General features: G+C 37.3%; 1 protein-coding gene across 8 annotated transcripts; it reads left to right on the forward strand.

Moving 5' to 3' along the window:
• Window positions 1-34,740: 34,740 nt before the first annotated feature.
• On the forward strand, window positions 34,741-117,357 carry epha7 (eph receptor A7). Of its 8 annotated transcripts, none has more exons than XM_059512892.1 (17): window positions 34,741-34,919; window positions 36,308-36,372; window positions 37,681-38,350; window positions 53,378-53,533; window positions 62,227-62,562; window positions 96,925-97,049; window positions 100,517-100,703; window positions 102,203-102,347; window positions 103,147-103,202; window positions 107,160-107,285; window positions 107,754-107,939; window positions 109,559-109,620; window positions 109,803-110,012; window positions 110,232-110,381; window positions 113,065-113,258; window positions 113,922-114,077; window positions 114,347-117,357. In XM_059512892.1, the coding sequence occupies exons 1-17, from the start codon at window positions 34,826-34,828 to the stop codon at window positions 114,459-114,461; spliced, it is 3,033 nt and encodes a 1,010-aa protein (XP_059368875.1). In that variant the 5' UTR covers window positions 34,741-34,825; the 3' UTR covers window positions 114,462-117,357. The 8 variants fall into 8 exon arrangements, 7 of the variants coding, with proteins under 7 accessions (XP_059368875.1, XP_059368877.1, XP_059368878.1 ...); XM_059512894.1 differs by having other exon boundaries at window positions 107,172-107,285; XM_059512895.1 differs by having other exon boundaries at window positions 102,203-102,311.
• The last annotated feature ends 26,822 nt before the right edge of the window (window positions 117,358-144,179 follow it).

Raw genomic sequence — 144,179 nt, forward strand, 5'->3', positions numbered from 1 at the left:
CATACTGCAGCTATAACAACAGCATGGCTTCGTCGTAGAAGAGTCCGGGTGCTAACCTGGCCTGCCTGCAGTCCAGATCTTTCACCTATAGAGAACATTTGGCGCATCATTAAACGAAAAATACGTCAAAGACGACCACGAACTCTTCAGCAGCTGGAAATCTATATAAGGCAAGAATGAGACCAAATTCCAACAGCAAAACTCCAGCAACTCATAGCCTCAATGCCCAGACGTCTTCAAACTGTTTTGAAAATAAAAGGAGATGCTACACCATGGTAAACATGCTATTTTGAGACCTGTAGCAGAAATCAAAATTGAAATGAGCTCATTTTGTGCATAAAATTGTAAACTTTCTCAGTTTAAACATTTGCTATGTTATCTATGTTCTATTGTGAATAAAATATTGGCTCATGTGATTTGAAAGTCTTTTAGTTTTCATTTTATTAAAATTTAAAAAACGTCCCAACTTTTCCGGAATTCGGGTTGTAAGTACACACACAAGCATGTGCATATTTAAGAAAATTATATTTAAATAAATTTATAATTTTTTATTTATATAAAATTATATACTTTTTAAATATATATGTGTACTTATACATACTTCATAAATGTACATTTATGCACATATATAAATCAATCACTTAAATGATTTTGTTAATTGTTTCAGTGTTTGCAATATTACAATGTTTTTTGTAATACATTTAAAAATATAACACTATATATATATATATATATATATATATATATATGTATACACTGTAGAATATATTATAATATTTTTGTCAGCGGGTCTGTTAATATTTTAAAAGCTACGACTGAAGTTATATCCACCATCTGTAAATGAAGTAAATGGACCGTTGTGACTCTCCAAACATAACATACTCACCACATTAATCACAACACACTAACAAGACAAGCAAAGATATCCTGTGCGATTGCGATTGTGCATGTTATATGCATGCGTGTCCCTGCAGATTTGAACTCTCCGCCACAACAGATTTTATCTATGACATTTGACAAGGTAAAGGACACCCGAGATTAGTCTCTGGAGACCACGGGCATGAGTACCTGACAGAAAATACCATGCACATCTCATTTCTTAGCGGGTCATCGGCCTACCCCGTCGACGAGCCCAAGAACTCAAAACGACTGGAGATGCCACTCTCATGCCAAAAAAACGGTTTGTGTTTTGCTCTGTCACAACATGTCTGTAACTTCCATTGTTGCAGATTGAAGAAACAGCGGGAATGACAGGAAAGAACTCGGCGGGGCTTCTTCAAACTTACTGCAGCATACGGAAAATTTTGTGGATTGCCATTGATCGCTAAAACGTTGTACCTTAGAAATAACTTGGAGAACATTTCCAGGAAGGCGTCCTCGTGAGCGAATCAATCTCGCTCACACCGTGAGCCAACCTGGAGCAGTCAGCTTCAATTTCATTCACAATGCTTACCCGCCAACCTAGCGCTGTGTTCCCTACACTGATAATTGAGGAACTTGTGTAAATTGCAAACAAAATTATATTTGCCCTTTTTCGTCTTTCCATCAAGAGCCAACATAATAGCCTTATCTGAAGATTTCTTATATAGTAATTCAAAGGCTTCTTTTTCTCCTTTCATAGTCACTAATTAATTCCAGAAACTGGTGGTCATTTTTTAAATGAGACCGTTTTTATGAGAACACTGAGATTGACAGTTCTGACACTGTTATTCTGTGTGGACAACAAAAGCAAAAAATGAGATTCCAGCTCATCTTTAGTTTGTTGAGCTGACAATGTGCAGTGGGAACAATTGTTGAAAAGATGTGAAAGGGGTTTGGTGTGTGTGTGTGTGTGTGAGAGACAATGGTGTTGTGGTGCGCCCCAGGGCCTGGCTAACTGCAACAGGGGAAGTAGTGAAATTACTGCACGGGAGATCAACAGTATCTGGTGTGAAACATAAACGTGTCTTCCAGGCTTAACTGAGATTTTCATGTTTCCTGTGGCTTGGGCGAGTAACAGAAACACATCACATACCTTCTCCCCTTCAGCTATTCTCAATCAAGAGTAAAGGTACTCGTAAAAACTGAGGAAACTGCCTCTGCTCTGGGGAGAATGTAACACAGTTGGTACAACATTCAGCAGAATGGCAGAAAATGGAAAAGACTTTTAACATCTGTTATCCAGCTACTCCGGGGCGAATTCTCTAAATAGTTGTGTCACTTTGTGTATGGTATTTTGCCACAAAAAACCCAACAAAAAACAAAAAGAAATAGAAAGAAAATTATCATAACCCATAAACACCCACAATCCAGTTTTACCAGATGCTAAATGCACAGAGTTACAATACGTAGGCTATTATATAAAGTAAGTCTTTATCAGTCTTTACAGTAAAAACTAATAAGTTGTTGATTCAATACTTTTAAGTCTAAAAATATATATGTATATATATATATATATATATATATATATATATATTTATTTATTTATTTATTTATTTATCTATATACATAATGTACAGTATTCATATAAATTTTAAGATTTGCTAAATATTACATTTAGTAAATGTTAATGTTAATAAAAATGAGTTTTTAATTAAAGGGATATTTCACCCAAAAATACAAATTCTGTCATCTGTCATCTCACTCTTGCGTCATTTAAAAAAAAAACTATTTGCTCCCACTTTATATTAGGTGACCTTAACTTCTATGTTCTTGTTTAAATTAATAATTTGATTTAGTGCACTTATTGTGTACATACATGTTTTTGCAATGTACTTGTATTTTTAAAGATACCGGCATGTAATTACATCTGTAATTAATTTCTGTAATTGCATGTATAATTACACCATAGCCTTAAATCTACCCATACCACCAAAACCGTTCCTAACCTTACCCTTATCCCATCTCAATAGCAGCAAAAGTGTTTTGAATGTGAACAATAAGTACACGGTATTTATTTTTTTTGATGTAAGTATATAGCAGTTAAGGCCACTTAACTACTGAAGTGGGACCATGTTTTTTTTTTTTTTTTTTTCTCATTGGTCACTAAAATGGTTAGGTTAACTACTTGGTGAGTAAATTATGACTTTTATTTTTGGATGAATTATGCCTTTAGTATAGTTAGGATAAGGCATGTGCAAATGCAATTAAAAATCCAATGTTAATTGATACAGATAAATTAAAAACTCTCTAATATCAGCGGATAACCTATTTGTTTATATAGTGCACCCCTACTGGTTTGCATTAGTTCTTTAGTAAACAGGGGTTTAAAATGACTCAAATTGATGCCACTATCAATGAACTTTTTTTTTTTTTCAGACCATGTGCAAACCTTCCTAACATCTGTTTTTATTTCACAGTGGCCCAGGGGAAGTGTAATATTGGCAGGGCAGGTGAGTAAACATACCAATCTTTCGATGATCAATACAGAATTCCAGTGTTTCTCTCTCTAAGTTGCTCCTATCTCTAACCCTCTTCATATGTTTTCTTTCTTGTCTTTCTTTCTGTGGAGACCTGCTGCAGTATAGTGGCCTTGGGGACTGGATGAGGTGCCAGAGGCTCGTCTCTTCCTGACATCCAGAACAGATGCCTTATACTCACAAACACAAGCGCCAGCCTCAGTCTCCTCAGAAAAACACCCTCACACTCTCTCTCACCTCACCAATGATACTGACACTCCAGGAAGTCCCCTAAAGCCTGTGAATGTGCAGCTGGCACAGCGGGGAGGCCTCATCCCAAAGCTAATCTGGACAGGTGACGTGCAAAACAGCACAGCACCTCTGGACATGTTTCTACTTTATGTTGCTCTTTTCTAAATCCCACACTGAATGGCTCTTCTTTAAGTCTCTTGGCAGATATTCAGGGTCTCTGCACATGGATGTCACTCAAAAATGTAATGGCTCTTTTTTTTCTTGTTCCTTTCCTTCAACTGCAAGTCTGAATTTATGTGGGAAGTACAAAGGCTACTTGAGTATGTTCAAATATGCTAATCATTAAATTGACGAATGTACACAGTAAGAGGACTTTGATGTCTATATTTACAACATGCAATTTCTTTTAAGTTGTTCTTGTCTTTTGTTGTAGTTAACAACTGTTTGACCCTATGTTGTCTTAAAACATCGCTGGGAGTGTTTACACTTGGGGGTTTCACTGCTGGGATACATTTGAGATGTATAGGAGCTCAGGAGATGGTTCAAGGCCAGAGAAATTCAATATTCACTACCATTCAAAAGTTTAATGACTCTAAGATTTGAACAAAATTAAGTCAGCAAGGATTAATTAATTTGATCATAAATGACAGTAAAGACAATTATGTTACAAGAGATTTCTAGTTCAGATCCTGTTTCAAATAATCCTGGAAAAAAGTATGACAGTTTAATAAATAAATGAATAAATAATTTAAAATTAATAAATAAATAAAAATAAAAAATAAGCGATAATCAGTAATGTTTCTTGAGCACGAAATTAGCATATAACAATTTCTGAAGTATGATGTGACACTGAAGACTGGAATAATGACTGCTGAAAATTCAGCTTTGCCAACACAGGAACAAATTACATTTTACAATATATTAAAAAATAAAACAGTAATATTAAACTATAATATTTCATATAACAAACAAAGTTTTTACTGTATTTTTAATCAATGCAGATTTGTTAAAATAAAAAAAATTTAAACTTAAAAAATCTTGCCTAAGATTTCTGACCACATTTCTGACCCCAAAAATACCAAATTAGTTACAGAGATTTTTATTTATTTATTTATTTATTTATTTATTTATTTATTTATTTATTTATTTATTTATTTATTCATTTAGTTATTTATTTAATTTTCATTTATTGGAATCAGCTTATATTAGATGTTTAATTGTGTTCATTTATTTATTTATTATTATTAAGATTACAGTACTATTTTCATCATCTAAAAATATAAACTTAAAAAAATATTAAAAAACACTTTTAAATGCAAATCTGACGATGAATATACATTTTTCATGCTGATCCCTAAATTCACTTGATTTATTTAAAATTACTATTTTTCAGACAAAGTAGAATATTAATATCAGCTGCTTATTATCATGACAAAATAATAATAATAATAACGCTTATTAGCTCATTGGTATCAGACAGACAGACAATATAGTTGCATCACTGGCATCAGAAACAAGATGTAACCCAACCAATTGTAAACTCCTCTGATTGTTCTCTCAGACAAAACCACAACCCACACTGAAGTTCAGGAACTCAAAGACAAAAGGGAAATTGTCAACAGAAAAAACACAACAGCTGTTGCCTTTGGTAAAGCAATCATCAAAGCAATTTTAGCAATTTTTGTCACCTCCTGTTCGTAGCTTTTGAGAGCCACACTTTAGCACAAACATGTCAACGGCCCAAATACTGCTCACCTTATAACTTACACCAGGGATAGGCAACTTCGGTACTGGAGGGCCACTGTCCTGCAGAGTTTAGCTCCAACCCTAAGTAAACACACCTGAACAAGGCAATCTGTGTGTAATGATATCAACCTTCATATTCATCCGGAAGAAGGAGGCGGGAACCGGCGGACAATCAAAAACATTTTAATAACAAAATAAACACAAAAACAGCGCACCAGCCCCTCACGGACGACTGGTGCGCATAAAATAAAAACCAAAACACAACTAAAATCCCAGGCCTGGTCCTCTCTCGTTCCTTCACTGTCGTCGCTCCAGTTTTATATCCTTCCATCTCCTCCATGGGCCTCGAGACCGGTGGGACGAACAGGTGTAGTTCATCTCCAATCACTCCCCCGGCCTCGCTCCCATGTCCCTCGGCCCCGCCCCACTCGTCACATACCCCCATCGCCCCTCGCAGGCCGGGGGGTACTCCCGAGACTGCGCTCTACTCCCCCCCCCCCCCTCCCTCCGGGGGGGCCGCTCCCGGGGACCTGCGGGAACCTGGGGGTAGGACAGGCGAGGCGAGAGAAAAGGAGATGGAAGGAGGAGCGACAGAGACGAGAGAGGGGAGAGAGGAAAAAAAAAAAAAAAATTCCGGTTCCCAGACGCACCGCTGCTCGGCCCTCCACCAGCTGGGTGATCTCCTCCGCGGTGCCTGGCGGTGGCACTGGACGGCCCTCGGCGGACGGCACGACACTCCTCCGCCGCCCGGTGGACGGCGACGGCTCCTCCGGTTTTGGGCAGCCGGCAGGAGTCCCCCGTTCCCTGCTCCTCCCCGTTCCGGCGGAGGCAGCAGGCTCCGGCCACCTGGCGAACGGCGCCGACTCCTCCGCTCCCTCACGGATGGCAGCCGTCTCTCCACATCGTGGGCGGCCGGTAGCGAGCTCGCCCGTCCCCGGCAACTCGCTCCAGTCCACCGCCTCGAGCGTCCATGGCGGCACACTCCTCGCCAGCTCGATGGCACCGCGGATTCACCACAGCGGCGAGGGATCTTCAGCAGCGCGTCCCTCCTTCTCCCGGGCTTCGGCACCACTGTAACGATAAACACCTTCATATTCATCCGGAAGAAGGAGGCGGGAACCGGCGGACAATCAAAAACATTTTAATAACAAAATAAACACAAAACAGCGCACCAGCCCCTCACGGACGACTGGTGCGCATAAAATAAAACCAAAACACAACTAAAAGCCCAGGCCTGGTCCTCTCTCGTCCTTCACTGTCGTCGCTCCAGTTTTATATCCTTCCATCTCCTCCATGGGCCTCGAGACCGGCGGGTCGAACAGGTGTAGCTCATCTCCAATCACTCCACCGGCCTCGCTCCCATGTCCCTCGGCCCCGCCCCACTCGTCACACTGTGTTTTCGGGATTACTAGATAGATTCAGGCAGGTGAGTTTTTATGAGGGCTGAAGCTAAACTCTGCAGGATAGTGGCCCTCCAGGACTGGAGTTGCCTATCCCTGACTTACACTCAAAGTACAAAACTTTGAATTTGTCAGGTTTGGCCAAAGTGCACAAAACCTCCAGAGGCCATAAAACAAGCCACAAGCACATTTAATTAATCTGCCATAAATGTGTTACACGTATCCTCCTTTAAAGCTGGGTTATTATTTAGTATCTAGCGTTATGGTTAAATTAAGAAGAGAAACAGGCGCAGCTTGCCTGCATTTTAATTATCCCCCTCTGCAGGCGAAATAAACCCACTTCTCATCCTCTGCCAAGTGGTCCACCACCTACAGAAAAGCGGCAATGCTTCAGTTCTGGAGAGAGCTGCTCAGCTCAGCTCCAGCTCCCAGAGTGCCACTGCAAATGTGACCTGATGATGGGCGGGATGGAGTCGATGGTCTCTGGTGACAGTCGTGATGTTGTCGGCTAACAAAACACATAATGAAAAACACAGGAGAAGAACTAAAGCAGCCGAATAGTTCAATCTAATCACCTAAATGAGTGTGCAGAGACCTTTTGTGAATGTAATATTAAACATAGCAACAAAACATCATTTCATACAACAACCTGAGATTATTGGGCAACAATTGTGAGTTTAACAGAATAGGAAGACAACAATGGTTGATATCCCATAAAATGGACCGCAACTCAAGTTTCTTACATCTCAAGTAATCTCTCATGTGTCTCCTCTTGAACACAAGCATTGGGGAAGTGACTTTAAAATTGCATCTTGCCAACTACAAGCTACTCGTGTAGTCTGATGTAGTTGAAGTACAGTCAAACTACTATTGTTTTGAAAAAATAGTTAACTACACAAGCTACAAAGAAAAAAATAGCTAAATAAATCAATAACAAAGTTTTTATTTATTCATTCATGTATAATCACTGATTATTCATTTGAATAAACTGGACTGTCTACAGAAGAGAGAGGGGGGACCATTTAGGAGTTGCTAATGAATGATTCGGACTGTTTAGTTCACTAATTAGTTCACTAAAATGAACAAAGCAGACTTTCCATCATTACATGTTATTATACCCTCAACTCAGACATAAAAAATGGCAAAAAAGCATTTGGATGGACTATTGTGACTCATTGAAAAAAGTGCCTGTAACAGAAAAGCTACACTACTTCCAAAACAGATGAACTACTGGTATGCTACTGAAAATGGTAGTTCACAACAAATCTCAAACTTTGCTAATGTTTGTCAAGACATAATTATATGAACTTCTGTATGAAGTACAACATTTTTAATCTTATTATCCTAATGATTTTTAAAAAAAACATCTAAGACACGGCTGATGTTGATAAGTACTACATATCTGTGAAATTTCCAAAGTAACGAAAGCTAAAAAAATATATTTTCCACTAGGATTCTGTCATAATAACCTCCATGGCTACGTACTGTAGAAACATATGCCCCTTTGTACATGCTTTAATAACGAAATGAGAATTCCCTCCCTCTTTTTATATGTCTTCACCTTGTTTAGAGTCTTTTTTTTTTAATAAGTTATCAGTTGTGACCCAGCTGCTTGCTTGAGCACATGAGCTCTTGCACAAACATGTGCCTTGCCATGTAGGAGCTTTTCAAGACAAAAGCAGAGCTAGAGGGAGCAGCAGAGGTCGGACCTGAGAGCTTGTCTTGTTCTCCTTCTGTTTTAAGCTGATTCACAAGCATTCTAATTAGCTTAAAACCTCAGACGTCTCCCGAAACCTTTGAGAACCTGGCAGGCTCCTTAGATTGCCAGCATCTCCTTTCAGACAAAAACGCTCTTGGTTCCGCCTTATTTGATTGAGGAGTAACCCACAAAAGCATGTGCACGAGTGCTAGAGAGTATCTGCCGTCTGCAATCAGGTCGTCAGATGTCATGTCAAGTTTCACGGCAGGTCCAGATGTCTCTCTGCAGCACTTTGAAGAGCACCGTGTGTTGGTGGCGGTTTAATTGATGGCTAAGAGGAGTCACAAAGGGGTGAGAGTCAAAGAGGGTGAAATTTACTATGACTCAGTGCACTGCACACATATTTCCACAGAGCCGACAGTAGCACAGAATGCTTGAATGTGACCTCGAGCATGAAAAATCCAATTCTTGATACTCAATGAATGATATGAATGAAGAACTGTGACCATAGAAGAGCTTTTCACTCACAAGAGTTTATTATCTCATCCAGTCATATCTGCATTGAATTGAATCCTATAGATATCAAACGTTGTGCTGTTGGCGCTTGGTTATTGCACATATAATGGTGCATTTTTATGTGCAACAGACTTCTATGTTCAGCAAAACAGGTCGAATCGCTTCCAGGTCAGGTGCTTTGTTTAATATAGAGTTGTTTTACTCAAGATGGCTTCAAAGGATCTACCAAACATGTGCATTAGCTGTGTCTACTGCATATGCAGATTGATATCTTTTTATTTTTTATGCTTCTCACTAACATTCAGATATTAAAATTGAATAAAACAGACAAAAGACCAAAATTGATCCAACAAGCAGATACGATGAGAACTGTTTTTTTGTTTGTTCATGCAACATTTGGCATAAAGCCTATTGTGGAGTCCAAAAAATAATGCAAGTGTTATCATTAACAGTATTTAGGAAGATTTTTTACTCGCAAATGAACTCGAAAACTAATTATTTTACTCAAAAACCAAATGAACAAGAACAAACAAACATTATTGATTACTTTAAAGTTATTAATAAAATCTCCTTAAAACCAATAGAAATTGCAAATTTACACCTACACCAAATGCAAAACATAGTTCACCCAGGTTTAAGTCCCGGGTTGTGGCATTTTCAATAAATTATGCCAACTTCCTGTTCACTTTCCCTATTGTCCTATTTGAAAAAAAGGTCAAACATGGCAAAAATAAAACCTGACTAAACACCACAACAAAATGTTTATTTTTTTCTTCGAATTGCGGCCTATTGTATGGGTGTGAGTTTTTGACATTAACATAATAAATAAAGAATAAACTGTCCAATTGTAAAAGCATATTTTTCAAACTAGATGGCAGTTTTATTGTAAAACTATTTTACTGTTTACATGGGGAACTGTCAATTCTTTTACTGTCATATCTGTGCACAAAGAGCTAATGTCGCCTACAATACATGCTGATTGTTGTTTCTCAAATACAGTATCAAAAACTGAAATCCAATAGACTGAAAAACACAGACATGCTCATTTTAGAAACTGCAATGTAAAAATGAAACACGAGGAATGTGTGTAAACCAAGAAATATGACTGTAAAAAGGAACTGTAAATGATTGGATGTGGAATTTAGCCTATACATAGTAAACCAGTGTGGTCACCATGTATTAAAATCATGCAGCTTTACATGCAATAATCTGGCATTTGTCTATTTAAAACTTTCTTCTTGTTGCCTGGTAAAACTGGTATTTACAGAACAGTTGCTTTCTATTTTTTTTCCTCTTCTACAGTTAGATCTACCTGCTTCACATTATACAAATGCATTCCTTTTTAACCTTGACTGGGAATACAAAGCTTTCTCATTTTCTCTTTTTCTTTCCACTATCAGCGAGCAAGGCGCTACTTATCATGTAGCAGATAAGATTACACGCAAGAGTCTAAAACATTTACATCTTCAATTCAGATCCCACTAGTAGCAGTGCTTAGAATAATGGTGTGGCTGATTTTTAACTGGTTATTTACTAATTAATCAGCCATCACATTAAAAGAACAAAAAACAAAAAAAGCTGGTTTGACCAACTGGTAACCCCCTTGTAGTCAACTAATAACCAGTTTGGAACCAGCTACCATGCTACTAGCTTAATCTGGATTTTCCAGCAGGTGAGGCCTCATTTATTAATTTACACCCTCTTGTCATTGTTTATACACATATTGTCATGTCGGCTCTATATTCTATCCTCGGCCTGCTCAGCATTTACGCCAATGTTCACTGACAGCATGCCTTTAAATTGCAGCGAGATCCTCCTGCCTCACACGCACCAGCATACGACTATAGAATTCTAAGATGCGCGTCTGAGACAGGAAACAGCACTACGCCATGACAACCACAGGCCCAGCGCTTGACGTGATGTCAGCCACAGTGACAGGCGGGTTTCGAAGCTCTGTGGGATACAGACAGGCCAACCTCAGCCCCTGACAGGATCTGTCTTTAGGGGAAAAGCCGCCTCTGTCCAGACGGTCCGGCAGCCTGACCTCTGTGCCCTTGTGCATGTTGTTTACCTTCAGAAGTTGGCACCCGTACAAACACAGGGCTCTGACTGGTCGGTCAGGGCTAGCGGCTGGAATTGACATGGCAGAAGGGGGTTGGAACACCTCGCTTCAGCCCACAGGTCCCCTTGGGTCTGCCAAAAACTGGAGGAGAGATGTGCAGACCTACTGACCACAGGGTCAGCTCAGAGTCTCTACTGTGCTGCATTTGAGAATAGGAGAAAGTGAGCTGGTGAACGTTTTCAATAATTAGATCCATCACAATAAACAGTGCCTTTGTCTCATCAGCTGAATTTACAATGTCAACCAACTTTACATTTTTTTTTTCTACTGGTATTTGGCACAGATCTGTAAAGAAGCATGTTTCTACATCAGAGTAAAAAAATAAGCAGGTAACTGTTAGATAAAGTAAACAATAAAAAATAAAGCTATGTTATAACAAAGTGTTTCTGAAAAATAGCTATACATACTGTAGTTATACAAATATTCAAGCAAATGTTTTTCTGACCCCTTGAGATAAGATATTTTTGAAGTGGTGCTAAGTAATATATTTTTCACTATGTTTTCTTTTTTTCTCTGTATATACATATTGAGAGTTGCTGAGAGTTATGCTGTGCATGGGTGTCTTTTACAGTCTGAATACATTTGACCTGTCACTGGTGCAGGTTAAAGAGAATGGACACCAATTACACGCAAACCCACGTGGTTTTTCAGGTTTATGATCCATGCTTTAGATTCTCATGGGGAACATTAACACATAAATTATTATGCAAAGTTATTCAATTGATGCATAATTATGCAAAGTCATTTGAAATGACAGCCTAGTCTGTTGCTTCGCGTTCATTGTATTGCAAATGTGGATGGTGATTTTGTTATCTGTCTCTTGCTTAGCAACACCTGTTTAGTGTAATTAAAACAAACTTTGACATGGGAATTTGACTTGGCAATCAAGACAATCTTAAAGTGCACTCAAAACTTGATAATGATAGTGTAATGGCTGCCCAAAGATGAATTTCCAAACATGCATTTTCAAGCCTAGACAAAAGCTCTCAGAGTGAGAGAATGAGTTGTAGAACAATTCACACAGCCTTGCTCTAGTTTAATGATTAAGTCTTTCTTTTACCTGAGGCAGCAAGCTACACAAGCTAAGCTGTCAGACAATGAGTCACTGAGAAATTGTTGGATTATGTTGTTTTTAGCGCAAACCTATCTGGCCTTCTCTGGACATTTTATGAAAAACCAGTGGTATGTTTTACTGGAATCCAATATATTAGTTTGCACGTCAGACACTAGTTACAAACCATGTCTGGATTTTGTCAGTAAAATTATTTCTTAACAGAGGTTTTTATGTCTCCAACAACAAGGATGAGATGAAAATTGTGTATCATATGGAAGCCTATTTCCACCACAGAATAACAAAAAATAAATAAGCTTTTTAAAAAAACTTTTTTCTCACAATTTGTATATATATATTCTGTGACTGAAACAGACTTCTATTGTATCATAAACAACACTATAAAAAAAATAAATAAATTGAAACATATTATTACTGAAAATATCACAGTTCAAAATAACATCATAAGAAATTGACCATGCACTAACAATGTTTTTCGAAGAACATGATATATGATTAAAATAAAAATAATAAAAAAATAAAAAATTAAATACAAATCATAATGGATAATTTTAGGAATTGATCATGTATGCACAGCCATGACAATCACAGGCCAGCTGAAACACTTTATTAACAGGTTAATTCTAATCAAGTTAACTTAAATGTAAATATGAGTTTTCCATAACATAAATCAAAATGGGTTTTCTGTATTCTGGCACAGAAAAAGTTGTTATGGGTTTAAATCAGATTTTTTTCAAACATGACTTAATCTCATACCAGCACATGCCTTTTATTTTTATCAGGCTTCTGTCTTCATTTCTTTTTAAATCCAATGCTTTCTGATAATCTGTTTGTCAGCTTGAACAGAGTGAGAAATATGATCAGGGATTATGTCAGTTCTGTATGAATTCGCTGATTTTGTGCTCGGATAGGGAAATGCTTGAAGTGTCTTTAATAAACCGCAGCACTTAAAAGCTGCTTAAATATGCCATTAAATGTTGTATTCAAAGGCATACAGACATCCAAAAGAAGTGCCTTTTGGCACACAACCCCATGAACTTTCTTGGCTCTCTCATCTACTGCAAGCTGCAAATGTATTCCAAGTGTGAAACCGCATCTTTGAGAGTACATTCAGCGACATCTCTTTATAGCTTTCTGGGGGTGAAGCACAGTAAGCGAGAACAGAAATAAAGAGAAGTTTGATAATCCCACAGGCTAAACGGTAATGTAAGTTAAAGCCGACCTAATAGCTCATACCCAGCTCTCAAAGGGTCAAAGTCAATAACCTATTACATGGATTAAAGGAGACCCTCCCTCTCTTACAGCTCTTCACCAGCCAACAAATAGCTTCTGATTTTTATTCATTGGTTTCTATCACAGGGAGATAGTTGGTAAAGAATGTGTCAGAATCAATCTACGGTCAGATAGAGAGACTCCAACGCATGCCAGTCCCATGCTGTTCACTTTAACACCAAACCCTCTACACACACACAGCGAGACAGACAGAGCGAGAACTGAATGGAAAGAGTGAGAGAATTCAGCTTACTATCTTATGTAACTGAGGACAGACAAACACAGACCAGCGGTGAATCCAATCCCAGAAAGATCAGACAGTTTGTAAAACGTTGATATATATATATATCAATATATACCTATGGAGTGTGATTATCCCATAAATATATATATATATATATATATATATATATATATATATATATATATATGTGTGTGTGTGTGTACATGTTTATGCTACATTGTGGGGACCAGCAAGGATAGTAAAACCTGAAATGTTTGACATTGTAGGGAGCGGCCTGCGGTAAATTATGTTTATCTCAAAGTGTAACAATGCAAACAGGTTTTCTGTAAGAGGTAGGTTTAGGGTTAGGGGATAAAAATATTGTTTTTGGTCAGTATAAAGGAAATAGTCTATGAAAAGCCCCCACAATTCACAGAAACAAATGTGTGTGAAATGTGTGTGTGTGAATTTAGCAGATTCTTCTACTGAATTCATAACATTGCATTCAAGGTACACAAGTTACTGTTTCCCTGGGACTCAAACCCATGGCCTTGGTGTTGCTAGCGCCATGTTTTAATGCATAAATGTTCACATTAAACAAGTTTCATCATTTCTTGTAGGTGGAAGTGTCTGTAAAATATATTTAATACTGTTTATATAAATTCTTTCATCAAATTCTTACTGACCCCAAAGTTTTGAACAGTATCATAAAATAGATCAAATGTACTGTATGACAATATTTTACAGAATGATGATCACACTCAGGTATTCACTGAGAGACAGCTTGTTCCCTGTGAATTACAATAACTGTCATAACACCAGACTTTTCAACAGGATGGAAACCACATTCACATAATGAAACCACAATTTGAATGGAAACAAGACCCCTCAGACCCCTCAGACCCCACCAAGGGGACGATTCTACCTGGAGTGTTCGTTGTGTTTAGTATCATGGAGACATTAATTCATCTGAATTCTCATGAAAGTAGGACAGTAATCCTCAAGATTACACACAGTAATTTTCTACCTGAGTTTAAGCTTCCAGTAATTACAAAAGCCTCTCAGACACAAACACAATATTGGGCTCCTGTAACTGTTTTATTGCACAAACAATATGCTTCATTTGTGCAAACAGTTCATTGTCCACTGGGCATGTAGTGGCCGATAATTGATTCATGTGGGTAAATTTCTTAAATGACTCACTGCTCTTCTGGGAAAGGTGCTACTATGGGCTAATTAAAGGAGGTGATTATTGCATAGCTACAATGGGATAGTCAGGTTGGGAAAAGGTTGCAGCGCATGCAAAGGTTAATGATTATCTTCTCCAACACTATAATGAGATCACTAATCACCTGAGGCAAGGAGAACTTCAATACGCTCACACAACTAATATAAGTTTGCCTGGCTAAATCCAGATATCTTATCAAACAAACAAACCATACACATCTAGCCTGATATAAACATGTTCTTTCTCATTCTAAACTCCAAGTTTAGGTGTGTTTACATTCATGTGGGGATTTCGCTCTGTGAGGGGTATAATGTATCCTGACATCCTGTTTACGACTGCCTGATGCTTTTTTGTGAGATGAGTTAGAGATGAAAGGAGGAAACAGAAAGAAGGAAAGTGTAAGATTCTGCAATGCTCCAAGCAGGAACTTCTCGACAGAGTTGCGTCCACAGGAAAATAAAATACATTGATGCGCTTGAGTGAGAGCCAAGACTTGTGCCTGAAATAACAATCAAGTTTTGCTTACAGCCGTCCGCTTTTCTACCAGCAAACATGCACATTAGGGTCCATATAGAATGAGCAACAGTGGGGCTCAATGTCTTGACATAATCAAAATGGTAAAAAATGGAAAAAGGGAGAGAGCGAAAGAGTTCGAGGGAATGCAAATTTTTGAATTTGGTAATGCTCAGAAATTGATTTCCTTTCATAAAATGTCAGCAAAGAGCAGTCGGATTTGGGCAACCATGAGCGGAACTCGAATATTGGCACACTTTCACAACCACACTCGTATGAGCCAAAGGAAATGACAGGCTTCATTCACCAACATCCCTTATAAATTGACACGACAAATAAGATGGAAAATGAGAATAAAAAATTCAGAGCTCAGAGCATTAGCTGGGGTTTGAGTCGGAGTAAGAGCGCAAGATAGGAACCCTGGGGTTGGGAGATGGATGCAGACCACTGAATGGGAGAATGTACCTTTGCGATTTCTACCTGCTGGGTCAGCTGGCAGGAGGAGCTCTGTTTATGCAGTCTGCTTCCTCGACAGCGACAACCCCACTATAACTAGAGCAGCAGGACTCTCTAAACTACCAACAGATGCACAGATGGAGCATTGTTATGTACAGCGTTGGTGCTGTGTGTGTGGCTACCGGCGCCTACTATATGGCCTAATGGAGCAAGAGAGAGCTGAAAAATGGGATAATGACATAAGAGAGTGCTCGCAATAAGGAACAATGAACATTTAAAACTGAAAATTTTAAAATGCATGCTTTCATGTTACCATTGTTATAAAAGTTTCATCTTAATGACCATAATCATTACTAATGAGCTTACAATCATGTAAAAATGTAGTAAACCATTAAGGAAACATTTATTATTATTAATCTTGAATACTAGAGTGATAATGTTACAAAAGATTCCCATTGTAAATAAATGCTTTTCTTTTGGACTTTCTTTTCTATTCAGCAAAGACACCTGAAAAAAGTCTTCAGCATTTTTGTTTTTTAAATTTATTTCTGGAGCACCAAATCATCCTATTCAAATGATTTCTGAAGGATCTAACACTAGAGTAATGACTGTTGAAAATATTTTAAACACATAAAGTTTGTATTTTTACACACTGTTTCTACGTGTATCTAAAAAAATAAAATAATAGTTTTAAATAGTTTTTTTTTTTGTGATCAACTTTTTTATTTTTAATTCAACAAAACAACATCAATTCAAACAAACAAAACAGGTAAGGGGAAAAATTTGTATTTTAGATACAAATAGAAAACTGTCATTTTAAATTGTAATGACATTTCAATATAGTACTGTATTTGCTGTGTATGTATCTTATATTTACTGCATTTTTTGATCTAATTATTGTAGCATTGGTAATCATTAAATTAAAAATCATATAGTTCATAATAATCATGCTTTTTTTTTGTCACATCAGGCAATTTACAACTTGAACTTGTAATGACTGGGTGAAGGAGTGCTGTGAGAACAATGCTCTCACGAACACAAGATGCTAGACAAGCTAATATATAGGGATGAGTAATGAGTGACAGCTGTTACTGATGACAATTCGCGGAGACGCCCACAAACTAATCAGTGCTGACGCGTAACACACAGACTTCACCCACAAAGTGCAAACCCAGAGATCACGGTTTACCAACCGTGACAGTACCCCCCCCCCGCCCTCTAAGAACGCCTCCTGGAGGTCCCAGAAGGGCCTACCTGCTGATTGTAATCATCAATAAGGGACTGATCCAGTATGTCCCTAGCAGGTACCCAACTCCTCTCCTCCGGACCGTAACCTTCCCAGTCCACCAGGTACTGGAATCATCGTCCCCTCCGTCTCGAGTCCAGAATACGATTAACCGAATAGGCCGGTTCCCCATCTACAAGACGCGGCGGCGGGGGAACCGGGGTAGGCGGATTAATACGTGAATAAAACACGGGTTTAATTTTGGACACATGGAAGGCGGGATGAATCCTCCTGTATGCCGGAGGTAGTTTGAGGCGAACTGTCACCTGAGTAATGATTTTGGTGATAGTAAATGGGCCAATGAATTTTGGAGCTAATTTGTTAGAGACGGAAGGGAGAGGAATATTGTTAGTAGAAAGCCACACTTTTTGACCCACGACATAAATGGGAGGCTTTGACCGGTGGCGATTGGCCTTGGCCTTAGTGCGCTCCCTCACCCGGAGCAGAGTCTCGCGGGGCTCTGGTCCAGGTGCAATGGCACCTCTGGACAAATGCATGAGCGGAGGGGACCGCGACTTCAGATTCCAGACTATGAAAAACCGGTGGCTGGTAACCTAAGCTGCACTGAAACAGAGAGAGGCCCGTGGCTGACACTGGTAACGAATTGTGAGCGTACTCCACCATAGAGAGTTGTTGGCTCCAGGAAGAAGGATTCTTGGAGACTAAACATCGCAACGTCCTCTCTAAATCTTGGTTGGCTCGCTCAAACTGCCCGTTACTCTGGGGATGATAACCCGAAGACAGGCTAACCGACGCTCCTAGCAACTTACAAAATTCTTTCCAAAATTTGGATATAAATTGGGATCCCCTGTCAGACACCACGTCTACCGGGAGGCCATGTTGCCGAAAGACGTGATCCAGGACAGTGACCGCTGTCTCCTTGGCTGTCTGTAGGGGGATGAAGGGGATGAAATGTGCCGCCGAGAACCGGTCCACTACGGTCAAAACGACCGTCATGCCATTAGAGGGCGGGAGGGCGGTAACAAAATCTAGTGTGATATGTGACCAGGGTCTCGAAGGGACAGACAGCGGTTGAAGGAGCCCATCAGGAGGCCGGTTAGATGACTTACCACTGGCGCAAACTGAGCAAGCCAAAGCCAAATCATGGACGTCACGAGCCATAAGTGGCCACTAGAATCGTTAACTAACCCCTTGGTTCAGCTTATCCCTGGATGACAAGCAACGTTAGAGCAGTAACCTCACTGAATGACTTCGGACCGTAACTCCTCCGGCACAAATAAATGATTTGGTGGGCAACCGGGTAGAGGCGTTACCCCTTCTAAGGCTGTCTTGACCCTCCGACTCGACCTCCCATACGAGTGCTGAGACGACTAATTTCTCAGGTAAAATACACTCGGGAGTCACCGGGCGTGCGGAAGGATCAAAAAGACGTGACAAAGAATCGAGTTTGACATTTTTGGAACCCGGGCGGTACGACAGAGTAAAATCAAAACGACCGAAAAAAAGTGCTCTGTTACAAATGTCATAATTGCGTTCAGCAGGAGATAAACGATGTGAGAAAAACGCGCAGGGATGCATCTTATCGTCCGAGGCAGCACGTTGGGAAAGAACTGCTCCTACCCCCACCTCTGATGCGTCAACCTCCACCACGAACTGCTGTGTGGGATCAGGGGCTACAAGGATGGGAGCCGAAATGAAGCGGCTCTTGAGGTTGGAAAATGCAGTCTCGGCTGCACCCCTCCACCTGAACGGAGTACTGGGGGAGGTCAAGGCGGTCAGAGGTGAGACTAGTTGGCTGAAATTATGAATAAAATGTCGATAAAAATTGGCGAACCCCAGAAACCGCTGTAGGGCCTTACGGGAATCTGGAGATGGCCAATCTATCACAGCCTTAACTTTGTCAGGATCCATACGTATTCCCTCGGACGAGACGATATACCCTAGGAAGGGGACAGACTGTGCATGGTATACGCATTTCTCCGCCTTAACAAAAAGCCCATTCTCGAGTAATCTCGAGTAATCAAGTACTCTGCGGGCACATTTGACAACACCATGGTCTCCTTCAGAAAGACAGAAACAGGCACAACAGGACAAGCAGAAACCAGACAAGACTCATGACAACTTTCACTCCACAAAGTGACTGTGTTGGAACCCCAATCCACTCGTGGATTATGTTTGATCAACCAGGGGTGACCTAAAACAATGGGAGCGACAGGGGAGTCCATGAGATAAAAGGATATGGTTTCACTGTGGTTGCCTGAGGTGAGCAGAGCTATGGGTTCAGTGTAGTGAGTAACGTGTGGCAGTTCCTGGCCATTGAGTGCGGTGACATGGATGGGATGAGACACAGGAAGGACAGGAAGGTTCAAGTGGCGTGCAAGGAGAGAGTCAATGAAATTACCTTCAGCCCCAGAGTCCAGAAAGACTTGACAGTCGTGAGTGTGGTTCTCCCACCGCAGTTTTACCGGAAGGAGAGTTGAAGATGTGGTTGAGGATTTCCCGGCGGAGATCCCACCCGATAGTAGCCTCAAACTGCTCCGAGCCACCGCAATACAAGCATAGTCCTTGGGACCTCCGCCGCTCTCTCTCCCTCCGGGAAAGCCGAGCTCTACTCACCTGCATGGGATCGTAATCGTAGACGGGACCGACCATGTTCTCTCGACTCGAGCGGCCCCGTTCCGGAGAGATGTAATGGCGTGATGGACTGGCTTGTTTACCCAGGCGATTAATCCGAGCGTCTACCTGGAGTGCCAGGTCGATGAGACCGTTGAGCATTGGGGGCAGCTCGAGGAGGTAGATCTACTTCTGAACTCGGTCGGCCAGCCCATGCAGGAATCGATCCCACTGCGCCGCCTCGTTCCACTGGCACGCGGCCGCCAGGGTGCGGAACTGGATGGAATAATCCGCCACCGACGATTTCCCTTGTCGGAGGTCCGAAAGCTGGTAAGCGGCCTCCCTGCCGGCTGCGGCTCGATCGAACACTCGTCTCATCTCTTCGGAGAGGGCGTGGAACGAGGTGCAACACGGATGTCGATTCTCCCACACCGCCGTCCCCCATAATGCGGCCCTGCCAGAGAGTAGGGTAAGAGCAAACGCAACCTTGGACTCTTCCGTCGCAAAGATGCGGGGCTGCAATGCAAAATGCATGGAACATTTGTTAAGGAAAGTCTATATAGGGATGAGTAATGAGTGACAGCTGTTGCTGATGACAATTAGCGGAGACGCCCACAAACTAATCAGTGCTGACGCGTAACACACAGACTTCACCCACAAAGTGCAAAACCCTGAGATCACGGTTTACAACTGTGACAGAACTAGTCTTGCCATGTCATAAAATGTTTACTATGTGATATTTCATAAAATTTTGGAAATTTCATTGACCTTTACATATATTCATTAGGCTCTGCATGATTTCCTGTATCATGCTTTTATTTACAATATCCCATCATGGAAGAGGTGATCATGTCATTGATCCATATTCTCTCCTTTTTTTTTTAACTGAGCTGAAACTTACCAAGATTTTCTGGATTAATTACCTGCTAAATGCATTCTGTCCTTCCTTTTTAAAACCTTATCAGCTTCTGCACCATTCACAACCTAACAAACAGTGGCTACTTTCCAACAGGAGACAGTTTCTGCCAAGCCTGAATTATCATATTTGCCAGAAGCGCTGCATATTATTTACTGTTTTCATTTGTTATGCTAAAGCCATGTTCTTCAGAGTTTCCAGGGCAAGAAACTAATGGAGCGTTAATAGGTTGGCTAAGAATGAGCAGAGCAGAACGTATAAATTGATAAATCTGTGAAGTTTCTCATATCTGTTGGATTGTTGAAACCTTGCCTCCAGCGGTCTGTAATAAAGACACAAGGGAGTGTGATTATAAATGAGTCTCTTCCTGACTGTTATATGCCATCACATTTATGTATACAGATATAGATAGCTGTTTAGTAGTCAGTATGCTTTTTTTTTTCTTGTGGCAGAGAAACCAAGTAAGTCATAATAATGTGTTGAACACCTTTTGTAGGTCTGGAGTTAAGGGCATAACTTTGTTTATAATAATAATTAACATTTTATTCTAATGTTACAGGCCATCCTGTGAAATGCACTTGGTTATGGGTGCATGTCTATGTGTAGCTAATAAAATAAAAATTCAGATTTTACACAGATTTTATTTTATGAGCCTAATTTAAAAACAGACAGCAAATCAATTTTAAATCTAAAAAAATTTTGCTCAGATGGTCAGAGTAAAATGCAATAGCAGAGCATTTTTGAAAAATTGAATCTTAATACCAATCCTACGCCAGTCTGATTTCAAATGTCCTTCACTGATTTGTGGATCAATGTTAGTTCAAAAGCATCTTTTATACTGTTTATGTAGCTTCAAATGCCACAAATTCCTCTCTCTTGCTCTCTCTTCACATAATATATCCAATTGTACTTGCTCAAAGCAGCATATCTGCAGTCTATCAACATCGTCATAAATTCAGTGATCCAGATTCCTGCAATGACAGCAACGGCAATTGTGATGAGTTGCTGTTAAAGGAATAGTTCAACCAAAAATGCTGTCATCATTTACTCACCCTCATGTCATTCTAAACCTGTATGACTTTCTTTGTTCTGCTGAACACACACACACTCAAAAATAAATTTTTAAAAACATTGGGGTCCGAATATTGATTCTGCAGTGACATGAGTGTGAGTAAATGATGATTTTCATGTTTGTGTGAACTGTCCTCTTAAAGAGTGAAGATGATGATCACTGCACTATTTTGAGTGATCAAGCATGTCTGTTTTTAACACATGATCTGTGCTGTCACACAGCTTACAGCTGTTAGTGCAAGTATGTGACTTCAGTGCATCATGGGAAAGAATGATTTGTCCTCTTGAAAGCCTTTGCCTTTTCACAGCACAGGCAGAGTGAAGAGCAAAATGAATGCTGAAAGAGATTGCTATCAGAATCTGAAAGAAAAGAAAAGTTCACAAATCAAAAATCTGAAAGAAACGAGATTGTTTTATGTTTTCTTTTTTTCATTTTGCATGACCGCGCATGGAACCAGACTCATGTGAAACTATGTACACATGAGGAGAGCTCTTAAAGTGCTTGTTTTCATTGCAAAAACAAAGAACCCAAGGATGTACATTAATGTTAGCAAATGGCTGTATGAATATCTAACATTATTTACAAAGACTTTTATTCATAAAATTCTTTATCCATCCTGTAGAAGTGTGACTTTGATTGAGGTCAGATATTCCACTTCATACTATCAAACGAATCATCCGCTTACAGATTCGGCTTTGATAGGATGTTGTTTAGGGCTTTGTTTCTAAAGCATCCAGGGGAGTAAACACTCATCCAAACAAATCTATTTTCATCCATTTTTTCCTCACAGCCATCTAGAGATATATTAACTCAGGGATATATGGTTGGAAAATGAGGCCTAATACCTGTCTCCGCGTGTCAATCAAGTGTCACGATTTGACAGAAAGTACATTATCCTCCTGGCCTCTGAGGCTCGCGATGTCCACGGCTCTTGGATGATGATTCTGGAAGGGGAATGGCTGATGAGCTGTGAAAATGAATTATTAAGTTTTCAGATGCCATATCTGTTATGTCAGGGGAGCTGGATTTCAATTTAATAGCAAAAAAAATAAGGATTTTATACCTATTCAGAGGCAAAGGGGAAACTTTGAGGGCCTTTGTTATACATAGCTGCCGATGTTGAAGAGCTCTCGGAATAAGGAATAATTGCTAATCTTGCCCTCCATGACAACGAGCTCTCCGATTCCTCTGATGCAAAGTTATCCCTGGGAATTTAAAATATTTTTTGGAAGCTTTGTGTCTTCCTGAGTGGCGGTTTCAGATTTCACATGTTAAGTCAGAGATTTTAAGATGTCATGAAGCACAATTGTTTCTTGATTTAATTATCTGATATCATTGTGCAGCCGATGCTTCTTAAATTAAATTCATGTTTCGAAGCAGCTTTGCTACTCGCGGCTCGAACCGAAATCATTTTTCCCATCCCTGTAAATCTCTTCCGTCCTCAAGGTTTGGCAGATTATTACTTTGCGGTGCCTGTCATCACTGACACATTTCTAGAACATTCTCCTTGTCATAAAACACAAATCTACTTTTAGATCAGAATAGCACCTAAGGCTGAGCTTTGAACATTTGTACAATTGGAACGTAATTTCTACCATGTTCTTATGATAATAACATTACAATATGTTCCAGTCCATCACCTGAAGCAGCCTCAGCTATGTAAATAGTCAATGTTTGCCTGCATTGCTGCAAGGGCAAAAATAACATATTAATATTTTAGATGTGCAGCATACTGCACTTACTACATCTTTTATGACTCATCATAACTAACTCTCTTAAGATTAGAAAGAGTTTTAATGATGTGGGGATTAAAACAAGGCTTCAATAATGTTTTTATTTACCAAAAGACTGTATCTTATAATTTAACAACATAAAGTACTGTCTTTTTGAATGAATACATTGTGCAGAGAAACTCAGCAAGAACTAATAATTGCACATGAGTAACAGGCCTGAACACCATTGAATTGTAAAAGTAGCAATGTCCCAAGAACTTAAAAAAAGTCTTGAAATAAAGAAATAATTGTTTCTTGCTGTTTGTCGTGAATGCTGTTTTTTTACCTCAAATTCCGGAATTATAGTTGGCCTTTCCTATTCAAACCTGTGCACAATACCAGCACTTCTGAAATGGAAACAAGTTGTTGTTTGAGTTTCCGTTGTGTTGAACAATTTCTGAGTAGGTTTAGTAAGCACAGACACTTACTGTATGTGGCACAGAGAGGGGTCAACACTGCCTATTTGTACACAGCAGTGTGTTTGGAATAAGCTTGGCAAAATGAGCTGCCAGCTATCTCGGATGTGACTCTGGAGTCTTCCTGTCAGCATCAGTATGTTATGCCCACTGTGATGGAAAGTGGGGTGCAGAGAAGAGCAAACAGTGAAGACAACTTGGAGGTGACAGGAGCAACAAAAACAGGAGAAAGAGTAAAATAGCACTGCATTTGGAAATGAGACAGAAAGTGCAACTGAAAGAGAGGAAGAAGGGGTGAGGGAAGAGAAATGCAAAGGAGAAGGACGAAGCGGAAGAGCATAAATGAAAGAGAGAGAGTATATTCAGCCAGCAGTCAGCGCTTTCACCTCCTCCTTTACCCTACAAAGAATTAACTGAATCAAAAGATGAAACAAGGCAGAGGAACTGGGATGTATGTGCTCCAATCCCCTCAAAGCTTACATAATCCCTCTTTTCTCTCCCTCAAGGAAATTTTACCTATGCTTAAAGTCAAAAGTCCATGTGGACTCCTTAATGATGGAGATGACTTCAAACTTTGCTGAGAGCTGTTGGCATCTCATTATGAGCACTCAATAAGGGCTAAAGCAGTTCTCCTCCCCTCTCCATCGCCTTCCAGCCTTCTCATGTGTTCATTTTTTGATTCAAAAAGACATAAAAATATTCTTTTTTACTGATTACTTTCTAAAGTGCTATGAAAAAAGTTGTAAAGTTTATGACAGTTTCATTCAAATGTTTTCTATGAAAAATTATTAATTAAATAAATAAATAAAGCTCTACACCAAGACGGATTATGGACTGAGCCAATAGGGGCCATCGCCTCGGGGCATATGACTGCTAGGGGCCTCAAGCTTAGATTGGCACAATGTGAAGTAAATGAAGTTGGCACAGTGTGAAATAAACAAAGCAATTCTGAACATTTCATGACAGCTTTGATGTATACTAGTTGTAGTGCTTTGTCATCTCTCTTTCTTCTTTTAAGCCCACAATATGTGAATTTTTACAATGCTTGTGATTGTAGTATATACTGTATATATTGTAACCTCGATGCAACGTGTAATGCTTCATATACATGCAATATTTAATGTGTGTCTGTGTATGCACATACATTATATTTATATAATTTCTTGTTGTCTTGCATTAAGAGGGGCATCAAACCTGAAAGCCTCACAGGACTGTAATCCATCTTTGGCTATACAGCATCACGAAAACTGTAGAAACAACTGTTCCTGTCATCTCCTGGAATTTCTTTTAACGCAGCTAGAAAATTTGGAATTGAAATCAATGAGTGGCAGGTGCCAAGGATCTGTCACTTCAGCATCAAGCCAGCACTCCTTGGATATTTTTGAAATCAATTGGGTATTGGGTTGTTTACTCTTAGGCATATTTTACCATGAATTAACAAATAAATAACAGCAAAAATGAAATGAATAAACAACGAATACAATTTCAGGTGCATAGGTTAATGACTGGATGTGGTATCATCAAATATCAATTTACTTCTCTCAACCTACACTGAATGTTCTGATGAAATTCAAATTCAAATACAGATATACTATATATATTTTTCCAAACAGTTTATTTAATAATGAAGAATAATGAAGTAATCAAGTTGAGGTTGCTGTGGCATGTTTATTAGTGCCTGTCATCCTGTTGCAAAAAATGCTATATCTCATAACACGTCACATATTGACATTTTTATGATTATACGTCACATATAATTGCCATAACTGCCAGTGGAATCCATATAGTGATTGTCAGTTGTCTTTTTCCCTTCCAACTGACCGTTATGACTGTTGGTGCTTCTCAAGGTTTGTATATCATCATGTCTTTATGATTGATCATCACTGCAACACCGCTGTTAAATTCTGTATGAGCTACAATCGCCTATGTACACAAATCTACTCAGCAGCTATCTTAGAAAACCTCCTAGACAACATTTCTTTGTCTCTTATGTATTTGAATGAGGAAAGAGTAAAATCTCCAAATTCTCTCTGTCAGTGTTACAATTAAATAACTTATTTCAAATCAGGAATTATAAAACAACTTGTATCTTAAATTGTGCTTATAGCTCAAATGTGAATATATATATATTCATTTTTCTAACAGATGTATTATTAATAAATTACTATATTTATTGCAAATGCAAAAGTAAATAAACTCACAATTCCTCTATAACCAAAAAAAAAAGAAGTCATTGGCTCGTACCTGTGGGACCTCCATATTGAGCATTATGACTCCCATTAAAATTTCATATGAGTGGAACATTTCCTACTCTTATCGTGTCTCTGTATACAACCAAAGCAATGTGTTGTGTAATGAGCTCGTGAACATAACAACAGTCTTCAAAACCTGGATTGCTGGGAACCAATGTAGTTTGCTTTCATCACCGCAGATGCTTGAGTGCATGTCATTAAAGTGTGTGTGTGTGTGTGTGTGTGTGTGTGTGCGTGTGTGTGTGTTCAATAGCTTTCCCTAAAGTGAGCTCATTTGGGCCTGTGTTTTATGTCATTAGCCTTCAGATTGAACAATAATTGCTGAAGGTTTGTGGATCACTATAGGTTGTGCTTTTGTGAAATTAAAAACCAATATGCTTCATATCTGTGACACGCCTCAAGGAGAGCAAATTTACACCTATATTTCCCTCTCAGCCCGATAACAACAGCTGTTGTTATTGCATGATTTGAAGTTATTATGTTCATACATAATAAATTTAGTTAATAATTGTAGTCATAAATTGAAACAAATTGTGCTGGTTCATAAGTCATAGGGGATATTATATGAATCCTTTAATGTCTTAACATGAAGCATATTTGCAAAAACAAATTAGCATGAATTCCAAGGGAATGATGTCTGGATAACACACGTGTGCAGATGGCAATATAGCGAGGTGATGCAACGTGGTTCGTGGTTCACGGATCAGCAAATTGAGTACCGTCAGCATTTAAGGGCTGCCTGAGGCGGCTGGGGTAACACTGAAATTATACACCTTTCTGCTAGCCATCCTTCACATTCAAACAGGGGCCACCGTCTACTATTTCACACCATGGAAAACCCACACGGGCTGTTTTCTCACTCTTTCTCTCACGGTTGGTTGATTTATAAGAGTTGGCTGAGTAATATTAGACCGTTGCTACATTTGGTTCATGCCTGTCTGCTGTACCTGTTTGTTTGAAAGGCAAGTTAAGATTCATCTTATTTATGGCAGAACAGCTGCACTGTGTTAAAGATCTGAAGAACATCAGTGCAAGACTGAACTGATGCAAATGAACCATTGTGACAACATTTAATTCATGCTAATATAACTTAAACAACAGTTGTGACGAGATATTTGACGCTTAAAAAAAACATAATATATCGTCTTTTTGAAACGCTTGGTCATGGAAGTGGTTTACCATCCTAAGGGAATAATACATAAGAGGTCATTAGTCTGATTCTCACATAAAATGAAGGCTGTTGGCCAGTTTTCTCCATTGTACTGTTAAAATGTCTCAGTAAGTGGATTTACATGCTGTTCTAATTAAGCTAGATATAATTTTTGCATAGTCAAGTTATGGTCTTCATCTGTCTGTCTGAATACACATGACAAAATGGATAATGACATTTTTAAAGGATTAGATATATGTTGAGTGTCTCATCTGACTTTCACAGCATGTGCACAATGCAGAGGCCGATTCGAGCAAAGTTGAGCTACAATCACATTATCTAAGTCTGATAGTTTACTGAGATCAAAAATACTTGTATTTTACCTAAAGTGTGGTGAATAACATATAATTAACCTATTGACATTATATAAAAATAAATTATTTACACATAAACAACTTGTACACATTACAATTCCTTACGAATGCTGAATTGACAGAATTAATTGGTTTTACAATTCTTTTATAATATTTGAAATTATATTTTAAATCGCATTTGTTTAATACAGTTAACTTGTTTACTTAATTTGAAATTGCAACATTTTATTCTGTTCTGTGTGACTTCTACTGCCAACTAGAGATTCAAAGGATTCAAAGGATTACATGTTGTCTTAAAAATGACCATAAAAAACACCAAAATCGCAATGATCATAAATGTAATCAATTTTAATTGTGCACTCTAATTCAAATCTTAAGAATCCATATGATTGCTTTTTGTAAGGAATAGACCCCAATCAACGCCCAATCAGTCAGTCTTTAATCAACAATCTTCATCTCCATTCTCAGTAGCGACTATAATCATCCAATCCCGAACTCAAATTCAGAATTTGTCACGTAAAGAAGCGTTACATGGTTTTACATCAGTGAAATCAAATGCTCCATAGCTATTGCCTGCTTTGTCACCAACTGTGGCACTGCGCTTCTGGTGATGTACTGTATGTGTCAGAATGAGATATTTGCACCTTCATGGAGTGAATCAGGATATGACAGGATGATTCAGGATATTTAACATCTTAAATTCTGCTCTGTACCTCACACAAATATGTTATACCAGTTGCTGTGAATACAACACACATCACTTCGACTACTTTGGTACTACTTTTTGACATTTTAACAGCAAATAAATTTTGGTGATGATTATATTTATATGTCTGTATAATTAATATATTTTTAACAAATTGTAAATTTTTTGTTTCTGTTATATTTTATATATTGTATACTCTCTATATACTGTAGGTGGTTATGGGGGTGGGATAAGGGATCCAAAATATATCTATAAAATGGTCAAATGTAATTATTAAAATATATTTATATTTTAAAAGATTCATACTTTTTAAACTTTTCTAACTGTAAATATGTTATAATATTTAAAGTTTAGATTTTGTCAGCATGCCAATATAGTACATTTTAGTATCTGTTGAAAACAACAAAGGTGTTTTTTTTTTGTTTTTGCAGTAGCTATGTATAAACATTTAAACCAGCTTGGATAGCTTTCTTCACAAAAACCAGACTGGTACAATTTCAGTCAGACTAAAGCATTTTCATGACATTTTAAAGAAGCCAAATTATTGCTTCAGTCTGACTGAAATCGAACTTTTAAAGTGTATGTAAGCATGCCAAGCTACATCAAAGTCTCTTTCAAAGAAAGTCTGTTTATACAGCATCCATATTTGCAATGCCTCTGGGCAGCCAAGACCAACTCCAAGCTGAACTCCGAGACCAACATTCTACTTAAATCAGGAAATACCAAAATTCCAAAAAATGCTTGCCAAACTCACATTTAAGTAACATTAAATGTTGTTTCTTATATACCTTCATAATGCTAATTGAGCAGATTTCAGGTTGGTCCAGCTGATTGTTGCAATGAAGTACAATGACACATTAAATGTAAAAATAAAGTGGTGATTTGCTCTTTCATTCAGAAGACGAGACTTGCACTTTCTCCCATTCAGAAAAATATGAGTGAACCGTCTGGTTAAATATACAGTCTTTTGCTCCATTCTTTCTTTAGCATCAGCACTAGGTGTTACCTTTAAGCTTAAAGGAATTTGTGTAGCTCTACATGGTATGATATATGAGAAAGAGGTCTCATATCTGATCAACTGTAAATCACTCAGCCAATTTTACTTTCCATTCCTCGCTTTCATCACCATCGATCGTGAAGGGAGCAAGACAAGACACATGGGTGGGAGTAAAATCTTTTCATACAGTCTCCTTGATGAAAGTCCAGATTTCTGCTTGCGATTTTGAAAGCCTGAGCACTATTCATCTCCAGATGTGCGTGTCAGGCGCCTCCACACTTGCGTTTCAAGATGTGATTTGTCTGTTTATCCTGGGGCTAAGTGGTAACGTAGCATGCTAAGCTTGTAGAATGACATAAAAGGCCAAAATAGACATCATTAAATGGCCATAACCCTACTTAGTACTACTTGCTGGACTAGCGTAGCAGGCTAGTGTGACTAACTCCATGCAGCCATCTGGATGTCTTCATCTGTCAACTACAAAATCAGTGTACAACTACGCAAGTGTCCCTGTAGTCCATACAGACCAGGAAACTGACACATATGGAAATAGAGATTGCCATGTTGTTAACATGATAATCATGAGAGCAGTGCCTGTGGAATTATATAATTCGGACAGATTTTTCCCCCCTAGTTTTTAATCTTTTCATAAACATGTATTTCATTTCAGGGTAAACTGAACAGCTCCCCATAAAGAGCTTATTTAAAGACACAGTTATACATAGCGCTTATACATGCCTGTGAAGTGAATCCACAGTATCACTGAGGCAGGACGCGAGTCTTAAAAGTCGTCTGGGGAAGCTTCATCTGAAAAATAACTGTATTTAAAGTCAAACAGTGTATAAATGACAGATACACTCCCCATGCTGTAGAAAAACTGCAGATTTCACTGTTTCACACAAATTCTGAGTACAATACAAGCTGTGGTTAAAAGCTTAAGTCAGTTTTGTTTGAATTATAATAATGCTCACATAAGAAACAACATAAGCAGGCTTTGGTTCTTCACTTTAATGAGTGGAGATCAATCAATGCATGGAGTTTATTGCCGCCTCTGGTGACAGACTCACATAGCTCAAGATTCAGGCAGTCCCTCTTCTGTCTCTGATTTGTACTGCATGGCGACTGTTGCTCTGTACATAATTCAATTACAGATAAAAAGAGCTTTGTTTTTCATGTTACTCTGACAATTAGTGGAGTTAAACAGCCTTGCTGTCTAAACTGACAGATCACTGCAACATCCTTTCACCGACACAAATGAGGTGTCATTGTCTTTCTTCTAGACAAACACTGTGGGAGTGACATGCCACAATAGATGCTTGAAATTGATGCACGTTACATTTCATTAATTGTTCTTTTTGAAAAGGGTAGAAGAAGATATGATTAAATTCCTTCAGTTGGCTTTAGCCTGAAAAGTAATAGTTGCCTTTCGAAAATGTGGAGGGTAATCTATAATTGAAACAACTGGTGGGTCATTTGTGGTAATGTGAGTCAAAAAATCTCAGAACTTATCTGGAACTATATATATATATATATATATATATATATATATATATATATATATATATATATATTGTATATATACTGTATATATACTGTATATATGTATATTTTTTTTAAAAATACATTTTCTATTCATCTATTCCTGTGATGGCAAAGCTGAAATTTCCACAGACATCTGATCCTTCAGAAGTCACTCTAATATGCTGATTGGTGCTCAAGTAATTTTTCTTATTATTATTAATGTTGCAAACAGTTTATCTGCTTCTTATTTTTGTGAAAAATGCAAGAAACAGCATATTACAACAGAATTGTAATATACTAACAATAATGTAATATTATTTACTGTCACACTTTATCAATGTAATCTATTAAATGTAAACCTTACAAATTCCTTTATATATGACATCAATTTACACGGTCTGTTAAGAAGCCAAAAAAAGTTTTGCATGTCTTACAACACATAACCAGTACAGGTCTAGATCTGTGATTACACCAGCAGACAAGGTAAGGTGAATGTTAGTCAGCCCGCAACAATCCCTGAGTAATATTAAACACCCTCGATTCTCTCTGGATCTGTTGGGACACTGTATTACTAACCTATAAAAAGGACAAAAAATTTCCCAAGAGTGCTCACCAAGCCCAACCGTCCAGCAAGCTTTCAGTCCCTCTGGATATTAAATCTCTGGGTGGTTTTCCCTTCAAGCCCTCAAAGAATCCAGACAGTGCGGCTGTGCTCCACCCAGCCTGAGAGAAGGGATCAGGCCCACAGCCTGCCGCTCTGAAGGTGTTCCACTCTCATTATAAAAAAGTGGAAAATATATATTATAGTATTTAATACTACTTTAGGCCTGGCCCTCTATTTATTTCAGCTCAGTTGTTCAGCTGCTGCAGATTGACTGAGAAACTATTAAAAAAAAACATGCAGTCCTGAAGGAAAACAACAGAATAGAGCGGCATGTTATTGCCTGCTGATGAAGAGATCTAGTTTAAACTCTTTGTGCTGTGAAAAACGCCGCAAATACATGCCAAAAAGATCAGACATAATAAGAACACCTAGAACAAGTCATGTCCTAGTTTTTCCATGCCTTCTTCGTTGGTTACAAGCACTTTGAGTGTATTGGCAGACATTTATAAATGTGGTCAATTTGCTCGCTTGAAGTGGTATAACTTGAGGGTCGTCATGTTTGCCGCAGTTTTTGGAATAAAACTATTGCTTTTGAGTCCCAAATAAACATTTGTATGACCTCATAGTGGTGCACGACCACCAACTGAACAATGTAGGTAATTTCTAAAATATTGCTTTAGTAGTCTAGTACACTTCACTCAACCTCTGCCATTTCAAATTAATTTTGGTCAAATTAAAATAATTTGAAGGATGGTAATTCTTCTCAGGGAAGACGCACTAAAGACCTACTCAGAATGAAGTATCCTCTAAAATGATTAGCTCTTGCGAGGGCTCAGCTCTATGTGGAGTCAGGTATAACGTCGCTTACGCAAACCGTCATCTCCACATGACTAATCCCAATTCAAACAAAAGAATTCAATTAACTGATGCCATGGCAACATGTAGCTGATGAGGACTCACTATTGCGGCTGCTAAAATCCAATGTGACGAATTTGGATTTGGACTTCTTGAGTTAAACAAAAATGAAGAAAAGTGCAATTAGTTTTTGAACAACCTGGAAAGCCTGGCGCTATTGCTCGAGACTCAGCTGAATGAGAATGTTAATGAACATTTTGTTTATTATAAATATTCAAACATGAATTCATACATGCGTACATGGCTTGGTTTAATCCAGCTCAGACGATGATATTCATAAGAGCAAAACAAACGGTGAATATCTTGTCGTTTTCACACCCATTTGGGTTGATTTGAACTAGTTCAGTAGGCTACTTAAGTATGTCCAGTCAAAATAACATTACTAATTGAAGATGGTTTAATAAGTCAATAATAAGCAACATGGAAATGTGCAACACAGGAGTGTGCATCAAGGGTAAATAGGATTAGAAATCATTTGCATAATAAACAAACCAAACAACAAAAAAATAAATAAGAAAACAGAGGTAAATAAACCTTGAAATGAGTCCATACCTCCATCCATTTGTGATGCACAGAGTTTATTAATCAATATTTGGGGGGCATAATTACAGTTGTTTTACTCATTCTAGGAAATGGAGATTCATAAGTGACCTGTAACAAATGCATTATACGTTCAGGGGTAATGAGGTTCCTTTCATGCTTTCATTTATCAGTGATTTGGCAAGTCATCTGAGCAGCAGGAAATTTACTTTACACTTTTTAATTGTGTTTTGTGTTTATCTCGATTCCTTGGTGCCGCTTAAAACCCCAGCAGCTCAATCTTCACGGTGAACGTTTCCAACGCATATAATGAATAAATGCATCCACACCCATTGCCTAGAATCAGCAGGACACCTTCCTTCATTGAGCGACCTTCTAAAAAACACAGAAGTCAATGATTATCTGTGTTTGTCTGTCTCGATGTCTTTATACCCACACAAAAGACTTCCTGCCCTTCACTGGCCAGTCAACAGGAAATTTACTTTTATTTTCAGAAAACACTGTGTATATAGTTGTCAAAGAAATAACACTTGTAAACAATCCTTGTTGTCCGTCAGTCATAAAAGTCTTGGAATATGAGGCCTGAATGAATAAATAAAGAATAAAGGAATAAATGACTTGATAAAACAAATACTAACTGACATCAATAAATACTAATACTAACTAAATACTGATTAATTGTACTTATTTCTTACTTTCTTTTTTTATTTTCAACTTTACTTTTACTCTTAGATTTATTTATTTTAAATTTCTAGGTTTGGACCTCAGTAATGGAAAACACAGATATAAACAACTAGTCATGAATTGTGCTAAATTTGTAAATGTGTTCATCATTTTAACTTAATGTTTGTCCTTTCTGGAGTACATTTGTACACAAACCCTGGCTTTAACAACTAATTATTTAAAATCCTTAATAGTGAGTTTCTAGAGATACAAGCAAACATAAAAGCAAATAAAATGTTCTCAGGTACACAAACAGCTTACATTTTTATGTGAGATGTGAAGTCTCTGGAAAATTGAAAAAGTAAGAAAGAAAGAAAGAAAGAAAGAAAGAAAGAAAGAAAGAAAGAAAGAAAATTATTTCTGTTTGACAAAAAAAAAATATATTGATGTAACTCAAACGGTGTTGTTAGGTTAGTGACTAAACAAAGTCTCAACATCGCAAGTATGTGTTTTAAAAAGGGCTGCAGACAAGATAGGCACCATGACAAGGTTTGCTTAGGATTTATCTGCTGATGATGCAATGCTCTTCAATGACTTGGGAAAAATATAAACGTTTCCTTGGATGTCGTGACATGCTTGCCTGCCCTACCCAAGGTTCAAGTCTTATCTTGATAGAGTAGGCTTCCGTGCAAGTGGTGTTGCAGGGAAAGGCATCTCACCAGTTCTCAAAATTTTGTTATGATGGGCCTACTCACCGTTTTCACTTTTAGTTTAACCCATAGTGCTTTAAGTATTATCTTCCAGTACAGTATTTCGAGCAAGACATTAGAATACTATGTATTTTCCTTAATATTTAACGATTTTCTATATTTTCCAACAAAGTATTTCATCTTAAAGTTTGCGAATCCACTGTCGGTTTTAGACTAAAATTTAGGATCCGCCTTCGCTTCAAGATGATTCGTCCGCGTTTTCCACCGACAGCCTATCGCGCGCCAAATGTGGGTGTGCTTTCTGTCAGTCAATATGAGTGACACGCCGAACGCTCTAAGCCCCGCCTCTCAGCTGCCGATGCTATTTGAGTGAGAGACGGCTGTTTTATTCACCCAGAGCTGGTTGCCGGAGCGTCGTCAATGGGAAGGGAACGCCGCGTTGGAAAAAAGCGCACACTGTTTATCCAACTTTCAACTGCACCATGGTTTGCACCTCAGTTTCGTGTTTGTGGACTATATTTTGCCTTCATTTATGTTTTTATGTGAACACTGGAATAGCACAGAACACAAGAGAGGGTGAGTGCTAAAGTTTCCTTCATTGCATCCTGACAGCGTGAGCGCGAGAACGAGCAAATCAGTAGTTAAAGCAGATCGACATTCTGACAGACAAACAGACAGCCTTTTTTTTATGATCACATATAAAACAACGATATACGCCAGAACGTGTTTCATATCATGACTATGTATATCACTGACGCACAGACTTTCGCTAATCAGACTCGAAGACGGTTTACAACTGCACATCGCGACTAAACATCACAGACAATAATATCAGTTTTTCCTGATTATCACGTTCTCATTTTATCGGAAAACACTACGCGCTTTCTATTTACTGAAAAGAGACAAGAGCAACACCAAACTTGAAAAAGATCAGCTTGATGTGCCTTTGTTAACCAACCGGGCAGGAGGTATACAGTCAATTCTGCAACTTGACTGCAACATGTATCACGCTTATTATTTAAAAATACTCCTATGATCAGATTCAGATAGTAGTGTAAAGGATTTGTCCATGATATGAACCTCATGCAATAATTAAGCTATAGAAGTGCTTCTGTGTTACCAAGTTGTCGAGTAGCCTACAGATTTAGCATAAAGAGCAGTGTGTGTCTACCATACATGTCTGCACTGCAAATATGTATATCACACATCAACATCGACTATATTAGCAACATAAAGCCTTAGCCACCTTTCTGAAATATGAAATTAAACAATCATTAAATTCTGTATAAATAGATCAAGTTGATCTTATGGCTGTTTGCTGTAGTTCATTTAGAGGTTTACTGATTACTGAACATGTAATCAGTTTTTTTAATTTTTTTAAATTAAGGTTCTGATCTCAGCGAATGCCCCTTTCAGAAAATAGTTTTTTATTTACAATATTTAATATTATTATTTATTTTATTATTAACCAGCTCCCTTTAGTCATATGACCAGACAAAACAAACAAACAGACAGACAGACAGACAGACAGACAAACAAACAAATAACACTTTAAGGAAATGCATTTAAATAGCAAAACAGTGATTAATTTCGCACGCGATGAAGTCGTTCTCAACCTGCACTGCGCGCGCGTATCCGCGCAATATTCTCACGGTTCCAAACGAAGGAACTTGACCGATTTCTCGATCTACACCAAAAGCGAAAGCGTGCCCGTCGGTTTTATTGACTTTTATTGAATGAACAGGTGTCGCACAGGATTCAGAGGTGCGAGGTGCTTATTGTCATAAATCTCCACCGCTGTCTGCTGAAAATGGGTCAAACTCGCGCGCTCTTCCACATTCGGTTTGTATTTGCGCTCGCTCGCGATGTAAAATGCTTCTGGAATATGTGCGAGATGTGTGCCAAACATTAATCACAATTAAAGATGCATTATTGTAAGTGTGCGCTTTATGTGTCGTCGGCAGTGATCCTGCTGGATTCAAAGGCGCAGCAGACAGAGCTGGAATGGATATCGTCTCCTCCAAGCGGGGTAAGCTGGAAACTTAACTTCTACTTTACAGCAAACATTTATGATTTTCACCTCATCTGTAACGCGCTTACTGCTCGTAGTATTTTGAGTGCAACCTAAAATTATGAGGTGGCATAATGTGTTGTTCTTTTTTTTTCAGTGTCTCTACACCACATCACAATGTTTCTAAAACGCTAAACTATGGATAATTTGGTTTTACTTTATGCGAATGTGGTTTTGCTTCTTTTAAAAGTTGTTTGTCGATCCTAAGCTGGTTTTTATAATAGTTTAACGAAGGCGTAAAATGCAGTCTCATTTGTTTTAAAGTCATTCAACTAAGGCTAACAAAGTGATTTCTGCTGAACTCAACATTAACCTGTTACACCTTCCTGATTATAATGTTTTGTTGTTTTTAACAATTAATTAGAATACAAAATCATTCTGAAAAGTCATAACTAAAAAAAAGTAACAGCAGTTAAAAGTTTAGATTGGAGATTATATTGTAAATCGTGTGAGTTAAGCGCATTTAATCTTATTTTACTTTAAAAATGTTTTATCTTTGTAAAAACATATTTGGTTTTATACATTTAACTTGTCAGAATTTCTGTTAGTTCTGCTCACATTTATGAGTTTTAAACTTGCAGTCATTGAGGTCAAAGTATTGTGTGTTTGTATAAATTAAAAACTTTTTTAATGAGTTAAAAGAAATAATAACAGAAACCCAACTAACATTTGTCCAACATAAATGGAATTTAAGCCCATGTAAAAGTTGTTCAAAAGAAGCCCAGACAATTACTTTTGCCGGTTTAACCTAAAGCAGTCGGGTTGAGTCATAAAATAATGGTTTTTACTGAATTAAAAGCAGTTAATTTTGATGTCATCACATATTAGCACACTTTTTTCAGATTAACATTTTTATAATGGAGTTTATAAATGGAAACATTCTGACTGGTAGTGTACATTGTTACTATTGGGCAGGAGGTAATTTTTTTTAACGTGCTTATAAGTGTTTGTATTGATTTACAGATACCAACAATTATCAGAACTGCGCATATAATTGCAGATCGATACAAATAAATATTTTAGGCTAATACGCTCAACAATACAGAGATTTCAAATTCTCAATTTATGTAAAAGATTTTAAAAAATGAAGCACCTGGCTGCAGATGAATTCATGTACTGTAGATCTTCTTATAGCAATGAGTTGTGCATTTGTTCACACAGAGGCCAGTTTTAACATGCTGTTAGATTCTCCCTTGCGGTTAGTTCTCAGCATTTTAGTACAGCACAAGATATAATGATGATTAACTGTGTTTTACTTTTTCTCAGTGGGAAGAAATCAGCGGCTTGGATGAAAACTATACACCCATTCGCACATACCAGGTCTGCCAGGTCATGGAGCCAAATCAGAACAATTGGCTACGGACTAACTGGATTGAAAAGGGCGATGCCCAAAGGATTTTTGTGGAGCTGAAGTTTACCTTGAGGGATTGTAACAGCCTTCCTGGGGTGGTTGGCTCTTGCAAGGAGACGTTCAACTTGTACTACCAGGAAACCGACGTGGAGGTAGGCAGGAATATAAGGGAGAGTCAGTATGTGAAAATTGACACTATAGCCGCGGACGAGAGTTTCACTCAAGGTGACCTGGGGGAAAGAAAAATGAAGCTCAACACGGAAGTGCGTATAATCGGGCCCCTCTCCCGCCGAGGCTTCTACCTGGCCTTTCAGGATGTAGGTGCCTGCATCGCTTTGGTCTCCGTCAAAGTGTATTACAAGAAGTGTTGGTCGATTATTGAGAACCTGGCCACGTTCCCAGATACGGTGACGGGATCAGAGTTCTCGTCGCTGGTGGAAGTGGAGGGCACATGCGTCAGTGACGCTGAGGAGGAGGCTGACAACTCTCCCAAAATGCACTGCAGCGCTGAAGGAGAGTGGCTGGTACCCATTGGGAAATGTATATGCAAAGCTGGATTTCACCAGAAGGGAGATGCGTGTGAACGTGAGTACTTTATTTTCATTTGCACACATCTGTTGGCATGTATTAGAGCGCTGCTGATTAACCTTACACGAGACAGAAGAAAGGACAATGAAGCAATTAATAAGTTATTATTATGGGTAAGACTCGCTTATGTGTCCATTTACCTAGACAGCCTCGTTCCAATTGTTTGACTGAGTGCCCAAGCATTGAATTATCCCAAGGCGAGGTAATTCATCCGAATTACAGCAAAGCAATGCAATAACAAAACAAACCATGCTGAAAAATACAAAGCAGGCGACAAAGAATTAATAAAAGAAAAGCAGTGTAAAAAACATGCTTATTGGGCGGAGATAATAATGATGGATTAAATGTGGGGGCAAAAAATCCTTGGCATGATAATTGGAGGATCCCTGTTAGTCATTTGATTTGTGGATTCTTAATTTATAGCCTTATGCAGGTTGACACTGGAATTAAATGATAACTATAAGTCCAGCTCGCTCTCTTTCTTCTCCTCTCCTATTCTCTTTACATTTGGCGCTGAGCCAAACCAATCACTCAAAAATGACACTGCGTCCAGAGGAGGTTCAGCCCGTCACCCGGTCCCTCTCCGGACCTTTCAAGTGACCCCGACAGAAAGAAAACAAACAATGGAGGCCCAGGTTTTTTTAGAAAGTGTCCGAACCAGAAACGCAATTACAGTCACCTCTGATATACTCTGCAATTATAACTAAAACACTCCCGGTGCCATCGCTGTCACTAATGGTTCTAAGCGTTGTTTTTTTGGTAGTCACATGACACATGATTAGGGAGAGGACCTCTTGGTTTTGTGTGGATGAAGTGGCCGTCCACCCTTTTTTCTCCCAATCTGGGTCACCTCCACATCTATAGATGATCAAGTGTGCAGACCAGTAATGATTTAACAGATATCTCCGGAAGGTTTGGATAGCTTTTATGCGGTGCACATACACGTCTGCATCATTAAGTTATCATGTAAAGGGTGCTTCAGTACACTATTATGTTATCAAAAGCTAAAATGGGCAAGGCTGCTTCACGCTGAGAGGTTGTTCCGAAGCTGAAAGCCATTTCAAAAGGCAGAAAGGGAGCAAAGGAGAAAGTTGATGGTGCTTCTATGTAATATGGGCTATTTGGCACACATTAAGCATAATAAAATTATGCGTTTTATGTCTTTTTTTTTTTTAAATTCCACCCTTTTTTTAACCTTTTAAACATTCAAAAAATTTTACTCACTCAAAAAAAAAAAAGTGAAATTTACATGCAATGCTGAACTCTCAGAAAGTCTTGAATGCTTTTCCTTAGAATTAATCGCTGTTCACAAAGCCATCTTACATTCCTCAAAAACAATGTTGCGTGTTTCTCTCCAAACCGGCAACAAACAAACCCTGTTAGATTCCTGCTCCCTTCCATTGTCACTTTATGAGTTGTGTGTCACTCCTGGAATGAGTGGCTGTGATATTACCGCTGTAGTTAATCTAAATAAAATGAGCATGAGACTGCCGCATCAGCACTTCCTCTTAGCGATCCTCCCGATATTAAATTGCCTGTTCAGAGTTTCCCCCCGAGCACCAACCAGAGTGAAAAATACTGGTGTGTTTTCCCCGTCTGCCTGAAAAACAGTAATGCATTGCACGGTATCTGGGGCTGAATGCCTGTGAGTGACAGGGGTCTTTTCAATATGGAGAACTGATCTTTCCAAGAGGATACAGCTCATGTTGCAGCACTTGCTGTCTTTTTCTTTATCTTTTCTTTCTCTTCCTCCCCTCAGGGGCTCGGGCAAGGCACTGTGACCCTGATGCCTTCAAAAGCTCCTGTTTTTACACCACCTTTCCGTGTTCAGTTATAAAATCTGCACTATTTATATACGGATACGCACACAAACAGACGCTCATGCATACTGGATAAAGTCTAAAATGTCTTGCATTAAAAATTGAGTGGGGTAACCTAAGGAGGACCATGAAAATGTGTGTTTTGACCGTCTCATTCATCAGATGCCTGATGGAGGATTGTGTGTCTTTCATTTCTTCCTCCCTTTTCTCTCTTTCTCTTCCTTTAAGCGGGCATTTGCAGGACACACTCTTGCATCCGTTGGCACAGTATTTTAATTGTTTTCCTATGTAAACACAAGCTTAGTGGATGCTTTTGAATGTTGTGATGAGTCTTGAGCCGTGAGTGCCATGTGTTTGGGACGCCACTAACTTTTAAAATGTCAATCTCTCTTTTGTGAAGTCAACTCTCAAAGGGATAGTTTAACCAAAAGTTAACATTTTGTCATAAATTATTTTCTTTACTCCGTAGAACACAAAATAAGTTATTTTGAAAAATATACAATGAATGTCAGCTGGGTGCAATAAACCCCACTGACTTCTACTTTTATGTTTCACAGAAAAAAATAAAATCATACAGGTTTGGAACAACATAAAATTTCGGTCATCATTTACTCACCCTCATTTTGGATGAACTTTCCCATAACTTTTTCTTTCTCCGTCCATTGCTCTCATCAACTTTTTTTCAAGGCACTCCTGGCTTCACTCCTTCCTGCTTTTCAAGACAGTTACAAGAATCAGTGTTATGAGTATTGGGGGAAAAAAAGAAGCAATTTGAAGTGTTCAGCAGCATGCCAGTGTTTATTTGCATAGAGCTCAAGCAAAAATAGCATCTATTCATTTCCGAAGCTCTTTTCAACAGTGGCTACTCAGAGAAAATGGAGACACTAAGTCCTTTGGAAGCAGAAAAAGACTCCTTGTAGACAGACATTGATCTCTTTGTTTTCATTAAGCTTTTGTGAACAATAGTTGGAATGTATGTTGGTCAGTCACATCATGTCACGTTAATAACCGTATCTTGTCTAAAGAAATGCCTAATATTAAACGATAGTTGACCTGCTCTTCCAGTTTGTGTTATTTACAAGGCAAGCCTCTATTTATTATTCCACAAGCTAGCATTGACTAACATGCTAACAGGAGGAGGTACTGGCAATGGCAGGCGCTGACACCATCCATCTCCCAGATGTCAAATAGTTGGACAGAAGTTAGTCAAAGCCTGATGGATTGCCAGAACACAGAAGGAGGGCACTAGCTGTGGAGACAAGCTGCAGAAGAAGCCGGGTTAGAGGGACGCAAGAGCAAGGCCCAGGCTCAGTGAAATGCTTTGCATTTCAAATGATGCCACCAGGAGTTGGAGGCAGGCAGATTGTACAAACAATGACACACAAGTGATTGATATGGTGTGAAAGTTAAGTCTACAAATGGTCATCCGTTAGAGAACTGTAAGTGAGCTTAATTATTCAAACAGAGGCGAGGTCCTCGGGGAAGCCTGTTGGGTCTGAAGCTGTCAGGGTTAGAATCATCCGCTGATGGATAATGGCCTTCTCACCCAGCCAGGGTCTTGGAGAAGAGCGGCATGCACCCGGAGCACTGTTTGTTTTTCCCCCTTGGTTTTGTCAGATGGAAAGGTGGCTGTCAATGTGTTGTGTCGTCAGTCAGGCTTGTCAGTTGGCGGCAGTCCAATTATTGATGTGTTGTAGTGGCTTCATGTTCATAATCACATTTCCTGTTGCTTCATTGGATCAAAAAAGTTCTCAGGTAAAGTGATGAACAGTTAACAATCATTCATAATTAAAGCACTTGATTCTCACTAGAGTCTTCTAAAAACAATTATGAGGCTCCTGAATATGGAAAAAAATATTTTCACCAAAAAATGTAATAAAAAAATAAATAAAGATAATAATAAATAATTTTCTCTCTGAGGTGGCATTCACACCACTTAAAAGCTATTGGGTTCACTGACTGGACTGTGATTCATTTGATCTGTTTAATAATAGTTTAATGTCTAATTAATAGTTAATAAATATACTGTACTTATTAAAGACAGTTTTGCTGTAAACTGTTATATGATTGGTTTATTGGTTATTGTCTAGCATAGAGAATACAAGGTTGAATTGAATCAAGTGAGTTGAATACACAGCCTTTTGCAACTGTTCAAAACTAACTGATAGTCTAACAATTGTAAAGCATAAATTTGTAGCGTTTAATTTGCGTCCCTTTGGAGCTAGACCACAGCAGAAAATTGTGATTAAATATGAGCATGGATGACAGCACTTCTGAACAACCATCCATTTCAAGCAATTCTGTAATTTGTCAACAAAGCTATTTGGCTCCTAAATGATCCACAAGGCTACCTTGTCATTTTCTGGAGTCCAGGTTGTGATATTAGCACTAAGACTCCTCTTTCCTTCCTTCTCTCTGTCTTTTTCTCTGTAAAGGAGAAAAGTGTGCAGTTATGTAATAAGTTATTGATTTTGCTCTTAGGGAGAGATTGAGCTGCTGAGTCTCCTGCTCTGCCGCTCTCCCAGAGGAGAGTCACTTTGACAACAGACCCTCCCTGATGCTCACTGAGTGTTAAGGCCTTCAACCTGGTCACATATCACTTTCACCCGGTCGCCTCGGGCTAAAGCTGCTCTGAACACACACACACAAAAATACGCACGCGGCTGCTTTGTTGCTTTTAACACAGTGTCCGCTTGTCCAATTGCATCCATTAGTACGGATGAGCAGAGGGCAATTCGAAAAGAGAACTGTGTGTGCCAGCGTTTAGGCAGCTAAAGGGGGTAAGCTGCCCATAGTGTGTGTATGCATGCATAAAAGAGCGTTTGGTTGGGTGTGTTGAGCTAAAAAGACTAAGCCTATCAAAATCTGTGTGCGTGTAAGGGTTGATGGAGATGTCGGGACCTGTTAGTGCTGCTGGAGTTGCGAGCAGGGCGGTTGCTGGTAGGGAGTCTTTGTTCAGAGAGGAAAGAAGCCATTGAGGTGGCTCCTCAGGCAAGCCAAGGGTCAACTGCTCAGCTCATCCATCTTCCAGACTGGCAGTGACCTGTCAGTTCGGCTGCTCACGTTACTAAGCAGAGCAGGCAGGCCTGCATTGTGCAAGCTGCTCTGTTTGCAACCATGTGTAAATGAAGTTAATATTCACTGACCCCATGCCCAGCCCGTGAGCGACCCCGGTGACACCACAGAAGTCACAATGTTACCAGCGAAATGACAAAGATTCCTGGCTATTCACATCGGCTATTTATTTCGCATTGCTTCAGCGTTTTTGTTCTTGCTGTCAAAATATGTGCATTTGATGTAATGCCGCATTTCCCTGCTGAGTCAAAAAAAAAAAAAAAAAAAATACAATTATTCTCTGCTGAGTCACTTTCAGCTTTATTGTGTTGAGCTGAAGTTTTGCATTAAACATGACAGGAATTACGTGTTCAACGCTGTTGGACTGAGGAAGCTCATGTTTTGCAATTTCCCATGCAAAAGCAAAGCTAAGTTTGTGTACAGTATCTTAGAACAGGAAACATGGTTATTTGTTATTTGATGTTTTGTGATTATATACATAAGACTAAAAGTTACACGATCTTAAGGATAAGGATGTAAAAGATGTTGGGTGAATCGAATTTAATAGGCAAAACTTTGTATACAATGTTTAGAAGAAATGTTTTATACATATGTTACATATGTTAATACATATTATTATGTCAATAGATAAGAAAAACTATGTAAAACCATTTAAACTATTAAAATTATATATATATATATATATATATATATAAAAAATTATTTGTACTTATATAATAATTTATTTCAGGATATAATTTCAAATTAATTAACAAAAACACTCATGGAAAAGGATTAAACTGATGAGAATTTAAAAGAGAAACATGTTCGCATAAATTTCAGACGCCATCTTTATTTTTTGGCTTAACTGTCACAGAATCGAACACACAGGGTTGTGAGATATCAAAGGCAGTGAAGTATACATCTACGCTGCCTTCAAAAATCGGCCAGATGAAGGCATCTCAGCAGACAGGAACTGAAGCTAATTCGGATGTGCCTTGATGCTTTCCTACCTCGGAATGCGTGCTCCGAAGGCTGCATTTTTCAGTTTTCGGATGCAGCCACAGTGTACTTTTACGATCAAATCCTCTGAGATCAATGTTTAAACAAATAGCATGCTTATTGAAGCTTTCCAAATTCACATTCAAAATCGTTCCACACTCGCGGTGCTCTGCTGGGGCTGGGATGCTGTTTGTTAATGAGAAGCAGACTAAATTCTCTCCTGCTCATAAAATGATATTAAGGAGAAGAAATGTCACACACACAGAGCGCTGTCTCTTTGCCAAGTTATTACTGAATGTAACTCAAAGTGAACACATTGTGCCAAAGAAGAATCAATAATATTAGAAAGTAATGCTGTTCTTCTACTTTTGTGGGGACAGCTATGAGCGGCACAGTAATCAAGACTACATGAAACGATCATTTGTCTGAGGAGATGATTATTGGAAGATAGAAATGAGTGCCGCATGTAAGTTTTTCATGGATCACCAGCGGTGATGCTGGGACTTGATTGAGTGCTCTATCATTTAGTCTCTATAGGGATAGAGCGTGGGTGGCTTTGGGTGTGCGTGGATGTGCATTTGTTCAAATGGGTGTGCATCCGTGCAGGTTAAGACAGGTCATGGCTGTGTTTGGCTTCATAATGAGGGACCTCTGCCGGTTTGCCATTGTGCATTCACTTAGTCACCTCTGTCAAATCTGCAAAGTCATCCAGACTGTGTGTCTCGGAGTGTATGAGGGAAAACTTGCTGATGGTGGAGGTTTGATTTAGGTCTGATTAGCTATGGTCGTAGTGCTCTTAAGAAGATCTTTTGCTTTTTATCTTTAAAGACAAGACCAAACTTTGGGGTTGTTTACCACGGTGTCAGCTGTGCTTCACTTCGGCACTTCATGAACAAACAAAAAAAACTGTTGAAATAAAAAGACGATTAAGCAAAACAGGTTTAACAGAGATGAGCTAATTCAAGACATCAATTTGATTGCTGGAAGCAGAGTTCACACCAAGAACGGTAACTACAAAGATAACAATATTAGCGTCCACAACAGCGAACAGTATCCTCTGTTTATTCTAAGCACATGTGCATATGCCTCTTTAAATTCTCCAGTTCGTTATAGCAAGATGGATTCTGATTGGCTGTCAATGTTTGCATCATTCATCAGCTGGAAATAAAACTGTTCTGAACATGATTCCAATGATATTGTTTCTCTCAGCCTTTATCAGTATAGTTGTAGTGTGGACTATGCTATTCTTTAGTATTGAGAAAGATTTTTAAAACTATATCTTTATCATTACCTTTATAGTTATTGTCCTTGGTGTGAACGGGGCTTTATGCTATAAACTGATATGTTTACATTAGTGGTTGACCGATATGTGTTTTTTGACAACCGATGCCGATATGATATCTTGGAAACCAGGGAGGCTGATAGCCAATATAAAGCAGATAATAATTTTTTTTAATTATTATTATTCATATTTAAGAAATTTGAAATAATTTGACAATGGATTAAACAATAAATGTGTAAAAGAAACATACTTATACTTTAGATTACAGTAGTTTCACAAAAAAAATACAATTGTACAGTAATATAAAAAAGTAAACACTGTAACCAACAGGGCACTCAGTATTCTAGGAAGTTTGTGTGCATTGGGAATCATATTTTGCAAATAAAGCCAGGGTAACCCTCATTTTACATACAGCACACAGTGAAAATGACATGAATATAACAGTGGGCAAATGCATAAAGTCAGCATAATTTGAAATCACAAGTTTAAATTTTAAAGCATTCAATTCACATGGACTGACCATCATGCAGAGAACATCATGCTGAATAAAAATGCACACTTCACAAGATTTCACAGCTGGACTCGACTGAGTTGGCAAGGTTTGTGAAATTAAATGTTCATTAGTCATTCAAAGTTTTGTTTAAATTATATAAATGCATATTTGCTTAATGCTGACGTCAAACGAGAAAGTATTATAATGTTTGCCTTTCTATTACTGATAGGCCTAATATAAAAGCAATCGTTATAATACTTTCTGTATACATTAATTCTTTTGTTTAACTGTTCTATCTGATTATTAGACAGACTTCTATCTGTATTAGACAGAACTGTTAACGACGACGAACAAGAGAGAGAGTGTGAGCACTGTGTGTGCTCTGGCGAGGCAGTTCTCAGCACCATCAAAATAAAAGTCCCGCCTCGAACACGTAGACCAAGCAGAAAAATGTATTATACACATTTATTATTTGAAAAATGCCAAATATCGGCCGATATATCAGCCTTGGCAATATATCGGTCTACCACTAGTTTACATGTACTAATTTTTGTCAAAACTAAAATGTGCAATCCGAATTCAGATTCTTTGCAATCTGATTCACATTTTGTGAATTGTAGACCCGAAGTCTTATAATCATAGCTAATGATTTGTGGCATAGTTTGTTTAATGTTAAAATGTCTTTGTTTTCCATTTGCTAATCAGTGCAGTAAATCAGGCCGAATGACATAGAAGGGGACATGCGGTTGCCTCAGGATATGCTTCCATTTTCTATTTTGCAATCAGCCGCAAACAAGCAACCAGTATTTACACTTGGAGGGAAGCATTTCACCTGAGGCATTTTAAATTCTGGTGAAAGCCAAAATCTTTTTTTCCCTAAAAGGCCGCTTTGTTCTAAAAGCGCTTCTTTTCACTGTAAAAGTGACATTTCATGTTTGCTTCTTTTCCGCTATCACAGAACATACCATGCGCCAGGAAAGCCATCTGGGCAGATGCTATTGGGATGAGTTGAGCTGTTGTATTTAACTGAAATGGATCTGTCCTTTTTTTGGTCTGTTTAACAGCAATACCATTTTACAGATCCCTTCTTTCAGTATTTTGCCACAATTTTATGTCCATCCAGGCCGTATTTCGAGCATAATCACATTTATTTGCAGTCTGCCTCACATGAGAAATGAGGAACAAGTTGAAAGATCTTTTCTTGGCAGCAACAATGTCCACCTCCAGCCAACACAAATGTGACTGTCAAAGCATAATGCATTCAGCAGTAATTGCAGAGATATAACGTTCCTGCCCTACTCTGTTTAAACTATACATGTAAAAGAGAAGCATTTTGTTGTGCACAAAGATGCCATTGCATGTGTTGTAAAATGTATTTAGCTTAGCGGCATGCAAATTATTTTAACAGCTGCTTTTGTGAAGGTTTTTCCTCATTGCTTGTTTTTACCCTTTCACAATTAACTTTTTTTAAAATTAGTATTTCATTCACAGACCTAACCCAAAGCCCCCCCACCATTTTTTTATTATATATATTTTTTTTATATTTATTAAATGAGTGTTTAAGGCACTGATGTGGTTTTGGCACAATTCATGATGTTAACATTTTAACTATATCCAGGAGGACTCTGACAGGCTTTGATCTGTTCTTTCTTCACAAGTCTTTCTTGTTCCTTTTTGAGGGCTTCAGAGGGCATCCTGGTGTGTCCTTCAGCACAGTGTAAGAGAATGCTAATCTTCTCTTTGTTTCTGACGGAAAGCTACTTATCTCTCCTCCACACAGGTAGCTGCCATGAATGAGATTCTTGTCTGCATGTAAAAGAGCACACTCCTAATCCAACCTGTTCGCTCTCAGTAATGCGTGGGGCACTGTGCGAATAGCGCCGAATAAGATCCATCTTTTAACATTTTAATCTGACATTTTCACAACCCTCTAATCCAACTTTTCGGCTTTTTTCTGTAAATGTTACGACTCCCTGCCTCAGTCTAGCAGTTGTATGAGAAATGCAAAGGCTACAGGGCCAAAACCGGACCCCATCCTGATGTGTTGCTTTCTTGCTGCCTTTTGATTCTTCCCCTTTCCTTTGTACCCTCAGCCTATTTCCTGGAGTTGGGTAGATTTCTAGCCCTGTTAGGGGGAAAGATTAAAATGCTTGCCACACAAGGGCTGACAACATGGAAACAGGCTTCTGTGAACTTGAAAGGTTGTAGTTTCTCTCAGAGTGATTTCATCAGGGGTGGAAATAATAGTATCTATTGATAACTATTTATTGTCATAGCAATAACAGAGAAAAGTTTCACTATAATTGTCAGATGTCAGATCATTTCTATAACTTGCATAGATGCCCAGATGTCATCAGATAAGCTTTAGTTCTAAACATTTCCAAGTATTGTGATCACATACTAGCATGCTGCTTAATATATACTGCGGGAATGTTATTTGTGTGCTGTGCACAGTATGAGCAAGTTCTATATGAAATATGCAGATGACCTACTACATTTGCCAAAATGTTCAGTTTACAACAGAGCACGCTGCATGAGATACTGCATCCCACAATGCAATGAGCTTGACTTGACCTCCGTTACCAGTGTGATGGAATTTAATTAGTTGCTTTTAAAACGATCAAATGTCTAGACTTTTACCTATTTATTTCCAAGATGTTAGCAGGATGTCACTTATATACGATAATATATTGTTTACTAGGTCATGTGACAATAAGGTGACATACTACTTGGAAACATTTATAGTTAAACAATGTTCTAAAAACTTATTATGGAAATAATACTTTCTATCTAAATGCAAAACTAAACTGCACATTAATTGATTTAAATTAATTAATTGATATAAAGTATACTGTAACTCGAACACATGAAAAAACAACAAAGTGCACTTTTTAAACATGTAAGTGTGTGTTAAGAATCATAGTCCTGAAAGTGTATTCTCTTAAAATATATACTTATATTACTTTTACACCAAAACATATACTACAAGTGCATATTCAATACAATTATTTTTCAGTTCAAAGTGTGTACTATGCAGTATTCTGTAAACTACTACTGCAAACTACTAGCAAACTGCTGTTCCATTCTGAACATAGTCTGAGATCAGAAAATAATATACTAAGGTCTACAAAGGGCATTCCAGAGGTTTATAGGAAATTTCATTGAAAGAAAGCCAACAAGAGAAAACTACTGACAGCACAAGACCAAGAGAAAAACCAGCACTTGCTTTAGGAAAGCCTGTGATTAGGACATTTCCTCACCCTCCCTAGAGGGTGGACTGTTCGAGAATTTCGTAGTCAGAACAGTCGAAGTCAGCAGTCTTTGCAGTTCAGCTGGACATTGTCTTAAATTTTACCTCTGGGTTGCTATTACATCTCTCGACTAAGTCTTTAAAAATGAGGTGGGATTTATTGCTGCAATGGCCACAAAGGTGTGTTAAAGCTAATTTTGAGGAAATCAGAAGTCCTGTTACAAATGTCTAGACATGTTTTTTGTGTGACTAGCTTGTGCGGAATACATATTAGAGATTGAGATATTATAGAGACAAAGTCTTCCTTGCATTATCAGTGCCATGTAAGAACCGCTTTCCCCTTTAGCTGAACCAGAGGGCTTGACCAATGAAAGGTAAATCAGCGTCGCTGGCATTGACAGCCTGCTAAAGACTCTGGGAGGAATGTCAGGCTGTTTTAATCTCTTTCTCTGTTGTTCTGTTTAACCTCAACCTGTGTTTCTAAGGGGCCGACTAATTTCTTTGTGCAGTAAATGAGGTTGCTGTTGCCTGCTCTGCGTGCCCATGTCAACAAGCACATCCCATTAGCTCGCCTTCATGCATGTGGCAGCTCAAATAAAGCCTGTGCTCACCAAGTCCTTCAGCAAACTTTTTAAACCCATCTAAGGTAGTGTTTTTCCTTTCCGTTTCACAATTTAGCAGCCAAGCGGTTATGTTGGCAGGACATGTTTTCAATGCAGAGCTGAAATGGGCAGTTAAGTGGAGGATATCGTCTCAATGTCAGTTTCATAGATTGGTAAGCATGCTCCCAAGAGCCGCTGGCACATGTGATCATGTAGCGCTAATTCAGTCATGATTACATGCTAGCAGACATTATGCAGCGTGGCAGAAGGAGGCATAATTGGCCAAGCCTCATCTTTTTCTCCCAAAGAAATAAAGCTGTCAGGAAGGGGAAAACAAAGCTATCATTTATCTCTGCGGTGGCGGGTTAGTGCATTAGCACAATGGTAGTGTGGTTTTTTTTTTTTTACTAGTTCAACGCCAGTATTTGCGCATCTGTGTTGGGAGGGCAGGAATTTGGGCCCCAGAAATGGCCGTGTTTGTGCATGTCACTCATAGTAAAACCAGAGAGGTAGAGTGGAGACAGGTTCTCAGACGGGCCCCTGTGTCAGCGCTACATTTGATTTGAGGCCTAATTTGCTGGTTGGTTGCTTGTGTAAACAACTCAGGGATACTTGGGCTTCTCAGACGCCACGATAAACAAATCCTGATCACACGGATGTAAAAATAAACCGTCCCCACTTCAGAGACGTAAAAAACCAGTCGAGCCGGCAGGCGAGAGTCCTCCTGTTTTGGTGATTTGCGATGGCGCTAATCTTAGTGTGTTCACGAGAGAGCTGTTGAGTGCCCACAGCCAGGTCTTGAGCTCTCGGGCTCAGGCGGGATCTTTTCCCCATACAGATCGGCTCAGAGCTGAAAACTAAAACTAACAGACACACCAGCTTACCAGGAAAATGGTTTCTGTCTTTCCTGTCCTGTTTCTTTTTTTTCATCATCTTTTCATTCCTTCCCTTTCCCTTTCCATTTCCTGTTCCTTTCTTTTAACTGTCCTGTTTCTCTTCTTTTTTATCATTTTTCCTTTCATTCTTTCCCTTTCCCTTTTTCAATTCCTGTTTCCATTCCTTGCCTTTTCTCTGCTGTTCCTTCTCATTTCCCCCTTCCTCACCTCACCTTCCCTGTCCGTTTTCTTTTCTGTTTTGTTCTTTACTTACTTTTTTGTTCCTTCTCTTATTTATCTTCCTTTCCTTGTCTTTTCCCCTTACTTTTCTTGCTTCTTTTGCTTGTGTTTCATGTTCGTGTACCTGTCTTTTTCCTTTTTCCATTTTCCCATTTCCCTTTCCTCTTCCTGTCACTTCATTTTTATTTTCTTGTTCTTATTACTCTTCTTGTACTCCTGTCTGTCTTCCGTATCTTTCCATTTTCCTTTTTTCTTTATCTTGTTCATTTATATTTTTTTATTTCATTTTCTTGTTTCATGCTTTTTCTTAGTTGTCATCTTCTTCTCCTGTTTCTTTCTTACCTTTTATTTCCTTTGATACTACACATATATTGTTGAATATGTTTTTTTTAGGGAGGGTTGGTGTAATATTTTCATTTACACAATGAAAAATGATTCAATACAATTAAATGAACACTAAATGGAAAAATACCTCAATACCATTAAACCATAGCTATTTCACGGTACACTTTGCCAGCACCACCTCCTTACAACAAGAACTAGACTTGCTGCTTTCAATTACAAGTCCTCACTGGTTGAGAAAGATCTCAGATAAAATCACATCCCTTTCCTCCACTTCTCAGCCTCAGAAGGCTCTTGTTCTTTACGTTGCACAGCCACACCATGCCATGTTTCTGAGCTAAATACACAGTGACAGGGCTTTCATGTAGCTGAAATGGGGATTCCGTATCCCTCAGCCACCCCCCATCTCAACAAGGTGGTGTTTAAAATGAGGAAATCGGCCGACCTCCTGTGTGATCTCCATTTTAGTCTTGTCACGGAAAGCTGCAGGATTTTTCCTCCTCTTTTTGAAAGCCTTGAAACAATAATGCAACTACGGAGATCTAAAAACTAGGCTTGGAATTGATAATCAGTAGTGTTGTTTCCCTGGTAATAATCATTAAAATGCATAGCTGCTAACAAAGTAATATTTACCCAGGGGATGCGGGCGTGGTTGGGGTTTAAGAAAAATCATGTGGGCCCGATTCCCTTTTTAGGCTGAAGGGGGTTTTAAGCAAACAGCTGCTAAGTGTGGATTAGTGGCTCTCAGCAGTGCCGACCAAAAGGCCAAACCGAAAATAGCTTATTTCTCTTTGCTTACTGATGTGAACTAGAAAATACCTCAGCCTGTGGAATCACCCCTCTTGTTCTCTCTGCATTTTTTTCCTTTTCAGAAGGTACATTAACACCACCGTTTCTAGTGATGAATTCTAAAGTCATGAACAACTGAGTAGAAGGGGAAAATCATTTTATTTGGTATTTAATGTTGTCTAATTATAATGCAAATAGTAATAATATATGATTATGGTGCTTCATTGACAATTCAGCCCATATGGGCATATGAAATAAAGAGTGGGAGTAAATGACTCATTGTCATTGGAACCTGTGAGGGTGATTCTTGTGTATAGCCTAAAGCGATCTGGCCCTAATTTCTGCTTTGTCTCTGATCCCTGGCTGCCTGTGGGATGTCCTTTTTTCCCCTCATAAAAGGTGAAATACTGAAATAATCCATTTAAGGTTCCTATTTTCCACAGTACCCTTGCCTCTAGGACATTTCTGACTGCTAGAGGTTGTGTAAAGGCAAGCATGTTAGTGCTTTTGGAGTGATTAGGAATATAAGGCCCCTGGTTGATGCAACATATTTGACTCAGTGTGTGTTGTAATGACCCAGCAGAAAATGTTAGTGCTCAGAGTTTGATCTTTTCATATTTCTTAATGATTATTATTATTATTAATCTTTTTTTTATGTATCGACTTGTCTTAAAACATCTTAGGAGGAAAAAAATTCCTGCCATTTTAGTATTATTTACATATTATATATTTATTAATGTTTTGAATTAACTTTTTTATATATATAGTTAGTTTCTATTTTAATTCACATTATGTTTGAGTACTTTATATATATCGTTAATTTATTTTTATTTCAATATAGTTTTAGTAATTTTAGTACTTTTTATTTGCAAAGGCAACATTTTTAACTTTTAATTTAATTTAATTGTATTTATTATATTAATAATAACTACCAATACTATGTTTTCTTAATTTTAGTTTTAGTTAACTATAACAACATTGACAGTAAATGAAAAATTCATATGGTTTGCATATCTTTGATCATTTGCTCCTGGGAGAATTGAATAAGAATAATTTGAGTTAATGTTAAGATCTCAGATTTTTGATTGCGAATGAAAACCCTGGAAGAGATACATTGACCATGATCTGAGAATCTGAGAAGAAACAATTAATATATTAAAGAGACATTTCATTCTTTCTTATGAGAGTGCTTAAGGCGCAGTCTGATCCAAACACTAGATGATACTGTATGTGAACACATGCTAATTCTCTCTCTTTCTCTCCATCACCATGCAGCCTGTGGTCGTGGATTCTACAAGTCTTCATCTCAGGATCTTCAGTGTTCCCGTTGTCCAGCACACAGTTATAATGACAGAGAGGGCTCATGGAGATGTGACTGTGAGGACGGCTACTACAGAGCCCTCTCTGACCCCCCATCTGTCGCCTGCACTAGTGAGTGAGCCGTTTGTCTATCTTTGGTCTTCCTTATTTCCTTCCCTTCTATATATTTATGTGCACAAATTGACATACCTCATTCCTAGTTCCAAGAAATTGCCTGTTTCCTGTCAGATGAGATTTTAACTACCAGAAGCGACAGGCACCTCTGTATTTTTAGGGGCACTGTGGCAGTCCTGGCTCACTTGGTTCCCAAGGCAAAATAAGGAGAGTGAAAAAAAAAAAAGAACAACAACAACAAAAAAGTTTTAACTACTTAGTAGTTCTTACTTAATTTAAGTATGAGACATGATAGTCCAGTCTTCAATGCATGATAAATAGCATGATTTTTATTTTATTTTATATATAATAATTAAATCAACTTAACTCAAAAATCTGAGTGGGCAGGTGTTTGGATTCAGTTTGAATGGGCATAACGATTCCAGTAATTACAGTTGGAACAAACAGAAGTCTCAGCAGCTCTTTCCTGTCCTTCCCTCCCTCTAATAACCACCTGTCCTCTTCTTTCCTCTCCTTGGCCATCTCTCTTTTTGAATAACATGTCTATTCTACAGCCATTGATGACTTATTTACACAGGCCAGACAAGGGTGAAAAGAGGCGGGGTTGAAGTTCAGGGTTAGTCGGTCTACATGGAAATTGCATTAAACGCATTAAAGCAAGGATTAGGGCTGAAATTGAAATTCTATCTATCTATCTATCTATCTATCTATCTATCTATCTATCTGTCTGTCTATCTGTCTGTCTGTCTGTCTGTCTGTCTGTCTGTCTGTCTGTCTGTCTGTCTGTCTGTCTGTCTGTCTATCTGTCTGTCTGTCTGTCTGTCTGTCTGTCTGTCTATCGTTGCATCCTTAGTCCCTTTTGTTTTTTAATTATTGCACAAAGGCATATTAAGATGATTTTGAATGAGAGATTTTGAATGCTGTTGTGGATCAGGGCAGATGTGCAGCCTATTCTATGATGACACACGCCATGCATTAATCATTCAACTACGCTTTACCTCTACAGTATTTTTCCAGTATGTATCCATCCTCATTTCTTCTTTCTTAAAGTAGCCCCCCCCCCCATTTGTCTCACTGCTGCTTTCCAAAAGAGATGATCACACTAAAACACGCTAGTCTAATTGTTGCCCATTGCCCCCCAATCAGAGAACAGAGAAAACACAGGCCTCGAATTCACCACACAATTACTCTAGTCTCCACTGCCTTCCTCTTTCTCTCTCCCTCCAAGTACACTTCAGATTTGTTACTCCCCTGACCACAGTCTGGCTGTTGTTACTCTGTCTGGGCATGAAAACATTGACGTTATTGTAAAATGCACACAGAACACAGGGATTAAGAGTCATGTAGTTTCTCACAATCACTTTTTTAGAGGTAAAAGGGTGAAAAGAAATGAACTATATATGTGTAGCACACTGAAGTCAGGAACTGTTGCAATTTTAAGTTAGGTACAGGTAGGACATTTTCAGATGTGAGTCCCCTAATGGGGGGTGCAGGTTTACAGGTTAATGGTGAAGTCATATGAGTTGTACAATGTGGAAATGCAGTTATAATGATGACACAGGCCCTTAAAGATGATGCATATGTAAGTATACATTATATTATATGTGATATGATATATATATATATATATATAAAAATTTTAACATAGTATAAAATTACAAAATACAAATATATACTTTTTTTTTTTTAAAGGAAATCAACACTTTGTATTCAAAAAGAACACAATTGTTTTTTTAACACTATGTCAGAATGATTTTGTAACACTGAAGACTGGAGTAATGGCTGCTGAAAATTCAGCATTCACATCACAGGAATAAATAAAAAATTTAAATATATTAAAATAGTTTTTTTTTTTTTTTTAATAATATTTCTTACTTATTTTAGTATTTTTGATCAAACAAATGTAGCAACATTAAAAAATCTTACCAAACTTTTGGACGGTAGTGTAGAAAATGATGTAGGCCACACCATGCATTGTTAAATCACAAATATATAACGTTAAAGAAGAAATCCAGATGCACAAAGAATTAAGGGAGGATTCTAAATCACAAGTGAGTCATAAAGGATTTGGCAAGAGTTTGGGATAATAAGGATGTGACAGGAGGGAAAAAATGCAAATCAAGGGGGTAAAACAAAAAACTTTTAACAAACATAAATCGCATCTCTTTTGAAGTGTTGTGCATACGAAATACTCTCCTCACCAGACTTGTCTTAATTATCTCGGGATTAAGTTATTGTGACCATCTGAATTGTCTGGGATGAAGATTTCTTTTTTGGGGATTTAAAGCCGAATGGAACTGAATGGTAATTGGGGGTGAATTTACATTCGCTGAATAAACACCCTGATGGACAGCTTTTTAAATGAGCGAGGTGTAAACCTACCGAATCTTAAGCTCTGTCAATACGCACTCAGCTCCTCAGAACACGGATTAAGAGCGGCCTTAATGAAATTCAGATTTCCAGAGTGAAAGGAATTAATATTCACTTGAAGAAGGGTCTGTCATTGTTGAAAGGAAGAAAAAAACAGCACAAAGTTTTTCAGAAATATTCACTTATTTGAGATTTTTTTTCTACAGTAGAAAATAATCCCAATGGCTTGGCATAAATTCACCCGGTTTACCACAACCTGTGAGGCGTCAAGATAAATAGGCGATACTTAGGTGAGCCTGCTGCGTATGAGAGAAGTTTTTAATTTATTTATTTTTTTTAGATAGAACGAAAGAAGGGAGTTCTTGACAGCTCTCAGAGATGACATCAATCACTCGACAGCTGCGCATGGTGTCGACACTAGCGAAGGTCTGGAAGGGGCGGTAGGAGGGTGGGACTATGTGACAGAGAGAAAAAGAGGCATTAAACAAGTGAGAGAGATAGTAAGAGAAAGTGAGAGCGCATAACCTACATACTCTCTTTTCAGCTCTCTTCAAGCCCTGGAATCGTCACCTCCATTCGTTGACGTGTCCCTGAGGGCGAGACTTTTCTTTTTCCGACAGTTGCTAAGGGACAGGAGTACAGTAATAAAACCAGCCTCTCTCGACCATCTCTCTCCGGCTCCATCCCTCAATCTAGCCATGGTGCTTGGTACAAGTAAGGCCAAAGTTCAGGTACAATGTTTGTAGATTAAGGATTAGTGGCTGGACTGTTTAAACCCGGTTCAGAAGTAGCGGCCCTCTGGGACCCTCATTAGTGTGGTGAGTCTTAAAGGGATAGACACTCAAGAAATGAAATATCTCATTTACTCGTCCTTATGGTATTCCAAACTCGTATGACTTTCTTTCTTCTGTGGCAAAAAATCACTATAAATGCAACCCGTATAGACACTACCTTACCTAAATTTTGTGTTCAGTTTAGTTTTTTCTCTTCAGAAAAGATACTTTAAATTAATCAAAAGTGATAGTAAAGACTTTTTCATCGTTACAAAATAAATGCTGTTCTTTTGAACAATCTATTCATCAAAGGATCCCAAAAGAGTATAATGATTTCCACAAAAAATATTAAGCAGAATATTTATTTTTATTTTTTTTATTGATAATAAGAAGAAATATTCCTTGGGCAGTAAATTTCTGACGTATCATGTGACACTGAAGACTTTAATGACTGCTGAAAATTCAATTTTTTCCATTCCAAGGAATAAATAGGAAAATACATTTCACAATATATTCAAACAAAATAATTATTTTAAATTGTAATGATATTTCTCAATATTGCTGTTTTTACTCAAATAAATAAGCGACTTCATTAAACACATTACAATATTTTTTGAACGGAAGATTATATACTATGTTTTTCGCTTTTGTGTAACAAGCAGACCAGAATTTAAGTCATTATTCACTCCAATATTGACTGCAAAATATATATATATATAGTGAACTAAAATGTCATTACCTTTCATTAAATTGAAAATAGGATATTTGTTTTAGATATGTTCCACAGGAAAAAAAAAATGACGGTGAGGGTGAGTAAATGACAAGATTTTTGGTTGAATTATGCTTTACTAGGAGGAGTAGCACTAAGACAGCCAAGAGCTGCTCAATGTGCAGATAACAACTGGATTCCTGAGTTAAGCTCCAGTGCTGCTAGGCCTGAGACTTCAGGCTTCACACACACACACACACACACACACACACACACACACACACACACACACACACACACACACACACACACACACACACACACACACACACACACACACACACACACACACACAAGGATCAGCAGGTTGACCTAATTAACATTCTCTCACAGGAAAACAGCAAGGGTAAGAATCGTAACCACGTTTTCCCAAATTTAAAGATTATTTTATTATCTTTTTTTTGGCATTCGTTATTTCACTTTTTGGATTGGAAGGATATTTAGCTTCTTTACATTTAAAAAAAAAACACTGTTAAATAATAATTCAGATGGCACAGCCCTTTACATGAACAACTGTACAGAAAACACAGGAAAAAATAGAAGAGGAGTTAGCAGTTTTATGTGTAATCTTCATCAGACACTCCATGAACTGACTGTGGGCGGTTTGCAGCTATACAATCTATAAAGTGTGGGTTAAAATTATTTTAAAAGAAGGTTCAAGGGGAAAGCAAAAATAAAGAGTGTGAAAGAGTGCACACAGGCTTTAAGCAAGCTTCATACCCATTAAAAGAATAGTTTGGTTTGTGGTGTAGAAAATCAAGCTGTCTGTGGCAGATATTTGTCCCAGTTTCCCCCAGACTTTCTCCAGCGTCCCTGCAGAATCAGTCTCAAAGCAGACTGCAGAGGAGATGACAGATTACATATATAGAAACACATATGCACTCTTGTGTGAAAGAGCAAATGAGAACTGTAAACTCGGAGGGCATTTTGTTGTTAACCAGCAGACAATGACGCTCTCAACAGTGAATGAAAAAAAAAGAACGACTGCAGGACTCTCCAGACACCAGATGTACACTCGACAGGAAATCTTGTTTTAGCCATTTTCATTCTATACTCATTGTTTTCATCCCGTACTTAAAAAAAAAAGAAAACAAGGAAAATAAGAAAATATTTTCATAAATTCCTAATGTTCAATTGTGATTCCATATATACAAAGAGATAAATACTATTTTAATTATAATAATAAAAAAGTACATTATATGTTTGCCATATGCAAATAAAAATCATGTTGTTCCAAAGCTGTAAGACCTTTGTGCATCTATGGAACACAAAATTAAGATTATTTCCATGTGACATCAGTGGTTCAATCTTGCATCATGGTATTGTTGTGAACATGCTTCAATTGACACTGAAGAGAAGAAATTGTTGAATAAAGTTGTTATTTTTGTTTTCTTTGTGCACAAAAGTATTCTCATAGCTTCATAAATTTAGGGTTGAACTATTGATGTCATATGGACTATTTTAACGATGTCTTTTCTACTTTTCTGGGCCTTGAATGTGGCAGTTACATTGCTGTCTATGCAGTTTCAGAAAGCCCTGAGATGTTTTTATCAAAAATATCTTAATTTTTGTTTTGAGGATGAACAACAGTCTTACAGGTTTGGAACAACATGTAGGTGAGTAATTAATGACAGAATTTAAATTTTTGGGTAAACTATCCCTTTAAATATTTGCTTGGATCATTTGTGGGTGAACTATTGATTAGATATGTCTAAAACTTTAATTTGTTCTACATATAGATCATGCATGGTGCCTTGTAAGCCATCTGAAACCACTGTACCTTAATGCAAAAACATTAAGTGATTGACGGACTGGGCAGTTTCGTACAAAGCATCAAATCATGAAATTTTAACAACATCATGGATTGTTATTAGATTACAGTGCTTTTATTTAACATTTTGTGAGAATTAAATCAATAGGACTTTTCCAGTAGTGATTCATCTCAGTGCTACCTTGTCGCTTGAATAGATATGCTCAATCACAGCTTGACTTGAGTCCCTTCCTGTCTCAGCAGTCCATTTAAAGATAAACAATCCCTTGATCTCTGCAACTCAAGAGCGGAATGAGGAGGCCCTGCCTAATGGAGCCATTAGTGTTATTATTATTATTCTTATAGGTAACCATAGAAATAGAATGTTAAGTCTCAGGAGGATGAGTGTATGTGTGTGTGTGTGTTGCAGCTCTCCCCAAGGGAAATGGAGTAGGAGGGACATCATTAGCATCAGTAGTTGAAGTTGTGCTTGGAGCTTGAGAGATAGATACAGAGAAGGGAGAGATGGAGAGATGGACCACATCTCTTCACCTGCCACAGGTGGCCCTTTCATCTCCTCTGTTTACTCGTTCCCCTCCTACTTTGATGAATATGGATGGATGTGTGTGCCATTAGCTTTAATGAGGAGCAAATTTTAAGTGTCATATTAACCATTCGCACAATTCTAATGCTTGCTCTTTCCCCTCATTCATATGCATTGAGTGTTTTGTTAGTAAATGTCCCCAGTTTTCCAGAAGGTGGAACTGGCGACGTGACCTCGACATCACTTAGGTAAATATGCTAACTTAATTTCAGAATGCCCAAAGTACACTACACAATAAAGACAGTATATGCTAAATATACCGGTTCCATATCATTTATCACTTCATATTAGAGATACAGGTCCAGCGCAGGGTCAGTGCAAACCGTCTTTTGGCGCTAAAATAGAACTGTCAGGATGAATAAGCGCTGAAAAGGTGTGGAGACCTGATCTTATCAAATATGCATTTGTAGGAGTTTCCCTTTCAGACGCAAAAGTTATGGTAGGAGAGTTTTAAATTAAATCACACAATGCTATTTACTAAATATTTGTGCTTGTCAAATTACTCGTATTTGCACCATTATTTAACGTCCCAAAAAAGCATGTCTTAAAATATTTTGCACTTTAAATGGCTGCAATTATTGTTGAGGAGTTTTTCCACATGTATTAATTTATTTTGGAAAGAACACATTATTCGAACATATCATTTGCCAATCAATGTTATTTTTAATTTGCTTCAGGAAATAAAAGACTACTTGGAACCCTCAACTAGGAGTCATGCAATTACAGGTCTATCAAAACTTATTGCAATACTTCATATTTTGGGCTCCATTTCTTGTCAACGTACTCTGGCTTCTTTATTTCTTTATTCTTTATTTGCGACTACGCTAATTATGCTTGGTATATTGCGCTGGTCGATAGATGTTGCATCTGTGTTCTTTAATTTGCGCAGTTGTTAGTAAATCAATAGCAGAAATGTCCACACCCATCAGCACTGTTTTGGGAATTGGACTGGCCCTTGCTATTTAATTGACCTGTATCGGATGATATTTGATACTCAGTTACACTACTGTTACATTTAGATTACTTTTGCCATCCTCTAACACTTACTTAAAATTCATCTTTAAACTGTTTGTAATATAATTACATTCATAAAAATCATTATTAAAATAATTAAACTGTACAGTTCAATGTAAGCTTAAAAAAATAATCAGTCTTAAAAAAGCAAATCTGAAAATATCATTTTCGCACTGTTCATTATATTTTATATACAAGTTATTTTTATTTATTGTATATATTAATATATTATTAATTTGGATTTTAACAATGTCCATTTATGGATTATCCTCCAAGACATTTAAATATTATAACAAAAGCAGAGATTTTAACAGTATAGGTGTAATGTTCCCCAAAGCTTGCAAATAGCATTTGAAATCAAATTATATTATTATTATTATTATTATTATTATTTTTTTTTTTTTTTTGTGAACATCTGTTGTTATAAATAATCTGTAAACTACAAAAAGACAAAGAAATATAAAAACCATCTGCAGATTTGAATTCCTATGAGAGACGTTATTGGTGGATATTTTCACCTCTTGCTAACATTTCTTATTTTTTAAATGCTCACCAGTTGCTCTGTTGTCAATCTCACTTGTGAGCTCAGCTCCATTAGAGAACAGATTGAAAACACCTATTCAGCTCCACACCAGTGGACAGGTACAGGTCACTATTTCACTTTGAGGTACAAAAATCTAACCTCTCTAAAAAGGGAAAATCATGATGCAAGACCATCACAGACACGTTCTAATAAAAGAGATATTGAACAGACAGCAGTGCCATTATAAAAACATTAGGGTGATAAAAGCAAAGGCTTGGTGGTAGGATAAAAGTAGCAAAGTATAAATCATTGCTTTATGAGACGCGCCAGATTTCTTGGCACTGGCGGGGATTAGGGGATGATGGGTTGTTTTCCACTGTGGTCATCCGTCTGTGAGCTGGTTAATGTAGGCTGAGCGGAATCATGCACTGTTGCTAATGTCAGGGCGACAACTCGCTCATGATCTGACTCTTAAATTCTGGAAGTGACTCAGACTTCCTGTCACCCTGGCAGTCAGAAAAAAGTATTTTGCCAATTGTAACACCTCTTTTCTTTCCACAGGAAACACATAACTCCCTGGCTCAGTAATGAAATGCTACCAAGTTGATGAGTACCAAGGCGGTCTTATCTCAAGGTTTTTTACCTTGAAACAGTATCTCGTTGTTCACGGTTTCATTCTTTTGCTACAACCCTGGTCTACATCGACCTTGGCAGCACTCAAGTTCAACTCCCCAGCATTCTTCAGCATAACATCTCTAACACATATCTAGGTTACAGTATAACTGCATGTCAGGATTTGCCAAGGGCCAATATCTCATATTGCCATGGTGTTTTTATCTTGAGAAAAGACATGTTTATCTCAGCATCCCCCTCTTTTCTTACTACAGGGCCACCATCAGCTCCTCAGAACATGCTTTACAACATCAACCACACCACCGTCAGCCTAGAGTGGACCCCTCCAGCTGACACCGGTGGCCGTAATGACGTGACATACCGGATTATATGCCGCCGCTGCACCTGGGAGCCGGAAGAGTGCTTTCCTTGCGGGAGCAATGTTGGCTACTCGCCACAGCAGAGTGGATTAACGGAAACCTACGTCACCATCACCGACCTGTTAGCACACGCAAACTACACCTTTGAGGTCGAGGCCGTGAACGGCGTGTCCGACCTCAGCCGTACCCAGCGACTGTTTGCGGCCGTCAGCATCGCAACCAGCCAAGCAGGTAAGAGGTTTAGACTTCGGTGACTATTCGGCTTGACACCATTCCGATGTGCTTTTGATGCTTTTTTTAGGCAAGAAGCAAGTTCTAGTGTTTTTCATGTTGCTTGGTTGGACGGCACTCTCAACTCAAGGCTGTATAATTTCCAACTAGTGCATTCATATTTCTGTACCTACCACCGTTGTGATAATTCAACAAATTATCTGGCAACTGTGTTCCTGCAGTTCATAATTTGTGCTTTTGTGGAGACGATACAGTGGTGAACAACAACAGATGATAAATAATAGAAGTCACGCACAAGAATACCTCTCTCATTTCCCCTTTAGTCTTTATTGTCTGCCAGAAGAACCGCCACCTTTAAATATCACTTAGAGTCGCCATGGTTGACATTTCAGCAAGACTCTTTGTTGAATTCTTGATAAATGATATGAGCTTTCACTTTATCCACTGAAATTAAATGGGTGGCAAATGCTTGCATTGGTGCTGAAGTCATGGCCGCAAACATTATTAGTTCAACGAGTGGTTGCCTGTCTTTGGCTCTCCCTCTTTCTCTCACACTCGCTCTCTCGGATGTTGGACATAATTTAAGAGCCGTTTCTGAAACTGCACATGCTAGAGAAATGCATGTTTTTCAATGAACTATTTTTTATGGATCTGCAAAACAAGATTTCTCTTTCATGCCCAAGCATCCATGAAATACAATTTGCCTTCAAATGCATACTGGTTCTGGTCATTAACAAGAGGTTAGTAGACAGTAATAGCTTAGTACTGCACTTCAGCAACTAGCGCATAGACTGCAGTGTTGTTCTACGTGTATACATACAATATTTGACTGTTTCATTGTACGTTTTTCGCCGTTTAAAAAGAAAGATCCCATTGTATCTGATATGTTACCTAGGGATGGTCACAAGGCTTGACTAATCGACTAACCATCCAACAACTAAGTAGTCGATTAGTGAAGCTGACTTTTTAAACTAAATAATATATAATATTTTTATTTGGACATATATGTTGATTAGTTTATATAGATTTTTAAATAATGTTATGTCTAAAATAAATGTAAAATATATAATATTAGAAATATAAATGTATTTCTATCGAAATGTATTTATTTATTTTGTTTTATGTTTATTTTTGTAGTCTAGAAAATATTTTGTCCAGTATATACTGTATATATTATATATTTCTAAATGTATCATTATGATATATAATTGATCTAGAAAAATTGCACAATATTTTATCTAAGCATATGTTGACTAGTTTATCTAGATGTTTTATCTAGAAAATGTGTAATAGTTATATCTAGACATGAATACCCTAGTAAAAAGTTATATATTTAAAATGCATTTGTTTCATACTTAATTCAAATCTATTAACATTTATTGATGTATTGCTCAAGACTGATTTAAACTTTATTTCGAGTACTACTTGTAGACTCGAAATAATATTCATTTATTTCGAAAATATTCATTTCTGAATATTAAGCCTAAATGTGTTGATGAGGATTGTATGATCTTTAATATATATATGCTTTTAAATACTATATATTTAAAGTGTAACAGAAGTATACTTGCAATAGTTCATCTTTAGCACAATTAAATATACTTCAGTTAATCTTTTTTAGGACTTCATCACTACTTCTGCACAAAAGTGCATTAAGCACAAAATTAGTTGTTCTAATTTCACAGACTTTAAGTACACCAGTTTAATATATTTAAATAAATATATTGTGGTATATTTTTATTTATTTATAGCGGTATGTGGTCTAATTTATCTCCTTTTGTCTACAAAAAAATATATATATTTTTTTTTCTAATATGTAGTATAATTTCTCTTTATCTAGATTATTACATGTTATTCTCATCTCGTCATCATACTAAGTAAAGCATGTAAGTTCTTCAAGAAAGATTTTTTTGACTGTTGTGTTGTGTCTCGGGAATCCTGCTTCCTGTTCCATTCTGTTGTGCTTAGTTCAGCTGTTTTGGAATGCAGGAATGAGTTTTGTGTAAACACTGTCAAAGAAATGCAACATTTTTATTTATTCATTTTTTAAATCTAGACCAATTAGTCATCAAGTCATTCAGGTAACTTACAGACTCGTTGATTCTGACAGTGTGTAGTTTTGTACATCTCTTGTGTTTCACCACCTGCATTCAAAACTCAAGCTCTCATTTGCATTTTTGTTGTTTTTATGGTTTGCAAACAAAACAAGGTCAGTGACAGGATAACAGAAGCAGCTCGTGCATGCACGTGTTCACAGAGATGAGGGAAGAGACACAGAGGGAGAGGTGATAATGACCGGCAGCCAGTAAAATGAGGGAGGAACAGAGCCGAGGAGGAAGGGGAGAGGGGATGATGTATGTTTCATGACAGGGATCGTGACAGAGACACTCGCTGGAGTAAGGAGCCACAAGGACACACGGACACCTTGGTAGGTTAGGAGCAAAGAGAGAAATCGAGATATGGGACAGAGAGAGCGAGGGGAAAGACCTTTGTCTCAGAGTGAGAGCCGGCCGTAATTATGTCTGGCATACTGACAACAGACAATTACACCAGCCACCCTGGGCAATATTTAGTCATTAGTTATTGTCAGATTGAGAAAATATATGTGAAAAGCCCTGTTTTCTGTAGTGCCAGCATTACCGGTTTAATTTTTCATGTCTTTCAAACTACAGAATAAGCCAAGAATAAAGACAGAATAAAAATTTCCTATTTGAATGTGAATAGATTCTAGCTAGGAATGGGTTAGCAATTCAGCTAGTCTTCGAAAGACAGGTTAGTAATTTTAGTCTCGTTCAGACTGTCAGCCCAAAACCGATTTTGTGTCTATCTGCATGAAATTTGATTTGAAGAACTGTCTATGCAGTGTAACTCTTCATATAGTTCATAGTGTTCCTGTGGCTCAGTGGTTGAGCATTGTGTTAACAGCAGGTTGTGGGTTTGATTCCCAGGGATCATATGTTAGCCTGAATGCACTGTAAGTCACTTTGGATAAAAGTGTCTGCTAAATGCATAAATTTAGTTGAATTCATATCCGATCTGTGTGTGCGTAAGCACTCTTTTTCGTTTTATGGAATGTGTATTGGTTTCTATGGCAATGCCGTTGCGTTGTTATGCCAACACCAAAACAACAACAACAAAGCTGGGTCTCATTTAGAAGGCTGCGCCCTCTGGAGGTCAAATCCTCTGGAGGTCTCATTATTTGTAGGATGCGAATGCGAAGTGCCCTCAACCTAGAATTAAATGAGAAGGCCTTCATAGGACAGGCGGTAAAAGGAAACAGAAAGTATCACGTTGCTATGTCAACAAATTTAGAGCATCATTGAGCTCTCGCACTACTTAAAAAGGAAGACTATTTATAAATTTGGAAGATATTAAAAAAAAAATGTTTTTACTTGTTTTATTTTGTTCAGTGTTTGAGATGCTGCAGCGTACGCACAACAGACATCTGTTAGAGAAAACAAAGGAGGAGAATACTTTATTAAGAACAAAGTTTATTCGTTATTAACGGAAAGCAATTTAAGGTACAGTAAGTTGTTAACACCACATCTGCGTTTGTGTGTATATATGCCGGCGCCAGCATTTTTCAAATAAACGACAGTTGTGTACGGCTACGCAAAGAATTCTGGGTTATCTGTAGCAGTGAAGGATACATCTCATGCATCCTCTGAATTCCTGTGAAAGAAGGTCGTATTCGCAGTGTCCTACTTGCTTTTCTGAAAGAGACAGCCTCGATGACTTCGAATGCGACCTCTGGAGGGCGCAGCCTTCTAAATGAGACACAGTCACAGTTTGCAATACGGATGTTGTCTTAACAACATGAAAACATGTTGCCATCATGCTGGATTATATTTCGTCTTATGAGGCAGCGGCAGAAACAAATGAAGCTTGAATGTGCGACTTTATTCCGCCAAAGAAACCAGACTTGCAGTTCGCAAAAACAGAAGCTTGTTTCTGCAAAGATTTATACAGAAACTTCTGATGTATTTATATTTTACATGGCGTAAGAACATGAAAAAGCTATGCTTAATCTAAACAGACTGGTCAGACTGAAACAGATTTCCAAGAATACGATTTAAAATGGATTCCAAAAAAACATGTGATTATAGCTTTAGTAAGGTTGGCTTGTTTTGGATTTTCTCCTTTTTCTTTTAGTTTTGATATTTTATCATTAGCAACATAATTTAAATGCACATTTCTTTGCCCTTCAATCATGCTGAATTTGAATACAGGAATCCACCATCTTAGTCCCTCTAAGAAATGTGTCTGTTTGTGGTCAGGCAAATCTGTCTAATTATACAGGACTACCAAATGGACAAATCAACTGCACGTCCTTGATTCTAGCTTTGCACATATCCTCATTTGAAAATGAAATGGTTGCCCATTCAGTTACTCATATATTTAAAGATTCACCTTTAATAATTAAGCACAGGCTCCATTTGAATACAAAAGGCTCACTGTGATGGCAAACCGATAGGAGCCCTGCACAATCAGCCCCTTGTTTAGAGCCGAGATGGAAAATTTAACTCTATCTGAGCATGCTCAATTCTCTGCTTGCCGGAGCCTTACAGGCGCAAATTTTACACCTGGGTTACCACAGCAATGGATCACTACTTCATAATGGGCGAGAATGGAGCTTCCTGAAACAATAAGCTGGCTGCTGGTCAGACAGAGCTGGACACTCATTAACACTGATGACTTTATCAAGGCCTTCAGAGTAGAAAAAATTGTATCTTTTAAGCTCTTCCCAAATCATATTTCCTGGGAAAGGATACCAGAAAGAGTATAAAGTGACAGAATGGAAAGGTGTACCGACATTGAGTAAATCCCAAATTGAGAGCCTTTCCCGTTTCCGCTCCCACTTCGTTTTCTGTCAGCTTTGATCTGTCGTATCATAATAAAGGTGAAAATGAGAAAAAAAGAGTCATCAGTTTGTATTATTCTTATATCAGAATCGTCAAAATTGAGCCACCCTTTCCACATCTGCTGATGAATATGATAAAAATATATTATATTACATGATCAAAAGTTTGGGATCAATATGATTTTTATTTATTTACAATTTTTTTAAAGAAATTAAAAGCAAGAACACATTAAACTGATTAAAAGTAAAAACATTTATAACATACAAATATTTCTGTTTCATGCTGTTTTTTTTAACTTTCTATTCTTCAAAGAATCACGAAAAAATGGATCACAGATTCCAAAAAAATACCAAGCAGCACGACAAATTTTTTCAACATTGATAATAATAAGAAATGTTTCTTGAACACTAAATCAGCATATTAGAATAAAAGTTCATGTGACACTAAAGGCTGTTAAAAATTCGGCTTTGTCATCGACAGAATACATATATTTTTTGAATATATTAAAATACAGAAGCTATTTTAAACTGTAATAATTTTACTGTGAGTGGAGAGACTTTTTAAAAAAACGAAAAAAAAATTATATATATCGACCCTGAACTTTTGCACCAAAGAAAGACAAGGCGGAGGGAAAACAAGTGATGAATGAAAAGGAATGGGGAGGCGGGTGAGACCCTCTCCTCTCTCGTCTCTCATTTCCATCTGCATGAGAACAAGTCGACGCTTCAGGCACCAAGCGTAGGAGTAGAAACGGTAAGGACAGCAGAAAGTAAAGGTGCAGAGCCCGAATCCAGATGGCTATGCATCTGATGAGGAATACAGGAATCCTTTCTTTAATTATCCTTCCACTACTGAGCGACACAGTAAGCGACAAAAAGAGAGCAGAAGAAGGGATGTGTCCGTGTGAGAGAGGGGCTACTCAGAGTACTCATTGTTCCTCCAAAGCCTAATTACTTCCCTGCTCTCCATGAAATGGTTTTAAATAGCGACTGCTTCTGTATCGGCAGGTTCATCATCATCATTTCTTTTTTTATATACTCTTTTTTTTCCTCCATTGATGCCCCTTGCCATCCCCCTGCAGACGGATGTGAATTCTCTCTCTCTCTTTAATGGCAATTCTTTTTTTCCTCATTTTAGAGGACTGCATGGGAAGTTTGGTGAAGAGCATTTCAATCAGTATTCTATTGTCACTTGACATCTCTGTGGAGATGCCCTCGGAAGCGTCTCTCTCTCTCTCTCGCTCTCGTTCTCTCTCTTTCCTTCACTCGCTTCATCTCTCTGTGTGTCTGTCTAAACAACACCCATTGTTCTTCCCAATGCTCTTGAGCGGAAATAGCTCAAAGAATAACCATTAATATTTATTCAGGAGAGCCCTTCTGAGGAAAACAGTGTGGAATCAGGGACAGACCAGCCCTTTCCACGCCACAGAATTCAGCAGCCAGATGTGAGACGCGCACTTTAGATGCAAACAGCATGTGTGGTAAACAGAATCAAAGCGAAAGAAGGCGAGAAGCTGTGGAAATGGATTTTTAATGCTTAGGTTACATGTCAGAAGAGCACGATGTGCATGTTGCCCGCTGATAGCTCCCTCTGACTGTTGCCCACTCTGTCTAGGATGTTGCAAAGTGTTGCAAAGTTGTTTAAGTGTTTGATAGGGAAGTACATTAACCCTGTACTCCGCTACGCTGCTCTTATCTTCTGCCTTAGAGGGGAAATGGCTTTAAATAAGAAATTTTATTCATTGAGGCACATGGATTCCTTACATAGCCCACTTTTTCCAATGCTACTAGATTCCAGTCGGGTTATTTCCTCTCATCTCTCGAGGAGAAGCATTCTGTAGTTCGCAACGTACTTTGATCTCAAGAACCTTTGTGTTTCAAGCTGCACGACTTAAGTAAATAACAGAAAATTGTTCTGGGCAGTCTGGTCACATTAGCAGGAATTGCTTTGTCGCTCCACGTGTTTTAAAGTCTGAAAAATAACTGCAACTGTGATCTTTTCTTTCCTAATGTAACATACAGCTTCTCAATCTAGAAAATGTTAGGTGATTATTAGGTAAGGAATTGACTGGATCATTGTCGTTTACTATTTGCTGTGATCTCAAGTAAGTGGCATATTGTATGTTTTTGATTAAAGATTACAAAGGCGCATTGATTTTAAATGATGTCCACAGATAAATCATTCCTAATAAACACAGTGATACTTCAAATGAAGCTGAACTCTGAGAACCCAAACCAGCTTGTTTTCTTCTTCAAGCTTCAAGCGACATCCAAATGTGTCGCGCCAAGCATTATGAAGTGCGAAAAAGCATTCTCATGCCCCACACTGAAAGACAATCCTCCGGGCATTTCTCTCGTAATTAATATGGCCACTTTTTCGACACATTATCACTGCAAAATGGATCCCATTCAATACCCATGAGAAGAATCACACTTTGGGGAACAATAAGTCCATTGATCGATCTCTGCAAAATTCTAATCTGTGGCAGGGACGTTAAACAGAATGGATTGATTGATTCCAGTGATTCCCAGTCGACCAGTGTTAGGTGGTGTAATTTTCTAGTTAAGCGGATCCCTCAAGCCTCTTTTGTAGCATTTATATGCCGTTTTATGTTACCTGAGAGGCCTTTCTCTCTCTCTCCATAGCCACTCTCTCTTTTTCTGTCTTCCCTCTTTTTTTCCCATCTGTGGTAATTTGATTAGAGCTGGACCGGTCGCTACAATTCAACAGCTGTGGTTAAATCGCTGGTGGTCTGGCTCACAGTGGCCTTGGCGGCCTTACTCTGGGCACTTGACCTGTGGCATTGTGCAGAATGCCTCGCGATTCGTCCGTCACCCAATCCGTCAGCAATGAATAATTTTCATGGAAGGTGCACTTTAATTACTTTCCCATTTAAATGGCATTGCGGTGGCCTATCTAGGTCATTAATCTCAGTGAGGATCCTGTTGCAAGCCTTTTATTGCTGGCATACGAAGCCCCCCAAATCCCCCAGAATCTTCTCTGCTTGACTGACTGCAGACTCCCAGCAGCCACTGCTCCAGTGTGTCCTTCTGAACTGGCCACTGTCACGGAAGTGAGAGAGACAGACACGGAGAAAAAGAAAGAGAGATCTACACTTGTCTCTCAGCATGAGCGAGGGGATGGAGGGGAAGTTTGCCAACCGCCTTGAAGGGACCAGTTGGACTGAATGTGAGCAGGACTTTCTAGCGTTCATCAAGCGGAATCAATCGCAACTGGTTGTTTAGAGATTTGCCAGATGAACCGTACTTAAAAGTACATATAATGCTAATTTATAACAGCATTATGTTCATGTAAAGCTTTAAAAGCAATTGTAAAATACTAGTTAAAAAAATTGTTAATTATGTAGATTTAAAGAAATAATTTAGAAATCCCTAAACTTAACTACTAAATAGATAAAATTATAAAACAGTGAAGTAAATACATATTTTCTTGTCCACTTTTTACAGTTAAATTGAAAATCCTATTTGTTTTGTATGCACAGATAATATATATATATATATATATATATATATATATATATATATATATATATATATATATATATATATATTTAATTATTTATTTTTCCAAGAAAAACTATTTCAATCTATCTGCTTCCAAATTACAATGTGTTACTTGCTCTTTCTTTGTACTTATTTACTAGCATTTAAAGTAAAAAAAAAAAAAAAACTAATTTTTCAGCATTTGTTTCAGTGAGGGACTGAGGCAGGTATGAAAAGCATAACTTGTACATATTTGGGTTCACTTCATTGTTCTGTCTCTCTTATTTAATCTTCCCCTCCACCACCCTCTTGCTCAAAGTCATCTTTTCTCTCTGTCAGACGAGCGGATACCAACGCGCTCAATTATTAAGATTCCTGTGAGGCAAGCAACAAAGTTTTCAGACAAAGTCCCCCCCACCATCACCTCTTTTATCCCTTACTTTTGCCTTCAAATACATTGTCTCTATCTGAGCAAACGAGTATCTGACACTTTCCAAATTATCATCAATCTTTTTTAAATTCCAGATGCCTACCATGCATAAAAGTTGGAGGCTTTAGTCTCCTTGTAATTGTCACCACCTTCTGAACTCTCTGAGACTTTTCACCTGAACGTCCTCAGATGTGCCGTCAGCGGAGAAATTTAAATTGGAACAAAAATGGAAGCATCACATAAAGCTGGTGGCCTTCATGGCGGGAGGCTATTAACAGCCAGTTCTAACTGACAGGCGTTAATTGAACATTCTGACTGGATAATTCATAGAGGCTTTGAGAAAACTGTTTCAGCTCACAATGAGTCTGATATAAAGAGGTTATGAGGATATTTTAAACCTAGAAGCAGTAAGGCACTTCTGTATAGGGTATAAGCATGTTTTTTTATTGCGTGAAGACAGAATGCAAGAGCTAATGTGAACTGTTGAAACGCTATGCTATGACATAGGAAATAACAATAGCAAGTATAAAGGTCAAAGTATAAAGATTTAGGCCTATATAATTTATTCATTATGCCTTTGGACTTTTGAACATAACCAACATATCAGGACATGTGTTTTAACCTGACATGTTATTTAGCCAAGCATTTTGGAAAAAATTCACACGCACACAGCCGTGAATACAAACAAACACACCTGTGTCACTCTGTCCTCCTGTTTACATGCAACATGTGTCCCTGTGCTAGGCAGTTCTGGGGTTAGAGTGTTTCATTTCCTGCTGCAGAAGGGTTGAATCATGTGGGAGGTACTGTGGTAGTTTGTGACTGAATTGAGATATGTGTCAACGGTGCCCGAGACCAGCTGCCGCAACCTACCACACTCAAGAACAAACTCATCACCTCAAAATGTGCGACTGTGAGAGAGAAATTGCGTGCATGTGCATTTAAAATGCGTGTGTGCTTGGATGTGAATTACAGCTGTAGAGTGGCAGATCTTTTAACCCTGTCTTATGCCTGTGTGATGAGCACAAATCTGTGTGCCAAACTGAACAGCGGATCTGATATCGTACTTCTTTAGAACAGCCTTGTCAAGCTTGTCAAACACTCACAGGAAAGGAATCATACATATACTGTACACACATTTTGGTAATAAAGTAAGAAATGGAAATTGTGTTCCTGTAGCTCAAGTGGTAGAGCATTGCTTAGCAAGCGCAAGGTTGGGGGTACGAATCCCAAGGAACACATGTTAGGAAAAAATTGTTAGCCTGAATGCAATGTAAGTCGCTTTGGATAAAAGCGTCTGCTAAATGCATACATTTAATTCTTATTTAATTTAAATTTAAATGGCTCCTCATATTAAATTAAAAGTCTGGAATTTTTGACTCTTGATTGGTCAATTATAGCATTTGGTTGAAAATGTATTGTTGAACATTATTTTTGGCAACTTAAACTGTGCTAGTTTAACATCGCTTATATTAAGTCTGTCTTTTTTATCACATAATAATAATATAATTTCAGCTTAAATCAATATGTTATATAAATTATTTGCTAATTGTACATAGATATGTGTCCATATTAAAAATTGGTCTTTTACCGATAAGCTGATAATTGTGTTCATGTTATGGATAATAATACTATTTTGTGCGAATAAATAAAAAATAAACATTTAAATCAGTTGTTTTAAATGGTACGGTATGAAACATTTTTTTGAGAGTTTTTTTTTGTTATCGATTTAAATCAGACTAATCGTAAAATTATGATACATCATAGCGTCCCTTTTTTTAGTGACTGGCCCTTTTTTACTTGATTAAAGGCCAGAAGATGATGGAAAAGTTCTCCTTTTCCTCATTATTCTGTTGTTCATTGTCTCATCAACGCACCATCTCCTGTGGAGAAGGAAACTAATTATGTCTTCATCCCTTCCTGTTCACACCTCCTCCTATACTCTCCATTAGCCAGAGACATTCTAATGAGTTTTAGTCTAGCTACTTTTGACATGGGAATAAGTGAAGGAGAATATAAACGTTCACTAGAATAAAAATAAAATAAAAATAAGAATAAACATTTGTTCCACAATTGGCACCGGCACAGAATCATCAACTTTTTTTGACAACTTTTAGCTGTTTTCTAAGCGCAAGTTGATTTTTTCATCTCTCACACCTGCTGGTTTCTGTTAGCTATATGTGACGGTAACACACACAAACACACACCCTCTGCCTCTCGGCCATATTGCCCTGATGCCTTTTCTTCAAAGCTGCAGGACGATATGAAGGCCATCTGCTCTCCTGGCTTTTAATGTTTATAGTATAAAACAACAATAAAAGGATTACAGCATCCAAAGACTGAGTGAGAGGAATCTATTTGGCAGACAGATGGGGAACACAGCTGGACTGGACACCGTAAAAAAGAGGGTAACATGAGGCAGAGAGGATGCTGGGATAGCAGATAGTGACCATCAGCTTTGAAAAATTTATTTCTGTCTTATCAAGCAGCAGGTGTTCTGTTATTGCATTGGACAGGAAAGCCTTGCTGCTTTTTGTTTAGGACAATCTTTGTTTCGCCACAATTAAAATCATCTCTGTCACTTATGATATGGGCCAGGAGGCTTTTCTTTATCTATTTGTGTCCTTTTGGATTAGTTATCATGGCTCGGCAATAAGGAAGGTCTGATAGCCTGGAGCCAGTGTGAGAGTGTTTCGGGCCAGTTGGGGAAATTGTCACGTACCCCCCAAAAGGGTGTTTATGTATGTGTGTGTGTGTTTGTGTACTGTATATATAAAGTTTAACAAATTTAACACAAAAAACTAAGCAAACTGTAATTAAATAAATTATTCAACTTATTTTTTATTTATCGCTTGCTTGGTATATGATTTGATATATGATTTTTAAATCTGAAATAAGATTTAAAACCTTTTAATAAAACATTCTTTAGCAAAAATAAGCAGATGTATTTATTGTTTTTGATTTAGAAAATATGTTAAGAATTTTTAAATAAACATTCTTTACCAAAAACAAGCAACATATTAATAAATCAATAAATACATTTTTGAAATAGAAAAGACTGAAACTTTTAATTGAGAAGTATTTACCAAAAACAATGTAAATCAATTTATCTACATTCATTTCATTAAGTTAAATAAACTTAAGTTTTGTTGTTGTTAGTTTTTTTTAGTGGGAACATTGAAAATATTGTCAGGGCAAGTGCAAATCTGAACCTAAACAGAAATAAAATGTTATTTTGTTATTTTTATTAAATGTTATTATTATTATTATTATTATTATTATTAAATGTTATTTATTATATGTCTTATTTTTGAACCCTGGTTATGGAAGCCAAGACACCTTAGATAACTATTTAGCCTCATGTTTGAATTCGTAAATGGTACCAAACAAGGGCATTTGGCATATCCATATTGTACTAACAACCACGTGGAATGTACCTGTGCAGATACATTGTGCAAAAGAACAATTTCAAACTCAAGGGAAATGCTCAGTTGTTTGCTCTTTTGTTGCTTTCTTGCATTTCCTTCTGGTTTATTTATAGAACTCGTCGCTTTTATACTTTCCTTTGCTGAGAGGAATGTGATTTTTCTTCCCTGACAGTACAGAGGAAAAAACTGAAATTGTGAAAATGTAGAGCATTTCCCCCCCTGCTTTAGTGAAGAGCAGGCACCCACTTTCACATGGGTCAAAACAAAACACAAACTGCAGCCTTTGTGTTGCTTTGTCTGTTTTTGCTGACCTTTCCTCTCTAGCTGTAGAAAAGAAAGGATGGGAATTCCATGTGGTCTAGACAGGTGTGGTTCCTCTTTTTAGAAATATCACAGACTTTAAACATGTTAAGCCCTTTACCCCTTCCCTCAGTGACAGATGTGAACAAGATATATGAACAAGTTCGAAAAATAATTATTATATACATTTACATTATTAGGTATCAATTCCTTTTTAAACGTGGCTCCAAAAACAGGTCTACAATCTGGCAAGCGTCTCTCAAAATGCCATAAATATCCCCCATTCAAAGGAAAATATAAGTATGGCAACACACACGCTTCCATACAACTTATTAACATCTCTGTTTCCATGTTTTCATGAGCCTGACCACCCAGTCTGAATATCATTGATAGAAATGTCTCTTTAGGCAGGTGTGGGAACAGAGCAGGGGCAATGAAGGGCTTTTCTTACTCTTTTACCCCTAACTAACGGAAGAGGTGGCTCTGTTTAAATGAAGTGAAAACTTTTCCTATTTGCATAAAAGAAAAGCAGCATCCTCCAATTAACTGCTGACAAAGTGGATTTAGTTCCCTTAAGAAAACAAGGCGAGAGCCCAAAGAAAGGCCAAAGCTTTGTTCTAACCGTCATTGTGCTTGGAAAAGTTGGGGGTGGACTTAGTGACAATTTATTTAGCAAGCTACTTCTTATGAAAAATCACCAATTACAGTAAAGCCATTCAGTCCCCACAAAGTTAAGCTGTTACCCGCTAGAGTGGCCTGATCTGTCTGTTTTTCTCTCGGTCTGTGTTCATTGTTACGAGGAACCTGTGTATTTTTAAAAGCCACAAGAACTACAGTGATGTTGGTCTTTGTGCTCCGATTGGCCCAGTCTGAGACAGGGGGAGGGATTTTAGATTTCAAAAGCTGTTGGTCTGGTTTAATAGTGAGGGATTACAGTAATTTAAGCCAATAAACAAAGACCAGACTAGAGCAGCTTCTTTTTTTTTAAAGATGTGTACTTTGATTAATGATGCTTGTGTTAGGCGGACCACTTTTAGAGACAGTGCCATTAAGAGTGATTCATAGCATCGGATGCTGATTAGTTCCATATGAACAGAGAGTTCATTTGACCGGAAATTCACAGACATCTTTGTTATGTGTGCGTCGTTCTGCGCTTCTGCATTTTTTCCAGGGGAAAAACGCAGAATTTTTAATCTAAGCAGGAGGTTTTGAATCTGGCTGTTCTCCAGACTTTAATCAGACTTCAAAGGATCCGTGAGACCTCTTTACCCCCGCACCTTACGTCTCAATACTTTCCACTTGCTGTCCTCTCAAACTTACAGATGTACAGAGGGAGACAAAGAGAGCGCGAAGGGTAATGATTCATCTTACACGCTGAGCAGCATTTTATTTGACTCGTCTATGGTTTTGACGTTTGAAGAAACCCGCAATAATGTCCTCCGCCAGTCGGCAGGGGAGTCTGGCTTTGATCCTAAATAAGAAAACATTATCCATTTAATGGAGCAATTTCAGCAAGTACCCTCAATAATTACTTAATGACACAAGGTATGTTATCTAGAGACCACCATATGTATAGGACTACTTGTGGAGTTTTTCAAGTGAAGTAGCTCTAAGCCGACCAGAGCTGCACTTTGTGCTACTGATGGCCAGTCATTTCCTAAAGTGATATTTCAGCTAACTTTTCAGTAGTTTAATATGATTTTTCCCACCTCAATAGCTTCAATCAATCAATCAATCAATCAATCAATCAGGTTTACATTTAACACTTATGTTTATATATGTATTTATTTAATTATTTCCAAATGAATTATGACTATTTTAACATATTTGTAATTCATACATAAATGCTACTGGTAAAAAAAAAAAAATAAAAAAAATATATATATATGGTTATTGTGTATAAATCAGTCTATTAGTACCATGTGTCATGTATGTATGATTGACAAAAATGTTTTACTCTACGTTTGTTAAAAATGTGTAATCCAAATTGAAATTTTATATGCAATTCTAATACATAAATCTAAAATTTAGGCCTAAATAGATTATATTGTAGTTGATCGTAGATCATTGTTGGGTTTTATGAAGTCAGAATGTTTAATAAGAAGCTGTGTTTCTCATAAAAACTGCTGCTAATAATAATGAATAACATAAAAATGTGGAGTCCATATTTAGTCCATTAGGAGAGATGGGCTTTAAAAGCTCACTTTTATTGTCTTCACTGACTCTGACTACTCTGTTAATTTGACGCTGAGTTATTATGGAATAATGACCTTAGTGAAATTTGACACTGAAGACTTTCACGTACTAGACCTATTAAAAATGTCAGATGCGCTCCACTGCATTACTGAAAACTGGTACGGCGACTGTTTGCAGAAGCTGTATGAAAACCAGCGACATGGAGAAAATACAGTTTTGCAAGTTAAAGATGAGAGTGACGATAAGGCTTTCACATGCAAACTAGTAACGTCACATCAAAATGTTGTGTATCCAGAAATTGTAACAGACAGCTGATATGTTTACCCCAGGAATAGCTTTCCACCACACACAGGTCAGAGTTCAAGCTACCCGGCTTAAAAGAAACCCCTTCCAGAGGCGAGATGAATGTTGCCAATGCTTTATCCATCAGAATATTGTTATTCTCATTTCATAAAAGTACAGAAAATAGGATTAGGGGCCAGCTATCCTGGGGGATGAGAGTCAACTGGCCCTCTCTTTTATCTCTGAACTGTGCGCTGGGAGCTTGGACTGCTCACAGGCACTTTCAGTTGGAGCGATTAAGTCAGCTGAATCTGAAATGTACAGAGTGAGATATGGAGATATGAAGGGACACAGGGAAGAGACAAGGGGATATACTTTGCCGTCTGTCATCTGAAAGCCATGTTTGAGTTCCCTAGCAAAACGTTTTAGCCAAGAAAGCCAAGAATAAAGAGAGACATGAAAGAGAGAGGGGAAAAATCTTTTATATAAAGGGCTTCAAAAGATCTGAGAATACACTGAAAGGATAGCATTCAAGATTGAATTTAAACAACTGTAAACAACATTTGTGGATTTGGGGAATCATGAAACAAAGGATTATGATTTAAATTGAATTAGACATGTATAAACTTTTCTACACTGTTTTATGTCACAGTGATTTTTTTTGTCATAATTGTAGTCATTTTATTCATATTTTAAAGGGGTGCTATTATGCTGTTAGTCTGTAATGTTGCTGTTTCAGCATAAAAAAGATCTGCAAAGTTACAAAGCTCCAAAATTTCAAAAGGAGATTATTATTATTATTATTTATCAAGAATCACTTTTTTTTTTTTTAATGTGGTTAGATCTCGGGCTCTGCTGTAAAAAGTTATAAATCAAAAATGTTTGCTAAAAAAAAAAAAAAAAAAAAAAATTCACTTTTTATGAACTACAACGAATGACTCGTTTGGACTACAACACATATTTTCCAGTATTAGTGATATCACAAAGATCAATGCATGGGATGAGACCTGGTTGAGCTGCACTAAAGAAGGCAGCGAGTGTTATCACTATACTGGAGACACGTTAGCTTTCATCCGGGTTTAAATCACACTCTAATTGATTTAATTTTGACACAATATTTACACTGAAGCTCACAGACGGCTATGGTAAGGGGCATGACATTTCCCGACCAGGAGCCAAATAGTCCTAATCATAACACACTCTAATGTAATAATGTTGTACACTGTTGTAATAATGTAAAATATGTGAAAAATAATGTGTTTTTCGAACAACCTCATATGAGAGCCTGTTCTAGTACACCCCTGAAACAAAATCAAGACCTTGAAAAAGAGCATAATAGGACTGCTTTGAATATGTTTTTATTTTTGTATCTGCTACTTCCATTTAAATTTTGGATACATTTTTTTTTTTTTTCATTGGTTTTTGTTTTTTTTAATGTTCAAGCTATTTTTATTTTTTAGCTCATCAACCTAAATGAATGTAAAATAAACTGTAATTGAATTACTGAACCTTGTTGAGTTATTAAAACTGACTGATATATATAGTTTGATTTTAGGTTTTAGGACAACTTTGATGAAAGGTTTTGATCCACTTCAAATGTTATATATATATATATATAAATTTTTATTTGTGTATTATATTTATTAAGTTACATTGTATTAAAATTAAAACAAATAATTGTCATTATCTAAGATTTGTGTACTCTACTGTATCGGTCGTGTTTATTTATATGAAATACATACATACACAATTTCATACAGTTTTTTATTTTGAAATATTGATTTTATATATAAAAAAAAAACATTTTTACTGGTCTTAATCTTTTGGACTTAGATTTTCAAGGTTTCTTTTGAGTTCAAAGCAAAAAGGTTTTTTTTTTTCTCTCTTTTCGAGATTTGACTCATTTAGTGGGAAAGGGTGTAAGAGGAGAGTTTTTGTAAACCATGACTGAGTAAGAGAGAGCTTTGTTTTAGCTTGTAGAGGATCCCTCAGCAGCACTCAGGTTCTCACACTAAAGCCTCTTCTCTTCAGACAGAGAGAATAATCAGCTCTTTCTCACTCTGATCACCCTATTCTCAGGCCAGAGAGAACAAAGCCAAAGAGAAGAATAAAAGCACTGAAATCAGCTTGAACTTTCAGCCCCCTCTGCATAGTACGGTTCCCTCGAACGTCTGTTTCCCAGAGGCAGAGTTAATTAGTCCATGAATCATCTGATTGAGACTAATGTAAACATCCTGGTAATTGATAACAAATCACCATTACAGGTGTGATCAGAACAGATCTACTGACCAACCACTAAAAACTCACATAGTCATTTTTTTACTAATAGGAAAGCCTCATTAACAAATCTGTTTGTTTCTGGTTCCATTTCAACTCGACATTAATCACAATCAACACAAGTTTCTGTTCACTAACGGAACAGAGCATTGGGTCTTTTTGGGCCTCATTATTTGTAATCCAGTGGACCGCACAGTAATATCGCAGGCCAACAGAAGCAAGACCGCTTGGAATACATTTCAGGAGGCAATACATCTGTAAGCACAGACAAGGGCTTTGTCTAAACACGCTAAAAAAGAAAGATGTGGTGGCTTTTCATAACCAGAAGGGATTCCTTCACGCTGGGTTCTGTGCATCTGTAAAGAAGATGTCAAGTCCAGATGAGACAGAAAAATGATAGGGCTGTTCACCTGCAATGACAGATACATGCAAACAAACACGATCTGCATCCGCATGACTCAGAAGTCTTGCACAACGTTCGCCACAGTGGCAGACGAACAGCTGGTGCTATTGTGCGCGTGTCTGGAATTAGTTTAATGTTAGTTAAGATGACCTTCCTTCAAAGTCTGTTCACTGCGGCGCAGATGAACAAAACCAGACGCATCTCTAAACAAGCCAATTGTAATGTTGAGTCATCCATTTTGTCTGACTCTAATAACAAGGATTCTGTTCACAGGCAATTTGTCTGTTCACACCGAACATGAAAGTAGGGCGTGACGCGACACGGTCAATCACAAAACACAGCCAATAACAGCAGTTCTCTCTTTGATCGCTCTCATACAAACTGAAGAATGCAAACTAAGACGACGTACCACATGGGATGCTTGTTATGGTCTTTACTTGTGGAATTGGAAGTATTTGAAACTTAAGGTCTCTTTTCATCCGTGTTTGATATCTGAGGAGTTATACGATTTTGTGATTTATTCAGTTGAGATCCAGAGACCACAAAGCTACAGTATGTGTAAAAATATTAAAAAAAAATTTTTTCAAAATTTTAATTTTAATAATAATAATAATAGTTATCATTAATATTTTTATTGGATTATATTAGAAATATTTATTGTCAACGCATGTGGAAATTCATCTTTGGCCCTACAAAAACATATACCACAAATACACTTGACTTCACGGTCCAATACAACAGAGAATATATTCAAGTATTTGTTTACTAATATAGCAAGATCTTATTTTATAATCAATTTCATTTAATTTACACTGACATTTAGTCATTTACCAGCAACTTTTATCCAAAACGACTTACGGTACATATGAGGACAATAGAAGCAATCAAAACTAACAAAAGAGCAACAATATGTCAGTGCAAATGACAAGTCTCGGTTAGCCTAACGCAGTACACAAAGCAAGGTACACACACACACACACACACACACACACACAAAGAAAAACAAGTAGATAGAATAGAAAAAAAAGAAAACGAGTGTTTTTTATGAAAAAGAAGATTAAAAAATTTGAATTAAAATAGAATAGGGGGTCAAATAAAGATGGAACAGATGTATTTTAACCGTTTCTTGAAGAAATTTCTTCATTGAAAATATTAATTACAATACAGTCTATAATTATTATTAATCAATTATTATTATTCAAAACATATTAAAGTAATTTGGTTAAAAATAGAATCTTAATAATAATAATAAAATACAATTATTATTATTATGCTATTCTAGTTTAATATAATAATACATTAAGATCCTATTTTGTCTTCAGATTCTTTCAATATGTTTTTGACTTTTGAATTTTAATATATCTTATATGTTCCTGTGACAAAAAGTCTTATTATTATTATTGTTGATCGTCATCATTATTATTAGAAACATATTAAAGGGAATTGATTGTAAAATAGAATATTTAATAATAATAATAATTATTGTTATTATTATTAATATTATCCTACTATTATTTTGTTATCCTAATATAATATTATATCAAGATCGTACTTTGCCAGCAAATTATTTTAATATGTTTGTGATGTTTTTTGTGTTGTTCCTATGACGAAAAATTAATAAAAATTCCAACTTTATTGAGTCTGTAACACTCTGTTTAAATGGTTTAAGGGAGTGTTACTTAATATAACCAGAACTAATATTAACAAGGTCTTTCTGATCCAGCTGAGCACACACACACATTCTGAGCGGAAACATACGTGTGTGTACACATTGTTTGTTATGTATCTGTTTGTTGCCAGGTGTTTTTGTCTGAATGAGTGCCTATATGGCATGTAAGTGTGCAGATATGTTAAACATGAAACCTGAACGAGTGCCACCGTATATCTGTGTGGGGTATTGGTGACAACAACCTAAGCAAATGTTCTCTCCATCACTAGGAGGATAATAAGAGGTCATTAAAAAGAGAGAGAGGGACAAGAGGGGGGTCCACACTGTAGGTTGGAAAATAAATTTGGCTCCTTTGTGGAAGGAAAAAGTATTTTCTTTGTTTGGTTTTTAAGCCTAGGCAGCCTCCTCTGTTTTTCATTTCATATTTTCTCTGGCTACAAGCGGAATTGGAGTGTTTGTTGAACAAGAGCAGCTCTCTCTTACCCTTCAATCTCTCATCTGTTTCTCTCTCATTTTCTCTACCTCTCTCACTCACTTTGATGCCAATTTGGCTGGAGCGGAGCATGTCCAGGCTTTTGCAGATGTGTCCCTTTCCCTGCCTCTGATTGCAGCGTTCAGGCCAAATAAAACATCACATACAAGCCTATCTCTCTCTCTCTGCCTTTCTTCTCTTTCTCTTCATCACTCACCGTCTTAGAAAGCAGGCATGCAAAAAAGAATGAGCAGCCATCAGAATCGGAAGATCAGAAGAAGTGAAGAGATTTTTGAGCCAAATAGATTTAAAAAATGTAAAATGAAAACTATTACGAAATACAGTTGTTCTGGATTTTTATATAAAAAAAAACGCAAACACACACATATACACTCACCTAAAGTATGATTAGGAACACCATACTAATACTGTGTTTGACCCCCTTTCGCCTTCAGAACTGCCTTAATTCTACGTGGCATTGATTCAACAAGGTGCTGAAAGCATTCTTTAGAAATGTTGGCCCATATTGATAGGATAGCATCTTGCAGTTGATGGAGATTTGTGGGATGCACATCCAGGGCACGAAGCTCCCGTTCCACCACATCCCAAAGATGCTCTATTGGGTTGAGATCCTGTGACTGTGGGGGCCATTTTAGTACAGGGAACTCATTGTCATGTTCAAGAAACCAATTTGAAATGATTCAAGGTTTGTGACATGGTGCATTATCCTGCTGGAAGTAGCCATCAGAGGATGGGTACATGGTGGTCATAAAGGGATGGACATGGTCAGAAACAATGCTCAGGTAGGCCGTGGCATTTAAACTATGCCCAATTGGCACGAAGGGGCCTAAAGTGTGCCAAGAAAACATCCCCCCCCACATTACACCACCACCACCAGCCTGCACAGTGGTAACAAGGCATGATGGATCCATGTTCTCATTCTGTTTACGCCAAATTCTGACTTTACCATCTAAATGTCTCAACAGAATGGAGACTCATCAGACCAGGCAACATTTTTCCAGTCTTCAACTGTCCAATTTTGGTGAGCTTGTGCAAATTGTAGCCTCTTTTTCCTATTTGTGGTGGAGATGAGTGGTACCCGGTGGGGTTTTCTGCTGTTGTAGCCCATCCGCCTCAAGGTTGCGCATGTTGTGGCTTCACAAATGCTTTGCTGCATACCTCGGTTGTAACGAGTGGTTATTTCAGTCAAAGTTGCTCTTCTATCAGCTTGAATCAGTCGGCCCGTTCTCTTCTGACCTCTAGCATCAACAAGGCATTTTCGCCCACAGGACTGCCGCATACTGGATGTTTTTCCCTTTTCACACCATTCTTTGTAAACCCTCGAAATGGTTGTGCGTCAAAATCCCAGTAAATGAGCAGATTGTGAAATACTCAGACTGGCCCGTCTGGCACCACAACCATGCCACGCTCAAAATTGCTTAAATCACCTTTCTTTCCCATTCTGACATTCAGTTTGGAGTTCAGGAGATTGTCTTGACCAGGACCACACCCCTAAATGCATTGAAGCAACTGCCATGGGATTGGTTGATGAGACAATTGCATTAATGAGAAATTGAACAGGTGTTCCTAATAATCCTCTAGGTGAGTGTTTATATATATATATATATATATATATATATATATATATATATATAGAGAGAGAGAGAGAGAGAGAGAGAGAGAGAGAGAGAGAGAGAGAGAGAGAGAGAGAGAGAGAGGTGCATCTCAGTAAATTAAAAAAATATGGAAAAGTTAATTTATTCCACTAATTCAACTCAAATTGTGAAACTTGTGTATTAAATAAATTCGGTGCACACACACTGAAGTAGATGAAGTCTTTGGTTCTTTTAATTGTGATGATTTTGGCTCACATTTAACAAAAACCCAAATCTCAACAAATGAGAATATTTCATAAGACCGATTAAAAAAAAAAAAAAAAAAAAAAAAAAAACATTTTTAGTGAATTGTTGGCCTTCTGGAAAGTGTTCATTTACTGTACATGTACTCAATACTTGGTAGGGGATCCTATTGATTTAATTATTGCCTCAATTCGGCGTGGCATTGAGGTGATCAGTTTGTGGCACTGCTGAGGTGGTATGAAAGCCCAGGTTTCTTTGACAGTTCTATTACCTTTAGCTCATCTGCATTTGCATTTTTTGGTCTCTTGTTTCTCAGTTTCCTCTTGACATTACCCCATAGATTCCTTATGGGGCTCAGGTCTGGTGAGTTTGCTGGCCAGTCAAGCAGACCAACACCATTACTGAAATAAATGAACTTTTCCATGACATTCTGATTTATTGAGATGCACCTGAGAGAGAGAGAGAGAGAGAGCATATTGAAATTTTTTACTATTTTGAGTTTAATCTTATCCTATTTGAGTGTGTGTGATTTTGACTTTCCTCATGTGTCTCAAGTCATTCTGCATTTTTTTTTTTTGTTTTTTTTTTAAAGAAAGTTCAATGACTTTGATGTTTGGTTTAGTTAGCTCTCGGTGAATGACTAACCCTTGGCGCTCGCGCAAGCTTTAATCAGAGTCATGCATGTAACCAGTGAAAATACAGAAAGGGGAGCGGTGGATTTTGTTCCACCCATGTGGACAGCATCCAAACCTGTGATTAAAGAGCATATGAGGTCTGATTAATACAATCATATTGCTGATGACAGATGGTTTGGGATAATAAATTGCTATTTCCAATAGCATCATTTTCCAAAGAGCTTATGCAGTTTTAGTTTGAGACTTTAAAATTCACAATTCAAAATTTAGGATTTATTAATTGGAGAAAAGGATGAATTCAACAAAAATCATAAAGAATTTCAGGGTTGCTTGTTTTCATAGAATTACAATGAATGTAAAGTACATTTTTCAATCATAAAAGTCTGATAAAAGTAGTCTGTTCCTCATAAAAAGCCATCTTAGAAAAAAGAAAAAATGCATGCATGCAGGTTTGAAATGACACAAGGTTGAATAAATGATAGGATTTTCATGTATGGGTGAACTGTTTCTTTAAGAAATAGTCAGAGGAACTGAACTTATGGTAAAACTAAGATAAGTGGCCTTGAATGCATGCAAAATCTAAAATAATAGCTTTTGCTATGTGCCTCTGACCCTGAAAAACCCATCAGTTTAAAGCACAGCTTGTTTGGTGAATAATCTTAGCTTTTCGGTTCCAACGCGGCTCAGATATGCAATCAGCACGGCGTGTGAGTGTGAATGTGTTGCACGGGCCTGAGGCATTGCTTTGACATTTTGCTGAGATGAGAAGGTTGAGGTCCTTCTGCCTGTTTAGTGAGCCCTTCAAATGGGAATCGTCACGCAGCCTCCGCTTTATTAAGACAAACGATAAAAAGCACAGTGCGTGTTAACACTCAGAGAATGTCTTGTAGTCATGTAGCTTCTTGTATAGCCAAAGGTCAGGCTGGCAGCAGATAAACTGGAAGAGTGGGCCGAAATTGGCCTCTGTCCCAGGACGTTCATCCTTCATTTGGATTGCGTCGCTTCTGGGGTTGGCTGTTCACTCTGATGGGCCGTGCGGTCGGGATCATTGTATGAAACGCCCAGTGAGAGAGGGGTCTGTGGCATATTTTTATGATTACATCACAATCTTTTAACCCCACCACTGCTTTCTGTGTTCCTGAAAAGTCTGTAATTATACTGAAGCTTGTTTGTGCATGTGTGTGTGTGTGTGTGTGTAGGGCTGCTCGATTATCGCAAAAATCATAATCACAATTATCTTGGTCAATATTCTGCCTTACAAAGGTAAAAGACCTTAACTTGCTAGAGTGTGAAACTGAAAAAAAAAAAAAAAATACGACTTTAAAGTTTTACTTTAAAATTATTATTATTAAATTTACCAAATTAATTATGGCAGCGGCTATTTACACTAAGTGCAAATAACATTTTATTAGCAATAGATGCTATTTACACTAAGTGAAAATATTATGTAAAACAGTATACAATATTAACTTATTGACGGTAAATTGTAATTTTAATTAAAATTATTAGATGAATGCTACCTTATTGAGACAATAAAGCCTTCCCTACACCTATCCTAACCCTACCCGATACTTTATTTCCAGCTTTTTGATTATATTCTTCATTTTAATTGAAAATAAATGCTTTTCTGATGTGATTTGAAATTTGAAAATGTAGAAAAAAGTTTGCCAAGAGGCAATTCGAACCCAGGTCGATCGTGTCAAAATGTCTACATTACACGTTTTACCATCTGCGCCATTGGATCATCCTAGCTATGACATTCGAGTCCACACGCTTCCAAATGACAGCCTGATGAATAATCAGCATTACAAACAAGTAAATAAATAAATAAATCTTTAAAGGTAATTCATGATTATGTATTGCTGCCAAGGTATCTAGTCTTTACAGTGCTTTGTTATATGGAGCTGTTTGGTAGATCACGATCTAATTCATTTGTCTACACCTTAATTAAAATATGGCAGACTTTAATGGAGGAACGGAGAAAGAGGGGCAGAATGGGGTGCAATAGTTTAATCTCGATTATTGTATTTTCATAATCCTTGGAGGCTGAAATCGAACAGTTTTTCGATTAATTGCAAAGCCCTATGTGTGTGCTTGTCTCTGTGTGTACCTACTTAACCATATTTTGGGAGCAAATTGAGTTTAACCTGAGCTGACCTTCTTTAAAGATGTTCTCATTAGCAAAAGTGGGATATATAAAAATGAAACCTCATCAAAAGATGAGATTAAATTGATTAAAGATCAATGTAATAATATATAGTCCTAAATACTGTGTGTGTGTGTGTAATATATGTATAATATATATATATATATATATATTAGTTATAACTAAATGTAAATAAAAACAATAGGAATCTATGCAATGTCACCATTTAGATGTGTCACACACTTTAGCCAAGTCAACGTGTGTGTGTTTGTTGAAAGCAGAGGCCAGTCTGAGCATGTACAAACTTTAAGTGAAGTCCAAAAAAAGAAGCCTCCCAAACTCAATTCCATATTTTCAAACTTGTTATTTCCGAAGAAATCCAGATCAAAGATCAAGATAATCTAAAGCAGTTTTATACAACCTCAAGCATTTGATTTTGATTGGTGATTTGCTTGTAAGTCACATGGGCGGCTCGTTGCAGCAGGTGGGGAGTGTTATGTCAGAAGTGGTCTGAGGGTTTCTCCTACGGAAGCTGGAGTGGAGTTGGGAATTGATGTGTGTATTGCGGAGATGATGAGGTGCTTATGGCTGAGGCCATCACGCTTGAGTGGAGGGGATGCTGGGTAGCCTGTTAAAATCCAGAGTGCTGTCTTTTCTAGCACACGGGAGTCAAGTCATAATCACACCATTTCTATTTGTTCTCTCTTCACCCACAGCGGAGACTCAGGGATGCGCACGGATGTCTCTCATTCTCTCCCTTAACCATTGCTCATCTTAAGAAATGAGAGCGTAATTCCGCCGTTGCTTGTTTTGTAAAGTCTCTGTGTTGATAATGGTTTCTCATTGTGTTTATGAATGTTATCTTCAAAATCTTTTTGCTTTCTTATTAAGTCTTATTGACCAGATGTCTGAGTGTTTGTATTACAGGAAATATAAAATAACAGTAATACACTACAAAGACCAAAATTTAGGGGGAACTTTTAACTAGTATAGTACAAATCCTATTCAATATACAGTGAAGCCCAAAAGACATTCAAGGTATAAATTACATTTAGAAGAAACAAATCTTTTAGACTTTAAAAAATGAGAAAACAAAGAGACATTATGACGTAAAATGAATGTCAAATATTTTGGATTATTTTCATGGGTTACTAATCAAATGAGTAAATTTGTGATTGGTCACGTCATTCTTATTGTACAGATGGACAGATGTTCATCCTCTTTCATCAGGACTGAAAAAAACTTGTGTGCTGCTGAAAAAAAGAGTGTCAAACTAAAGTACAATCTAAATACTAGGACATTCAGAAATTCATAATAAAAAAAAAAAATCTACGCTTGACTAAAATTGCTATGCTGATCGTATAAAGCCTGATAGAAGCATTTTCATTAGTGATCTCTGACATGTGGACCTCACAGTGCATGGAGAGTGGCAATCTTGGGTCAGTCATAGTGTATGATTATATGTCAGTAAATGAATGGTTCTGATGCGGGTCAGGTGACTCTGTGTGTGGGGTCAGAAGGTGCATAGGAGCAGTGATGGCTGATAATAGGCTGCCACTGCTGGACTCTAATTTATGTGAGGAAGTCTCGAGAGGATCTTCACCAGCTTTGCTTTAGGTATCAGGCATTTCAGCATCTGCTACAAGCCTCAATGCCTTTCCAAACTTACGACACGCTTGCAGCAAAGGACAGCTGGGCTGTTTATATGAACCCATGACCGGTGAGACATGTGATCAAGGGTTATGTGATCACAATACTGAAAGAAGCTGGACTGTCAGATCACATCTCCTTTAGGGATATTAAATAAACCTGAAAAACCTTCTGCTGTTTTGTTTTGTGCATCACATTTGACCTCTGAGTAAAAAAAAAAAAAAAAAAAAATCTAAATTTGACTTCATTATTTGATTTAATTAACTGATTTACTAATTAAAAATCTGAATCAGATCAGACCTCCTTCAGATGTTGATGTTTTTCGACTGCTAGATTTTTGTGGTTTTGTTTTGTTTTATTTGTTTGGTTTTGCCATTACATTTGACCTATTTTTTATATAAATTTTACTTCATTGTTTTAATTCACTTATTTATTCATTAAAATAAGCTGGTTCAGAGTCTGATAAACCTTTTGTCTGCTTTGTTTTGTTTTATTTTGTTTTGCTGCTTTCATTTAGCCTCTAGACTAGTCAATTTATTTTGAATTTATTGTTTACTTTTTATTTATTTAGCTTCTTTGTGTGTGTGTGTGTGTTCTTTTGTTTTCATCCTGGACAGACTTTATTTTTTACACTGTGATTCTGTCATTTGTATGCTTGATAGCTTGTCCTCAGCTATAAGTGATTTTAATTCATTCATAAGTCATTTTTATCAATCGGCTCTGCCAAATCAGACTTGAGAATGGACAGTCTTTCTGCCTGGGTACAGTAGCAGCTTTTGAACTGGATTCCACTTCTCTCTACAGCCCTATAGGAGAGTTCAAACTCCTGAGATCCAGCTATCCTAATAGCAAAAACACCCCTCTAAAGCAGAGGATGTATCATAAGGGACTCTCATAAGGAATTCTTGCCATTAGTATTCGAGAAGAACTAAAAGTGAGGAGGGAGAAGTGGGAAAAAGCTTTCAGCTTTTCAAATATTTCAGCAAATATTACTGGTTGTGAGACGAAAATGTTTCGTTTGCTTACATTTACATCATTTAAAGAAAACACCCAAGCAAACTAGACATGACTAGACCCAAAACTGTACTTTATACTTTCAGATTCAGCTGTAAATGTGAGTTTCAGTGGCCTTTTCACTTCTAAAGCATCTCACGGTTTGCCGAAAAGCTTGGGCTTTGATCCCTGAGAGAAATGAAAGCGTTACTTAGCAGCTTGAGCGGTTCCTGTGTGGAGCGCCAAATCGGAGCGTCCCCCTGGCCTCACTCTAACTGAAAGTGACAAAGCTCTTGGTAACGGTGGTTGGGAAAGCACATTTCTGTTTGGTAGTGTGCAGCGGGAGGACGCCGGGGCTGGGGGTCGAGGGACGGACAGCAAGCGAGAAAGGGAGAGACAGCGTAAGACAGCAAAAGAGAAAACCTTGTCACGGCAATTCTGCCGCTTCCCTCAACATTCATCAAAACGGCGGGCCATCATCTTCTCCCTACTTTATTTTCTGAATCACTGAGCCTCTACTGACTGAGTGAATTCTCCTATTCTTGCTTTCTTTCCCTTTCTGGCTTCTGTCTCTCCATTTATCACGGTTTTGTCCTCCCTTTCTCTTTCTCACTCAGTCTTTCTAATGTTTGTACTCAAAAAATGTATATGCGCTATCTACAGAGAGAGAGAGTAAATAACCTTCACGTACAGTCCCAGTGCATACATCCACGAGCAAATTATGATATACATCAATGCTTTTCAACTGGTTTTACATCAGGGCCCAGATTTTACATTGGACTTCACAGAATTTAACAAAATCGTCCTTAAAAATCAAGTAATATTATGTATATTATGTATTATTTATTTATTATATAATAAACATACGTTTTTATATTTAATATTATTAATTTTGTCATCAATTTTGGGTCATGATGCACCAGTTGAGAGCCACTGATATAAATTGCACACACACACAATCTCATGTCTGAGACTCATTATGCAGGTTAGTCTAAATAAGCACACACACATGGACCATTTTCATGGCCTTGTGAAGCAGTGGCAGACAGGAGGAACAAGAGGACATTCTCCTTTACACACAAACACACACACACCCACACCCACATACACACACTTTTTGGTAGCCAGGGGCAATAATGAGGCAGATCTAACACCCACGCTCTCTGTCTTCGTTCACATATTCATTTACACACTCTCACACACTGGTTCAGCCTCTCCTTGAGGTTTTTTTTTTTATACTGCTCCGTCTCTTTCGTGGACCTTTTTCTTTTCCGGCTCAGAGTCAAAATGTCAAGCTAAGTAATGTTGATTACGTCAGCCCTCGTTAGTGTCTGTCCGACGAGAGCTCTGTCGCCAATCTTAGTGTTTTCATAGGGCTCTGGTGTAGCCATCTGCAGGAGGCCCAGACCTATTAAAGCCTAATGCTCCAGCCAAGAGATGACCGTAAATATAAAAAATATCCAACTAATGACAGGAATCGGTAGAGAGGACGTCCCACCCACCTGTCTAACCCCCAACCCGGCATGTCTGCAGCATTTCTTTAGTCATGCGTCAAACTGCTCCTCATTTATAGCCACATTGCTATAAATTGATAATTTTGCTTAGGTTATTTGCTTTTACTGAAGGAAATGTAGCTGGCCACATAAAATTACAGATTACAGCCATTTTTGATTAGTAATATGCATTGCTAACAACTTAATTTGGACAGCTTTAAAGCTCTCTCTCTCTCTCTCTCTCTCTCTCTCTCTATCTATCTATCTATCTATCTGTCTATCTATCTATCTATCTATCTATCTATCTATCTATCTATCTATCTCTCTCTCTCTCTCTCTCTCTCTCTCTATATATATATATATATATATATATATATATATTGTTGTACACTCAGATTCCAGATTTTCAAATAGTCAGAAAATGTAACTTTATAACTGGTTTTGTGGTCTATAATATAGTATAATATAATATAATATAATATAATATAATATAATATAATATAATATAATATAATATAATATAATATAATATAATATAATATAATATAATATAATATAATATATTTTATAATATAATATATTTTTTGTTTACAAGATTTCTAAGATATTTCATATATATATATATATATATATATATATTTTTTTTTTACCTTTAATTAACTTACTTTCAAAACAGACTTTTACTAAAAGTGTTTATCTAAAATTGTACAGCACTTTGAATCAGCTTCTGTTAAATTGTGTTTAATTTAATTTAACCCTTTGGAGTCGATTAACGCATATACGCGTTTTGAGTCATTTTCTCCTGATAACCCCGAAAAGAACTTAAATTACACTTTAAGTTTTAATCGTACAGATAAGAGCAATACATCAATCGAATCTGTAAAGGGTCTACTTTTTTTTGGATACAGACATAATAACAACAAAAGTTTGTGCACTTATAAAATAAAGATAACAATATATTGTTTTCTGTGAGTGAGTAAACAAGATGATTTTCACATCATTTAGAAAGAAAAATTCTAGGCTACAAGCTCCAGTTCTCAAAAATCCCGGGAACCATTGTTCTTTATGTGTTTTTTTGCCTTATTCAAGCGTTTTAACATTTTTAGTTTTTCACTAACCACGCATAATATTTTTTTTCTCAAAAACACAATCATGTACATACATGCATTTCACATATTATTACAGCCCAGTTTGTGCTGATTACAGTGAGATTAGTCTTTACCCATTTAGATATTTATAAGAAACTGAAAAAAGCACAAATGTCAAGGCATGACAAAACTTCTCCAGGCCCCAAAAATACCCTTAGACTCCAGAGGGTTAAACCCAAACTTAAAGTAGTATCGAATATTGATTATCGATAATATACCCTCATCCTAACAGATTTTATGCACTAATAATTTAGTCTGCTTACAGCCTAGCAGATGCCTCTGCTGAGTGATAGCATCATCAATCGATCAAACAAACTCAGCTCCCACCTGCTTTACAGCAAACCAGTTAGAACCACTGGGCGAACGTTACATTAATAATACTAATTAATATTCATGAGCCAGGCTGATAAGGTTTATAATGTGCTTCTCAGATCGTTCCTATGCCCTTGGCTTAAGCGAAACCTCCATTCTTCCATCTCAGGCTTCTGTCAAAGAACAGGAACTGCAATGCAGCGCTTTAGAACGTGTTTGTGGCACCATTTCACTCGGCGTCTCTTGATAAGCGCTCAAAGTTATTTGATAGTTTTGAGGTGGATGAAAAGAAACCGGGGACATGAGAGTGTCAGCCTTGACTTTAATGGCTGGATAATTAAAATACTTCAAAGTTAATACTGCGCAAGCAAAGCAGAGAGAGAAAATGATTTCTAATATATAATGCCATTCTAGTGCTTTCAGATACTCTAGAAACGCCACAGCCAGCCAACAGAGGGAAGAGAGAAAGGAGCTGAGAGTATATAAAAACATCTATGCATAATGTATCCCTAATGTATTCTAATGCAGAACATGATAGACGCTTGCTTCTGCTTGAATTAACTTATGCATTAGGAGGCTCGAGAAGGTCACTTATATCTGCTTTTATGTCACCCAACCACTGCACACAAAACGTGCCCCCCCGCACACAGCCCCTTCAGGACAGACAGAACAATTATATGATTTTCTGCTGTGTTAGGCCCCTTTCGTGCGATAATAGTGGGAGTGGGTTGACTCGCTCTGAGGTAAGCATGTCATTAATGGTTGTTATAGGGCAGTGGTTAAACATACCACAGGGAAGGTGCCATGGAGAGGGACACATTTCCTCCATATTAACACTGAACTCAGGGTCTCTCTTCCAGCTCAAAGATTCGAGTCGATATGAGGGCTGTCACTACGCTCGATTCTCAATTACCCGACTGGTTCTCAGCGGAGAGAGGGGATGGCAGCCGGTCCCACATTGCTGGAATCGGAGGCTTCTTTTTATGATGAAAGTTTGGACTTTTTCTTAAATTATAAAAAAAAAAAAGAGATATGTATTGAAAGTTATGGGCTACATAAATATATCTTTATCTTAAAGCATATCAAATGTGTTTTTGTGCATTGAAGAACTAAATTCACTTTTTGTATATATAAATAAATATTTATTTGATTTATTTAGACACAATTATCAGCCATAACTTAGATATAATAAATATTGGGTAGATTATCAGTTCGCCTTCATACACTAGCTTATAGATGGCCTATAAAGTCTCAAAAGTCCTATTTGAATTTCACAGGGTTTTTCAAGAACTTATTTCTCATCTTGTTTCTCTAAAAATACATCTGCCCATGTACATTTTTTACTATTTGAAGCTACACTTACTATTATTTGACTTTGTGGTTAACTGGTGGCCAACATGGTTTGTCAAAACTAACCGACGTCTTTTACCTCAGGGCCAAAGTTGAGTGCTTTTACAAGTAAACACAAGTGACTAACAGATTGAATCGTCAATGGAAATGTTCCTCTGAGACCCCAAAAGCAGTGTACGTGTGTTTGTATATTGTAAGTAGATTCAGAAGTCAGAGGGTGTGCTGGATATGGAAATAGATATACAAGAAGAATAACAAGAAAACACTTCATGTGGGAAAAGTAACTCCAGAGAAACAGTCACAACTTTTATTTCCCAGATCAGGTTAAAAGGAGCGAGGGGTTTACTCCAAGAGACAGTCAAGCACCTCATACCCACTAGTACAGAAGAAGCAGTCAGTTTGAAAGGGCCAAAAGATCCAATTACTCCAATACAACTGGTTTAGTGCCGTACAAGTGTGCTCTTTAAATTGCTATGTCCTTCCTGCATCGCCCCACTCCTCATAGGTAATTGACACTCTCTGAATACAATGAATGTGGACAGAAAGGAAAAACAAACACAGATTCTGAGACACTCAGACTGGTTTGACTATTGCTAAAAGTAGAAAATCAGTCCTGTTCAAAAAAGCCAGTCTCTTCATCTGCACAGTTTCCAACTGAGGGAGTTTAAAACACTTTGAGTATGTAACATCCCTAAATGCATCAGTATGATTACTGTGGTTTGGATTGAACAGCCTCGTAAGGAGAGTGGGGATTTTGGCTGCTGTTACAAATGAGCATGTAGGCCGGCACAGTATGGTGTGCGTTCGGTCTGGCCGACCTTCAGATCTGGATGGGAAATTAGATTGTTTTAGTTGGATTACACTAGATATGGCAAAACACAGTCTGACTGTTGCGGTTTTGGATCTGTGCTGCCATCCGTGGTCCTGTAATGAGGTTTTAACCCTGAATCACTCATTGCCATGAGATCAGCGCAAAACAAAATCCCGGGTCAAATGAGGTTATGACCTTGAAACTTTGCCCTCAATGGATCACTGCTTCTCTCACTCTCTCCTGAGTTAAATTCCTCCCGAAGCCTAATTCTCTTTTTTTTCTCCTTCTACTTAAGGAAAGTCTTTTCTTACTTTAACAGACGTCCGTTGAGAATGGACACTCATTAATGGCGTATGCATGAATGCTACATTTCCATGGACTTCTTCCAGAACGTCCTTATCCGAAGGTTACCTTCGAACGGATCTTATTTCTGAAGTTATTAAAAACAAGGAATTTAATTTGGGTTACCCACAAGCCCCTCATTTTAAATTCACACAGCATTTGGAAATAGTATACCGAGTCTACGTACAAAGTGTGCAATAACTTTGTAATTTAAAGACAATTATGGCACACTGGAGAAGAAACTATAGGAGGCACACATGGATTGGGAAGTGGTGCTAAAGGGAGGGAATAAATGAGGTGCTGGGAAAGTCAGCGTTGGGGTTAGGGTACATTTCTCTAAAATACGCTTCCGCATGTGTCGGCAGAATTAATTTGACTTAATTGACATTCATAAGCCAGACGTTGCAGTTTTACTCTGACTGGGATAAGGCTGTCTTGTGCTGTTTGCTCAGTAATTGAAATTTCCATTATGAGGTGTAAACATTTAGCAGCCACCAAGTGAATATTCATCAGCAGGAGCAGTAGTGACACAAGATTTTGTCTTTGTGCAAGCCAGGTACTGAATTTGCATTAAAGCAAGGGAATAGTTTTTGTTTATGCATATATGAATATATTAACATGCTGTTCGCTCAGTATGAGATTGATTTGTTTTAGATTCTTTTATCTAAACACCATCTAATACTATAAGTTATATTGTTCCGTTATTTATATGTTTTTGTTAACAAGTGTTTAACGCATTATCTTTAATATAGGTAATTACTTGGCTTCCTGCAATTTAACATTTTTAAAGTTTACATTAATGTAGTTTTATATTGTAAGTATTAAATTTGAATCAATAAAAATATTTAACATTAAAGAGATATCACTCAAAAATGAAAAGTTTGTCATTATTTACTCACCCTCATGTTGTTCCAAACCTGTATGAGTTTCTTTCATGTGTTGAATACAAAAGAAGATATTTTCAAGAATGCTGGTAATCAAACAGTTGTTGGCCCACATCTTTCTTTCCCTATTATGTAAGTCAACAACTGTTTGATTCTTCAACATTTTGTAAAATATCTTTGTTTGTGTTCAACATGCAAAAAGAATCTTGTACAGGCTTGTAATGACATAATGGTGAGTAAAAGATGACAATATTTTCATTTTGGGGTGAACTATTGCCTTAAGCTTTGTAGAAATCAATGAAAAAAAAAATGCATCCCCTAGTGAAAAATATACTAAATATACTAAAATATATTTGAAATACATTGATTTCATGTTAAGTATACTACAAATACATTTAAATATTTATGTGCTGAATAAAATAATCTGCAATTGTAATATAAATATACTAAACTTGTATAATTTAAGTCTGTTAAACTAGAACAACTAATTTTGTACTTAATGCATTTTAATTGTGCAGAAGTAGTGATGAAGTCCAACCAACCAACTGAATATTTAATTGTGCTAAAGTGGAAGTCTGCAAGCATACTTTAGGTACACTTTAAAAATCTTGCATTTATAGATTGCTATTATTCAGAGATCATACTATCATCATTAAAATGGGCATTAAAACCCATTTTAGGCTTAATATTAAGAAATAGTACTCCAAATAAAGTTTGTAAAAAAAAATGTATACTGTATAAGTTTTGAGCGATATATCAGTAAATATTTGAACTATACTTAGTATGAAATAAATGCATTTTAAATATATATAAATCAATTTTGTCATTTTAGATATTATTTTGTTTTTAATTGTACTAGTTGAAAATGTGTAGAGAATTACTAAAAGTCAGTATCTTTCCTGTTTTCATTCTTTCAGCCCCATCTCAAGTGAGTGAGGTGATAAAGGAGCGAGTTCAGCAGCACAGCGTTCAGCTCTCCTGGCAGGAACCAGAGCAGCCCAATGGCGTCATCACCGAATACGAGATCAAGTACTACGAGAAAGTGAGTACACACCACCTGCTCCAGAACATAAGATATTAATGAATATATGTCTGTGTGTTTCACAAAATGTAAAATAACCTGTCTATCAGCATCCCAATTCCCATGCAAACTGTCCTATCCTGTATATATATATATATATATTAGGGGTGTAACGGTACGTGTATCCGTACCGGACCGTTTCGGTACAGGGCTTTCGGTACGGTGCACGTGTGTTCCGAATGACCGAATGCAATATTTTGTACATGGAACATAGGTACATTTTCGTGTTTCCAAATGAACATATTAAGTGGCGGAAGTCTCCACTTTCAGCACAAATCCCGCCCTGCAGATGATTCTAAGGCCGGTGACACCTTTTTCTTTTACTGTCTATGGGTGACACACTGGCTGCGTGGCGTGAGCGTGGCTTTTCTGCTGCGTGTTAGTTGCGTGACGGCTGCTTCGCGCTTTCTGTGTCTTTACACACCAGAATCGTGCCTGACGCTGGCGCACTGCTGTTACTGTAGGTGACATAGAGGGAGACTGCCGACAGACCAGGATCTTGTCTTCACGACAACAATATCTATACTTCATGTTGAGCATAAATATAAAGCCTACTGATAAAGGACACCGTCAACAGTATTGACGACAAAATAGACTATGTTTGACAGGTGCAATATGCCAGTGTGTCACCGGCCTAAGGTTTTCAAAAGCTATCATGCGAGTGTGAACATCACTACAACTAGGAAAAAAACGATTGTAATTCAAACGCAGCTCCCGTCGGCATTTAAACAGACCTTTGCTCTTAATTCCGATCCTTCCAACGCAATAACGAAATCTGAGCAGGTCTAAAAACTGAAACTGTTGATGCTGCAACTTTACACTTTGGAAAAGTTAAATTTATATTTTTTTAAATATGAGCAGGCCTACAAGCTGGGATTGGTAATGCTGCACTGTAATCATAGTTATTTATTTATATTTTTCATTATTTTATTATATGATATTGGTTTGAGACTGAGAGTATTTTATTTAGTGGAGAATTTTGCAGCAGTATTTTATTTCTTATTCTTTATTTATTTTTTATATATTTTATTAAAAAGTATTTTTAAAAAAGTGTAAACAAATTGTTAAAAAAAGTTTATAGTAATGAACAACCTGCAGTTTAATGTTTGCATTTCTTTCCCTTACTGTACCGAAAATGAACCGAATCGTGACTTTAAAACCGAGGTACGTACCGAACCGTGATTTTTGCGAACCGTTACACCCCTAATGTATATATACTGTATATATATATATGATTTGCATTCTATATGCACAAAGCTTGCAGTCAAATGCTCCGGTCTGAGTGGATCCTTCCCCTCTAATTGCTATAATGAATGAGACACTCATAAGGTTTTAATTAGACTGAGGTCCTTCACCAATCCCACACAAACATACACAGGTCTGTCTCAGTTTACCACAGCAACACTCGTAAATGTCTAAGACCACTTTAGAAACACACACACACACACCAGAGTAGCACACATGCATCTGGTATTTTTACCTGAGCATCTGTTCATTGAAAAACCACCCCAAAACAATCCCTTGCAGGCATGCACACACTGTCACTAAAACATTAATCAGAATCGTACTCCCAAAAAACATGAGCACAAACACATAAACATTTATTTTCTTTCACCTTAGCTCACTCTCCTGTTCAGTATTACCCCTCCTCCCCCCACATCCATTATAAAGCACAGCTTCGTAGGGTCTAACTAAACTAAACTCGTGAGTCAGCTAGTCAGGCATGAGCAGAAAGGAGCTGGGCTGTTGGGTTCCGGTCTCTTAGGCAGTGTGAAAGCAGAAGCAGCGCTCTCTGGCTGTAGTCCGTCCTGTTTGAAAATTAGAAGCAAGCTTGACTTCAGTCCTAACAGCCCGTGGCATTCCAGTTAAGAGTTGTTTTTTCTCTTTTTTCTCTTCTGTAGTCCATGAGAGATAATTTGCAGATCAGTGGGAAAATGCTGTGGTGCATCATTGGTGCACATGGTCTGTTCACACAGGGGATGCGGGTTTGCATGTACAGTATGGAGGAAGGCCCGTTTCCATCCAGTTTTTTCTTCTTCTCTACCTCTAACTTGAAATATGTTGTGTTCACCAAGTCTGCATTTATTTGATTAAAAATACAATAAATACTATTATGAAATATCAGATGGTAATATATTTTCAAATTCAGTTTATTTTTGTGATGGTAAAGCTAAATTTTTAGCAGCTATTAATCCAGTCTTCAGTGTCACATGAAAATGTCCTTCAGAAATCACTTAGATATACTGATTTGGTGTTCAAGAAACATTATTATTATTATTATTATTATTATTATGATGATGATGATGATTATTATTATTATTATCAGTGTTGAAAACAGTTTTTGAGGACACTGTTTTTTTTTGTCTCTCTTTTTTTATAGAAAGTTCAAAAGAGCAGCATTTTTTTAAACAGAAATATTTCGTGTCTTTACTGTTACTTTTGACCAGATGTAATTTTTCCTTCTTTTATAAAAGTATTCATTTATTTAAAAAAGTCTTACTGACCCTAAACTTTTGACATTAGTGACTTTCTTCACATAAAGAGTTTATATCTCAAAATTGATACTGTACTTCATGTAATTTTATTGATCATTTCTTTCTCAGAATTTTATAAAATGTTATGTGATCACAATATCTCTATGTGATATCTCAGTCTTGTAATTGTCTCTTTATCACATTTGTATAATAAATTAATTATTAAATTAATTGCAACGTTATTTTTCGATAACTGCCAATTTGCATCTCACAATTCCTCCTATACAATTTATTTCACACTATTAATATTATCTGAAATTAGCTTATTCATTTTTTTATTGTAGTTATTTATATTTATATTTTTTTATCTTAACACATTTCAAACATTATCTGAAAATAACAAAATTTATTATAAATGAATTAGTTTTAAACAAAACAAAAAAAAAAAGAAAAGAAAATGTTTTAGTAGACCAGTACAAACTTCTGCCTTTGTGTCCAGGTGGGTGTGGGCAATATTAACCAAAAAAAGCATGGTGAAAAAATTCTACTCAAAATAGAACAGACATCTTCAGACATCTTTTGCACACCATTGTGACACACTAATCTTAACCTCGCCTTCTATATAGGATGGATAGCATGCAAATTGGGATCAGCCGTATACTCTGTGTGGGTGTGCATGTGTTTGTGTTTCCTCAAGCTCTCTTTGACATTCCAATTGTAAATGAAGCACCAGCTCCTAGCAAACAGCTCGCTTCTGGTTACCCAGGTTACGGATGAAATACTTTGATATTGCCTCTGCTTGAACTCTTTGCGTGTGAAAAAGGCCAAATGCTCCACTATTTGCTGCCAAACACTTCAGCGTAACCACCCCTCTCTGTAAAGAATTTGTACAATTTGTGCTTTTGATACCCTGTGACAAGATTGTTATTTTGTTTTCTTCTTTTGAACCTAAAGGACCAGAAGGATCGCATTTACTCCACCGTGAAGTCAAAGTCTACTTCAGCCACAGTCAATAATCTGAAGCCAAGCACAGCGTACATCTTTCAGATCCGAGCATTCACCGCCGCGGGATACGGCACTTTCGGTCCCAGAGTAGAGGTCACCACCAAGGAAGAATCCACTGGATCTGGTGAGCAAAAGAGTATGTGAAACGGCCATTTTAAGCTATTTTTAATCAGTTTCTTTGTTAATAAGTATGCTAGTCGAACGCTAAATTAGCAAGGTTTTGTATTAGGATCTATCCAATTACACTTAAAGGTAAGGTCCAGTTTCTTCCTGATAAAATCTCTGACCCAGACTGTTTCTAAGACATTGTGTATTTTCGATAAGATGTTCAGTTTCGGTTCCCTCTGCAGTTCGTCAATGAGCGCAGTATTTTCGATTCAGAGAAACAAACCTAACGAGAAACAATCCAACCTGAATGTGTCATTGTTTCAAATGCAGGCCACTGTATTACCATCTGGGACTATTAAGCCCACTTTCAGAAACAGTAGAACCGTGCACTCAGCGAGACACAAAAATAGAGCCAGCCCCTCCCCGCAGCAGAGAGAGGACGAAAAGGGGTTACAACCGTCCCATGCTTTTTCAATGAAGCTCTGCTTTAGGCTATTCTGCTTGCTCCTATTGCCAAATAGTTTTTAGGAATACACAATTAGGAATACACAAATATTACAATTCTGAATGATTCCAGTAGCAGATCAGTAAGTGGCTGATTAAAAGTCATTATTATTATGTAAATAAATTTGAAATGAAACACTAAAAACCACAAGAGTCCTACACATGACGTTATCCATTAATCTGATCAAAAATAGAATAAAAGCAGTAATATTATAAAACATTGTCACAATTTAAAATAGCTTTTTTTCTATTAATATGTAATTTTAAAATGTGATTGTTTTCCTGTCATGGTAAAGCTGAATTGGTTGTAGTCATCACTAATCATTCATCACATCACCAATCATAGTGTCACATGATTCTTCAGAAATTACTAATTTGGTGCTCAAGGAACATCTTTCAATGTAACAGTGTTTTTTTTTTTTCTTTGAACAGAAAGAAAATGACAGCTTTTATTTGAAATAGAAATCTTTTGTAACAAAATAGTTACATGACATGGAGAAAAGCAGAAATTGTGAAAAATTAGTTCCTATTACTTATTAATGAATTGTTACAATATATTATTCAGTTTTGGTAAACCGTGGTCACGTTATACTAATTTGTTCAGAAAAAAAATTATGAATTTGTTCTATGGTTTTAATAAAATTTTTGCTATGATTTAACTAAATTAAAATGGATGAATAATTGAACTAAAACAACACTTGAGTGAATAAGTTTTTTTTTTTTAAATCTTTTTCTATCTACCTGTCTTTCTAAAATATATACAAAATTACATTCTGTAGTATTTTTAAATGACCAGTGTTTTTAAAAATTAACTTTGTTAGATGACAGAAAAAGGTAACTTAAATCTAAAAAAGGGGAAATGAGAATTTAATATTAAAACAAAACTATACATAAAAGAAAAAAAAAAACTTGAATATTGGCTAACAACATGCTAACAATATATTGTGAACTCCTATATTTTATAAACAAACTTACAGGATTACAATTGACATCTTGTGTTGTTTATTTGTATTTTAATTGCAGCTACAGTCATATCAAGTGAGCAGAATCCAGTCATCATCATTGCGGTGGTGGCGGTAGCCGGTACCATCATCCTGGTCTTTATGGTGTTTGGTTTCATCATAGGGAGAAGGTACGCTCTCGCGGCCCCCATTGACTCTCCGCTACTGTGAGTCTCGTACGCTCTCTCAGTTTGCTTTCTGTCCCTCAAAGGCCACCATAGCTGTGGAGTTCACACCCTTGCCCACTTGCGTGTGATCACACCCACCCACCATCATGTCGTACACTGTGGGAATGTGACCTCTGTTGCATTTCCCCCTCACAAGCTCATGCTGCTAGCATACACCCAGAATGGGATTCACAACTGCAAATCCATCCTTCCCAGTCTTACCTTTTTTACCTGTTTGTCATGGTTGAACCAACAACGCCAGTGTTTTTCCATCTGAAATTTCACTCATAATGTTTGTCATATTACTGGAGTAAACTAATTCCCATGAATCCTTCACAAACACGTATTCCTCCCCTGCATGTCCATTAGCACTGAATGCTCTGAATGCTTTGGTATTCCATATCAGTTAAATTCATTATGGAGTTATTTCCCGTAATCAGCTGGCAAGATAATTTCCAGAAATTCCAGATTGCAGATCATTTACTTATTCTCAATGTTTATTTTTCCTAAACCTATTCATTGTGAAAGACAACTTGCCAGCACAAACACACACACACACACACACACAAATCATATAATTGATTAATTTATCTCAGAGCTCATAGCTTGGAACAGAACGGAACAGGAATTCATGGCATTTCTATTCCGTGTCAAGAAAAACATACTGATTAACATTTCCGATTTCACAATTTCTTCAGGTTGAGTCAAGCTGTATTGCCCTCAATAGCCCTGTTATGTTTGAAATCATATGCCTGGTCACTGCAGGCCTTTAATTAGTTTCTTTTTGTTCCCTGTGTAGACACTGCGGCTACAGTAAGGCCGATCAGGAAGGGGACGAGGAGCTCTACTTTCAATGTGAGTGCCAGCTTTCATCAGCTCATTATACACACGCTCATCAGTGGTGCTCAGCCGCGCTCCTGGAGAACCGTCCTGCAGAGTTTGGTTCCAACTCTAATCAAACACCTGAAATAGCTAATCAAGGTCTTTGGGTTCCCACTTGAAAATTACAGGCAGGTGTGTTAAAGCAGCACGGGAACTAAATTCTCCAGGAGGGAAAGAGCAGGACTGAGCCATGCTGTACATCATTGATCATGTTCTGGTCAACCATTACAGCTGTAGACTCTCATAAGCTCCAGTTTTGATGAAATATCTCAACATATAACATTTGCTTTTTAGTTTAATGCTTTCAGCTAACAATAAAGTGTAGGGATGTACCGAAATCAACATTCTGGTCGATAATTATTTTCATGTTATGGTCGGTAATGTTTTGGGGGAAGTCGTGGCCTAATGGATAGAGAGTCTGACTTGTAACCTGAAGGTTGTGGGTTTGAGTCTCAGGTCCGACAGGGATTGTAGGTGGGGGGAGTAAATATCCAGCGCTCTCTCCACCCCTCAATACCACAACTTAGGTGAGACCCTTGAGCAAGGCACAGAACCCCACTGCTCCGGGTGTGTGCCTGCGTGCATGTTTGTTCACTACTCACTGCTGTGGATGGGATAAATGCAGTGCACAAATTCCAAGTATTCAATTTTTATATAAGATTTTAAATCTAGCAGACTTTGGCTGACAATTTCTGCTGACTTTTGACCACTTCGGGGGGTTTTCTTGAAACTACTACAGAGCCAACTTTCACATTTCAAACTTTTTTATACCTCCACCCACAGACCATTGGATAAACGCCAAATACCACAGCCCTTTATCTCTATTTTCTCTAGTCACGTACCTTCGATTTCACAAATGTTTTCATGTTTCTCCTGCATTGACAGCTAAAGTTTTATTAAAAGCCAATCTTTCCAGCTGTGAATCTCCACTTAAGTAGTATATGTACTTTTTTGCCAATAGCCTCATGGACAGTGCACCGACATATAGCGCTGTTGCCGTTGAGCACTGTCTTGTGGTCCTTCCCCAATCCTGTCTGACCTCTCTACTTGCCCACCGCGGCACAATTAAAAACTGAACGCGGCTGCTCAATCTAGCATGCCCAACAACAATCAAATCACAAATCAGATTTCATTTATCCAGTGAGGAGAGTGAGTCGAGCTGACTGACAAGAAAAGTAAGGTGAGACAGACAAGACGATGGCAGACTATTTAGTTTAGAAACGAAATGCAAAATCGCCTGTTTGGCAATATTGTCATTTATCTGAAGTTTTTTTAAACATTTGTTTCTTATTTAATTGGTTCTACATTGTTTGCTGATTTTTACTTTATCTAAACTTTGTGTCATTTATTTATTTTATTTGACATCAAGGTGTCTCCAAGCTTTCTTATTAATTTTGCTAATAAACATTCTACGTTTTTTATTTATTTTGTTATATATTATTTATGTTTACTTAGTCTATTTCGAGTTTTGTATGCCTATTTAAACTTTAAGTTATTTATTATTTTATATTAGGCATAGCCTGCCCTATAGCATGGTGTATTTTTATTTTAGTTTTGTTAATAAAAGTGCTATGCTTTATATAGGCTAAAGTGAATTTGACGTTGTATTTTGTTGTTGCATTCAAGCAACTGATGCTGAACTGCCGCTATTATGTCGCTTTTAAGCTATTTAAAGACGAAGGAAAGCAAAGAAAAGAGGGAAATTCAAATGAACTAAAAACGAACAATTGCTTTACACAGAATTGCCGCTATTTGAAAGTGAAAGTAAAATGCACACGCTGCTTTTACAAGCTATTTAAAAGCAAAGGAAAGCAAGGAAAATAGGGAACGCACAAGTCCCCCGCAGTAATACTGGTATTACCAGTGTTGTTACATGTCGATTAACTGGTGGGAAAATTTCCTCACCATCACAACCCTAATGTCAATCGCCTATGGTGTAAAGCTAGGCCATAACCCTACAGAAACATACCCTCAACTCCAGATCTTCATCTAAAGAGAGCTTTCAGAGCTGTCAGTGTTACAATGTTCCTCTAGGTGCTTGACTTTTCTGGATTGTGAACCCCTGCACCCAGGCCTCTCGGCCAGTAAGATGTTTTCTCTCAGCAGTCCCTAATGAAGCCCCTGAAGAGATAGCGCTGGCGACGGCCTCCCTAGACTTGCTCTGCTAATGATCAGTGCTGTAGGCAAACTGCTGATTTGGAAACAAAGGTTCAAGGTGGCACAGCTTGCTTGTACAGGGGCAGCTCAACTTCACTAGTGTTCTTGCCCACACACTAAGACTTACAGACTGCCATATTCTCGCCGCCAAACAGCCCTTCCAAAAACAGCACTAGACACTACAGACAACATCTGATTATAAAGAGAACTCGGCTACGCAAAAGCACAAGATGCTGGCTGCTTTGACAAAAGGCAGATAAGGTGCGCGTCATACTCGTACACCCAATTTGTTGCTCGTGTTGTGCGGGCAACAGTGATAAACACATGCTATCAGATTTACTGACAGCCTAGATGGACGAAGCAATCATAGCAAGCGAGAAGATGGGAAATATCAGCTGTCGCTGCATATGACTGGAGCACAATGCCACCCGTTTTCTTATGACGTAGGCCAACACGACCGTGAATGAGCTTGGGGATATTGGAAAAAAGCTCTCTCTCTCAGTGCTCTCTCAGCACTGCTTTTGTTGCAAATTAGTAATTTAATTAGTTGTTAGCAACAGTCCATTTTAGTCGTTTTCATCTCAGTGTGTTGTAGCCTATTAGTTTTTGCATCTCATTAAATTGAGCTTAAGTTGACAGGTAGCAACGTAATTATAGGACTTGATTAGATAGTAAAACTGTGCGAAAACATTACTTGGGCCTAAAGTGTTGTTTTTAGATAAAAGAAAGTTAAATATTGCTAACTAATGTAATACTTTAAAATATATTAATATAATTAGTGTTTTATTAATAATTTTATTTAAATAATTATTGCCATTGTTAATTTATTAACAATCAAAATGATATTTACTAATAATTATTAATACAATTAATTAATTGGTTACTATTATAAATAATTAATTAATGTTATTATTTGATTAATTCATAATAAAATGTATTAATATGTTAATAATAATTAATAATGTTAATAATAATATTATAATTGCTGACTTGTTGTTTTTAAATATTATATTTCATAAATTGTAATATTTGTTTTAATAATAATAATAATAATAGTTTTACAATAAATAATTAATTAATGAATGTTATTAGAATAATTCATAAATAATATGTTAATAATTAATAGTGTTATATTGTATATAATTTAATATTTTACCATTAACAATAATAGTTTTTACAATTAATAAGTAATTCAATCAATGGGTTATTTAAAATTATTTATAATAACATTGATAAATGTTATATAATTTTTACAATGAATAATAAAAAATAATCAAACTTAACATTGATTTCTGTTAATATACAGTAATTAATGCTAAGAAGCCGAAAAAGAAGAAGAAGAAGAAGAAGAAGAAGAAGAAGAATAGTTTTATGTTTGTGTTTGTAATTACTGTAATTCATGTTCCCATGCAGTGAAATTTTCTTTCTCTACATTCAAACTAATAGTTCAGTCTTCGGAAACCCATTATCCAATGAGTGACAGGTACGAATGCTGCTGCCATGCTGTACAGCTAATACCCTTTCGGCTCCATTGTGAGAAGGTTAACAAGAAAATGTAATAGCGCTTTCATGAAATATGTGGGAAAAATAAGAGCATAGGTTTTATTATTTGATGAAAGAGACCTTTTGACATGCCATCTTCCATCACAGTGTACTGTTTAGCCCACAGCCTCACGCCTCTACCCTCCAGTAATCGCAAATGTCCATCACAGGCTAGGCGTGTGTGCGGCATGCATATTTAATCGTAACAGTAATCCTCTTACCCTTCTACAGTTAAATTTCCAGGCACCAAAACCTACATTGACCCTGAAACCTACGAGGACCCGAACAGGGCTGTCCATCAGTTCGCAAAGGAGCTGGATGCCTCTTGCATTAAGATTGAGAGGGTTATCGGCGCAGGTGAGCTCTTCTCTTGCTCTTGTCTCCCTTGTCTTTTCCGCTGCCTCGCTTTAGTCACACACCTTTCTCATTTATCAAAATGACAACCAAATATTTATACTCTCGATAGCAGCCTGTGCATCTCTCTGGCCCCTTGTTATTGATAGCACTGCTGTAGGATTGGTTTATAATTAATATGTCTGCTCTTAAGGCCAGGATACACATAAATGCATCGCCATTGATGAATTGCTGCCGCATTGCTTTTAGTTACAAACTGTATTAAGTGTGTTAGCTTGTCCTCTATATAGCATATCCAGTTATCTGCTCTCTTGGTTGCACTCCCCTGTGTACTGATGCATAGCATCATACAATGCTGAATCCTGCTGCTGGTGTGACTGACATGTATTAAGCAGCACAGGTACATGCAACGGTGTCAAATGTGGCCCGGATCTCTGGAACTCAGCTTGCGGGTGGTTGTGTGTTTCACAGGAGAGTTTGGAGAGGTGTGCAGCGGACGACTGAAACTGCCGGGAAAGAGGGACGTGTCGGTTGCCATAAAAACGCTGAAAGTAGGCTACACTGAAAAACAAAGGCGGGACTTCCTGTGTGAGGCCAGCATAATGGGCCAGTTTGATCACCCCAATGTGGTCCATCTGGAGGGTGTCGTCACCAGAGGTGGGCAGCTCTGAATGCTAGAACTAGCTTATCCAACAAGACTTCTTTCTCTTGAAAAAAGGTGTACTTAATTGTGCTGAATGTGCACTTTTAGTGTACTTCGAATTTTAAAAGAATATTTGGTTACACTTTATTTTAAGGTGTTCTTGTTACAGTGTAATTATACATTGAAGTACTGAGTTATTAATTGCCTACATGTACTTAAGGTCTTTGCGTACAGTCCGAAATTCTCATCCGGAATTTTTGCACGTTAAAAAATAATTACAACCTCATATTGTGTCAGTAACATTTACCCACTGCCTTCAAAACTTATCATAAAAAATTCAGACCAGGTTCGATTTTCCACGTTTAGGCATCCATATTAAATATTTTGATAGGATTCAGTTTGCATGGACCTTTACTGTATGGTTAGGGTTAGGATTAGGGTTTGGTTTAGGGTTATGTACATGTAACGTAATAAGGACATCTTAAAATAAAGTGTTAAAATAGCAGATAATATAATATCAATGAAAGGGCGTTCATATTAAACATTTTGATAGGATTCAGTTTGCATAGACCTTTACTGTATGGTTAGGGTTAGAATTAGGGTTTGGTTTAGGGTTATGTACATGTAACATAATAAAGACATCTTAAAATAACGTGTTAAAATAGCAGATAATATAATATCAATGAAAAACAAAAAGCTACTTAAATTTGTTATTAATTACTCAATGTCATGTTGTTCCAGACACATAAGACTTTTGTTCATCTTCAAAAAAAAATTAGATATTTTTGATAAAATCCAAGAGCTTTCTGACAGCATTCATATACAGCAACGGAATTGACACATTCAAGGCCCAAAAAGTACTTTTCTTGGTTATAATTTGCACTGTGGTGTTATTTGATATTAAGGTAAATATACTAAACTTCATCTTAATAACAAATGATTAATTACAAATATAATTAAATACATTACATACAAGTTTTAATAACAGTTACATTAAGTATATTTTAGCTTACCATAAATGCTTGTCAAAACATTGAACCATTTTTAAAGACAATAGTATATTTCCTTACATTTAAAGTGATTCATTGTCAGCAGTACTGTATATGCTAAAGTGTATTCCTTGGTCAAAAATGTTGTCAAGAAATTAAGGCCTGGTTGCAAAATTGAATATTGAAACATGCATCGAAAATGGCAAGGCCAGTTGTAGTCCAATGAATGACATCATCTAAATCTGTTAGCCTGACTTTGCAAAAACCAGACTGGTGCGATTTCAGTCAGACTAAAGTGTTTAGATGACATTTAAACAAGACGAATCATAATTTTAGTCCGACTGAAATTGAACTTTTAAAGCGTACAATTAATCTTCTAAACTCAGGAGAGTTATGACTTACCATAAGTTCAGTTGTGAAGTCATATTTTTATGATTTGATCTTGTAATTTGGATAATATTGTTTGTGGCTGAGGGTCATTTATTATTATTTTTGGAGAGTGTACACTCCAAAAGGGTTTATGAAAAGCCCGGCCGACAGACTAAAGTGAATTTAGTGTTGTAGAATTGTTTCTCATTACTGCTTTTGTACAGTGTGTGTTGGCCGCACTTCACTTTAATGGAGTCTTTTCTTTGCTCTTTCAGGAAAACCAGTCATGATAGTAATTGAATACATGGAAAATGGCTCATTAGATGCATTCCTCAGGGTACGTATAAACCACCCTAGACAATCTGGTCAGTGAATACAATATCTTTTCTGTTCTGTTCATTACACCCACTACGATTTACCATTTCACTGCTCATTCTCGGGCCCACATGGTGGATGGAGCGCGTGTCTGTTGTGCGCTGGTGATGGATAGACAACTTTTCTCTGTTTGTGCTTGCACAGAAGCATGATGGGCAGTTCACTGTGATTCAGCTGGTGGGAATGCTGCGCGGCATCGCGGCCGGCATGAGATACCTCTCAGACATGGGCTACGTCCATCGTGATCTGGCGGCGCGAAACATCCTTGTCAACAGCAATCTCGTATGTAAAGTGTCCGACTTCGGCCTGTCTAGAGTGATTGACGATGATCCCGAAGCGGTCTACACAACAACGGTGAGTCAATTAAGCCGCTGTCTCATCCTACCTGCCTTGGAAGCCCACGGTGCTCTCAAAATAAACAAATCAATCCGTGCATCAGATAGGAGTTCAAATATAGATACTGTCTGTGCTGCATTGTGATGCTAGAATGGTACTGAACATCAATACAGTGTGTTTTAACTCTTCTGTGGTTGATGCTGAGTGTACTGAATGTGAATGTTATTCACTAAACAGGGTGGAAAGATCCCAGTTCGGTGGACAGCAATGGAAGCCATCCAGTATCGTAAATTCACATCAGCTAGTGATGTATGGAGCTATGGGATTGTCATGTGGGAGGTCATGTCCTACGGAGAACGACCTTACTGGGACATGTCCAATCAGGATGTAAGTTAATGTTTTTGTACAGATGAATGTTTTGTACATTAAAATCAAATAGTTTCTGAATAATATAATATAATATAATATAATATAATATAATATAATATAATATAAATATTATAATTAATAAAAGTTTTTGTCTACATGATATATGCGTGTGTATATTTATTTTGTATGTATAAATACACACACATACAGTACATGTATATATTTAAGAAAAATATGTTGCATTTATATATTAGATATATTTATGTATGATATAAATTATATGAATATAAATATATACATGTAAATATTTTCAAAATATGTGCTGTAAAAATATATGAATATAAATATATACATGCAAATACATGTAAATATTTTCAAAAAATGTATGCTATATGTGTGTATTTATATATACATAATATATACATATTATGTTAACAAAAATGTTTTTTTGGATGAGATTAATTGCGATTAATTGTTTGACAGCACTAATATCATTATGCCTATATCAGTTCAAATTTTTTATTTCCTACATTCATTCATATATATATTTTTTAATGCAGCCATTATAAATACTTGATCACTTTCAAACAATTCTCATGCGGTTTAAATGAAAAAGTCCAGAAAAAGAAACTACAATTATTTCAACTTCATCAAGCCACTTTTAGAAGAAAATATTTCTCTTGTTCATTTAGCTTGCTTGTAAAACCACAGCTTGCACCAAAAGGTTTATTTTTACTCTGTGAACATAATCTGTAGGTGTTCAAGTATTAGGACAGTTAAGCACATCTGACACTTTGAATTTCCTAGCTGGATATCAACACAGGTGTAAGAGTGACCTTGTTTTAGTGATACATTTTGAGCATTAAAAGGTTTAAAAGATCTGCGGAAACGAATGGAGTGTTTTGCTTGTAGAATTAATTTTTGTATTCTGCTACACTTTCAACCTTTTTAATGAGAAATGATAATGTGAGCCAAATTCGTCATTAGCAGAGTTCAATCAATTCAAAGATATCTGCTTAGCCATGCAAAACCTTTTGAATGATCTGTGGGCCAAGCTTTTGTATCAAAGAAATTTGGGACAGCAAAGTGCCATTCATCATTCTGATCACATGCGTGCAGGATTTTGGATTGAAATTCAGATATGGTCACGGCTAACGATATGTATGAGGGGAAGTGTTGTTAATCTGCTGCTGTATGTGAGCACTTTTCTTGTGTACGCAGATTCTTTATCAAAAAAACTGCCCTTATGACTGAGACTAATGATGACATGTAATTCTCTGCTTAGTGAACGTTAGCTCTCAGTGGTAGCGACTAACTATTATCAGTCTTTAATGTTATTATTTTTTGCATTCGAACATTTGCCTCAGTGGAGTCTTGATACTTGTCAGGGCTCAACGTCAGATGTTTTTATACCCTTTTGAGGAGGAGGCGAACAACTCCTTGAGGGCTGCTAAAAAAGAAGGAAATATTTACATTTCTTCAACTCTTTCTGTTTTGACACTTTTGCTTCCATAGCTCAAGCCTTGTTTGGAGAGACAAGACAAGAATAGCAGATGAGGATTTGGGAAAAAATAAAAAGTCAGCTTCTACTATTCTTCTGGAGTAGACGAAGGGAAAAAAATCATAAATCTGGACAAGCCTTCTTCTCTGTTTAGTATAGTCAAGTAATTCTATCATTTTAGCTGCTAGTTGTGAGTCCACATTTCTGAAAGTCTCTTTTGCTCATCACAGCTGTATTTATTTGATTAAAAATATGGTCAAAACAATAATATTGTGAAATATTGAATTGAATTTTCAGTAGACATTACCAGTCTTCAGTGTCTGGTGATCCTTCAGAAATCATTCTGATATGCTAATTTGTTGCTCAAAAAAAATTTTTTAAATAAATATTGAAAATGATTGTGCTACCTAATATTTTGGGGAAACCATGATACACCCCTCTCCCATGATTCTTTGAGTATAAAATTCAAAACAACAGCATTTACTGTCACTTTTGATCATTTTAATGCATCCTTACTGGAAAAACGTATTAATTTCTTAAAAAAAAAAAACCTACCAACACAAAACTTTTGAACAGTACTGTATATTTAGTATAAACCCATAACTCTTATGCCCAGCATGCTGAGTGAGTGGAAGAACAGTTGGTTTTATTGTTTTATGGTCCCTTTACATTCATGAACCCCGACATGCGGAGCCAGTCAACTGCACAGACACCCAAGTGCCAATGCTTTCATCTTTGGTTTAAACTGTAACCCTGTTAGCTACTTAATTAGATAGACTCATGATAGTATGACAGTCACCAACAGCTGTTGAACAGACGGCTTTTAGTGCACTTGCCTCATTCGCATCCAGGTTTAACTGTGCCCTCTTCTTGCGCTCACGCGCCCTGCAATAACCAATGCAAGAATAATCACATCTGGTTAGCCTACTTTTCCCTGTGTTGTAGTTTGTAATGCTGGAGGTAAACCACAACAGATTTATCCAGCAAAGCTCCTGTTTACAGAGGCCTGATTAAAGGATGAGTAAATGGAGAGCTGGAGGTGCAGGCAGGCTTTGTGTACATTTCGTTCTGGATGCTAATGGCTAAGCTACTCTGATTTTCCTTGTGTTCTTGTATCTCTGTCTCTGAACCTGAATTTTTTTTTTTTTTTTTTTTTTTTACACCTTTTCTAATTTTCCATCTCTCACTCTGATCTTGCAGGTCATAAAAGCTATAGAGGAGGGATATCGTCTTCCCGCCCCCATGGACTGCCCTCCTGGCCTCCATCAGCTCATGTTGGACTGCTGGCAGAAAGACCGAGCAGACCGGCCCAAATTTGACCAGATCGTCGGCATCCTGGACAAAATGATCCGCAATCCTAATACCTTAAAAACGCCAATGGGAACGTGTACACGGTGAGGACACCCATTCAGTATTTTTTTTTACTGCCTGCCGTTATCCATCTCTGCTCAAGGAAAATGATGCCGTTCACAGACCAGCTTTGCTTTTACGACGTATGGAAGTTGCTTGTTATGTTTTATACTCCTGCACCTCCCTGCAATGTCTTTGAGCCCTTTTATAGGTTGGCGAGTAAATTTGCGAACAATTCCATCTGTCCGGCATTTGATTTATCCGCTAGGGTTTACTGATGAAAGATAAATCCAGGGGAATCAATAAAGCGTAACAGCCTCCATGCCTTCATGTTCGATAACAAGGACTTAAAATCAATTGTCATAATGAGTGTTTGAGACTTTAAAGCCTTGTGGGAACTCCAGTCCCCAGTGTGGCATTAGACAGAGGAAGGAAGTATGTTTACAATCACAACTAAAACCGTGTCTCACATTGAAGATATGACCTTTAAAACTTAGGGAAGAAGCCCTTGGTCCACCTAACCATCTTTTACAAAGCAACAGTTCACTGAATTACTACAATGTGAATACAATGTGAATAAATCATGTGCCCTTGTCTGTAATCCATGTGCGTTAGAGCTGGCAGAAATTGTATGCCAGAAAAATCATACTTCGAAATAATGGTACTGTGCCTTCATAACACTCATATTTGTCTCTTCTTTTCCTCAGACCCATAAGCCCTCTGCTTGACCAGAACACTCCAGATTTCACCTCTTTCCGAATGGTCAGTGAGTGGTTGGAAGCCATCAAGATGGAGAGATACATAGACAACTTCACAGCGGCTGGCTACAGCTCGCTCGAAGCTGTCGCTAGAATGACTATCGAGTAAGAGTGCCTTGCTATGATCTTTGCTGCACACAGTCACGCTCTATAGAAACGCATGATCTTTCTAGGAGTAATTTCAGCACTCAGCTCTCATTCACATTACCATCCTGACATTGTGCTGCATTTTAATAAGATCTCTTTGACTCAGACTCATCGTGTTATAGTTAATATGGTCTTTTCTCCGTTTCCTTTTGCTTCGGTAATGAAATACCTCTCGGGCGCTTCATGCTCCATTGCTGTGATTTATGAACGTTATGTTTCTGCTTTAGGGATGTAATGAGTTTGGGAATCTCCTTGGTGGGCCATCAGAAGAAGATCATGAGCAGTATACAGACTATGAGAGCCCAGATGCTGCATCTTCACGGGACAGGCGTTCAAGTGTGATAGACGTCCGCAGCGCTCCCCGATCAGATGAACCAGAACTCTCCAGGACAGCACCGCAAAGTGTGTGACAGCAAAAAAATCTGACAAAACGAAACAACAACGAAAAAAAAATTCCGCACCCTTGCGGTGGGATTAACCTTCCAGAACTGGCAGAACAGAATCATTCCTTTGTTATTGGCGAATGATTTTGGCAAAGGTGCTGGAAACCAAGAGATGGAGAGAAAACGCAAACAGGCAAGAGAGAGAATCCTAAACGGACAGTGACCTCTGGATGCTCTAAAGAACTCATCGCGTCATTGAGATGGAGCATTAGAGAGGATTTTTATGCTTTGTATGGACTGTCTTTATCGTCACAAAAGGTTGATTTGCTCATAGTTGCTATAGATTTCACTGATATATCTGTTCTTAATCAAAGTTAAATATAAAAATAAGCAAATCCAATTCATAAGGAGTGAATTTGCAGCGATTTCTTTTGCTTTGGTTTGTAATATCCATATTAAGACAATGTGGGGCGTTACTCTTCTACTCAATCGATTTGTGTTAGCTTGTTTTCTCGGATTGTGTTACGGAACTGACAACAGGGTAAAACGTCTCATCTAGAGGGAAAGAGACAGAACCAGAGGCTGAAAGTCGATGGAGAAGGTTTGTCTTCTCCAGCCAGTACTATTTACACGAAGCTCTCTCCAGACTGAAGCTTTGGCAGAGAGTCAGGCCGAGCCAGTCTTTTATATCAAGCAGAAATATCCCACCGCTTGGTTACGTAAGAAGCTCCTTAGAATGGCTGGTTGTGTTTAAGAACAGCCCGAGCAGACGGTTAGGTATATTTTATGATCCTACATGACAATTCAGATGTGAACTACAAACAGAATTGCAATTTTTTTTTTTATGTGAGAACAACTATTACGGTGGCAATATTCTTTATAAGTTTATATTTACCACATGAATGGATTTATCAGTGCTGTTGTTGAACGTGTCCTTTTTAATATTGCTATTATTTACCATGAATACATTGTTTCCATAAAGATACACAAAAATGAAAAAAAAAAAAAGTTAGGGTATTTTAATTTCATTGTTTCAGCAACAGTATCATTTTTGGTTTAGAATAAGTTGGTTTCCTAGCAGGTGACTGACTTTAGAATCATATAATGTTGTGGTGTAAAGGAGTAATACTGCCTTAAAACAAGTCAACTATTGCTCTTATTTTTAGGTACTTAGATACTTTGTGAGATCATGGCTGAGTTGAGAAGAGACTGACCAATATGAGCAATAATTTGAGGTGCTGTATAGACTTTTACTCGCATACTGCTTGGAAATCAGCAGCAGAGCTGTGAAATTTGATCAAAGAGAGTTGGTGAATTTATTTACGAGGATCTCTTTTGGTGTGTTTCTTCCACCCTTTTGTTGTGCTGAGCTCAAAGATGAGGTTTACGCTCAAGTTTTAGTGCCATAACAGCCTTCCACGCTCAACTGATTGTTTTGTTGACAATGAAATGTTACGCATTTTAGTGTTAAATACTTTGAGGAGTACTGTAGTCCTTTTATTAGCTGGGCTGCCACAAAACTCTACCATTTTATTCAGCTTTGAGCTGAAGTAGTTTTGTTTTATTTACTATGAAACCTTAATGTGACACATTTTAAACACACACAACATGTTTTCCATTATTTTGGGAGCCAATGCCATTTTAAACCACAACAGCCATGCCAACATGTGGCATTTTTCTTGATTAGAAAGAAAGCGAAGGCGGAGCAGTTGGAGCGCAGCATGACTGGTGGATTTAGCCAAATGGTTGGCGCTTCAAAAAAGCCATCATGTACCACGCCGTCTCCATTGTGAACCCAGCTGGTTTGTCTCATGCGGATTATATCGTAGCCTGGTTAGAGCCTCATCTCCGATCCGCTATCCTTCCATCTCGCTAACCTCAGCATTGAGCCCACGCCAGGCCTTTGAATTGAATGCAAGCGGAAAGGCTCTCGGTCAGCACAAACCTCCCGAGCTTCGGCAGTAGCTGCAGTCACTCAGTTCAGCCTTCCCGCAAGCTCTGATCTCACACTCCGGCCTCCCAGGGGCCCCTCGCAGGCCCTTACCCTCTCCACTCGGATCCGGGCCCTTGTAGAGACAGCAATTTGAGCCAATTTGAGATTAACGCCTGGATTCAATCAATCCCACATTGAGGCCACCGTACGGGTCAATGACAAATCTTTTCTGCTTTGTGCCATTTCTAACTTTTCTGGTTTGATGGTAGCAGAGTTTTGGGTCAAGACGGTTTGCGCTGTGGATTGATTGAGTTCACGGTGCAGCAGGGTATTAAAGACTTCTCAAAAGACACTAGAGAGCCCACCTAGACAAAAAGTGAAGTGGAATATTCCAAAGAGTTCAGCACTGTTGATTGTGTCAGAGTAATCACAAACCAGAGGACAATTTGTATATGTTCAAGCTGTAAAACTTGTATATTTTATTTATAATTGTGGTTTCTTTTCTTTGTTTTTCACTTAAGAACTCTGTAGTGAGCTCATTGAAAATGCACTATATTTTTCTATCTCACATGCAGCTGATTCTCGTCACCCTCACTCTTTCAGTTGTACATAATTTCTCATTTAGGACCAAAGAGAGCTAATAGGTTTCCATTTTAGAAGAGTATTTTTTCTTTTTCTTTTCTCTTTTAGGTTGGAAAAATGTACAGTACAAATGAATTGTCAATTTATTATTTATTTTTTTCAGTGACAAGAGTATGGAGAGTATTCATTGGTCAAAAAAAAGTATTTTCCCCAGTTGAGAAACTGTATGGTCATTAACCTAGACGATTTCTTGTTACATAGACCATTTTTTTTTCTTTTGCTTTGTAACCTTTGTAATAGACTGTACATATATTTTTGGAAATATAATGCAATCTCTATAGTGGTGTCTGTGCCTTCGATTTATTTTTCTCTATGATGAACAGAGTCATGCGGAACTGAATTTAAATCTATTCAATTTTACACATTATTAAATTCAATTCAATATACATAATCAATTGTCAACGTCATGAAATGACCCATAAATGTTGCTAATGCTTTTTTTTTTTTTTTTTTTACACTATTTGAGCACACATCTCTGGACGCTGAGGGGCCATTTACACCTGGCCACTTCATGCGTTTTCTCAGATCGTCTCAGGTGTAAATGCCCTCCGAAACGCATTTGAGACGGATTTGAATCCGATCGCTCAAACCACTTCAGGGGGTGGTCTGGGCCGCATTCCAGACAAAACTAGACAAGTGTAAATGCATCTGGTTGTTAAAACCACATATGTAAATTTTACTCCTCCCCAAAATGCTAAAAAAATAAACGTGTGAGGGCGTGTTATAGGCTATATGTAATGTTATAGCCAGATATGACGACGCTACTGGAACACGCACCACCAGATGAGAAGCTGAGCATATATTCATTAAAGCAACGTGCAAACTATCGCAAATCAAAGTGAAAGTAAGTCGCGAAGCTTAACACACAATCATCATCATTAATAGTAGAGAAATGAAATGATCTTACCAGTGCTGTTGCCGCTCTCTCTTATTGCGGTCTTTGATTTTGAAATTTTTAGCTGATGATCAATAAAATGCAGCTCATATCTGTTGCTTTCGGTGACGTGCACTCCATTAAATCTGCATATAGCGCGGGAATTGAAGATCGGATTTAAATCCATTTCGCAAAAACACATTCATGTGACCAGGTGTAAATGGAACCGTTTTGATAAATCAGATAGCTATCCGATCTGAGAAAACGCATGAAGTGGCCCAGGTGTAAACAGCCCCTGAGTGTTTGCAAACTAGAGCTTCTGACGGATGCAATGACTTCACAACTTGATGATTGGCTCTTTTATTTACAAGGTGGGACTTGTTATTCTGCCATATCACACGCATATTCCCATTTCAAGTAATATGAGAAAGTGATGTGACATTCAGCCAAGTATGGAGACCCATACTCAGAATTCATGCTCTGCATTTAACCCATCCAAAGTGCGCACACACACAGCAGTGAACACACACACACACACCGTGAACACACATCCGGAGCAGTGTTCATCATTTATGCTGCGGCGCCCAGGGAGCAGTTGGGGGTTCAGTGCCTTGCTCAAGGGCACCTAAGTCGTGGTATTGCCAGGCCGAGACTAGAACCATAGACTGTAAAAAATATGGACAAAGCGTCTGTGACGTCACTCATAGACTTTCTGAAGAACGGGTTTGAAGCCGTTTATGGGGGGTATGGGCTGCGCCATCTTGGAAAATCTTGGGAAATCCTAACCCCGCCCACCTTCTGACGCAGCGAGCTTCGCTCAGCTCGCTCTGCAAATTCGGTTATCTCTGTGTATATTTTAGGCAACGAAATATGTTATAAAACACCATACTAACTATTTTCGTTTTCATTAAAAGAAATCTTAAACATTATAGCCACACAAATGTGGTTCAGGCAACGCATATTGATTATATTCAACTACACATAACGTTTGCCTATTTATGAAAAAACAAAATATAAAACACAAACCTGCCTCTTTTCATTTTAAATATAATATAAAAATATTAAACATTTTATGGTCCAGGCAATATGTGCATTTGTACTAAACAACAGATTTTGCAGTAAACAACATAACAGATCATCTTCGTTGTATGAAATTTTAAAATGACAAAACTCAACCCAGTCTCTTTTTGTTACATTTCAGTTTTATCAATATTATCCATTATAAAAGTATAAGTAAAAGGTATAAGAAGCTATACAAATAAAGCAAACAATTCAGTTAAACACACAAAGTCAGCGCTCTAGTCTAACCATACATCGGTAAAGTTAAATAGCTTATAAAGTTATGAAACTTCCCCTCAGCCAAAACGATTGCCCAGGGAAAAAATTATAGATTTACGAGACCAAAAATCGGCCATTAGATATACACAAGATGAATCATATCTCACTACAGAGACGCCAGAGTCCGCGGCATTGGCGGCAAACTTTAGAAGGTCTAGCCGAGGAAAGACTGCTTCAGGCGGGGTACATGAACGCCGAGCGCCCGGTCATCGCTGGATCAACTGGATAAAATTTTCATAAATCTTTAAATAAACCACAGATTTGAGCTTTAAACAACTACATTCTCGCCTGAAAACCTATTAAAACTACATTTCATGATACAGAAACAGTAGTATTATATGTCAACTGTATTAAAAAATGGCGCTTCTTGTTGTCATTCTCCGTGGCGCTGCCTTGTCAGCTGTCAATCAAGCTGTCACTCAAAGTTAACCACACCCTTATTGTCATATATTTTATATCTAAATACGATCTAAACTAACGAGTTAGAAAAAAAATCACCCCCATCACAGTTGTCAGGCACTCGGAAGCTATCGAAAAATACAATAAAAGTCCATGGGACCAACTTGTAAAAACGTGAATTTATGCTGTGAAAACGGACATTTTAACATGGGGGGGCTATGGACATTTGCTCCCTTTTGGGACCTTCCCCTGGCGGATTTTCGATGTATTGCAGTTTTTAGCACTTCCGGGTAGGCTTCATTTTTCAGATCAGAATGTTGCCGCTTGACTAGAACTCACAACCATAGGGTTAGGAGTCAAACTCTCTAACCACTTCCCAAAATGAGTGAACTTTCTTAATATATACAATCTTGGATTAAGATAGAAAGATGGATACCTAATTGTAATTTGAATTTAAAGGTGTAGTCGAATTAATGTAATAAATATGTGACCCTGGACCACAAAACCAGTCATAAGTGTGAATTTTTGAAATTGAGATTTACACATATCTGAAAGCTGAATAAATAAGTTTCCATTGATGTATGGTTTGGTAGGATATGACAACATTTGTCTGAGTTACAACTATTTGAAAATCTGGAATCTGAGGGTTCAAAAAATCACCTTTAAAATTGTTCATATGAAGTTCTTAGCTTTGCATATTACTACGGTAATCCAAAATTATGTTGTGATACATTTACGGTAGGAAATTTACAAAAACTATAATACTATAACTATAATATAAACTATGATATAATTTGTAGCAATCACCACAAATATACAAGTGCTACTCATGACATGGTTTTGTGGTCCATGGTCACATATATTTAAGATCATATTTCATAGCCAGGCTGTATTTGCAATTCAGTAAATCCGTTCCTAACCAGCATAGCCACTTCAATTCAAATTTACACATGAAAGTGAGACACTTCTTCAATTCTGAATTTTGTACATCACAAATTTTTGGTGATTTGAATGTGGTATTTTAACTAGTTTTTCGACCGTATTTTTGTATGTTTCAGCAAACACAGGGAACAAGAGTTAATGTGACCCTCGAGAATTGTTTGGTCCCCTGCTAAAGCGCTTTGACTTGAATATTAACATTATTTATTGACAAGACAGAGAGCGAGAGGAAGAGAGTGTGGGAGATTTGTTTGATGACCCAGCTCATGACAGGATCCTGGATAGTGTCATTAAAAAGACATTACCCAAAGCCTCCAACATGGGAGAATTAAGCCACAGCCCCTTTGGGAGTTAAACAAAGAGGCCCTAATGGATTTATGAAGATTATATCTCTGCAGATACTCTGATATTTATTTTATTAACTCAAGGGGAATCTTAAACCCATAGTGTCTCAAAAACTGTATACAAAAGATTCTGGACGAGCGGGCCGTTTCTCTGATGCCAGAACATCCAAATCCCTGCTATAATCTCACTTCCGTCAACAATTACCAGGCTATTGTGCTCTTTTGATGGACACACAACAGTGCAACTCATACCATGACATTTATAGTTTAGTGTTTGCTCAGTTCAGACTCTAATTCCAAAGAACAAAATGAAAGGGATCAATATCTGTAAATGACAAGCTTCTTGCAAGTAAGTAGAACTGAAAGAAGGCTCCAGACCCGCTGGTTTAGACGATTAAATATACACATTGCTCTGTTCATTAGGCTGTATATAATATCAAGTAAAATGAAAACTGCATGTAATGAAAACCGAGATTTGCAGAAACACATTAGAATATTTTTTGATATCAAATTGACTGAGAGCCAAATCAAGATGTTGCACAGCGGTTGTTTTAAGCCAGACGTTGTTTGTGTGTTAGGTCCAATTTCACATCCTCCAAAGTGCACTACTGACTCAAGTTTCTTTGTCCTTTACACTAATAGACTCAGAGTTTCATACAACAGCCTTAGCAGGATTAAATTGATCAAAAGTGACAAATAAATAAATAAATAAATAAAATAATAAATGATGGTAATGTTACAGAAGGTTTCTCTATCAAGTAAATGTTGTACTTTTGAAATTTCTATTCATCAAAGAATCCTGAGAGAAACTGTGTATCATAAAAATATTAAGCAGCTCAACTGTTTTCAACATTGATAATAATAAGAAATGTTACTTGAGCACCAAATCAGCATATAAGAATGATTTTTGGAGGATTGTATGACACTGAAGACTGGAGAAATGCCTGCTTTGCCATCACAGAAATTAAAATACATTTTAAAATACATTCAAATGGACAAAATTATTGTAATATTTGAAAATACAGTTGCAGTTTTTCTATATCTTTGACCAAATAAATGCAGTCTCAGTGAGGATAAGATACTTCTTATTTTCTTTAAAATTATTTAAAATGACAAAATCTAATAATAATTGTTTCATATAAAATCATATAAATATAACAATTCATAAATTACTAAATACATAAAAAAAGAAAGAAAGAAAAAAAACCATATATACAATTTAAACCTCAAACTCTTGTCATCATGCCATAATGATGATGGAAAGAAATGGCAGGTGTCTTTCCCAATCTTCACTAATTGATGCACTTAAGCAGGGATTGAGCACTGATCCGTGCCATATTCTCTCACACATCAAATACCTCACACAGATCTTCCACAGATTGTCAATTAGGAGCGTGGCCTGTGAGTGTCTGTCTATGCGCTATCTGAGTGTCCTGGAATCTATATAGAGGTGAGAAAGTGAGGTGAAACATTAGACACTGCTTACTGTGTTGGAGCGCAGACGTGGAGGTACTGTATATGTGTGTTTGACATTAATGAACGAGAGAGCTGTCGTATAGCGTTCATTCTGTCAGGTGTACAAGCGCTACACGACTTGAACGCATTCAGATGTCAGCTTTCACTAATGAAAACAGCTCAGCGTGAAACCTGCTCAAACTTTCCCAAGAGATTCAATCCAGCTCGCTCTACAACACAACGCTAAGACACTGAAAGTTAGAATATGTTGTACCAAGCGCAGCTGATTAGCAGTCATTTACTTTCATTAAAGGAATATTCAGGGGTTCTGTACAACTCAATCATTACATATATAATGTGTGTATACTGTTAAACAGCACTGAAATTATTTTTCCACTTGTCCCTTTCTCTCCTTTCTCTCTCTCTGTCTCTCTCTTTTTTTCTTAAGCAAAAATCTGTGTTAGAATGAAGTAATAATAACAACAACATAAAATTACAATGACTAAATCACTTAAAATTAAAATGAACATACGTACATTATTATAATGACATAAATTAATAGAATAGAATATAAACAAAACCAAAAATAATATATTAATAATGCTGATATAAAACTGGTAAAGCCAAAAGACATAAACAATATGCATGTTAAAATGATTTTAGTGTGAAAAAAAATACTTTTTTTTTTTCTGTGTGAAGTTATACCCAATTTTACAATTTTGTTGCCAATACAATGCCATAAATGCTAAACGGCCTCTGAAAATGATAATTTAAACAACTTCACGCAGGAATTATTATTATTATTATTATTATTATTTTTAATAAAATTATCCACTTACTTTTCTGCTTCTAAATATATAAAAAATTTGCATCACCTTTCCATGTTTTTGCATTTAGTTTCTTTTAAAGAAAACAAAGCATGAGTTGATTGAATTTTATTTGTGGAAATCAGCATTATAATGCCTTCAACCAAGCTTAGCTGATACTGAAGCCAGAATATTCTTTTACATTAATGGCTCTGTCAGCACATGCAGCTAACACAGTCTGATATATTTGTGTATCTGTAAGTATATGTGTCTGTGTTTTGTCCATTCTTCCTTTATTATTTTTTCCCTTTTTAATATACTCATTCCTTGTTGGTTATACAATACCCATGGGAATGTGATGTAGCGTATAATTGCAAAGGTGCAGAAAAGTTTCTGGGTAGTAATTACCGTCCCCTGCACTGTGATGCAATAATGACAGCCGAGCGCTTTCTTTGCCAGTGGATCCACCGTGCCCATTATAATAACATTAATAATCAGCCATTCATATAAACATGCTGAAAAGAAGACATCTTTCCCCCCTCGGTCACACGCTGACCGATGGCACTCTGCTCAAGATCACCAGCATCTCCATTTCCAATGCAAATACACCATGGAATTTAAAGTCAATATTATGGCTTTTGCTCTTTATATATCAGGTTTAGCAGTGAATGGAGAGCGATAGCGTGACTGGACTCTGGGATATTGTATTGTTTATTAAAAGCCTTTTAGATGCTCTTATCGTATCCCTGCTACACTTAAAGGCAATTTCGGTCTGAGCGCTTTGACTGCCATGGATCTGCAGAATTTTTTTTTTTTACGGCCGGGCTCATGGCACCTTATGGCATTAAGTATTTAAAGGAGCCAGTAAAATGTGTGTCCCCTCTCTGCCATCCTCTCCCATCTCCTGAGCAGATGATCAATTTCACAGGCTGGCTGATGCCTCCATTGATGGATCTGGCAGATATGATGGTTTCCTCAAAGGCACGCGGGAGCGGGGTGAGTAATAGGGGTGCCGTCATTAGCCGGCCTGTGGCATGGACAGCTCATATTTGGAAGGACAGAGATTTCATTTATGATGGTGAAATGACTGCAGGTGTGGATGGAGCTTGAAATGATGGCCATGACCTCACCGCTTACGGAATCTGAGGCCTGAAGAGATTTCAAAGGTCAGTGAGATAAATGGTTTAGCATTGTATTTCCAGAACCGAGAAATAAAACACACCCTTATGAATTTTGGACTAGTTTTAATTTGAAAATATTGCATTATTTTCATCCTCTCCTTTATGTTGGGTGAGACTGGAGAGTCAGGATAGCCAATTAAAAATGAGCTAGAGGGGTGAAAATCACATGGCTGGCCACCAACACACACACACACACACACCTCAACCTCACTATATACACTCACATAAATAAGGTACACTCACAAAAATAAATAAAAAATAAATAAATTAAAAAGATTTATGCCGTTTTATTGAGAGTAAATTTCCATAAATTTTAAGTGAACAGTCCTTATGTATTTTAACTGAATAACTGAACAATCCTTAATCAGCTATTCAATTATGGAAATATGTAAGGATTATCCAATTCAGTTAAATGGATTTTTTTTTTCTATTAATTAAACTGCATAAAAAAGCTTTTTAATAATAAATAATCTAATAAATTGAGAGTGGGGGCATTTTTGTTAAACAGTTAGTTCACCCAAAAATGAAAATTAGGCCATAAAATACTCACCTTGAAGTCATCCGAGGTGTATATGACTTTCTTCTTTCATACAAATTCAGTCTGCATTATTTAAAAAAATAGTCTTTGATCTTTGAAGCTCTTTTATGCCACTCAGCGGGTGTTACACTCCATCGGTCCATAAGAAGTTTAATAAAAAGTTCGTCCATCCAGTGTCTCACACGCCTCCGGTGGGTGAACAAAGACCTCATGTAGCCGATTTTGTAAGAAAAGTATCCATATTAAAAACGCAATAATCACTTTAACCTAGCTTGCGCTCACTGTTGTAAAACGGAAGCAGTTCAAAATCCTAAATAGTGATTGCTGTTTTGTTTTGATCTCTCTGTTGCATTTCTGTGTGCGTCACTTCTGAGTGGCGCATGCGCAAAGCAGACCTTATACCTCATTCCACCAGAACTGCTTCGTTTACAACAGTGAGCGCAAGCTAGATTAAAGTGATTATTACGTTTTTAATGTGGATACCTTTCTTACAAAAACTTATCGATTTGCTACAGGAAGCCTTTGTTCACCACTTGGAGCTGTGTGAGACACTTTTTTTTATAAAACTCCTCAATGGCTTGAATCAAATGGCTTGAAACATCAAAGACAATTTTTTAAATAACTTCAACTGAATTCATCTAAAAGAAGAAAGCCATATAGACTTCAGGGTGAGTAATTTATGGCTTAATTTTCATTTTCGGATTAACCCTTTAATATTTAATATTAATAATATTTTAGTATTTTGTACTGAAACTAATTAGTATAGTAAATTTAATCAAAATACATTAATGCACAAAATGTGTTAAATTTTAGTTTAAATTGTTTTTTAGTTTTTGTCTTCTTTTAGAGATAAGGTTTCTAAACTGAAACACACAAATTAAAGCAAGTAGATAGTGAATATCAAGTTTGAGACATAGCATAACATTTACAGACATAAGTAAAAAAAAAAAAAAAAAAAAAAAAAAAAATATATATATATATATATATATATCTTAAAATATCTCTAATTACAGTGATAAATCAAAAGATGTAATTTGGATTCATATTTGAACATAAAAAAAACTGATGTACAACAAGTTTTGGTTTGAAATTAAGGTTTCGATTTGTTTCATTTATTTCTTTTTAGACAATATGGCAGTAATTGCAGTGAAAAGGGAGTCCAGCAGATCTCCACAGATCGAGCGCTGGATGTGTGTGGGGTCAGAGATGGAGGCTCATGTTCAGACTTCACCACACAGTCATGCAAAGCACGAAACACTCAACAGATGGGAGAATAGCCCATTGTGAATAAAGCTCGGTAGAGATGTGTGACAGCATTGTGACACCATTATCAGTTCATCTTGCAAAAGATGTGGGATATTACTCAGAATAATGGGCAGAACAGAGAATCCCAGAGGCTTTGATGGTCTGGGATACTAGATGAATAAAGAAGATCTGCCAGTCTGATCACAGAAAGTGCACAATTCAAACAAATGACTGCAGAATGCAGTTGATACCTTAACTAAGGAACACAGAAAGACAGAGAATAAATCAATCAATAAAAATTCACATTTTAACTGTCAAGTTTTCTGATGCATTTAAGCTTTTAATAGTTGGCATATTCAGTTTTTGACCTCAACAGCTTGACCAGTCACGTGTTAAGATGCTAATTATGCATAAAGCACATTTTTGGAATCAGTTCTTTGATCTTGCATCTTATACTTCCTTCTTGAATTTCACCGAGCTGCCATGTGAAGTTTAGCTATGGATGAAAGCCCAAACTGATGAGTTTCATTCCACTGAATAGCGCTGAGAAAGACATCTGGTACACCGACGTTGAACTGTTTGACAATTTCGTATTGCTATTCCTATGCCTATGCAATTTGCCTTGTTTTACTCATCTCAGTAATTATACATTGCTCGAAAAACCACACGACAATCAGCCTGAACGAGTAACATGGAGGAAAACAGACAGACAGACAGACAGACATAAGTTAGAAGTGCTGAATGTGTAATGATTTATCTGCACGGCGGCGGTAGCAGAGGTGCCAACAGATGTTTGGCTGATGCTCTGGTAGGATGGCAGGTTCTGAGAAAAACAGCTGATAACAACTCAACAGCAGCAAATAATCACAGCTGAACATTACAGTCACCCACTCACACGAGCAACAGCCAGTCATTAAGAAATGATGATACATATGAGGGTGAAAGAAAGAAAGAAAAAAAGAAAGAACCCTTTTAATTCAAAAACAGTTAAAATTCTGAATTTCTGTAATTTGTCATGAAGATAAAAAAATCTCAGAAAAAAAAATGCCTTTTCAAAAGAATGAAATTAAAACTGTTTGGAATAATCGTTCATTGTTATTTCTCATGGAAAAATTGATTATGAATGAGGATGATGATTGTCATTGTTGTTATTATTTTATAATAATAAGTCTATTAATATATTAGATCATTTGACCAATGCAACATCAGTTCAGGTTGTAAAATGTCATATGGTGCAACTCCCCCAAAACAAAGTAATAATAATAAAAAAGAATAATAAAAAAATAATAACAAATTAAATTAAATAATAACATTTAAAATAAAATTAAATAAATAAAATAAAAGTTTAGTTTGTTTGTTATACTCTTATTTATTCTTAAAAGTCAATTTATAAATACGAAAAATAAATTATTATTATTATTATTATTATTGTTATTATTAAAAAGATTAAAAGATTTAAATGATTCCTATAACAAGACTATGATACATTTGACAATTAACTGATGGTCAGGAATGTATCAAGCAAGCAGATTGAAACACAAACATACTAAACATGAATATGAATCCTTAAGCTATCCCATAGTTATTAAAAGACATACACAATAAGTGATTATAAATGTGATAGTCAAATGTGTGGGTTATATATAAATGAATATGGAGTTAAGCAATGGACTGATATTCATTTATAAGTCCTTTTGAGTTCATTACAGACATTTCTTGTGCTATTCTCTGACATAAAGATGTTCTGTAGAGACCAGAGGTTAAAGGTCCCATTAGGAATTTCAGTCTGGTTCTGCTAGGTGGGGGGGGAGTCAATCCAAGGATCTTGTTTATTACTCTCATGGGTTTAAATGTGCTGGCTGGCGTTGCATCTTGATTACTTGCCCCAAATTTGACAAATTGAAATTGTCAATAATTGTTCTAGTGGTGTTAATGTTGAAAGCTGTTCTGTGAAAGAGTTGGTTGGTTGGTTATCTTGCTTCTGATTCTGGCACTAGGAATGATTTACGACCTCCTGTTGCCTTTCTGAGGAAATCGGCTCGTGTTTCAACCACAGTCCTGATCGACTCTTTAATTTGTCTGGTTCGTGTCTGATACGCTACAATCATCATTTATTATTATTATTAATGTTATTATTATGCAAGTCTCTTAAATGTAAAAAAAATTGACCAATACAGCAGTAGTTCAGGTTGCAAAATGTCAAGTGTTGCAGCTCCTCAAAAAGCTTAATAATAATTCAATATATATAAAAAATTATCATGACAAACTTTTTTATTAATAAAAGAAAACAAAACAAAAATCAAAGGAAAGAAAAGAACAGGTGAGTGGAGCTGTACAGCACCTGGTGAGCGGAGCGGGTCGATGCCCTGATGCCTCTGTAGGGGGTGGTGATACTGACGCCATTGATTGGGTCCCATTGTGTTACTGATCTTTTAAATGGGAACACAGCTGAACTTTAAGAAGGGAAGCGGAGTTCTGAGAGGCAACAACAGACATTTGGTATTGATTACTCCCAGGGGTACGAGGCAGTGTAATCCCAGCACAGCACGAGGGAATTTTTCCAGAAAATTCTTCTAAATTGAGCTATCTTCAAGATCAAGGAGGAACTATTATGGCTCTTGCTTCTGGCGAATCTTACCACAAATTTAGCCCTCATTGTTATCAATGAAGAGTGTTTTCATGATTAATAGATACACTATGCAAGTGTTTCGGCTAATTGATAAGCAGCAGCAGTAGGTGCAAATAAATCATTTTTATGGTTTATTATTGAAATCCAAACTAATGATTCTCAGGTTTGTTTTCCAAAGGAAGCTGCATGTTAACAGACTAAAATATATAATGATTCTGGCTTGAAATGTTTCTAAGGCTCCAAAACAACATAAAAAGATAGTATTTTTCTATAGTGCTTAGTTGACCTCCTGTGTGTTGTCCTTGTTTGAAAAACTGCCTTGATGATATATGGTGTACATGTCTCCTCCTCACCTCATGGGGTGTGTTTATTGTAAACTGGGTTAGCTTTTGCTGTCACCTTTACCTGTGGAACATTGTGCATGGTGATAAGGATCATGGGAAACCATGTCCCCCTTGACCAGAGCTCATGATGTTCTGGGTCTAACTTAAAACCTGAGCATCACAGTTACAGCAAGCCAGAGAATATACCTTCTAGTTGGACCTGCGGAAGACAATACTGTAGATACATTCTCAAGCAATGCAGTTCACATTCACAAACTATTAAGGCCTCCTCACACTAAGGATGATAACTATAATGATAACATTTATATATATATATATATATATATATATATAGAGAGAGAGAGAGAGAGAGAGAGAGAGAGATAGTTTTCAAAGGAGCAGATCTGCAGCACAAGTCTATAATAAACAGAATTGTATCATCTGTTGGCGTGTATATCCATAGAGTTATAATTATATTTATCATTCTTGGTGTTAATGCACTCTTGTCATAAAATAATCTATCACTTTTCCTTCATACTTTGTAATGTGTAAAACAGTGGTAAAATATCTACTTGGTAGTCTTAGACCTTTCCAATTATATATAGTTTGTCATGATTAGATTAGGATTTATTTGTGTTATAGTGAAGCAATCTTAGGCATCCCTCTGAGGGGACGGGTGAGAGTTAAAAGGACTAAACAACAACCTTTACTCGGTTCATGTTATTTTGTGTGCCATATTTATGTCTGTATATGCCTATGGACCAACAACTATAAATATTCTCTCTTAAAATGCATCCTGTTTCTTTTTCCGCAGTGAGGCGAGCATCGCAATCAGTTTACATAATTAATTACCAGCTCCCATTTATGCAGATTTCATGATTAGTAAATTAACCTCTTGGCCTCCATTCAGAAGTAATCGTTCAGGAGAAATCTTGATTTGGGTTATGACTGTTAATTCTGTTCTGGTGAGTAATGCAGCTGTCAGCTGTGTTGTACATCTGTCGAGGCAGGGTAAGTGAGAGGAAGAATGTTCTGGAAAATGATACAAATGGTTTAGCGACGGCTCTTAACAGAGGAATGTTGATTTGACATATCCACGGCACTTATAGCAGAGATTTATCAAGAACACACACATCTATCAAAGAAGCCAGAGAGATCATTGAACAGTCACGAATGTCGCGCTAACTGTCACATTCATTATCCTCTGAAATAAACCAAGCACTTTTAGTTCCACAAGACTATATATAATGATGCTGAAGTGCAGCGGCTGGTGAAATAGTTTCCTGTTCTCACTGAATAAAGAATACGGCCTAAGCTTACCATCCATGGAAGAGAGAAGCAAAATTTGATATTTTTTTGCAGTCTCCATGGACACAAATACCGCAGAGTCTGATATTTCCTCGTTGCATTGTCCTGACAGGCTTCATGGCATGTGTCCCAGGCAAAATGAAACCCCTAAAATGCATCTCTGAGATTTGCATATGATTACTTCCTTGTGCTTTCGGCCATATGTTCTGCGTGCGTTAATTAGTTTATGAAAGAGAGACAGTGGGAGAGAATCGCTACGAGGGAACCATTTGCTGTCCAGGATGCCATCCTGAAATGAAAATGCAGGTGTGGGGTTTTATAAATTGAACTGAGACCCTTTTTCAGACTCTATCCCTGGACTGGCCTGTTGTGCTGACAGGTCTGTCTGCTGCTGGTCATTTCTCTCATCCAGACTCTCAGTGTAGGTGATCTGAACCCTTGTACTCGGTGTCTGATGCTTCCCTCACCCCCTGTAGTTCACTTTTTACTGTCCTCTTTCATTTATCTGTTCAGATCTCACCTATCCTCCTAAAGAAACCTTGACCTGACTGCATTTAGTCTAGATTTTTTCATAGACTTTTCTTTTTTTTCTTTCTTTCTTTTTTTTCTGCATATTGGAATACTCCTATGACAACATCTCAACCCACACAAATAATACACACAAGTTGGTTTTGCTTCTCTGCTAATGTAATACCTGGTCATTTTTATGTATTTATTATTATTAATAATAATAATAATAATAATAATAATAATATTATTATTATTATTTATTTATTGCATATTCATTGAGTATGCAATTTCATGCAAATGTCATTTTCACTCTGGCCCAACAAATGCAAAGAGTTTTAACATATTGACCCAACAACTGTTGAGGTGTTTTGGTGTCTGCTGTGGCTGTGTGAACTAGCATTCTGTAATATATCCTTAAACCAGTGCTAATGTCTTTTTTAACTGATTTAACCCTATAGTATAACACTATACTTTAAAAGTTTGGGGTCGGTGAGTTTTATATTATTAATTTTCTAATTTAATTTAATTTAATTTAATTTAATTTAATTTAATTTAATTTAATTCATTTTACTTGATTGAAGTCTCTTATGCTTACTAAAGCGACATTTAACCAAAAATACAGTAAAAATACTAATGAAATTATTCCACTGTAACTTTTTTATTGTAATTTATTTATTGTAAGTATTCTTGTTGCACACATTTGATTAAGTTACATTAAGTTACACATTTAAGTTTTACATATACATTTACATTTAGTCATCTAGCAGACGCTTTAATCCAAAGCGACTTACAAATGAGGACAATGAAAGCAATCAAAAACAACAAAAGAGCAATGATATATAAGTGCTATAACAAGTCTCAGTTAGCTTAAATGCAGTACATGTAGCAAGGGCTTTTAAATAATATAATAAATAAAAAGAAAACAGATAGAATAGAAAATTATAATTGTATAATAAATGAAAATAAAATAAGATTAGAAAGGTAGTTAGATTTTTTTTAATTTATTATTAAGTTATTGCTTAATAAAATAAATTTGTACTTTTGAATGGTAGTGCATATAGTGAATATAGTGTGCAACATCAATGATGGCTGTTGGGTGTAAAACATGAACTGCTTGCAATGTACAAAAGAAGTATTACAGGAAATTGGTGGATAGTATTTTGCACTGAATTTATATTGTTTGCCAATTGTTGCATCATGGTAATGTATTTTAATGTGATGTTCATGAGTCCCTCCAGCCTCTTGCATGTAAACATCTGTATGTGCGTGTTCTCACATAGCGAAATCAATGAAATGAGTTAGATGGAAAGATATTAGAGCAGACATCATGACTTACAGTACTTTAATTTTGCAGGCTTGTGTTTATGCTGAGGGAACTCATTTCTCTCAAACAGGAGATCAGGAATAGCATTTAGTATGCTGTGGGGCATCTCACAATGCAATAGGCTGATCTCTGAACTATTTCTGTATGTTGCCGCATGTAAAGATGACTATCGTTCTGTGGGGAGACAGTCTTTGGTTTGGCATCTGTAGGTCACAGGAGATATTGACAGAAAATGTTTCCACCACAGCTAATTCCTCCATTTTAGAGGTCAGTGTCGGAGGACGCCTCTGCCTCTGTGTTACCAAACAGTAATATGTCAGTTGGAGATTGAAATTGGTTTTCTTTTGAATGGGCCAGTTTTGCTTTTAAAGGAAGAGTACACCCTAAAATGAAAAACCTGTCATGATTTACTCTCCCTCATGTCATTCCAAACCCACCCTGTATGAGATTTCCTTCCATGGAAAATGCACACAAGCTTCAAAAAGGACATAAAAGCATCTGAAAAGTACTATAAAAATGGTCCATATGATATTATTCACTAAAAAAGATCAAATTCAGTCAGCTGTTAAACACTGCAACAAGAACAAGCCAATTAATTGAATTAAAGTACTGGATCATGCTTTGAAAATGAATCATTCTGACCAGTTTTGTGAATTGAATGATTCAATTGAAAAACAAACAAACATAAAAATCAACAACTTTTATGACTATTATGGTGCTTTTGTGTTCTTTCTGACAAGTGTAACTTCAGATTGTAAATTTTGGTGTGAATTAATTCTTCCTCTGCCTGAGGAGTAATGATGATAATAATAAAACACCAAGTTCGTCCCACAGTTAGCAAGAAAAAAATAAAATAAAAAATCCCCCATATTTTACATGATGGAACTCCATGGAAGTAGGTTTAAAAGATCAGCCATTAAGTGCTGTTTGATTGCAGCCAACGGGCAAAACACAGCACCATCTACCCTGCCAAGCAGCCACTCAGTGATGTGTAAAGAGAGAGCTGCTGTCATTTTCAGTTCTGGAATTTCATTGGATGCACACAGTTTGTTCTGGATACTAATACTAATTGCATTTTAATGTGTCATTAAAATAAACCCATAAATCACCAAATAGCACAGTAATTGGGGTTTAGAGATTTACCGGCCTCAGAGGAGACGTAATCCTACTTTTCTGGACAGGAGTGCATGGAAGGGAGCAGGAGACTCCTGGCAAACATGAGAGAAACAGACATTGTTTTTCTTTTACTTTTTTTTCTCTCTTCCCACAATTACCACTCTCAGTGCCACTTCAGTTCAGAGAAATTCCTCAAGCCCAGGCACTGCAGAAAGAGGTCGAGGTGTTAGAATGCAGAGTGGATATAAAACCTTCCTGCTTTGAGAGTTGAGACATAAAATAAAATAACAAGCGATAAGAATTTAATTTAAATGGATTGTTCATCCAAAAACAACAGCAACAACATGGTAAATACTTAAATATACATGTGTGAAGTCTGAATGGCAAAACACTTCATCAGAGTATCATCAGAGTGGTTTGCAGGAAAATCTGACTACTCTCGGTGAGGACACAACTCATACGATTTGAGGTTTTGGTAGCATTAGCAGATGTTCCTGGGTTTAGACTCTGTTTTGGGTGAATGGTTTGGAATACCAATGTCTCTTAAATATTCCATGCATTTCCAGGGCAGATGAGTGTGCAAGAGAATCATGGGTTTATGGACACACATTGTAAGACAGCTGCATGAGGAATGCACAACACTGTCCTGCTTGGCAGGAGCTGCCTTAATTACAGGAATACATATTATGGCTCACCCTGTGAGCCTCAAATTAAATACATTTCAGTCTGATTACAACAAATACTGGCTAAGGGAATATTTTATTAGTTCTACATAAACTTTTTCAGATGAAAAATAAATGATTATACCCTGAGCTACAGTAGATCTCAGTAGGATATCTCCAAGCATTCCAGGGGTAAAGATAAATGCAACATAATGAGACTAAACGGCCAACTATTGCAAGACAAATACAGTACCTGCATCTTAGTCAACTGACATAGCCACCATCTGCACAAAAATAAGTGTTTAACATTGAAAAGCAAAGAGCACTGCACTATTTCAATGTAAAATAACATTTCAGTCTGCATCTTATTTACAAAAATCACTTAGGCTATTTACTTAGTGATTAACAATCATTTTGTGGTATTAATTCTCAAGCAGGCAGAACTGTTTATGAGATATGTTTATGTCCATTTTCAGTTGATCATCCATGGTGAAAAATAAATAAACTAAAATGTATTTGTAATACATTTATTTCATGCTAAGTATACTACAAATACCTTTCCGTATTTATGCACTTAATAAAAATACAATGTCATTTTGGTATACTAAACTGGTATACTTAAAGTCTGCTAAATTGGAATGACTAAATTTGTACTTATTGCACATTAATTATGCGGTATTAGTGATGAAATCAAACTAAATGTATACTGAAGTATATTTAATTATGCTAAAGTGGAACTATTGCAAGGATACTTTGAATATATTGCTTTTAAAAGTAAAAAAAAAAATATTCAAAGATCATACAATCTTTGTCAATAGTGACATTAAGGCCCAATCCCAATCCTATTTTATACCCCTTCCCCTCAAAAATATTACCTTACAAATTGGGACACCACTACTATACCATCACAGATGGTATATCGTCAAGCTCCTACAAAACACACACCTAATGTATATACTGGTGTGCTCTTGTGCATTAGAGCCTTACCGTTCTATATTAATGTGCAGCTTACTGACACACACACACACACACACACACACACACACACACACACACACACACACACACACACACACACACACACACACACACACACACACACACACAAACACACAGGCACACACATTGGAGATTGTGCAGCTCACACATCCAGGAGCAAAGAAACTTGTCAACACTGCCCCATGACTTTTAAGTTTAATTACTGAACTGCTACATTACATTTTCCAGCACTGAGAGGATAAAATCGCATTTTTTGAAGTAAACTCACTCATTGGTAAAGTATAGAAGCTCTCTCTCTCTCTCTCTCTCTTTCTCTCTCTCCCGAATTGGCAATATTTGAGATAAAAAGTTTAGCGATTTCTACTCAATGTGGGGACTAGCCCCCCTCAATGTCTATAGTGGTTATCACCCTTATCAGACATGAAAATATGTTGTGGCAGTCTACCAGTCTTACTGCATTTGAAGCAATAAATGTGCCTCTGGACTGTTTCAAAAGTTGTTTATTTGATCAGTTGTTGCAGTTTTCCCGTACATCCCATTAACTGGAATCAGAGAAGCATATATTTGCGATTCAGCTAATGCAAATCATTATGATAAATCAATAGTGCATTAGAGTAAAAGTTCAGTGCACTCATATGAGTGGGAGTTTGGTCTCCAAGCCAGAGACTGTGCTAAAATCATTAACAGAATGGGAATGGGATCGGTGATGTATAGAGATGTCATTTGTCCATTCTCTCTTTGAGCAATGTCATATTCACCAATAACCCAAAATCAGCAACACTGGATGGATGGGAAAGGAGATGAGACAGAGAGAGATTTCACTTTAAATTTCTCATAATTTGTAAAGGCCTCCCACAGCTATATATCTTTGTCAAAATGTTTTATCCATCAGGTACACTCCAGTCCAAAGACAGCCTCTGTCCCCTCCAGGAGAATTCACTGTGACTTTTCTCCCGCCGTCCTGTCCTCCATTTACCAGATAAATGGAGGGAGGTTGGTTGAAAGGCATCACAGCTCTAATAGGTGCACCGTGACAATAAAAGCACATTAACCTGCTAGCATGAGCTCCCTGCTCATTACAGCTGCAGAGCTTATCAGGTCAGGGTCAGCAGGGCCGATGAGCTCAGCACCTGGACTGCTGCTGTAGGCCACTGGAGATGGAAGTCTGGCTGAGGCCTTTGAATAAAGATGTCAGGCACACTGACAGATTCCGAGCCCATTTCGAATTAGCCATATCCAAGAATATTAAAATCTAAAATCCACAGCCTCCTGCTCTGCAACCCACCTCCTTTGCTAAAGCTGTCAACAAAAGAGAGGATAATAGCTGACCATAGACAAGACCCAGGGACCCTGCTCCCAGCATGCACCTCTCCTCACAAAAGCCTTTACAGACTCACAGACTCAGACTTAGACACTGTGACCTGAAAGGGACTGCTGGGAAATTAAACGCAGGCAAGGGTAACAATGCTGCAAAAGATTCCGGACCCATACGTGGAGCCAAAACTAGAGCTTTATTGTCCACACCCAAACTTTTGTCTGGCACTGCGGCACTGATTCCTTGGAAATTTCGGAATGTCCTCAATTACGATCTTCTTCACCACAGGGGTGACTCCGCCTCCCTCTCACCTCGCTCTAATCTCCAGCTACGCCAATGGAGCTGACCAATAAGAGAGGGCGTTCCACAGCCCTCACACCCAGGCAGAACTGAGATAATTAGCCCAGGATTTCTCTGATCCCCAAAGTTCCTCACATCTCTCCTAGAGAATCGGCCTTTTGTCAAAGGCACACTCACCCTGCCTGCAGGAGACATAATTACACAGCCTTGTTTTTCCCTCCGGAGGCCCCCCACTTTACAAAAAAACCGAGGGGGAGGCGGATTCGTTTTAAAGACAAGCCCCTGTGTAATCCTTCAGATGACTTCATTTGATTATTTCACGGACGTTATTCAATCACTATTTCGCTCAGCTCAGAAGCTCAAAATGGACCACCTGGGCATTTGTCAAGTGCCAAGCAAGCCAGATAACAGTTTTTAAATGAGTTCTTTGCATCTAAGAAGTAACGGAATTGAGCAAACAACTTTAGATAAATGATTCAACGTGAGCTTGGCCATTAAGGTATACAATTAACATCTCCTATAGCTTTTAATTAAAAACTAACAAAAAACAGGGCCCACAATCAATTTAAGATTTAATAGAAGTAATTGCTGGATATGCCCATTAATTAATTATTTTAATGAATCACAGTTAAGCCCCTTAAAATTCATATGATTAAACATAAATCTATCACTAGCCTTCGGTCCACAGCAATTCATTTTGCAATCAAGTATCAATCTGTAATATTGTATTAAAACTATAACACACTACTTTAGAGTTGTTAATAATAACAATAACAACTACAACAATAATAATAATAATAATAATAATAATAATATCTTATATAATAAATTAATCAGTTATATTTTGTAATTAAATAAGTGACAGGTAATAACATTTTATTAAATTTAATTATTATATTAAATATCTTATGATCATGTTGATGATGATAATTATTATTACTACTACTAATAATAATACCATAAATAACTGATAATAATAATTACTAAACTAATAATAGTTTAAACTAATAATAATTTCAACATAATTATTTAAATACATTGATTTATCATTCAAATACTAAATCTAATCATTTAAAATTAAGTTAATCATGCCCCTATTTGTGTGTACATCTTTTAATATTATAACTGGAGCTGTCAAACGATTAATCGTGATTAATCACATCCAAAATAAAAGATGTTGTTTACATAATATATGAGTGTGTACTGTGTATATTTATTATGTATGTATAAATAAAAAACACATGCATGTATATATTTAAGAAAAAATATGTTATGTTTATACATTGTATATATAATATAAAATGTAATAATATAAATATATATATATACATATACAGTATACTGTATGTGCAGTATTTACATAATAAATAAACACAGTACATATATATATTATGTAAACAACAACTTTTATTTTGGATGTGATTAATCACGATTAATTGTTAGATAGCACTTATTATAACTATTATTAAAGTATTACAATATAATAACATTGAATGTTAATGAAAAAACTTTAAATCATAAAATAACAATTAGACAACAATTAACAAATATGATACAATGGTGTCCACCTCCTAGTTACTTCACTCTTATTACGCAGAGGACAGAGCGGCAGAGGAATGGACATTGCATACTATAAAGGGAAGTGACAAAACCATAGTGCAACAGTGGAGCTAAAGGCCTATAGTGTTCTTGCAGGACCACACTAGAATTATTTCTAGTAACACTGTAGAAAAGATACAGAATCAATGAGAGAAGGATGGGTCTCGTAGGACTTGGGATTCCTCTCCTGCCCCTCGGCCACATGAGAAGTGCTGAGCGAAAACTTTGAATCTCCGCCGGAGTCGGGAATCTGGGTCAGCCAGCTGCCGCCGCTGCCACACTGCTGCATGGATCTCTGCATTTTGAAAATGGATGCAGAAAAAGTGCTGCAGCAGCACCAGTACCAGATTTCAGCACATGGGCGCTGGGCTGCATATAGATCGATACATTTTCCATGTTATATCTCTATGCACTGAAACTCACTTCCTCTTGAGTTTTGCAGCAGTTAGCGTGTGGTAATGACTCAGAAAGCTGCATATAAATCAGTTTACTTTGCTCCTCTGGGAACACCTGTATGTGTCTCTTATTAAAAGCTGTTACTGCAGAAAAAAAGCAAAATTATATGTAAAAGAAACATAAGGGGATAAGCTGTCTGGTCCCTGGTGGGCTGGCAAGTTATTATAGGTGAGCTTACCTACAAAAGCAGCAACAGCTGTGGAGAAGCAAACATCTGATATAGGTTCACAAAATTATTCACTTTTAAATTTGGCACCTGGCAAGAAATTACAAAGCAACTCCCTTAGTATTAGCTTTTCCTCTCCCAATGATGAATTTAAGAGATATTTCGAAAGAATAATGAATTTACCACAAACCCTGCTTCTCAAAACTTTTGTCTGGTTGGCAGTGGGAAGGATGTGGTGTGTTGTAAAGCCCAAAGTGGGGCTGTTAGTTAGTTTAAGAACAGGCTGAAGTGTAAGGGTGCAGTTACTCTGGAGGAATACTGCATGCCACATCCAAGAGATGCCAAACTACTCAACTCTGAATGGTTTATTTTTCTGTGACCAAAGTCATCAGCCTGTCAGCCCACCATGACACTCAAAGCACAAATAAATTCCAGCACCAATTATTGCAAAAATAGGGCTTAAGATTTTATTATGCATTCTGTAAAAATTACACTTTTACACAAAAAATTACACAAAGCCTAAAATTGATCATAATTAAAAATGTGTGTTAAGAAAGTTACATGATCCAACACATAATCCCGGCAGTTCAAACAGTAGAGCATGACATAACAAACAGAAGTGTCGGGGGTTTGATCCCAATGGAATTAATGAACTAATAAAATGCACACAAGATGCTTTGGATAAAAGTGTTTGTCAAAATGCAAACATGTATAAATAAACATCAATCAAAATCAGTTGCTCTGTGCTCTTCATTGTGGTTGTTTTAAATTAAGCATTTGATAATCAGGACATAACAGTTGAGATGTTTAGATGTAGATGTTTGCATACTGTAATACATTCAGAAAGGAAGTTACTGGAACTGACTGAGATTTTCTAAGAGATGTTGCTGATTTTCTGTTAGTCCATGAGAGACTATCCCTGTAGGCAACTGGAGTTTTTTCATCATTAATATTCCTGCAATTAAAAACATAATGGCTGAATCATCACAAGGCTGGCCCTCCTTTTCGAAGATACAGTTCACCTGAAGCCTAACATATCTGTTAAAATGCCTGAAGTAGCTTCATAAAATTAAGGTTAAACCACTGATGTCACATGGACTATTGTAACAATGCCCTCACTATACCTTTCTGGGCCTTGAATGTGGTAGTTGTGTTGCTGTCTATACAGGGTCAGAAAGCTCTTGGATTCTGTCCAAAAATATCTTAATTTGTGTTCTGAAGATGAACGAAGGTCTTACTTGTTTGGAATGACAAAAGGGTGAGTAATTAATGACATAATTTTCATTTTGTGGTGAACTATCCCTTTAATTGTTGAACCCTGTATTTATATTGTATCAAAACACAGTTTCTGTCTTTCTTGGAAGGATCTTGCTAATTCTGTGGAAGCCAACCCTCCCCCAAAAGTGTGTGATACTATTTAAATAGCTATTCTCTTACACAAATAAAAATATGGTAATTGCTCTCGCAGGTGGGTGGAAGAAATTGGGAGAAGCTGGCCGGACTTCTGTTTTTCTCATGACCTGCAGAGAAAAGGCCACAAAGCATTTGTTCAATCCTACCACAAAGGCCTTGAGCAAACATCCCAAGAAGAGGGAGGCAAAATGCCGAAACCCAAACAAAGATGTCGAAACGCTCCGGACATTTGAATGTGAATGACGGTTTAATGACCCCTGTCAAGTCCTCCCGCAATTCAGCCTGTGTTTTTTTGCCTTTGTAATTCGACTTTCAGTCAAACTCCCCAAGATCCTTGTAATTACAGACCATAATTAAGTTTGTGGCGATGTGATGCACAGCCAGGTCTGGGCTGAACGTTGGGGGAAAGCCGAGCACTTGTAATGTTTGTGCCGTGCATTGACATTGACGCAGAGCCGCAAAGACAACAAGCACGGTGTGCTATTTAAATGTTTGGGAGAGCAAAATGAAAGGTGACACTTCAGAGTTAGAGAAAAGGGTGTGTGCTCAACCGCCGACTCGTCCCGGGTGCTTGTAATTAACTTTCTCGGTGATGGGTTCACAATTAATGCACTACGGTGTTTGTGACAGTTCCGCTAACGCTCACATGCTGCTTGTGGCAGAACCTACGGGGAGAGCTTTGGGCTTTTATCTAACAGGCTTTAATCAGGTGTTCCTCCCTCTTGTTTGTTCAGACCTTCTCAGCATGATGGTCCCAACACCTCCTTTCTTGGCAGTTTGCCTTTGTCAAAATGAAACTTTGTTCGATTTGTGACAGCTCTCCTACAAGGCAAGTGGCAAAGGCAGTAAAAGAAAGAGAGGACAGATTTAAAGCTCTGTCTGACTGTATGTCTATTCAGTTGTGGTGCTATTGGGGCTTCTCAAAAAGGAAGTGAGGAACAAGCTTGGGACACACCAGTAGGTCAAATGGGACCAGCGGGTCTTGGTGCCCAAGCCCTGGCAGTCTTCCCTGTGGTTGTGGACCAACCCCTGAAGCAACAAGACCCCATATTTCTTCCAGGTCAATACTCAGCTGTACAATGGGTGCTGGAAATATGTGTGAAGATTTAGCCAGACGATAAATACCAACCTGTCTCGTCATTGCTATTGGCCCCCAGTCAGGTGCATGCCAGCTCCTCTCTCAGCATGTTAAGCACTCATGGAAAAGTCTGTGGTAATGAGCTGCTCAAACAAGACATATTAAGATAGGCTAGAGCTAAACTTCTGCCCCCAACAAAAGGACGTCCAAGGAAAGCATTCATTTTTGTCAGGGAGGTCACAGAGATAACTCATTAGGTTAGTTAATAGTGTGCACTGCTGTCCTCACTTAAACCTCCAGCTTCTGTTCGATGCGATGCGCAGTAGGGCAAAAAAATGACAACCTTGCAATTGTCTTGATACTTCTGGGTCAACATGGAAGAGCTGGAATGCCTTTGGTCCTGTCGGATTTGGTTCATGTCCCCTGAGAGCTGATATTTTTATTGTGAGCTCACATGGAGTGAGATATTAATCCTAATTAGGTGGTACTTATGTCCCAATTGACCATTCCATTCTTGCTACTAGACTAGAGGATATTCCCACTTGTCCAGCATTGTGAATCGTCTTGCAACCATTTTGGATCTACGAGGAATATGCTGAGAAGAGATGACAGTAGACCGACTTTATTAGGGAACAGAAAGAACATTTATTAAATGTCTTTCAAGACTACACACTTGAACTAAAATGAAAAAAAAAAAATACAATGTTTGTGACAGAACCGTAAAACTTGCACTTCTATCAAAAGTTCTGTCCTAGAAACATTCTTACAAAGAAGAGTAATATTTACGGTATACAGCACATATATATTATAGACACCCCCCCAAAAAAAAGTAAAATAAATTGTTCATCATTTACTCACCCTTGTATCCTTCCAAATCCATACTTTCTTTCATCTTCATAATACAAATTAAGCTACTTTTTATTAAATCTGAGAGATTTCTGTCATTCCACTTGAAGCTTAGATGCCTAAAAAAAGTTAATTTGTGTTTTAAAGTTCAGAAAAAAAGTCTTACACTTTGTTTGTTGCACATGTGATGAATTTAAGTGCTCCTGAACAACCATTTTTAACTGCACAAATATGTAATTTGTCAAATTAAAGTTGTTCAGCTCCTAAGTGTTCCATTTTATTATCCAATGTTTAATGTGTAGAAACGTCCAAGCTGGTTTTCTCTGAATAAATGTCTGAAAGTAAGCTCTCACTAAAATGAATCAAAGCAATACGGATACATCTATTGGCCTATAGTTAAAGCAGGATTCATTTCAACATCAGTTTCTCATCAGTTTCTCATCAGAAAGTTATTTAATTAGAGTAATTTGATTTAAAAAGTTTGTAGCCTTTGAATCAAAGTAAGGCATGTCAACTATTATTGCGGTTGTGGATTAATGCATTCCTTAAACCAAGTCATGTATCTGGACAGAGTTTGGGTCTTTAATTGCCCAAGTAATTCAAAAGTCAGATAAATAAAATTTTAAACCCCCTCCTTTTCCCTTTTTATTTTTAGAGGAAATTCAAAGCAGCACTCCAAATGTGCTAAATGTGCCTGGTGGAGCTCACATAAATTGTTTATGACCAGTGACAAGGGGTTTTAATGCCTTTGATTTCCCCATCATAATGTGTGATAATTATGTTCAATCCACTTGTGTTTTGTTTTCTTTATGTGTGCAGACAACAATAACTCCTATTCACTCAAATTAATCAGGATTGGGACACAAGTTTACATACAAAAATAAAATTATACTGAAAGTTTTGTAAAATCACTCAGTTTCTAATACAATGTCTGGAACAGATAGCTATACATCTTCCATATCCAGAATTATTAACAAATTACTTGCAAATGTTTTATTTTCTGCCTATGAATAAAGCAAGCCAAGATTTGTATTCTTACAATTATATAATTTCATAAATCTTCATATTTCTAAGACTTCACCTAAGGCTACAGTAAATCCAAACTACAGCTATAACGTTCTTAAATCATCTGTATTCAGGCAGATGATTATGGAGTTTGGAACTTCGAGTTGCATCACCTCCGTTATTTTGTTGCTTCATAAAAGCCTGTTTTTCATAAGATTGTTTTTATAAAAAGGTTTAAAGTACACTCACTGTATTTTCCACAAGTTCAGCGTGCTACTCTTGTTTAAAAAAGCTCATATGAATGCTGTAACCTGTTAATATGGACATCAAAATAAATTTGCACTTCTATGTCAAGTAAATGTAATGCGGGCATGTAGTTACAGGCAATGTTTTGTGTACATCTAAAGTATGGAACAAAAAATGATACAAAGAAACAAGCCAACGAAGGTTATAGGTAGCATGTATCGAAAGTGAGGACTGAGTTTTATTCCAGGCCAATGCATGACTGATATGCATGGCTTACTTTAGTAATTGTCTTGGTGCACTGGACCCAAAGACAGACATAGCAATCTTTGCAGTCCAGTAATGTATGCCCTAAAATGGTTTTCAGTGTGAATTATCACTTCAAGCTTTGCCTTTGGCATGTCTGGGCCTCAGGAGAGCCCAAACACTGTCAAGCTTCACTTAAAAAAATAAAAATAAATAAGTAAAATAACACAACAACAACAGTACCAGCCAGGTCTTAAACAGGTATGTCAAAAACACACAATATATTATAAATAATAACTGCACCGAATAATTTAATTTATTTGTTTTTCAATATTTATTTAAGCAAGATCTTGAGAATTTACTTACAGTATCTGTTGTTTATGTTGTTGTTATGATATATATATATATATATATATATATATATGTGTATGTAATACGTGTAGGT

Source organism: Carassius carassius, chromosome 27 (assembly GCF_963082965.1).
Source record: "Carassius carassius chromosome 27, fCarCar2.1, whole genome shotgun sequence".
Taxonomy (NCBI): domain Eukaryota; kingdom Metazoa; phylum Chordata; class Actinopteri; order Cypriniformes; family Cyprinidae; genus Carassius; species Carassius carassius.

Excerpts from the sequence above, each read along its gene's own strand:
- epha7 (XM_059512892.1), top strand. The coding sequence starts at position 34,826 with ATGGTTTGCACCTCAGTTTCGTGTTTGTGGACTATATTTTGCCTTCAT. Across the intron at positions 97,050-100,516 it reads AGATCAAGTACTACGAGAAA|GACCAGAAGGATCGCATTTA; the intron begins GTGAGTACACAC and ends TTGAACCTAAAG. Across the intron at positions 114,078-114,346 it reads GTCGCTAGAATGACTATCGA|GGATGTAATGAGTTTGGGAA; the intron begins GTAAGAGTGCCT and ends TTTCTGCTTTAG.